Genomic DNA, 144,179 nt, shown 5'->3' on the forward strand with positions numbered 1-144,179 from the left:
CTAAAATTGTTTTCCTTCAAAATGTTCATGTGTGTGTGCCTGGCAATTTTTTTTTTTTTTATTCAGCTGTACATTTAAAACTAATTTGCTTTATATTTCGTGCCCCACAGGTTCAAGTTTATTCAGGCTCATTAACGTGGATTTTTTCCTTTTGTTGCAGCTCATTTATATTTCTACACATAATGTCGAAGAACTTTAGTATTCTACATCGAATATGAGGAACTTTTTTTTTTTTCACCTTTTCCAATTTTTTTCAAAGCATGAATACATATATCCCAAATAAGCAGTTTAGCTAAAATTTTGTTGGATGAGTGAAGGAAAACTCAATTAGGGTGGCAAAAATTTTTTAATATAAAAGTTTTTGAGTATGACACCGTTGCTGGAAAGTGACGCATAATAACAATAGGCCAGTAAATGTCACTACAAAAAAATTATGAACCCTTTTTTAACAAATTAATTACAAGCTGGTAGTCCAAGAATCGTCATTAGTTCTGGAAGCCAATAATACTTTTGCAGTATAGTCATTTAGTCCTTTGCATGTATCTTTGGAAGTAAATACTTGAGGTTGAATTGGCCCTCATTTGTACATTGTAAAATATCATTTAATTAACTTCATGTAGCAGTGTTAGCCTTCCTCAAAGATAAATACATACTTGAAAACTAATTCCATACTTTTACGAACGTTGTAAATTACAGTGCATCAATTTTATTATTCCTGAAAAATATTTATTCTAACTACAGCAACAAATTTATTTTTTAATAAATATATCCTAATCGTTGTAACAGAAAGCAACACTTTTTTATTGTAATAAATCTGATCATCTTATGGTAATCCGAAAGTAACAAGTCTGTTTTTGAATGAATCTGTCCGTCAGTGTTTGGTCCCTTGGCAATGTGGAGGGAACAGCGATTCAACTCTTCTAAAAGGAGTAGACACAAAAGGAATAGAAACACACACACCAAAGGCAGTGCATGAATTAGGTATTTTGATATAAGTGAAGCTTCAAATTGTCGTTTACATTAAGGAAATATTTTCCATACGATTTGTTCAGGCAATTCCAAAGTATTGTGTGGCAAAATGCAGTAAGATACATATCCATAGGTATAAGTGGGGGCTTTTACCTGCTCTCATCAACAAGAGTGTACTCAGGATTGAATTTTTATTTAGATCGAAAACCTAAAACTGTTGAATATTTTACAATACTACATTTGAAATTGTGTCAAAGATTGACCCTTGTCAGCTAGCGTGTGTTTTGTAAGGTTTGATTATACTATATGCATATTATATATATATATATATATATATATATATATATATATATATATATATATATAAATATATATACTGTATATATATAAATTATAAATATATATATATATATATATATAAGCTACTTAGGTGGTACAACTCTTAGTGACAATTTTATTTCCACATTTCCTGGCATACAACAGAGCTTTAAGACTTATAATTAATATTCCAATTAGGAAATCACTTAAAAAAAATTTATTCAGGAATTAGTGTCATAGATTACAAGTTATCAAATAATTTCCCGGATTAATATTTTTTATATTGTAGTAAAGAATACTCTCAAATCGACAATTTTAGGTAGGCTGATTTATTTCCCTTGCATGTTTAAAATTATCTTTTTAATAATTTTTCCAACTTAAATTATAGTTTCATATCCTATAGAAAACTTACACCCACTGAGACGGGTCCATAGTTAATTTCAATTTTCTCAATATGGGTCGAATTTTTATGCACGTTTGTTCTATACATATATTTCAAACATTTTGCATGTCTTATTAATTACCCTTTTTTTCAGGATTATATTATAGTATCCAAAAAGTATGATTGATATTATTTTCGTAGTTAAATCTTCGAAAGGTTACACTTATTATCTGTACTGATAAATATTCTCATGGATTTCAAGTTGATATTTGAATTCTGCATAAGTTAAAAGAATAACTAAATCTTACGGTATCTTCTTTATATATATATATATATATATATATATATATATATATATATATATATATATATATATATATATGTATGTATGTATGTATATGTATATGTATATTTGCCTTTTACAATTTCTCCATTTTCGGAGCGTTGGTGCCAGAATATTATGGTTCTGTTTTTAGCAAAGTTGGCTAGTGTGTATATATATATATATATATATATATATATATATATATATATATATATATATATATATATATATATATATATATATATATGTGTGTGTATATGTATATATATATATATATATATATATATATATATATATATATATATATATATATATATATATATATATATATATATTTATATGTATATATATATTTATATATATATATATATATATATATATATATATAAATATATATATATATATATATATATATATATATATATATATATATATATATATATATATAAATATATATATATATATATATATATATATATATATATATATATATATATATATATATATATATAATATTACGGGAGCGTTTAGTGCATGTATAAATCAACATTTTATTAATACTCCTTTCTATTCGTAGGGTTGCTACGGTCGACTGATGGAGTGGGTGGAAGATCACACCAACTTGCTCATGGGGATTGGCATTGGCGTGGGCGTCACGCAGGTTCTTTTGCTTATTTTCGCCTTTTGTCTGTGCAGTTCTCTGGGTCATAAGATCAAGTGACGTCAACGATTCCACAACAGCCACCTCCAAGCCATTCCTTCTTCGCCATTATCATCGCAACGCCTACCGTACGCAGCTGTGGAATAATAGCGACATCAGCAGGAATGTAAACAAAGTCTCTACTCTTTTCACCCGGGCGTTGGGACCACAAGTCCACTTCTTCCTCCACTTTCGCCCGTGAAACGTTGGCTCTGAGAAGCACCAAATATTATTACAATTACTACTACTAATACTAGTTATTGTTATTTGTATGTTTATATATATTATTGCTTATTGGTTATCTCAAGTTAATTTTATGAATATTATTGTTTTATAATTCAAGTGGATGATGGTTCAGTCTGTGTAAATGCTGATTTTTTATCTGCGGTTCATTTCCTATAAACTTTAAAATGTAGGCATTCAAGTAAATAAAAAGACAATATTTTAAGTATAACGAGACACACAAGGTCTTTTAGCATTTGAAGGTAGACAAGGTTAAAACATTTACTTCTCCTCATATACCTGAAGCAGTCTTCCAGTGGTTCGTATCTCTCAAGATTATGAACATGCTATTATAGCATTGGACTGTTCTATTATTTTTTTTAAGTCTCAGATAAAAGATTTGTGCCATTCTTGTTATCTACCAGAAAATAATCTGTCTTTTCTCCCACTCAAATTTAAAGTTTGAATTTAATTATGAATCTATAATTCTAAGCAGATTGTTGTCTCGGATGGACCAAGGTTTGAATATTATGTAGTGAAATATTTCACCCTTTTTGGAAGGCAATGATTATGACATGAAAAGGGAGGCCATTTTCTTCCAGATTTGTAGGAGATACCATTCAAAGATGCATCTGCATGTTTGTATTAAACACAAAAACAAACTCACCCACTTTCTCTAGTATATATTTGAAGTATAATAGGATGCACATCTATGTACTGTACAGTATACAAATATCCATATAGGTTTCTAGGGAGTCAATCTTTTGTCCCTTGATGTGATTTAGGTTTCACTACAAGGAGACTAAGCAGTGTTTTATCAAAATAGGACTTATAAGATATCGATAAATTACAGCAAAGAGTTTCCACTAGCTTAGAGATGGTAAATACATAAATAGATGGTAAATACATAAATATATTAATGGCAATTGCTCTATGAAGTCATATTGATTTTATCTATATTTTTTGTATGAAAATAAGTATTTACAGAATATCATATTTTTACTGATGTTAGATACTGCACTTGAGAGTTTTAATGCCAAAGTGTTAGTGCTGTAGCACAATGCAACTAAAGCATTCTATTTTCATAACCTCAAAGAATGTAGAATGTTGAACTGTAACAAACTGCCATAGACTGTAAAAAAATCAGATGGTAACTATGCCGATAAATATTGGTGACTAATTAGGCCTACGGTAACCCCAATAATAAAGGACATAAGATACTGATCGGAGAACCTAGACTTGCTCTAGTCAATCTGCTATGAAGGCAAGCATTTGTAAGTTATAGGTCTCCCTGTCAGAGTTCATCAATGTAATCAAGCTCCTTTGCGAGAAAATAAGTTTTTCTCAAACTCAAAAATTCTTTGTCCTTTGCAATAAAATAATTTTTTTTTCAAACTCAAAAATTATTTGTCCACTAGTAAGAAATTGAAATGTGCACATTTACTTTTAATGTTAGAACTGCTTTTTTGTCAAGACATTTTCTGCAATACTTACTGTTATTTCATGAGTTTTACAAAAACAGTTTGTGTATGGTCCCCTATTATTACAAGGTATATTTTTGGTATACTGTTAAAAAGAATTCTGAAAGAATCCAATAATTATTATAAATATGCAATATTTTTTTCCGCCAAGTCAACCCGATAGAGAAATAAAAGATAAGGGATGATAAAAATAACACCCATTCTTAATCTGTTTATTTTGAGGTTAGGCACTTTTTAATGGGAAATCTTTCCCCAAAAAATGTACTGTAAAGTCCGCATTTAAGAATACCAACATTGATGATTATCTATTGACTCTATTACTAGCTAATTCATGGCACCCACGCCGATTGAATCAAATGGACTTAACCACCTTAACGTTCCAATCTTCCAAAAAATATTCACTATGAGTGGCAAGAAATTTTCGACCTGTCTCGTTTGCTAAAAGATCTTGCATGTTTTATGTAAATGACATTCTTGTTTTAGACTTTTTTCACATATGTACTGCATCGTTTCCCTAAGTTTATGGATTTTATCAGAATTTGGGATCCAAAATTCTTTGCTTTTGGCTTTTCAGTGTTATTTGATTTTGTTGAATGATGTCTGCGAGTGAAGCATGTCAAAGTTCTTTAGTTTCTCTTTTACTGTAATGTATATAAGTAACCTATTTACTGTACGATATTTCATATGAAGATGCTGTAATATCAGTGTTGTATATGTTACTTAGAGCCTCGTAGGTGTTGAAGACATTTGATATTCTTGTTGTAGGAAACAGAAGAAAGCTAATCTACTTCCATAAGATCTGACTAGAATAACATGTTCCAAGATTTCCTGTCAAAAGTAAGGATTTTTTTTATACACAAGATAGAAAGAATAGAAGGGATGTTGGTTATCATTCCATGTTTATTTTTCAAACAGTATGGAGATTGAAAGTACAAAAGGCCATCCAGTTATTATAAGAGAGTTTCCCACCTTTGGTAGCTCATATAACAATATAGAAAACGATCTTGAGAGGCTGTTCTTCCTTGGACCTCAAGTTTACTGGTAGAAGATGGTGATAATAGAAAATGGTGATAATGAAAATAAAAAAAACTTTGGCCACTGTCAATGTCCCTTGATTTAATTTTTTGTGTATATAATATATATAATATATATCTTGTACCATAATCTAGTCTAATATTATTGCATTTATTGATGGCATTTAGTATTATGGCAATTTTACATTTAAAGTTGTATTTTACGAAATTAGACAAACCAAAGTTGAAAAGAAATTCATGCTCACGTGTTTTTGCGACTGCCAAATTATTTGAATCGAGTTATGTTATTATGGTACAAAACCCACAGTTACAATACCATATACTTTCCCTGTGATGTCTAGAAGGTAAATAACTTTAGTCATATTTTTGACATTTAGAAAACTGATTATGGGTACAACAAGATATCAACGCGAGATTGCCACTTTGGAAATATCAAAACAAGAAATTCACTAATTAAGAGTTTTTTATTCCCCAGGTGTTGAATTTAATAGTCGAATTCACCTGTAACTGTGTGAAGTGTGAAAGTAAATTCCAGAGTGGTGATATTTAATCTCACAAGCTGGGACAGTCAATTAAGGGTTGAATTTGTTATTTCCAAAATTGAAGTTTTAATTGGTCAGTGTTGAATTTAAGAATTGATCTTACCAGCACCAAAGCAATGGTTTTTCTGTGATTACTGTTGCTGATATAAAGTGAAGTTTTAAGAATTAAATTTGATTATTGTATTTAATCATTTTTAAAACGAATACGATGATTGGTCTTTCATCTTCGTCTTCCTTTTGATTATATAATTATTGCTGTAATGATGGAATTCATATCCTACCTATGGACAGAAAATCTAAGATAATTTTTTTAGATAATTATTAAAAAAAATCACCTCCAAAGACAATATTTATTTTTTTCTCAAGCTTTTCTTGTGAAATTTATTGGAAGTAAATATTTTTCCAGAGTCTAAAGCGTGTTTTGATTTTTGTCACCAATTGTTTTAAAAGGAATTTGTGAAGTCAAAGATGTTATTCTGTATGAATCCATTTTCTTTATTTCTGTTAGAATAAACTATTTGATGCAATTTATCCTGGATAGTAAAAGATTCACATTAGTACTGAAAAAAGGATTGTATGTTTTTAATAATATTTAACCTGCTAAATTGTTTAATGAAACTTTCATTATGGATGATGTGGTGGAAGCGAAAATTTATGAGATGTTTATCGATGTAGTGTACTGTTATATGACATTTTAAGTTTAACTTAGATTCTAAAAAGCAAACCTGGCGTAGAGATTTTTGTTTAAATCAGTCATATATATATATATATATATATATATATATATATATATATATATATATATATATATATATATATATATATATATATATATATATATATATATACATATATTATATATATACATATATATATATATATATATATATATATATATATATATATATATATATATATATATATATATATATATATATATATATATATATACTGTACTATGTCCTGCTTTGGTCGACTTGCATCTGTCGTCTCCTGTTTGTAATATGTTTAAATTGAGATATCTGGCATCTTCTTCCTCTTGGGATGTGTTGCCACTTTGCCAGTTTTCTATCAGGTCCATGTCAGCATATGTACTTTGTAAATATTAATATTTGTCACAATTTAAGCATTTAAGGAGAAATAAGTGTGCGTTATACGATGTATTGATGTGATAAGTCATTTTTTTATATGTTGATTATTGGAACAAAATGCTGCTAATTGTCCGTACAAAGATCTTGTATGAATGAAAAAAAAAAACGGTATATCACTGTTGTTTTTTTATAATTATGATTATCTTTATTATCATTATATTCATCCCAACAATCTTAACACTGATGCCTTCTTAAACTGTGAGATATTTAGATGAAATAAAATCATATCCCTGAAGAATGGTTTCATTCTACCAAACATTTGCTGTATGGTGTCCAAAGAGGCGTTGGGTGGAATGCTTTTTCAAGTGGCTTGAGGATATCGATAATTTTAACAGATGAATGTGAATGTTTATTCTTTGCATATAAATTAGCAAAGCAAACATTATAACATCTCAATTTTTCATTGTTCTTTTTTTCAGATTTGAAAGGCTGAAAATACTCACTTAAGTCCTTATGTTATTGAAATTTTATATTAGAATTCGAATACAAGGTGAAATTTGTCGTTTTATTTCTACAATGAGATTATTGGACTCCAAAACTTATGACCCACATATAATGGCATCTATCACTAAATTCCCTATTACAGAATTAAAAGATCCTTATGCAGTATTTGTATTGTATTGTATATTTGTTAAAGCTGGACTTGGAGTAAACCTGTTTATTGATCAAGAGCTTTGAAAGTGTTATGAGAATGTATAGGCTAACTGTCGCATTGTCTCAAATTTCAATCTAAGAAAAGCATGAAAATGAGCTTAATACGACTACAGGCAACTTTGGAATTATAATTATTACTCCCACCTCCAGTCACTTGTTACTATAATTATAAAAAACTCGCCTGGCAATTCATTTGCTATTATTGAACCCTAAGGCATTAACAATTAAGGCCATATCTCTTGTCATGGTGTTGGCAAGGGCGCCCATTCTTTAGGTAAAGTTTTGTTTATTTTAGACCTAAATATATTTTTTCTCTATGTAAGGTAGTAAGTAAATCAGATAATCTCTATATTTCATTTCTGGAAGATAAATAAGTGAATTACATCTGAAAGTATGAAGTGATACAATTTTATCAAACAATCATGATTGGTAGTAGGTCCAGTTATTTCAGATGGTCCTTGCGTATCAATGAAATTTGAAGCATCTTCGGTATGTTTTCCGACGTTCAAAGGATTATAATGTATATTCATTCTCTGGATTCGAAAGAACATTATCATCGTATGAATTAAATTAATGTAAATGCTGATAATGATACAGAACATTTTGACACCCAGTTGCTTAAACAGTAAGCCTATTGCTTACTTAAACAATAATATAAGAAACAATACTTGTCAGTAAGAAACAATATGGAGTTAGAATTCCGCCAGAAAATGCAAATACACCACCCCTCACCGTGACCGGTCAACACGCCGATTCGCCAGTTCACTACCATTACCGTATTAACACCTGCAGACTTCAGTTACAGTGGCACGTTACTATGAATGAGTAACTGTGTAGATTTGTACTACTATAATGTGGTAAGTATCCAAGTTACAAGGTTTCATCTCATACGACAATATGGTGAAAATTTATCGACGTTTGATGCGGTGATTGTAAATCTATGACTATTGCCATTTGGTATACTGTGCGTTTCAACCTAACCTAACGTAGGTTTAACTCCAAGACTTGGGTCTACTTCATCCTTCGTACAAGCAGCCTAGTTATTATCTACTGAAATCAAACACTTAGATAACTATCTTTAATGTCCATTATCCGTCGCTGACATTCAGCTGCCCAGCAGCAAATAAAACTAAGTTAAATTAACTAAAGTTAAACCCTGTTTGACTTTTATTGTCTACCATCTAACGTCAGTACGTTGATGCACGAATCGACTCCATCTTAGGATTATTAACCATGGGATTAATTAATTAAGCATAGAGGTTTTGGTTTTGGCCCACTATTCCTCCAAGAGACAGGTATGTGTAATTTGATTTGCTACACTGGTTAGTATCCTACAGCTAAATTGACTATTTGTGGTTACGGCTGTAAATAGGCCTACTGTTTAAACGCCATCTCTCTTTAATGTTATGGATTTAACAGAATTATGATTCCCAAAATCCAGAGTATCGTGAATAGGCCTATTGTTTAAACGCTATCTCTCTTTAATGTTATGGTTTTAACAGAATTAAGACTCTAACATTGCTAGAGTATCGTGAATAAGCCTATTGTTTAACCCCCCCCCCCCCCCCACCTTTTTTTTTTTTAGTGTTATGGATTTAACAGAATTATGATTTCCACAATCCAGGGTATTCCCACACACCATTTTACCCACATTGTTATGTGGTCTGCCGTGCCATCGCTACACCACACCTTACCTATCAAGGCTGTTAATAATTTACAGTATGCTCAAAGGCATATTTTCCTATTAAAGGTTACATAGGAACGAGTAAAATATATTTGAGACCCGAGGGAGGTTCTATATCACTAACCAGAGATCTCTCTCTCTCTCTCTCTCTCTCTCTCTCTCTCTCTCTCTCCTTGTGTAGCCATTATCACACCAATTTATGATCACTTTTAGCTGAATCCGAATACTTCCTAAAAACATTGTTTTGTCGTAACAGCAGCATTGATAGAATAAATTAAATGAGCAAATCGACTTCTTCCGCCAGATAACCGAAAGAAACTACTGTAGGCTACAGTACGTAAAATGGCCATATAGATCTATGGTAAATGGCAAGGGTCCTGTAGGAAACACGTTGTAACTACTACTACTACTACTATTATTATTATTATTATTATTATTATTATTATTATTATTATTAGCTAAGTTACAACCCTAGTCAGAATAGCAGGTTGCTACAAGCACTAGGGCTCCAACAGGGAAAATAGCCCAGTGAGGAAAGCAAATAATAAAACTATTTATGAGAAATAATGGATAAAAATATAGAATATATTAAGATCAGTAACAACGTTAAATAGATCTCGTCTATAAACTATGAAGATAGACTTATTTCAACCTGGTCAACATAAAAACATACGCTTCTAATTTGAACTTTTGAAGTTCCATTGATTCAACTGCTTGATTATTATTATTATTATTATTATCATTATTATTATTATTATTATTATTATTATTATTATTATTATTATTATTATTATTATTATTATTATTAGCTAAGCTACAACCCTAGTGGAAAAGCAGTTTGTTATAAGACAAACAAGGAAAAATAACACAGTGAAGAAAGGAAACAATGAAATAAATAAACTACAAGCGAAGTAAAGAACAATCAAAATATTGTGTATTAAGAACAGTAACCTCATTAAAGTAGACCGTTCTTATATAAACTATAAAAAACTTAAAAATAGCAAGAGTAATAGAAATAAGATTGAATAATGTGCCCAAGTGTTTCCCCAAACAAGAGAACTCTACCCCCAAGGCAGTGGAAGACCATGGTACAGAGGCTATGGTATTACCCAAGACTAAAGAACAATGGTTTAATTTTGGAAGAGCTGCTTACCATAGCTAAAAGAGTTTCGTCTGTCCTTACCAAGAGGAGAGTAGCCACTGAACAGTTACAGTGCAATAGTTAATCCCTTGAGCGAAGAATTTTTTAGTAATCTCAGTGTTGTCAGGCGTATGAGGGCAGAGGAGAGTGTCCAAAGAATAGACCAGACTATTCGGTATATGTGTAGGCAAAGGAAAAAAGACCCGTAACGAGAGAGAAGGATCCACTGTAGTACTGTCTGGTCAGTTAATAGAGCCAATAACTCTCTAGCGGTAGTATCGCAACGAGTGGCTGGTGCCCTGGGCAACCTACTACCTTATTATTCTACATTCTGGTCACAACTGGAATAAAACCTTGAATACTTTGTAGTGTTGATCCTTTTGATGGAGAAGGCAAGACTGTTAGAATTAATCATATATCTAGTTCTATGCACAGGATGGTACACCCAGCAACAAAACCGGTGTCGCCTGGCCAGACCTGACTTGGAGAGATCATGCCCCTCTTGCCCTGAAAGGTGGCTAACGTTAAACAACCGAGACATCGTTAGGATGGTTCGAATGTGAGGAGGAGGGAAATTACCGATATCACTCAAAGAAATACGATGAAGAGAGAGAACTTTTTTATTCTTTTAAGAAATGTAATCTAATATTATTTCGAAACTAATTCATCAAAAGATTTTATCATAACTTTTTATTTGAATTTTCTTATCCTATTTCTATATAGAATTTTCTTGAATAATATTGGAACTGACAGTTCATATTAATATTCATAACACAGAAATACCCTTCGATTGCATTTTCTTAAGCAATTGCTCTCTCTCTCTCTCTCTCTCTCTCTCTCTCTCTCTCTCTCTCTCTCTCTCTCTCTCTCTCTCTCTCTCTCTCTCTCCACATACATACACACTGTAGCCTACGTATTATATGCAGGGGCTAATAATGTATCGTTTCAAATTGGGTCACCAATCATTAATAAGTGGCCTTTGTTTAAAATCTCGAAGGTAATGAGGTTTAAAGGTTTAGTTGTTGATTTCAGTGTTTTCCTTTGATTTTTATCATGATCCTCGTAGCTTGGTGTGGTTGGGGTCAGCTTTTGTCACGGGCAACTTGGCTACGGCTCTCTTAGAGGAACTAAATTTAGAATTATTTACTATATCAATTATATTAGTTTAAGGTTGGAGATTTAAAATGCATCATCAGTTAACATAATCTATATAGTTTCAGAAGTGATTGGATAAAATAAAATATGTGAAATGACATGCAATGAATATTCATTGGTGCATTATTATAATGAAGATATTGTATATAGGATGTAGGGTATAAAAGATTAAACTATCAACACATTGTTTACTCAAATTATCTGGTTCGGTGTCAATAACTTTAGATGTCAGGATGACAAAAAACTCCGAATCAATCAATCAAATTATCTGGGCAAATCGTTCACTTCCAAGCGAACCCCCTTCCCTGGTGACGATTGCTCAATGCTCAAAGGTCCGAAATATTTCCTTAGCATTGAGTATTCGTATTATTACGATTTTATTTGTCGTTTCATGTCCTGATGTCCAACACCTTAAGTGTTCCCCCGGTAAGCTCTTCAAGAAATCCATTACTCTCGATATTTGTTCAATCAGTCTTTCGCATATTTACTTCGTTATTTATAGTTTTGATATAATTTTAAACACCCGGAAAGCAAACTGTATGAAATATTGTCGTCTTAGTATTTTGTTTTTCGTTAACTAAAAAACTTCCACCAGAAAGATCTCATCATAACTGTGAGACCTTTAAACCTCAAACGTGTGGGGATGGGGGGTAGAAGGATATAAGCAGGTGGGGGTTAAAGATGATGGTGGAGAGGTGGCAATTGGGTGATCTTAATGTATGGCTTGGAGAGGTTTGCTTATTAACATTTATGAAGTGATGATGATGATGGTATTACCCCTATTGATAACCTTTGATATCAATGATTCAAACTCACAATGAAAACGGGCATATATCGTTCTAACATTGTTTTTAGGTGGTCATTGAACATCTTTGGAACATGGGATCTTCACCCGAAAGAAATACAATTCCAACACCAACTTGCAAAGTAGTTAGCGGTCTTGTGTGATCCTTGGGAACATCCAAATAATATAGAATATTGGATACAGGTAATAATATATATATATATATATATATATATATATATATATATATATATATATATATATATAGAGAGAGAGAGAGAGAGAGAGAGAGAGAGAGAGAGAGAGAGAGAGAGAGAGAGAGAGAGAGAGAGAGAGAGAGAAAGTGTTACAAGGATTTTGGATGTCTCAAAGACTTTTAAGTCCATTCCCAGAGACTCCATTTGCTCTTTGGTAGAGCGACTTAGTTTAAGCATTTGGAGAGTTCTTATGATCTTATCTAACTTACTCTAGAACTCGAGAGAGAGAGAGAGAGAGAGAGAGAGAGAGAGAGAGAGAGAGAGAGAGAGAGAGAGAGAGATCAGCTGCTAGAATAATGCAAACAAGGGATATATCATTCCCACGTATATTAATTGGAATAGTCAGTTCCCACAATATTTAAGGATTTTCCATATAAAAATGTGAAAAGGAATTAAAATATATCGGTGTGATTATATTTTTCGATAACTATTCTCGAAAACGATTGCCTTTCTTAAAGGAATAAGAGATAGGACCTCTCTATCTCTTTCATATATATATATATATATATATATATATATATATATATATATATATATATATATATATATATATATATATTATATATATTATATATTATATATTATATGTTATATATATATATATATATATATATATATATATATATATATATATATATATATATATATATATATATATATATATATATATGGTATATATATACAAGTTTATTACAAGTCTACCATACATATTCCTGTCAAATTCAGGAATCTGTTCTTAGACTTGAAAGCAACCCTTATCCACTATGATAGCTGATAAGTTAGTTTTTAACACGTGGTTATTCATCGTGAATCTATATCAATAACAACGTGTTGCAAACACTAATCATCTATCTTAGTGGAGATGAGTTTATTTCAAATCTAAGAACAGATTCCTGAATTCAACAGGAATATGTACGGTAGACTTGTAATAAACTTGTATTTGTCTTGATAGCATGGTTGGTTACAGTCTCTGCAAGCATGGTTTCGGCTAAGAGGCATAGGTTCGAATTTCTGCCAAGCCAGAAGCTGTTATCATTATTGAATTTCTAGTGGATATTCATTCCCAAAGATAGAATTAGATATTAAATGCCATTGTGGTTGATATTTAGGGGCTTTATGACCTTCGATCAAAGGGATTAACCGGTGAGGAAGTGTGGGACAGAGGTAGATGGAGAACGCTGGCCAGAAACATTTGACCCCACATAAAAGTGGGAAAAGATGCAGGCAAAGAAGAAGATGACCTCTATTTTTAGGTGCCTTATCTCTACCCTCTAGCATTAGGGTCTTTTAGACATTATTTTGAGGTGCCTTATCTCTAGCATTAGGGGCATTTTGACCTATATTTTGAAGTGCCTTGTCTTTAACATTAGGAGCTTTTTTTATCTCTATTTTTAGGTGCCTTATCTCTAGCATTAGGGGGTTTTTGACCTCTGTTTTGAGGTGTCTTATTTCTAGCACTAAGGACTTTTTAACCTCTATTTTGAGGTGTCTTATATCTAGCATTAGAGTTTTTTTTTACCTGTATTTCAAGGTGCCTTATATCTAGCATTAGAATTTTTTTACCTCTATTTTGAGGTGCCTTATCTCTAGCATTAGGGTTTTTTTACCTCTATTTTGAGGTGCCATATCTCTAGCATTAGCTGACTTTTTACCTCTATTTTGAGGTGTCTTATCTCTAGCATTAGGGGCTTTTTGACCTCGATTTTGATGTGCATTATTTCTAGCATTAGAGGCTCTTTGACCTCTCTTTTTTGGTGCCTTACTCATAGAATTAGGGGCTTTATTACCTCTATTTTGAGGTGCATTACTTCTAGCATTAGAGGCTCTTTGGCCTCCCTTTTTAGATGCCTTATTTATAGCCCTAGGGGCTTTATGAATTCGATTTTGAAGTGCACTACCTCTAGCATTAGAGGCTCTTTGACCTCTATTTTTAGGTGCCTTATCTATAGCATTAGGGGCTTTGTTACCTCGATTTTGAGGTGCAATACTTGTGGCATTAGAGGCTCTTTGACCTCTATTATTAGGTGCCTTATTTATAGCATTAGGAGCTTTTTTACCTCTATTTTAGGTGCCTTATTTATAGCATTAGAGGCTCTTTGACCTCTATTTTTAGGTACCTTTTTTATAGCTTTAGGGGCTTTTTTACCTCGATTTGGAGGTGCATTACTTCTAGCATTATAGGCTCTTTGACATCTCTTTTTAGGTGCCTTATTCATAGCATTAAGCGCTTTTTAACCTCGATTTTGAGGTGCATTACTTCTAGCATTAGAGGCTCTGTGACCTCTATTTTTAGGTGCCTTATTTATAGTATTAGGTGCTTTTTGAACTCGATTTGGAGGTGCTTTACTTCTAGCATTATAGGCTCTTTGACTTCTCTTTTTAGGTGCCTTATTTATAGCATTAAGGACTTTTTGACCTCGATTTTGAGGTGCATTACTTCTAGCATTAAAGGCTCTTTGACCTCTATTTCTAGGTACCTTTTTTATAGCATTAGCGGCTTTTTTACCTCGATTTTTAGGTGCATTAGTTTTAGCATTAGAGGCTCTTTGACCTCTCTTTTTAGGTGCCTTATTTATAGCATTAAGGGCTTTTTTTTACCTCGATTTTGAGGTGCATTACTTGTAGCATTAGAGGCTCTTTTACCTCTATTTTTAGGTGCCTTATTTATAGCATTAAGGGCTTTTTTACCTCGATTTTTAGGTGCATTAGTTTTAGCATTAGAGTCTCTTTTACCTCTATTTTTAGGTGCCTTATTTATAGCATTAAGGGCTTTTTTACCTCGATTTTGAGGTGCATTACTTGTAGCATTAGAGGCTCTTTTACCTCTATTTTTAGGCCTTATTTATAGCATTAAGGGCTTTTTTACCTCGATTTTTAGGTGTATTACTTCTAGCATTAGATGCTCTTTGACCTCTATTTTTAGGTGCCTTATTTATAGCATTAGAGGCTCTTTGACCTTTATTTTTAGGTGTCTTATTTATAGCATTAGGGGCTTTTTTTACCTCGATTTTAAGGCGCATTACTTGTAGCTTTAGAGGCTTTTTTACCTCTATTATTAGGTGCCTTATTTATAGCCTTAGGGGCTTTTTTACCTCAATTTTGAAGTGCATTACCTCTAGCATTAGAGGCTCTTTGACCTCTATTATTAGATGCCTTATTTATAGCCTTAGGGGCTTTTTTACCTCTATTTTTAGGTGCCTTATTTATAGCATTAGAGGCTCTTTGACCTCTATTTTTAGGAGCCTTATATATAGCATTAGGGGCTTTTTGACCTCGATTTGGAGGTGCATTACTTCTAGCTTTATAGGCTCTTTGACCTCTCTTTTTAGGTGCCTTATTTATAGCATTATAGGCTCTTTGACCTCTCTTTTTAGATGCCTTATTTATAGCCTTAGGGGCTTTATGAATTCGATTTTGAAGTGCACTACCTCTAGCATTAGAGGCTCTTTGACCTCTATTTTTAGGTGCCTTATCTATAGCATTAGGGGCTTTGTTACCTCGATTTTGAGGTGCAATACTTGTGGCATTAGAGGCTCTTTGACCTCTATTATTAGGTGCCTTATTTATAGCATTAGGAGCTTTTTTACCTCTATTTTAGGTGCCTTATTTATAGCATTAGAGGCTCTTTGACCTCTATTTTTAGGTACCTTTTTTATAGCTTTAGGGGCTTTTTTACCTCGATTTGGAGGTGCATTACTTCTAGCATTATAGGCTCTTTGACCTCTCTTTTTAGGTGTCCTATTTATAGCATTAAGCGCTTTTTAACCTCGATTTTGAGGTGCATTACTTCTAGCATTAGAGGCTCTGTGACCTCTATTTTTAGGTGCCTTATTTATAGTATTAGGTGCTTTTTGAACTCGATTTGGAGGTGCTTTACTTCTAGCATTATAGGCTCTTTGACTTCTCTTTTTAGGTGCCTTATTTATAGCATTAAGGACTTTTTGACCTCGATTTTGAGGTGCATTACTTCTAGCATTAAAGGCTCTTTGACCTCTATTTCTAGGTACCTTTTTTATAGCATTAGCGGCTTTTTGACCTCGATTTTTAGGTGCATTAGTTTTAGCATTAGAGGCTCTTTGACCTCTCTTTTTAGGTGCCTTATTTATAGCATTAAGGGCTTTTTTTTACCTCGATTTTGAGGTGCATTACTTGTAGCATTAGAGGCTCTTTTACCTCTATTTTTAGGTGCCTTATTTATAGCATTAAGGGCTTTTTGACCTCGATTTTTAGGTGCATTAGTTTTAGCATTAGAGTCTCTTTTACCTCTATTTTTAGGTGCCTTATTTATAGCATTAAGGGCTTTTTTACCTCGATTTTGAGGTGCATTACTTGTAGCATTAGAGGCTCTTTTACCTCTATTTTTAGGCCTTATTTATAGCATTAAGGGCTTTTTTACCTCGATTTTTAGGTGTATTACTTCTAGCATTAGATGCTCTTTGACCTCTATTTTTAGGTGCCTTATTTATAGCATTAGAGGCTCTTTGACCTCTATTTTTAGGTGTCTTATTTATAGCATTAGGGGCTTTTTTTTACCTCGATTTTAAGGCGCATTACTTGTAGCTTTAGAGGCTTTTTGACCTCTATTATTAGGTGCCTTATTTATAGCCTTAGGGGCTTTTTTACCTCAATTTTGAAGTGCATTACCTCTAGCATTAGAGGCTCTTTGACCTCTATTATTAGATACCTTATTTATAGCCTTAGGGGCTTTTTTACCTCTATGTTTAGGTGCCTTATTTATTGCATTATAGGCTCTTTGACCTCTATTTTTAGGAGCCTTATATATAGCATTAGGGGCTTTTTGACCTCGATTTGGAGGTGCATTACTTCTAGTATTATAGGCTCTTTGACCTCTCTTTTTAGGTGCCTTATTTATAGCATTAAGGGCTTTTTGACCTCGATTTTGAGATGCATTACTTCTAGCATTAAAGGCTCTTTGACCTCTACTATTAGGTGCGTTATTTATAGCCTTAGGGGCTTTTTTACCTCTATTTTTAGGTGCCTTATTTATAGCATTAGAGGCTCTTTAGCCTTATATATAGCATTAAGGGCTTTTTGACCTCGATTTTGAGGTGCATTACTTGTAGCATTAGAGGCTCTTTTACCTCTATTTTTAGGTGCCTTATTTATAGCCTTAGGGGTTTTTTTTACCTCAATTTTGAAGTGCATTACCTCTAGCATTAGAGGCTCTTTGACCTCTATTATTAGGTGCCTTATTTATAGCCTTAGGGGCTTTTTTACCTCTATTTTTAGGTGCCTTATTTATAGCATTAGAGGCTCTTTGACCTCTATTTTTAGGAGCCTTATATATAGCATTAGGGGCTTTTTGACCTCGATTTGGAGGTGCATTACTTCTAGCATTATAGGCTCTTTGACTTCTCTTTTTAGGTGCCTTATTTATAGCATTAAGGACTTTTTGACCTCGATTTTGAGATGCATTACTTCTAGCATTAAAGGCTCTTTGACCTCTATTTCTAGGTACCTTTTTTATAGCATTAGCGGCTTTTTGACCTCGATTTTTAGGTGTATTAGTTTTAGCATTAGAGGCTCTTTGACCTCTCTTTTTAGGTGCCTTATTTATAGCATTAAGGGCTTTTTGACCTCGATTTTGAGGTGCATTACTTGTAGCATTAGAGGCTCTTTTACCTCTATTTTTAGGTGCCTTATTTATAGCATTAAGGGCTTTTTTACTTCGATTTTTAGGTGCATTACTTCTATCATTAGATGCTCTTTGACCTCTATTTTTAGGTGCCTTATTTATAGCATTAGAGGGTCTTTGACCTCTATTTTTAGGAGCCTTATATAGAGCACTAGGGGTTTTTGACCTCGATTTTAAGGTGCATTACTTGTAGGGCTCTTTGACCTCTATTTTTCGGTGCCTTATTTATAGCATTAGAGGCTTTTTTACCTCTATTTTTATGTGCCTTATTTCTAGCATTAAGGTTTTTCAACCTCTATTTTGAAGTGTCTTATATCTAGCATTAAGGGGTATTTTACCTCTATTTTGAGATGCCTTATTTCTCGTAATAGGGACTTTTTTTACCTCTATTTCAAGGTGATTTACCTCTAGCACTAAAGGTTATTTTACGTCTTTGTTTAAAGGCTCGTCGTTACGGTTCTCTTCTGTCTGTTCTGGTTTTTCAAGTTCTTTAGTTTTTCGGTTTTCTTTGATATTTCATATTCCACTTTCCTTAGTTCGTCAATTTCCTTCGAGATTTCATCGTATTCTTTCCTAGTTCGTCAGTTTCCTTTTAGATTTCAAGAGAGATTTCAGTGCCGTGTGTCCTCAGTTCGTCAGATTCCTCAGAGAAATCGATGGCATCCATGTCTTTGTCCATCAGGGCGATGGGTAGAGACAGGAATGCAATAAATTTTCTCCGCATACGTCATCACGCTAAAGTAAACGACGAGTAACACTATATATTTACCAATAATATCTGGATATGTCCTTTCATCAATGTCGAATTTTGGGACTATCCTGTTGAAGAACCACGCGTCGCTCACCATTCTGTCTCTCTCCTTATTTCCTTAGTTCCAATAGTCTCCAATGATAAGACATCGTTGCAAAAGCCCAAGCAAAGAATCATTCAAGGCTCGTACATTCTTCTTCTTCTTTGTCTACATCTTTTCCCGGAACGTTTGAAGAACATTCCTTATTCAAGGCGCGTACATTATGTTCTTCAAAGTTCGACAACTTCTGTAGCAACCACCAAAACTAGCTGTATATGAAGATGTTCTGAAGAGCCTCCTGTTGATTCTGTAGTTTTAATATACAATTCTCACAGGCAGCTCCCTGTTCCAAAAATAGCCATTAACAATGTTCACTGCGTTGCATGCTTAGTTTGAAAAAAAAAAAAAAAAGATCAGGTCTTCAGAAGTCACTTGAAGCTCGGGCGGAGCAGTTCAGAATTGCTCCGGGAAGATTCTGTTCTGGAGTCATTTAGATCTCCATGCTAAGTCTACGGCTATGTCTTCTGAAGCCTTTTGAAGATCCCGGAAAATTTTCTTCAGGTGCCGTTCAGGGAGCTCCAGGAAGAATCTGTTCTGGAGTCATTCAGAACTCCATGCTAAGTCTACGGCTATTTCTTCTGAAGGCATTTGGAAATCCGGGAAAGTTTTCTTCCGAAACCGTTCAGAGATTCTGTTCTTGAGTCATTCAGAACTCCATGCTAAGTCTATTGCCATTTCTTCTGAACCCATTCAGATATCCGTGAAGATTTTCTTCCGAAGCCGTTTAGGACTCTCAAAAAAACTCTTCTTTCGTTTCAATAAACCCTAGTAACTCATCATCATCATCATCATCATCATCATCATCATCATAATAATAATAATAATAATAATAATAATAATAATAATAATAATAATAGTAATAACTATAATAATAATGATAATAATAATAATAATAGTGATAATAATAGTAATAATAATAAACTACATGATTTGATTTATGGATTTGAGTCTGAAAGTTCTGCAGTCGTTCAACACTTGGATTTGCAATTTGAAGGAAAAGTTAAGAGACTGAATAGGAAGGTGAAAAGATAATTGATACTATAATTTATTACTTTCATTATTAAGTAACGCCTGAAGCGCACTCGGCGATCGAACTCGGGCGAAGGGTAATTGACGTGTTCAGCAAACTGCATTGAAATAACCGAAGGCTTCAAATTATTTTTTCAGGTTTGAGATTTAAAACAATCCATTTTCGGTACGAATTGATATCAGAGCCGTTCGAAACACAGAAAATACGTCTCAGAAAAACGCATTTCACGAGTACTTTTCTGAATAATTAATTTTAGATAATCAATAATAATGTAATATTCACATAATTTTTTCGATGGAATTATTACTTTCTAGAGTTTTTTCGAAGGCGATGGATGTTACTATGTGTAAATGTTATGTTTCTACCAGTGGTTTATATATTCACACACACACACATGTATTATATATATATATATATATATATATATATATATATATATATATATATATATATATATATATATATATATATATATATATATATATATATATATATATGTATATATATATATATGTATATAAATATATATGTACATTTGTGTGTGTCATCGGCCGTGACTGGTCCACTATAGAACAAAGACCGCACACATGCCATTTTATAAGAGTGTCTTCTCTTCCTTCCCCTGCTTCTTTTATAATTTCTAGGGACACATTTTACAATTCTTAATGTCCATCTATTGTCTGACATTCTCATTATATGTCCTGCCTATGTCCATTCCTTCTTCTTACATGTTAAAATATCTTCTACTTTAGTTTGCTCTCGTATCCATGTTGCTCTTTTTATGTCTCTTATTGTTATTATTATCATCATTCTTTCCATAACTCTTTAAAGTTATAATCAGCTTATGTTGTAAGGCCTTTAGTAAGGCTCCAAGTTTCTGATACTTAAGTTAATACTGTTAGGACCATCTGATTAAATACTTCCCCTTTTAGAAAAATGACATTATATATATATACTGTATATATATATATATATATATATATATATATATATATATATATATATATATATATATATATATATATATATATATATATATATATATATATATATATGAATATTATGTTTATATATATAAATACACATACACACACACTCACACACACACACACACACACACACACACACACATATATATATATATATATATATATATATATATATATATATATATATATATATATATATATATATATATATATATATATATATACACACACATATATACATGTATAATGAATACGCAACGTCTCATCGGCGTCCAAAATCGAAGACAGCTTCTACTCGGACAGATCATCCTGCAGATAGTTTCCAGGATAACAGCAGAAATACGTTTACTTTTCTCCATTTATTGTTTGGTATCGACATGTGTTTCGGATTACTTTGCGACCCTTCTTCAGGCAAAGAGGGGGGGGGGGTGCTTAGGAAAATGCAAACGAAGTATATTTCTGTGTTATGAATATTAATGTGAATAGTCGGTTCCAATATTATTCAAGAAAATTTTATTTAGAAATAAGATAGGAACATTCAAACAAAAAAATATGATAAAATCTCTTGATGAATTAGTTTCGAAATTATATTAGATTACATTTCTTGAAAGAATAAAAAAAGTTCTCTCTCTTTTCATATATATTTCATTCAACATCGCATTTCTTTGAGTAATATATTGGTAACTTCCCTCCTCCTCACATTCGAACCATCCTAACGATGTCTCGGTTGTTTAACGTTGGCCACCTTTCAGGGCAAGATGAGCATAATCTCTCCAAGTTAGGTCTGGCCAGGCGACACCGGTTTTGTTGCTGGGTGTACATTCTGGGAAGATCTGAATGCAAATGATGATCAGATTTATAAAAAAATCATATGTAACGTGCATAAAGTAGTATGTGAACGACGACGTCAGATATTATCATGATCAGGAATAAGAAATTTAATAGACCACAAGTTTTAATCCAACAAATTAAGATGAGAGTCAGCCACTGAAGACAAGAATGAAAGGAAAGAATTAAAACCTCCTTCAGGATAGATTGATCACTAAAAATCCTTAAAAGTACTTTCTTTTTTGTGCAATCGAAGAGAAAAAAAGAGTTGTACTTAGTTAAAGAAACATAATCAATGCAGAGATCTGGATGATGAGAAGCCTCTGCCCTCGGCCTGCATACAATCATACTTTGAGTTTTTAAGATACAACTCCATGCCTTTTATTTTCGCCATAGGCCTACGCTAATTTCATCATTGAGAGTCTGTGTAGGCTAACAATTGCATTGTCTCAAATCTCAAAGTTCAGTGTACGAAAAGCATCTTTAACAGAAAATGAGCTTAACAATTTAACTACACACAATTTTGGAATTATAATGACTATCCCTACGCAGTTCCTTGTTACTATGATTATAAAATCTGGCAAATTGACCTTTATGAAGGTTTAATTTTTGACTTGTCAGTATCGATAAACGTAAACCATAAGTAAAAATCGCCTGGCAATGTCTGTGCTATTTTTGAACCCTAAGCACTATATCAAGTAAAGCCATGTATCTCGTTCCATGTATGATTGAAGCCATGGTTTGGCAAGGGCACCTATTCTTTAGGATATGTTAGATAAAGTTTATGTGCAAGACCATACCGGCAAGAAGATTGCGTAGAAAGCTAAGCTTTTTTAAATACCCTTACTAACATACTCCCACGGAAATTTATGTAAAAATGAGACAGTAAAATGCACACTAGACGAGAATCAATGCTAAGATATTACACAGAAACTTATATCCAATTAATTTAACAAAATAAAGTGAAACGATAGATGATACTAATAACGCTAGACAAAGGAGGCTGACCAGATCTACAATCAGGGGATAGAACTGAGGCAAAGAGGGTAGCATCATCTGCATATGTAACGAACTTCTTTTCTACGCCAAAACACTTATCATGTGCGTAATATATATATATATATATATATATATATATATATATATATATATATATATATATATATATATATATATATATATATATATATATATATATACATACATATATATATATATATATATATATATATATATATATATATATATATATATATAGTGTGTGTGTGTGTATGTGTGTGCGCGCGCGCGCGCGATTTTTTAACATGTTCTTATACATATGTAATTGTTATATGATATATAATTTTGTGGCATCGAAGACATCTCTCTGGACAAACAAAACTCCAGCTGGTATTCAGGAAAAGACGAAAGCTGCATTTCTTCTTTGTCTTTCTCTTTCTCCTATTCAGGATGTCGCAACAATATCCATCTGTCACCATCTACTTCTATCTACTGAATCCTCCTCTGTCAAACCTTAATCTTACGGGTTGCCAACGCAAGAGCCCGTGTCTTGCTGTAGACAAGGCAATCTATACCGAACCAACCTGTCAAACCTACTACCTTCATAATCATCTCTTAGCGAACTTCAAAAGTTCAAACTTGCGGCAAATGTTTTTATGTTGAACAGGCTGATATAAGTCTATTTCTATTGCTTATATATGAAATCTTTGTTTTAATGTTGTTACTGTTCTAAAAATATTTCATTGTTATAATGTTGTTACTGTTCTTAAAATGTTTAATTTTAACTTTTACTTTTCATATAGTTTATTTATTTCCTTTCCCCACTGGGCTATTTTCCCCTGTTGGAGCCCTCGGGCTTATAATATCCTGCTTTCCCAATTAGGATTGTAGCTTAGCTAATGATAATAATAATAATAATAATAATAATAATAATAATAATAATAATAATAATAATAATAATGATAATAATGAATCCATAAATTTCAAGTTTGAACTTCTGAAGTTCCGCCGATTCAAGTTCGTTAACCATCTGTTTTCCTAATGTTCACTTCTTCAGGTATATCATATGATAGGGAAGGAATCCAACTAATAACATAGTAATCTGATATATGGTATAATGATTTTTAGGTAAAGTTTATTTGGTAACGGGTCACTCATGTGTGACGGCGGTGAATGGCCTCCAATGCTACAACACCGGTTCATATGTCTCAAATTTCATTAATTATTTATTCATGTCACAATCGTAGTGGACCAAATCTGGGTTTAGGCTTTAGCAAACAAAACCGATAGATTAAAAATGCTTTATTTGTTTTCATGTCTTTCCAGATTTATATATTAAAATTGAAGATAGGCCGCAGAGTTGTTCAAACAGCATAATTTCCACAATTAACTATGTATAAAGGAGTCTTGCTTGGAAATCTTAATGCAATTATTGCCTTCCTATTAAAAGTGGACTCACGCTAAAGTACGCCCAGATTCTTGCTCATGTAAAGACCCTTTTCTGAACCCTAGGAAACACGCACTAGATATAGATCTCAGCTCATCCATCCAAATAAATCACAAAAGGAGAATATCTAATGAAGTTTTCTTATATAGATACCACAATTCTAACGTTCCATTGATTCGCATTCGTCCCCCGGTCAAATTTCATTCCAAGTGTTTTGACGAAACGACCAGACAAAATACCACGAGGAGGCGTTTTTTACTTAGGGTTTCCAAGGGCGTCTTTCGATTTTCTGGCAGCTGGGATGCCTCTGTGAATGAAGTTGCTAAACGTCTTCATGCTCGCGAATCTTCGGAAGTCCTCTTCCAGTTCGTCAAGGTCCACGCAGCTGGGGTTGATATCTTTGTTGATTTGGGCGCAGGAGAACTCTGCCAGACAGGGACAGTCATTGAAGTATACCTGTGAGGGTAAAGGAGAAGATTGTACTGCATCTTGTTTAAGTAGTTTTCCAGGTTGAAGGTGATGAAAAGTATTGTTGTGGTTAATAAAACTGAGGGAGCTAAAAGCTAAGTTGGAAGACAGCTGAAAGGCCTGAAATCTGAGTTGCAAGAAAGAAGGCCTGAAATTTAATCTATAAAATAATCTGAAAGGTCTGAAATCTGAGCTGCGAAAATGAAGGCCTGAAATCTAATAAAAAAAATCTGAAAGGCCTGATATCAGAGTTACAAGAAGAAAGGCCAGAGATCTAACTTGTAAAATAATGATATCTGAAAGGCCTGAAAAGTGAGCTTTTTGTAAGATAGTCTGGTTATATTAAAAAGGGCAATGTTCAAATAATTATATTATAACCCCGTTTGCAAGTCACGATAAGATTTTCCATGCATGGCGAGAATGATACTGACTCCTTCTTTTTCGTTGAGCAAGAATGGCGCGGAATTGCAAACTTGTCCTCTAGTCCTCCTTGGCATACAATACGAGTTTAATGACAGCATAGGTCGGGTGCAACACTCGTCAACTTTGCAGTCGTCGGAATTGTAGCAAATGTTCCTCGCTAGAAAGTTGAAGAAGAGATGGACCAAATTGAATGTACAATTTGAACTAAGAGATGGACATTATATCTGGTCTCAGAAACTGAGATTAGCAAGTAATGTAGCAATGGTAACTAACAAAAGGTTCATTCACTATTTTATACTAAATTTAGCTGTGATTCTACAGAGATAATTTTTAAGAATGTTTTGCCTTTGTGATTAAACTAAATTAATTTTTATCAAAACCTCATGTTCATGGCTGAAACCATTTTTATTATTTATACCCCTAATACCATAAACTAAGGCAGCTAGCTATTGATGAATTGAAAAGCTTGTTAAATGTATCTATATTTGGAGACAACAGTAGTCTATTTCCAAATAGCCTTCTTTACGTTAACTATCAAGTAAGTCAGATTATCTGAAAAATTCTCAGTGATATGAAGTGTAAACAAAAGCAGCATTACCTATAAACCACCAGCTTGGTACCATGCGATTTGCAACTCTTTTAGGAACTGCTGAAACTGTAGAAGCAGCGAACAGAGAAAGAACGAGAATTATGAAGCTGTACCGTCGCAGTCTGCTTCTGCTTACCATCAAGGATGACTCGGAAATCTGGCTGATCGAACTCTGGAAAAAGAAATGAACTTTTTTTCTCTCTCTCTCTCTCTCTCTCTCTCTCTCTCTCTCTCTCTCTCTCTCTCTCTCTCTCTCTCTCTCTCTCTCTCTCTCTCTCTCTCTCTCTCTCTATATACAAAGATCGAAGAAGGAATGCTACCAAAACTAATAGTTTCATTTGACCATTAAATCATGATATCAATGTGCTGATATTTGCGTTTGTTTATGTGCAAAGTCACACCGGCAAGAAAATTGTGTAGAAAGCTATGATTTTTAAATACCCTTACAAACATACTCCTACAAAAATTTATGTAAAAACGAGACAGTAAAATACATACTAGGAGACAATCAATTCTAAGTTATTACACGGAAACATGTATCCAAATCATTTAACAAAATGAAGATAAACGATAGATGATAACACTAGAAAAATGTGGCTGACCATGTCTGAATCACACAAAATATCACGTTTAGATGCCAGGAGATTGGAAGTCAGCGGCAGCTATGCTGAGACTGATGATTACAATTCAGGGATATAGCGATATATACACTTTTTGGCCAGTGACGTCAGATATGCCATGCCATCCGATTGGTCGTCTGCTGAAAAGAAAGAAGAAACGAAGACTAGAAACCAGATGGACCAATTACCGCTTCTTTTCGACGGCGATGGGCTGCAATTGCTTCAGCCGATTTGTCAACAAGGATTGCAGGCCACTGGTTCTCAGCCCAGACAATGCAAAGAAAAGCCGATCTGTATGCAAATTTAACTATGTAATTTGCATTATCCTGTGAAAATTAAAACTAAAGAAAGGGATTCGGTGAGGGAAAAAATTAACCTGGACTTCGGAAATATAAATGATTTACTTGAATTTGGCCACCTGTACATTAATGGCTGCTAGTACAGAAAAGTCGAGCATGTTTAACGGGAAAATATTGAAAGATCTCCAATGTGCCAAAGGGATAAAAGGGGTCTTAAATGGGAAAAGCACTTTAGAGGACTTTGGTCAAAACTGAAATGGAATTAGGAGCTGTTTTCCTTTCCTTCCTCCTATTCTCATTGGTAATCTTCTTATTCTTATTTTTCGAAACTGTCATTCTTTGTCTTTTTACACCAGAATCATCTGAAATTTATGATAAGGCGTTCGTGCCTAAATATAGTAATTTTAGGCTGAAATCAAAAGCACTTTAAACTTGCAAATAATCGCGTGGGGGAAAATAAGGTTATCCATTTATATATTGACAATTGTAAGTGTTTCTGATCAATATAATTTGTTAAAAAACTCGAAATACCCGTGGCCTTCAAAAATTTCTTGTGATGACATATCCATCCCCGCACCAAAGCAAGACCAGTCGACTTTAGGTCTAACTTCACTCCACAAGAAAAATAAGTTAGGGAAACATCTCTTCAATTCAGGTTAGGAAACTTCAAATTTTGTTATTTCTTACTAGATTGTAAACACAAATTCTCTATGTCGATAAATCTGGCATGACTTTTTAGCCTTAACTTTAATTACATTCCCACTTCCTCTTTTTATCGTTCTGGTGTTCAATCTCTTAACTTTATCTTCACAGTGCAGCTTTGGTGCTTTCACCCAGTTGAACCTTTGCACCGAAGGGCCTCTCCGGCCAAAATTACATAGATTCAGTTAATCCTGACATGGCAACATTCACATCAGTCCACCTATGAAACTTGTATACAGTGACTCTTTCAGGTCTACTGACCTGATATGGATTTTGAACCTAACGCCACTGACATAACGGAAAACATTTTCAATTACCTTAGATGTCAGTATACCAGAAAACCTGAAATCAATCAATCAATTTTGCCGCTGTTTCTCCGTTGATGTTATGGTTATCATTACACCTCGTACGGTGCATTGTAGACATTAGTAAGTGTCTTTGCAGTATTTCATCGGCCCTTAGCTACATCTACTTTTTATGTTTCTACTTTACGTCCGTCCCTGCTTCCTCTCTTCCTTCTTGCTGTCCAACGTCTAACTGTTACTTCATAGTATCAAAGATTCCCCTTAGTTGTACCACAGGGTTGAATAGCATTCCTGGTCCTAGCGTTGGGCCATATGGTCTAAATTCAAAATAACAGAAGTTACAGAATCTTCCTGATGTTTCAGCGCAATAACTTTAAAGCAAGTTCATTTATTAGCTCCGTATTTAGTGAGAGAAATGTAATTTTAGCTGCTGTGTTTGTTTGTAATCTTTAGCCTCACTGTGGGATTTAAGTAAATTGATAGGATGGAATTGGATGGTGTTTCAGTAGAAAAAAGATCAGCTGACGAGAGCAATAAAAATTTTTGAATGTTTTAGAAATTTTGCATCCCTACCTGAAGCGATTACCGTAAAATTATTCAGAAACTAAAAAATGGTGAAGAGATTAGTATTTCAAAGCATTTTGCAATGGAATGCTTTAAATCAGCATTAATAACGGTTAGATTAAAAATGGTACTCAGGTAAAAGTATGCTCAGTTTTACGGTAATTTGATTACTGGCTTACTTTCCTCCCACTCTTTTCGTATTTTTTCTATTTTTTTTTCATTGTATGATAGATAGAGGGAGATGCATACATGTACTACATAGCACACACACACACACACACACATATATATATATATATATATATATATATATATATATATATATATATATATACATACATACATACATACATATATATATATATATATATATATATATATATATATATATATATACATATATATATACATATATGTATACATATATGTATATATATATATATATATATATATATATATATATATACATATATATATGCATATATATGTATATATATATATATATATATATATATATATATATATATATATATATGTATATATATATATATATATATATATATATATATATACATATATATATGTATAAATATATATATATGTATATATATATATATATATATATATATATATATATAATATATATATATATATATATATATATGTATGTATGTGTGTGTGTGTTAAATGGCTTGAATGTTTCAAATTTCCATGTTAAACCAAACAAACGCAGATAGTCCGTCATATCAAATTATGTTCATTTTTTATCGAAATTTACGTATCCGTCAACAATTCCATGCGGATTAGTGGAATTCTCTCTCTCTCTCTCTCTCTCTCTCTCTCTCTCTCTCTCTCTCTCTCTCTCTCTCTCTCTGTGCTCATGTTCATCATTCCTTGCTCTAGATTTAAGCGCAATTCTGTGTTCGAATATATTTACACGCGTTATGTCATTGCTTTCAAGTGGCCAATTGTTTAACATCTTTGGTTTCTATCACAATTATATTTATTTTCCAACCAACCATCCCACTTACACACTCACTCAAAAAGAAATATATCTCTCTCAAAACGTACCTAAAAATTTATAAATATTCGCCCTTCTGCATCTTAATGGAGTCGTGATAAACGCTAGAAATATAATTTGCCAATCAATAAACAGATAAACATGTATCCATCAATATCATATAAATGTATTTTCTCTTATCGACCCGAGGTTCTTTGGGCATCTGGGCACTTTTGGGTATCAAAGTCCTTTTTTTTTTGGTTGTGAGGTATTATTATTATTATTATTATTATTAGCTAAGTTACAACCCTAGTTTGAAAAGCAGGATGCTATAAGCCCAAGGGATCCAACAAGGAAAAGTAGCCCAGTGAGGAAAGGATATAAACTATATGAGAAGTAACGCACAATTAAAATAAAATATCTATAGAACAGTAACAACATTAAAACCAATCTTTCATATATAAACTATAAAAAGACTTGTGTCAGCCAGTTCAACATAAACACATTTGCTGGAAGTTTGAACTTTTAAAGTTCTACTGATTCAACTACCCGATTAGGAAGATCATTCCACAACTTAGTCACAGATGGAATAAAACTTCTAGAATACTGTGTGGTATTGAGCATCAGATGATATATCTCTGGTACCTTGGTTTTTGTGGGTATCTGATGTGTTTCGGATATCTGAGGGACTTTGAGGTTCTAGGGTATTTTGGGTGATATTGAACGTATATTATCATTTATCCTTTTACGTTAACATATATATGGAAAACAGACTTCACAAAGTCAAGAAAAATTACGTAATTTTTTTCATGTATGTATGTATGTATGTATGTGTTTACGAAATTGTGAATAGTCTTTTTGTGATTTTTTAAAAATGAAGGTTGAATGCCATATCAGATCATGACAAATTATTCCTTTTGTATTTATAGCTCTCCGTGTGAAGAAAATCCCTTGTTTTTAAAAAGCTGGAAGAAGATTATCTTATATTTCCCGATCGTTTCTGACATCAGTGTACTTCCACGAGTACGTTATCATGTTTACCAACTGTTTACCCGGGGAGTCTGCAGGATTTATCGATAACAAATGGGAGCGAAAATAAACCCATTCGTTTTGCAACAATTCTGCGGATCCCTCTCCGCAGTCAATAGCACCATGTATTGTTGGAACATCAGCAAAACTTTCAGTAAAGGATTTCCTGGGATATTTCTCAACAATAGGGGATTTGAGGGGGATTGAAGGGGAATTCTGTGATCGCTTTTCCCAATAACAAATTTCTTTCCTATTGCATTTTATGACTTGCCTCCCAGATATTGGTCAGAATCCTCACTTTTTTCATTAACTCCGCCAACAAAGTTGGGAGGAAGTTATGTTTTCGCAGTTTTTTTTTTTTTTTTTTGTGTGTGAACAGTTTGTCTGTTTGTTTGTGTGAACAACTTCCTGGCATAGAGTACTGAAACTTTAAGGGATTACACGTTATGTTGAGACGTGGAAGTGATTCGACTTTGAAAATCCTAGGTCATAGGTCAAGGTCAAGTTCGAGAAATAAGCTGCCGTGGCAGAGGTCTACACTCTAACGAGTACCACTTTAGTTTATTCAGTTGTAGTGATTTTTAATCTCTTGTTTTTCTGGAAGCGAATAGTGATATTGTTCCATTTGAAACTATGAATGTTTATACCAACGTTATTTATTCGTCGTTGTTATCGACGGGTCACAAGAACACAATAACAACAAAAGAACTGTGATTTACAGACAAACACCTTACTCCTTTTTTATTGTTATATGCCGAATATACGAATAATAGTCAGAATATTTGTGTCCTAGATTTTATCAATAATTGAAATATTTCAGCTTTGATCTACAGTAGTTTATTGATCATGCTAGTGTCGTGTCACCATATTAGTAAGAGTAAATGCTTTACCTTTTTAATATAAACACTGTCTTTGTTATATTATGTATTCAATACAGTATTGTATGTTTGTGTGTACACATACTTATGTACATATATATATATATATATATATATATATATATATATATATGTGTGTGTGTGTGTGTGTGTGTGTGTGTGTGTGTGTGTGTGTGTGTGTGTCCTAATCCTTATATGCAAAATATTTGTTTTATACAGTGAGATTAATGACATTTTCAAGAGTACCATGACTGTCATAAATTGTTGGGCGCGATCACTGAACTCTGTTATAGGTGACGTGCACCAAGTCTCAGAAGGTGATGTGTTGAGACCCTATTGGTGACAGTATATTCCATCACAGTGAGGAATTCCCCACAACCTAACAATTCAGCATATATATATATATATATATATATATATATATATATATATATATATATATATATATATATATATATATATATATATATATATATATATATATATATGTCACGTGAATTTTAAAATCAAAGCCTGTTATGGCTTAATTCACTAGGGTGAAGTAGACCGTTCCCTTAAAAAGGATCATATACAAGACAAATGGTAAAGAGCAGAAAGGAAACTATTTTCTTTATAACATAGTATTTATTACAAATAACCTTAAACCTAAACAATACCAAACCAACACGAAAAATACATAATGTATCGAACACACAGCAACGTATAACGTAATTAAATTTGACCAAGGTAAAATAGTCGGCACAAGACTTTCGGTCAACACCTAAAAGAAAACAGAAAATAAAAATGTTTTACAATAGCGACACCAGTTACACCAAAACTAACGTATCAACACAAAACCACAATACTTTCAAGTCACGTTTCATTAACATATTAAACATTTCATTAACATACAGAACAAAATTATAAAGTTACCTAAAAGAAACCCACGGAGAGATAAAGCACACGTAACAAAAGGTATCACCACCCAAGATGTATTACGATAAATGCTGTCCGCTCCTAAAACAAAATTACTCACATAAACAAACAATAATTATACACACTTTCTATATACAATATAGAATAACCATAGAACCTAACAACATGTCACGAAGATTACCTTGGGATTCTTTCAGTGTATGTAAGGGCTACTGGACCACGTCCTTATACAGCCCCAATACTCCTCAAAGCAGAGCACCTCTTTGCTTGCCGACGAGCTTCCGACTCCCGTAGTCAAAATCTCAGCTACGTTATCGCTTCGTTAACAAGCCGCAGCGAGAGTCAAATGAGTGAGCAGCACTTTAAATACCTAACAGGCAAACGTCCTAATACATGTCATTATATTACATGACAATATCTCCCTGATGATTTAAGAAATTGCAAAATTTCTTACAACCAAACAAAAAAAATACTACTGGTACAAATAAAAAATCTGTACAGGAACATATATACATTACTTGAACATAACATATATACAAGGTCAATAACATACACAAGGTCAACACTTTACAAACATGTAACACGTGCCCCAATCTATAAAAATCATACTACACAATTTTCGAAAGAAATCAAATTTTTACAACCTACTCAAGCAGTCTGGACCAACATTTTCTTTACCAGGAATATTATGTATGGTATATTCAAACTGTTGTAAATACATGGCCCAGCGCATTAGTCTACTGTTAATGTGACCAGCAGAGTTTAAGTACTTCAAAGGTTGGTGATCAGATTCTATGACGAATGCTTTCCCGTATAGATATTGGTAAAACTTCTTCACAGCCCACACTACTGCGAGGCATTCCTTCTCGATTACAGAGTAATTCTGCTCTGCACCTTTGAGTTTCCTGCTAGCATATTGCACTGGCCAACGTTCGCCATCAACATATTGCATAAGGATTGCCCCTAAACCCTCATTTGATGCATCTACCTGCAACACAAAATCTTTGGTTAAATCAGGCAACCTAACTATTGGATGGCTATTTAAAATGTTCTTTAACTTTTCAAAAGATTCTTGGTGACACAGGCTCCAGTTTACTACATTGGGTTGAGATTTCTTTATAAGATCTGTTAGAGGTGCAGCAATAGTAGCATGGTCAGGGATATAATGGCGATAGTATCCAGTCAAACCAAGAAAAGACTTTACCTCCCTTTTTGTCTTTGGTGTGTCTACATTCAATACCTTACTTACTTTGTCCTCAGCTGTCCGAGATATACCGTTACCGATCTTACTGCCCAAATACTTAACTGAAAAATAACCAATTTCCGTTTTGGACGGCTTAGCTGTGAGAAATGCTTTTCTTAAAATATCCAGTACCAGCCGCAGAGTTCCCTTGTGCTCTTCCTACCCCTGTGAATGAATCAAAATATCATCAACAAACAGCTCTACATTTTTCACACCATTAAATAATTTCCTCATCATACGGTTAAAAGTAGCACCAGCATTTACCAAACCAAATGGCATAGTTATAAACTGTAGGAGTCCTCTATTAGTTTGAAAAGCGGTTACTTCTCTACTTTGTTTTTCTAAAGGTATTTGCCAGTATCCTTTAGAGAGGTCAATTTTCGTAAAATACCTGCTCTTACTTACGCGAGTCATAATTAAGTTCTGATCTGGCATGGGTTCCGAATCAAATACCGTAAGCTTGTTTATCTTCCTAAAATCTAAGCACATCCGGTTACTGCCATCTTTTTTCTTAACCACTATCAAAGGTGTAGCATAAGGAGAATTTGAGCACTCAATAACTCCTAATTTGAGCATTCTTTCAATCTCCCTATCTATATCTTGCTGCAGAGCATAAGGTACAGGATATGGTCTACACCTTACAGGACCCTTACTAGACAGGTTTATCACATGTTCAATCACATTAGTTCTACCTGGTACATCAGTAAACACATTCTTGTATTCTTGTAATATTCTAGCTACCTCCTCCTTTTTATCTTCAGATAATTCCTGATTAATTTTAACATTAGACACATCTTCACTCTGAATATCACTCGGCACAACTGTTACCTCATATTCATCACTATCCTCACTAATCACTGCCACACATGCAAGATCATCACTCTCCTGATCATCTGTGAAAAGTACAGCTCCAGATTTGAGATCCCCACTGCCCTCTGCCTCAATAGATTTACGCTTCACGTTATTGCCTTCACTTATCCTATCATAATATAACTTAAGCATGTTAATGTGGTATTTGCGCTCAACCCCATTAATATTAAGAACAAAATTATACCTATTAACTTTCTTTACCACTTCAAATGGACCTTGCCACTGCACTAGAAGCTTATTGTTACTAGTGGGCAACAGCAACAGGACCTTGTCCCCTTCATTTATTTCCCTTTTACAAGCATTTTTATCATAGTAACATTGATACTTATCTCTAGCCCTCTCTAACTCTTCTTGAGCCAGCCTACATGTATCCTGTAACCTTTCTCTCATGTCTACTACATACTCGTACGTGGTCCTCGTGCTATCCTCAATTGCATTATCTTCATTTTCCCACAGCTCCCTCAGTAAACTAAGTGGTCCCCTCACAGTATGACCATATACTAACTCAAACGGAGAGAATTTGGTACTAGACTGCGGAACTTCACGATATGCAAATAATAAAGGATCAATGTACCTAGGCCACATCTTTGGTTGTTCTGTACACATACGTCTGAGCATTTTCTTCAACACTCCATTAAACTTTTCTACTAAACCATTGCACATAGCATGATATGGGGTAGTAGTAATACTCTTAATAGATAACAAGCGATTAAATTCGCGCATTACTTCAGAGGTGAACTGTGTTCCCCTGTCAGATAACACCTCCTTTGGAATTCCCACTCGACTGAATACCGACAGCAAAGCCTCAGCTACAGTAACTGAATCTATATTCCTCAGAGCTACTGCCTCAGGATAACGTGTAGCATAGTCAACAATGGTGAGAATATATCTCGATCCGTCGCTGGCACGGGGTTCAATCGGACCCACTATGTCCACCGCAACACGCTGAAAGGGTTCTTGAATCAGGGGCATTCTTCCCAACTTCACCTTTTTAACTCTTCCCTTGTCAACCGTGCGTTGACAAGCGTCACACGACCTGCAAAATCTTGTTATCTGCACCGACATACCTGGCCAATAAAAATTACTTTGTATACGTGCTGTGGTTTTCTGTATTCCTAAATGTCCACTCATTAAGGAATCGTGAGCCAATTCTATTACTGCATGACGAAATTTATCAGGAACAACTAACTGATCATTAATAATGCCTTCATTTTGCACTCTACAATATAATATACCTTTCTTAACTACGAAGCAATGAGATTTATTTTTAGTCTTCACAAAGACCCTATTTGACTTTGCATGCTCAAAAACCTTTTTTAGCGTCCCATCTTCAGCCTGTAATTTCCCTATATTCTCTTTCTGCATTAAATTTATAACTTCTTTGACCTTAAGCTTTGACGGTCCCTTTAACTTTTTCTCTTGCATTTGATTCTGCAGTCGGGTAGTAACAGCACTAACCTCCGTACTCAACCCGTCAGTCGAACCATCAATAGCCCCAATCACTAAATCATAAATAGGATCAGGCATGCAGGCAGCTAAGGTTTCGCCCGTGAAATATGGCGAGACAACATCAACAATAGCCTCAGGATATCTAAAAACTTGGTTATTAGCCATTTTAAGGTCAACATACTTACCAGTAAACTTGTGTTTCGGCACTAAAGCCCTCTTAACTAACACCGTGGTACAACCGGGATCACGAAATACATTAACCTCTACTCCTTCCACTGTACCTTTATCCACCATTAACTTGCCCCCATGACTAACCATAGCTGCTTTCTCTGTCGCACCCTTACTCGCACCTTTACGTTTTGGACCCCCAAACCTTTCAAAACAATCTTTAGCAAGGTGATTACCACGACCACATACGTAACAATTTCTTGCCGTAACCTTCCTATCACTATCGGCATCCGTTTGCCATTTACTATCCCCAGTGGTAACTTTACTTGCAGAGGCACCGTGCTTTTCATGACCACTATTTAAACCCTTTTTGCCATAATTTAAATGGGCCTCAATATACATCTCGGCATATTTTACAACTTGATCAAATGTTTTCATTTCATGTTCCTTCAAAAATACAACCATATCTTTGTCACAAGCATTTAAAAATTGTTCTATTAACATTAAATCAAACAAGTCATCAAATGTTTCTTCACAATCTGCTAATTCCACCCACCTCTTAAGGTTATTTTTCAATCTATTCCCAAATTGCTGAGCGGTCTCGTTCTTAAAGAATTTACAGTTACGAAATCTCAATCTATATCCTTCCGAAGTACACTGAAAACAACGTAATAATGCTTCTTTAACACTATCGAAATCTTTAGCTTCAACAGGTGAAAGGTGCTGGTAAGTTTCCAAAGCTTTCCCTTGTAATAATGATGCTAAACTAACAGCCCAAATGTCTTTGCTCCAGCCAGCACTAACGGCTAAACGTTCAAATCTTAAAATATAGGCGTCAATACTATCAGTTGTATCATTAAAAACAGGCAGTTTAGGTAGCGAGGGTTTACACAAACTAGAATCTTTTTCATTTCCCTGCATCTGTAACTTTAATCGTTCGACTTCTAATTGCTGCTTCCGTATTTCCCTTTCTACTGCCCTTTCTTCTCTCTCTCTCTTTCCCTTTCTTCTCTCTCTCTTTCCCTTTCCCTTTCTAGTGCCCGCTCTCGAATAAGTCTTTCCTTTTCAACAAAATCCCTTAAATTATCACCTTCGTAACCCATTTCCTTCCCCAAACTAACAATTTCTTTTAAAGTACTCATATCTAAAAGCTTCACAGACCTTATCTGCAATACACCATACAGTCTTGTAAAATGAATGAACGGTCCCTGTTCGGGCGCCAAATTGTCACGTGAATTTTAAAATCAAAGCCTGTTATGGCTTAATTCACTAGGGTGAAGTAGACCGTTCCCTTAAAAAGGATCATATACAAGACAAATGGTAAAGAGCAGAAAGGAAACTATTTTCTTTATAACATAGTATTTATTACAAATAACCTTAAACCTAAACAATACCAAACCAACACGAAAAATACATAATGTATCGAACACACAGCAACGTATAACGTAATTAAATTTGACCAAGGTAAAATAGTCGGCACAAGACTTTCGGTCAACACCTAAAAGAAAACAGAAAATAAAAATGTTTTACAATAGCGACACCAGTTACACCAAAACTAACGTATCAACACAAAACCACAATACTTTCAAGTCACGTTTCATTAACATATTAAACATTTCATTAACATACAGAACAAAATTATAAAGTTACCTAAAAGAAACCCACGGAGAGATAAAGCACACGTAACAAAAGGTATCACCACCCAAGATGTATTACGATAAATGCTGTCCGCTCCTAAAACAAAATTACTCACATAAACAAACAATAATTATACACACTTTCTATATACAATATAGAATAACCATAGAACCTAACAACATGTCACGAAGATTACCTTGGGATTCTTTCAGTTGAGATACTACCGCTAGAGAGTTAGGGGGTCCTTTGACTGGCCAGACAGTACCATATTGGATCCTTCTCTCTGGTTACGGTTCTTTCCCTTTGCCTACACAGACATCGAATAGTCTGGCCTATTCATTACAGATTCTCCTCTGTCCTCATACACCTGACAACACTGAGATTACTAAACAATTCTTCTTCACCCCAGGGGTTAACTACGGCAATGTAATTGTTCAGTGGCTACTTTCCTCTTGGTAAGGGTAGAAGAGACTCTTTAGCTATGGTAAGCAGCTCTTCTAGGAGAAGGACACTCCAAAATCAAACCATTGTTCTCTAGTCTTGGGTAGTGCTATAGCCTCTGTACCATGGCCTTCCACTGTCTTGGGTTAGAGTTCTCTTGCTTGAGGGTACACTCAGGCACACTGTTGTATCTAGTTTCTCTTTCTCTTGTTTTGTTGAAGTTTTTATTGTTTATATAGGAAATATTTATTTAAATGTAGTTACTATTCTTAAAATATTTTATTTTTCCATGTTTCCTTTCCTCACTGAGCTATTTTCCCTGTTGGGGCCCCTGGGCTTATAGCATCCTGCTTTTCCAACTAGGGTTGTAGCTTAGCATTTAATAATAATAATAATAATGTAAGGGCTACTGGACCACGTCCTTATACAGCCCCAATACTCCTCAAAGCAGAGCACCTCTTTGCTTGCCGACGAGCTTCCGACTCCCGTAGTCAAAATCTCAGCTACGTTATCGCTTCGTTAACAAGCCGCAGCGAGAGTCAAATGAGTGAGCAGCACTTTAAATACCTAACAGGCAAACGTCCTAATACATGTCATTATATTACATGACAATATATATATATATATATATATATATATATATATATATATATATATATATATATATGTATGTATATATATATATATATATATATATATATATATATATATATATATATCCCTTCCTGTGTGGAGATACCTTAACGCGGTAAAAGGGTTTGTGTATTGCCATGACTAGCAAAGCTGTACTAGTCAAAGCCACCCATACTAGGTTTGGTTCGAGCGATCAGACAAGAAGTATCCCATCGCCACCAATCCTACTGCCCATCATGTTGATGAAAATGGCCAAACCCCAGACATAAGTATGGACATGCTTGAGGCTTTTGTCCTGCAGTGGACTAGAAATGGCTGCATGTGTTGCTGTGATATATATATATATATATATATATATATATATATATATATATATATATATATATATATATATATATATATATATATATCCCTTTCTGGGTGGAGATGCCTTATGAATTGTCATGATCAGCAAAGCTGTACTAGTCAGGACCACCCATACTAGGTGGGTTTGGTGTGAGTGATCTGACTAAAGTCTTTCACCATCACCAAATCGTAGTGACCAGTATGGTGATGAAAATAGCCAAACTCTAGAAAATACTATTGTTATTATTATCATTATTATTAATTGCTAAGCTACAACCCTAGTTGGAAAAGCTGGATGCGGATAAGCCCAGGGGCTCCAACAGGGAAAATAGCCCAGTGAGGAAAGGAAACAAGGAGAAAATAAAATATTTGAAGAAGAATAACAACATTAGAATAAATATTTCCTATATAAACTATAAAAAATTAACAGAACACGAAGAAGAGAAATAAGATAGAATAGTGGGCATGAGTGTACCCTCAAGGAAGAGAACTCTAACCCAAGACAGTGGAAGACCCTACAGAGGTTATGGCACTATCCAAGACTAGAGAGCATGTCTGTGGCTTTTGTCCTGCAGTGGCCTAAAAATGGATGCATTTGTTGCTGTTAGGTATATATATATATATATATATATATATATATATATATATATATATATATATATATATATATATATATATATGTGTATATATATATATATATATATATATATATATATATATATATATATATATATATATATATATATATATATATATATATATATGTGTGTGTGTGTGTGTGTGTGTGTGTGTGTATATATAGATGGATAGATATATATATATATATATATATATATATATATATATATATATATATATATATATATATATATATATATATATATATATATATATATATATGCAGTATGCACATTATATACGACTCTAGCGTAAAACAAGATATCCCCTGTTTATTCTTCATATGAATTATGAATGAAACATCCCAGCTGAAAGTTCTTACATCTTCAAAACCACATAATGCACATCTTCAGACCTCTGACACCCATGTAAGTACTGTATGACTCGGTACTCTTCTGTACAAAATTGTGATGATCCTATGCATTACAAGTCTCTGTTTCTAGCACTTGTGTTTGAATGACAGGAATTCCTTATTATTTTGAAAATTTTACATCAAAATTATCCAATACTTATTCACATTATATCATCATATTCTTTCATTTTAACTTGATGATCAACCTCATTAACACACCCGTCTCCATTTTGACATAATTTTGAAAAATTTTCTTCAAGTTCTTATCAACGATCAGATTTTCTTTATTATATAATTCTTGATCAACATATTTCACCACTTTTGACTTTTTCCGAGCAGGCACACGGACTTCTAGATTTCAGACAGGATTATTTCATTAATCCTTTCATAAAGTCCAACATTTTATTCTTGTTTCAAATGATTGAAGTGATTTCTGAGCCAAATCCTTTAGAATGATAAAGATTGGATGTTGAATGCACTGAAAAATAGGTCAGTTATTAAAATGCCTATTCAACCGAAGTACATATGAAATTTGACGCTGGAATAGAGAAGATATGCGTTTTTTCTTCCATCTTGTCATTGTTAAATGGACACACCACCCGCATGGTTTTGAACAATATAGTACGGGGAAACAAAACCCCTATTTTTCTCATGGTTTTGCTTTTAATTAGTCAAAAGATGCATTTAATAGGTATAACTAAAGTTTCTCACAATCATTAATTTATCTGGAGGTAGTTTTTTTCCGAATCTATCTTTCGTTGGCAATTTTAGAGCTTTCTGAACATTATTCAATTTCTTTATGTCCTTTTAAGACAATGCTTTAGATAATTCTAATTTTCTTTAAAGATATCTAATCTGACGCAGGACTACCAGAAATTAGTCAATGGGGCAACCGAATCTTCGCCAGTGTATGTTTTATTATTCGGCTATTGGGTTGTTATGTAATTGTCTTTGCAGCCCTCACTGTTTACTGTACAATTCCCCGCCTGATCGGCATTATGTTATTAGACTGCCGTGTACAGTACTAGGTCGTGGTTTATGTGTGTGATTAGTTATAAATAAAGGCTCATTATTTCACATAAGTCTTTTGCATTGTCCACTGAATCCAGCCTATATACCTCCTTACTGGCGCTTAGTATTTATTGATTTTTCTTAAACTACATTCTAAGAGATGAGTCAAACTTTAATACGGTGGTATACACAAATCAGAGAAGTACATTGTCAAAAACAAATATGTTGTATTGTTCTGAAGGAGAAGCGCAAACAATTTTTAAATAACAGCCGTATATCTCAGTTTTTGGATGATTTGCTTTCAGTTAAAAAATTAAACTGTTGACCGACTGAAAACTGTCCTCGTTTTCACTCAAAGCAAATAGGCTACCATACAATTAGATTTCCCTTTGAGATACTGTACTTTTCATTTTTTTTTCAAGTTATACATTTGTTGGCTGTGTAGACAAATGAAAATTGCGTAGAAATTAAGAACTTGATGAACATTTCAATGTTCAATTATGAAAAATAGATAATTGATTTTTGCTACATCCTTGATTTAAGTGAGAATATTAGAAATATCGATGGAAAGTTGTTTTTGTTCAACTATTCGTTGCAAAGGGGGGATACTATTGAGATAACGTATTTGTTAAATAAGAATAATTTTGCATGGACTTTTAATTCGACTAAAATGCTGCAACCATAGTCTTAAGAAACTACTTCTTGTTTCATGTATTTCGATTTCACAAAGTAGAAAGGGAAAAATGAAATATTTATGAAAGTTCTCCGATTTTTTTTTTTTTTTAATTCGAATAGCATCATCTTGAAAATTTTGATGTATAATTTCATGGGGGCTCCAGTACGGCCAGTACGATGAGGACAGGGAAGTGGGGAATATGGGGAAAGGATAAGTACCCCTGGATACAATCCAGTTTATAGCCCGAGGGCAGGTACCTGGGATGGGAAAGAAGGGAAAAGGGGGGGGGGGGGAATGAAGTACAGGGAAAGAATAAAAGAGAGGGGCAGACCCTCATGCGACATTAGATAGTAGTAGAGTTATTTCAAGACAGGAAGGAATAGGAAAGGTTTTTTGGTTCATGCCAAGCAAAAGGACACCAATCGACTGTCACCATTACGTTGATTGAGTGACTGTCACCATTATGTTGTTTGAGTAGGGTATGATGGTTCATGGGGGCTCATTGTACTGTACATTAGCACATGTTTTTTTCTGTCTTCCTAAAACTTGGCCCGTAATAAAAACAGTAAGTGTACTTAAAGTGTTTTATACAAATTGTCATGCAATATAATCAAATTATATGAAGCGTGATTTAATGAATAAGTGTGGTAAGGCGCTACATGAAAAGGATGTCTGATATGGATGTCAGGTTTCGGACCTACTTACAATGAAATTTAGACATGCCATTTATGCAATTATGCTTTGCTGGAATCATTCAATTTCTAACAAGGTAACATGTCTTTATCTTTTCTCACCTATTGTACAATTCAGAAAAAAAACAATACCCCCCGAGTGCCTTATCATAGTCTGAGCGTTGGAATACATTTTCATACATAGTAACAGTTATCAGTGACCTCTATAAGCATCACTGTCACAACGTTATCAATAATCTTATCTTTTTTTCCTAAGTGTTTATGAATGGCCATGGAGAGATGAAACTAGAAATTTTCTAATACATTAACTTAAACAAATGAAACCAACGTATTTCTGAAACTGGCGTGCTTGTTTTTTAGTTTACACAATTAGTATCTGTAATATATCTTGTCTTACTACAGTAATGGTGACGTAAGTTTTTAAGTACTGTACTATATTTTTGCACAGCTGTCAGACTTGAAAAAATCTAAATCTGGCAACATTGTCCCAATGTTTTGATTTGGAAAATTATGCAGATGTGATTGTGGTAGCACTGCGGTGTTGCGACCAATTCAAGAAGAACGAAAATAGAGTGGCGATGTCTGGCACGGCAATGTTTGTTCTAAGAAGTATAGGACGTTTAAATGGCGTGTTATACAAGGTGCAGAGTCGTGGTGTTGCAAAACTAACCATCAGTTCGCAAGGTAACTTTGTGAAAGTTAAACATTAGCTGTCACTAGATTCAAGGGAGTTAAGTAATAGTTTTTCTCTGAATGCATGTGAAGTTCCCGTAGATTTGTAAAGATTCAATGGTGCCAGTTTCGTTCTAAACAAGAATTCTACTCTAGGGTAGGATTAAGTGGAAAGGGAAATTTAATATCACATTATTTTATCATATATGTGTGAGATATGTATGTATAACCCTATATTATTATAGGTGACAAGGTTGTTGAATTTGTGGAAATGGCGACTTACATAATTACATTCTTTTATGGGATAGTAGTAAGCCTATGATAGCCTATATCAACATGAACCCAAATGCTAAAAAGCTGGCCTTATGCCCATACGAGTACCGGTCACATATCTACTGGGCACTGTTCCCTGTTCTTAAATAATGTACAGTTTAGATGTATAAGCTTGTCTGATTAGATAATCAGTTGGAGCATATGTTGGTACTGTGTTCTTACCCTTGCCATTCAGAGATACTTTGATTACGAAAGGTAAGAGCATGATTGGTAATGGTTTGATAATTTTTAAACATAAGACTTACCCGGTAGTTATATATATATAACTTTAATTATATATAACTACCAGGTAAGTATGTTCAAAAATTTATTTCATAATGAAAATACCATTTTTAAACATAAGACTTACCCGGTAGTTATATATAATTAAAGTTATATATATAACTACCGGGTAAGTATGTTCAAAAATTTATTTGATAATGAAAATACCATTTTAATTTATTGCCAAATACAGGAACTGCAATCTATATTTTTCCAACTAGTTATCTTGTTTGTCCTAGACCTATATTGCTTATGCAAACCACACATTTTTGTATTCCCATCTGTAACTACAATAAAATCTAATAATGGGGGATCACAATTGAAAACCAGTTTATTGGGGGGTTGTGAAACTCCTGAAAGGTGTGGAGTAATGGCAGATATGCTTAATTCACACCAAAACATGTCGAGAACAGAAATAAACGTGGATTGTGTGTCATGAGAAACTAGGGTTTTTTTTAGTGTGGGTAAACAGCAAGACAAAACTAGGGATATATCATAACCTTAACCACAGCAACCTAACCTAACCAAGTTGGCTATTTCTCTTTACCTAGGATTTGGGCCATCTCCCTATACAGCAACCCCTTTCCCCAGAGTAATTCCCATATACTTGAAATATCTTAGTAAATGGGTTTTATTTTGATGATGACATTGCAAATTACCTAGATAGATTGAACTCCCCTCTACCAGCTTTTACCACTTCCTTTCAACTGAAAAGGTAAAGTAATTTGTAAAATTTTGGTCAAGAATGAAAACGATCTAAGCACTGCAGCACAAAAATTTCGCAGGTGTTAATTAGCTTAAATATTGGGTAATGACCATGTCTCACAAAAAATAAAAGTCCAACAAAAATGCATGTGCAATAAGTTTATATTACATCTTATGTCAACAAACAGCTTCAAACACTGCTGTACAGTTCAAATTTTACTTGTTTTATGCATAATTTGTTATTGGTATGGCCCTTTTATTTGCAAAGAGAACATGCCAAAAAAAGGCTAGTTTTAGATGGTTTCTTATAGCAAATTCTGTATGCGCACGTAAAGATATACCCATATCCAAACCTAGACTGAACCCAGTGAAGTACAATATTTTATTTTGACTGGCTCAGCATTTAGGAAGTAATGATATATTTATTTTCTCATAGAAAATAGGGACCATCTAGTTTTCCAACTGGTTTCTTGTGTTTTATGTATTTTCTAGCATTATTGGTAATATATATTGTACTAAATTTTTTTATTGCCTAGTTCCTTATTCCCAGTTCTTGGCCTGAGGCTTAAATTCTATAATCCATCCATCCAAGTTCCCAATATTTAAAATTTATATGGGAATCCAAGTTGGCGACTTGTGTTTTTGGGCGAGAGAAATAAAAGAACAAGTGTATGACGCTTATTAGAAAGGGCGGATGTTCATGAGTCACATCATAATCAGTTTAAAAAGTGTAGTTCATGAGCACCAGCATTAACAATCCTACAAGTACATATTAAAAAAAGGAAAATGTAGTAAGGATGATTACAGAGATGGGATCAAACAAAACATCCTTAACCTAACCTAGTACACCAGGTCCTTACTTGTGTTAATTTTCAAACAAAATATGATCTTAGCAACATGAAATTGTAGGAGAATTAGAGTGAAATATATAACAAAGAATGAATTTTTAAACCAGGTATAATATACTGTACTACCATAAATCATGTTAGGTTTAGGAACTTTAGTTAACCCTTTTACCCCCAAAGGACGTACTGGTACGTTTCACAAAAGACATCCCTTTACCCACATGGACGTACCGGTACGTCCTTGCAAAAAAAGTGCTATAAAAATTTTTTTTTTCATATTTTTGATAATTTTTTGAGAAAATTCAGGCATTTTCCAAGAGAATGAGACAACCTGACCTCTCTATGACAAAAATTAAGGCTGTTAGAGCAATTTAAAAAATATATACAGTACTGCAAAATGTGCTGGGAAAAAAATAACCCCCTGGGGGTTAAGGGTTGGAAATTTCCAAATAGCCTGGGGGTAAAAGGGTTAAGGTTTTATCTGTATGATTACCTTTGTTAATTGTGCGCAGAGGTAATGAACTATTAAATGTCATTCCTTCCCACTTCAAAATTGACTATAGTGAATTTTCATGTTTTGAGGAATTTTGTTATTGATTATTTTTCATATACTGTACAGTAAATTGGTAATTTAACTAATTGAAGGGTTTATATAAACTTAGGAAACGTAAGAATTTTTTCCAAATTCAATTTAACGTTATTTCAGTATAATAAAACTATTATGGGCAAACCTTTATTTGGCAGTGTTAGCTCTCTCAAGGCTAAATTGAATAAATTTATTTACTTTAATGACAAATTAAGTTAGGCTAATTTCATAAAGTTAATTTCTTGTCAAGAACATGTTACACCATCTTGGCATATTTTTTCTACTGATGGGTTGTTTTGCAGTTGCATTTTTCTAATAGGCCATCATTATGGGGGGAGAAACTGCTTATGTGAGATGAATTTAAAACCCAATGATATATAACACTTGCCCTTAATGGGCACTGATTACTTTACTGCAGGTCTAAATGCTTTTTATGCATTAAGCTCTTCTCTGATAATGAGAAGGAATATTGGTAGACTACCATTATTTAATATGCAGCACTATAAAAGGCAAAGTGCTTTTACTTGGGAGAGACCTCCAGTAATATACTCGACTTCATGTTGTTTTCAGAAAATTCCTATTTGACCAGATTGCTGCTTGTTCTTGTTTGTTCCTTAACTCTTAAGAGTGCCATTGGACATATTCTATGTCCAGATATTTTTACCCTCTTTGACGCCTTTAGATGTATTTTACATCCATTTATTACCTGTTTTTTTTCTCATTATTTAGACATGAAAATTATACAAAATGTGTAATATGTCAATGGAAAGGAAATTTATTTGCAATACAATGATGAAAGCTTAGTCCTTTCTCTTAATAGTTTTTTAAGTTGAGTAAAATGTCACCAGTAAGGACCGATGGATTAGTGCTGAAATTTTTGGTAAATGGGTCTGATTGTAGGGGTTGATGGGAACCACACTGAAAAATTTGGTTTTTTGGTTATTGATAAGCACTTTATGTAAACAAGATTTGTAGCAGGAAAGATTTTAGTTGTATGCCTATCCTTAATATGGAAAAGTATTATCAAAACAGATTATTTAGGATAATGTCATATATTGTACAAGGAATATGAACTAATGTAGGGAAAGGGTTAAATGCTGAATAAAAAGTATTATAACCTAAGGTCTGGTGACCTAAAGTGCTTCTCCCCCTGAAGCTTTCCTCATTTTAGTCTGCATGAACTTATCTAGGATACTGTGTTTACCCGACTGTAGGTAGGGCGCTGTTAATCCTGGTAAAACCTCTTCTTAATGTTTCCTTAATGGAAGGAACATGTTGGGAACAAAACACTTTATTCATCAGAAACTTAATGTTGTAAACTCAGGGTTTGTAGGTAAGGTTTTGCCATTTGGCTTAGGCAATATTTTGCAAGGCTGTTATTTTTGTAGAACTTCTTGAATATTAAATGCTAGTTAGATAAACATATCCATGGTTGGTGAGGTCCTTGGAAAGGAGCAGAGGTTGGAGGCACTAGTAGTCTGGGGGGTCTGTTTTCCTTCATAGTGCTGTATTGAGTGGAGAAGTTTGTTCTCCATCCTTTTCTCTCAGTTTTGGTTTGGTAATGTAATGGCAATTAAGGGCAAGTCTCAAGTTTTTTTTTCTTGGCAATGGTAGGAGTATATTGGGTTAAGCTAATATGTTCCTCTTTCCATTGTAGAATCCTCAACTTACCGCATTTGGTTTTGTAAGCGAAGCAAGTAATGTGTGTTCGATTGGTCAAAATCCGTAAAAAGCCTTATATATCTAGCAATCATTATTTCTTTCCTAATCAAGAATTCAATCTGTTATTAACATTGCAACTCTATATTTTTATTTCTTCTAATTTCTTCTAATTTAAAGAAAAAATATGGAAATGTTATCAAATGATAAAAGATTTTCATACGTCCAATAGCTATAATTTTATTGTTTTTTTATTTTTACAGTAAGACTTATGTCTACCAATAAGAATTTCAAGAATATGTCAGCTGAAGATTGGCAGAAGGAATTAACTCCAGAACAGTACTATGTAGCAAGGGAGGGAGGAACTGAGCCTGTGAGTATATATCATCATTGTTATTTGGCTTTGAAAAGTTTTATAAAACAAGATTAAAAAAAAACATCAGTACATAAATAAGAAATTTTTTTAAAGTGATTTTTTCAATATTAAACTTAGCCGGTGATCATATAGCTGTCAGCTCTGCTGCCCGACAGAAAAACCTAAGGACAAAATACGCCAGCGATCGCTATACAGGTGGGGGTGTACATCAACAGCGCCATCTGTCGAGCAGGTACTCAAGTACTCCATGTCAACACAGAACCAATTTTCTCTCTGTCGTGCCACTGGCAAGACCTACTAAAATACGCTGTTACTAACTGGATTTGTTGTCACAACTTTTTGGTGAAGTACACTATTCTAGTTTTGAGCTTTCGCTATGCAGGGGTTTTATCTTCATCTCAAAACTTGAACTCGTTTTGGATAGATTTAATTATGGTGACTAAGAGAGTATGGACTCTCTTTCACTTTTAAATGGCCGACCCTTCCCTTAGACGGAAGTGTGTTTAGGTTTTTAGTAATTTTGCTTAACCCTGGATAGGTACGCTCCTCGGACACCCCTTTAAGGGTATACTCGGACGCGAACGACCCCGACGCCAAAAAAAATTCTTGAAAAATCAGTTTTTGCAGTAACCTCCTTTTTTCTTTTGCCAAAAAAAACTTCAATGAATGCTTAAAACAACTGTAAAGATAAATACTACTCATCTGCAGAAAAACTATTTATTATAAATATTTTAAAAAATTAAGTAGAAAAAAAAAAGACCTGACATAAAAATTCATAAAAAAAAAGTTTATACATATATACACAAATCCTTTTAGGAATTGATTCTTGAATGTTTACGACACATCTTGATGTATTTTGGATGAAGTCAGACCCATGGAGGTGAAGATTTGAAATGAGAAAAAAAGGGTAACTTTTTTTGGCCAAAAAAATTTGTCCAAATTTCATGAAATTTTTTGGGTACCCAAATGAAATAGGAAGTGGCTAATTTTTTTAGGGAATAAACATATGTTATCCTAAAATAGAAATATGTAAAAAAATCTTCATTATTTTGTAAATTACATTTATATCAGGGGCCATATCTAAAGGTAATTTTTTGAGTACTTAGAAATTTCGTAAAAAAATACATATATTTAATATATAATATGATATTTATGCAGGTAAAAATATACCAAAATATCACAAATTCTATAGGGAACAAGAATATATATAGATAGGGCAGCTTACGCTTCGGATATGTCCACAAAATGGCCGCCAACCACACTGACTCAGACTCCCTAATCTGCCACTTGAAATGTAGGAAGGGTATGTCAATTTCAAGGTGTTATTTACTAATCTAATTATTATTGGATATGCATAAAAATTGTATGGTGGGTTGCTGGATAATTGTCGATTATTTTACGACTATGAAATTAAAATTCTGACCCAAAAAAAATTTTTTGAAGGGAAATAAAATCGAAAAAAAAAAATGTAAAACAATATAATATTTTAGCTAAAAAAATTTGATAATATTCAATCAAAAAAGAAGTAAACAAAATTTTCCGACAAATAAACATCTAGAGGAATCATTACTCTGTGATAGTTCCTTAGTACGTAGTAATTTTGAAAGAATTGGGGAAAAACGAAAAAATGGCAATCACCGGAAAATCGAACACATACCTATATATACGCCATATCTGGCTAAAAAAAAGATAGGCATGGGTAGCCAGATCATCTAGAAACACTTTCCAACACTATAAAAATATAAGTTTTGCGACACTACTTGCCAATTCCTTACGGTAACATTACTAAGCAAAAAAATGCAAAACAAATAAAAAGGGGCACTCGCGGAAAAATGGCTAACATTCTAATATACGGCATTTCAGAAAAAAAAAAATTCAGCCACGTGCTAGGCAAACCATCAAGGCACATTTTCCGACAAATAAACATCTAAATGAATCATTACTCTGTGATAGTTCCTTAGTACGTAGTAATTTTGAAAGAAATGGGAAAAAACGAAAAAATGGCAATCACGGGAAAATCGAACACATACCTATATATACGCCATATCTGGCTAAAAAAAAAGATAGGCATGGGTAGCCAGATCATCTAGAAACACTTTCCAACACTATAAAATTATAAGTTTTGCGACACTACCTGCCAATTCCTTACGGTAACATGACTAAGCAAAAAAATGCAAAACAAATAAAAAGGGGCACTCGTGGAAAAATGGCCATTCTAATATACGGCATTTCAGAAAAAAAAAAATTCAGCCACGTGCTAGGCAAACCATCAAGGCACATTTTCCGACAAATAAACATATAAATGAATCATTACTCTGTGATAGTTCCTTAGTACGTAGTAATTTTGAAAGAAATGGGAAAAAACGAAAAAATGGCAATCACAGGAAAATCGAACACATACTTATATATACGCCATATCTGGCTAAAAAAAAAATAGGCATGGGTAGCCAGATCATCTAGAAACACTTTCCAACACTATAAAAATATAAGTTTTGCGACACTACTTGCCAATTCCTTACGGTAACATGACTAAGCAAAAAAATGCAAAACAAATAAAAAGGGGCACTCGCGGAAAAATGCCCAACATTCTAATATACGGCATCTCAGATAAAAAAAAAGACATGCACGTGTTAGCCCAACCATCAAGGCACACTTTCTAACACATAAACATGAAAAAAAAATCAATAATATACGGCAATTCCTTACTACGTAGTAAATTTTTACAAATATTGAAAAAAAACAGAAATTGGCAACCGCAGTTAAATACCCAATATACCAATAACTACGTCGTATCTGACAAAAACAAAATCACGCATGGGTAGCCAGATCATCTAGACACACTTTCCAACACTGAAAAAGCAAAAGTTTTACGACACTATTTGGCAATATCTTACGGAAAAATGACTTGGCAAAAAAATGAAAAAAAATGAAAAAGGGGCACTCGCGGTAAAATGCCCTACATTCTAATATACGGCATCTCAGATAAAAAAAAAGACATGCACGTGTTAGCCCAACCATCAAGGCACACTTTCTAACACATAAACATGAAAAAAAAATGAATAATATACGGCAATTCCTTACTACGTAGTAATTTTTACAAATATTGAAAAAAAACAGAAATTGGTAACCGCAGTTAAATACCCAATACAGTGATACCTCGGTACTCGACCATAATCCGTTCGAGATCCGTGTTCGACCTCCGATTTGTTCGAGTACCGAATTTTTTTTCCCCATAAGAAATAATGGTATATATTCTATTCCGTTCCCAAGCACTCGAACAGGCCCAAAATATTAATAAAACGTGTACCTAAACAACAATAATTATCTAAATGTGTATGAAATTGGTCAGAAAATCCTATAAAACAATTTTAAACCATTTACTGTACTAAAATAAAACAATTTTAAACCATTTTCTGTACTGTAGTGAACATACCTTTGAGCAGCGGTTCGATGGCATACAGGGATGGATGTGGAGAGGATGGAAGGGGGAGGTTACTGCTTGGAAGGAGAGTCCCCTTCCATGATGTGGCGGGGTAGTTCTCCTTCAGGAGTTGTTTCTCTCTCCAATGAAAGGGTGGGCAGATCTATTTCAGGGGTTTCTTCTCTTCTTTGTCTCTTCTTTGGAGGAGAAACAGGCTTTGATGTAGCAGCTTTCTTTTCTTTTGTGAAAAACTGGTCTATTGTTAATTGTTTCTTCCTCCTCTGCAGTATTCTTCGAAAATGATACATGACACTATCATTAAACATATGCACTGCCCGGTTTGCTACTGCAATTTCTGGGTGGTATTTTTCAGCAAAAGCCTGCACATCTGCCCACTTGGAACAAATTTCATTGATGAGAGAACTTGGAACATCCTCCCTTACCTCATCCTCTTCTGAAGATTCCTGCTCCACAATCAGATCCTGCTGCTGTTGTTGTTGCAGGTGCAACAATTCCTCCACAGTCAACTCGGTAGAATGGCTTTCTACAAGCTCATCAATATCATCCTTGTCGACCTCAAGCCCCAAACTCCTGCCCATGACAACAATTTCCTCAACGACATCAGTGTCATCAGAAATTACAGGGGTAGCAGTGCTTGGACCCGCCTCTGGTTGGAAACCTTCAAACTCCCTCTCTGTGACACATGATGGCCACAGCTTACGCCAGGCAGAGTTCAATGTCCTATAGGTCACACCTCGCCAAGCTTGGTCAATCATGTTAACAGAGTTGAGGATGCTGAAGTGTTCCTTCCAGAATTCCTTTAGGGTCAACTTCGTGTCACTGGTCACTTCAAAACACTTTCTGAAAAGGGCCTTGGTATAGAGTTTTTTGAAGTTTGAAATGACCTGTTGGTCCATGGGCTGGAGTATGGGAGTAGTATTGGGGGGCAAGAATTTGATTTTGATAAAGCTGTATTCTTCTTTCAAGTCATCCTCGAGACCTGGAGGATGTGCAGGAGCATTGTCCATAACCAGAAGACATTTCATTGGCAAGCTCTTTTCAATGAGGTAAGCCTTAACCTGGGGGGCAAACACTTCGTTTATCCACTCAGTAAAGAATTGTCTTGTGACCCAAGATTTAGTGTTCGAGCGCCACATAACTGGTAGTGCACTTTTACAAATATTATTTCGTTTGAACACCCGGGGGTTGTCCGAGTGGTACACTAACAAGGGTTTGATCTTGCAATCGCCACTTGCATTTGCACACAGCAACAATGTTAGCCTATCTTTCATTGGCTTGTGACCTGGCATCTTCGTCTCGTCCTTGGTAATGTACGTATTGGCTGGCATTTTCTTCCAAAATAACCCAGTCTCATCACAATTAAAGACTTGTTGTGCGATCAAATTTTGTTCATTTATGTACCGATCGAATTCCCCCACGTATTTATCGGCTGCAATTTGATCCGAACTAGCTGCCTCCCCATGCCTAGTAACACGATGAATACCTGTTCTATTACGAAACTTTTCAAACCAACCCCTGCTCGCTTTAAATGTAAATGAATCACTTTCACTGGTACTCGGACTTTTCTTCACTAATTCTTCATAGATATGCAACGCTTTTTCACAAATGAACGCTTCACTAACACTTTCCCCGGCCAACTGTTTTTCTTTAATAAATATTAAAAGCAACTTTTCCATCTCCTCAATCACTTGTGGCCTTTGCTTAGTTACCGCTGTAACTCCCGTTGCAACATTCGCCTTCTTAATCATTTCTTTATGCTTTAAAAACGTAGAAATGGTCGACTTCGCCATTCCGTATTCTACCGCTAAATCGGACACTCGTACACCATTCTCATATTTCGCTATAATTTCCTTCTTCAACTCGATCGTTGTTCGCACTGTTTTCCTCTTCTCCTTCCCCTTAACACTCATTACTTTCTTGGGACTCATTATGAAAGCTAAAAAAGCAATTAAAAGCACTGAAAATCACTAAATCACAACGAATGCTGATCGCGCGTTGTCTGAGTGACGCTCTCGAGAGAACTGATGCTTCCCGAACAAGCGAGAGTGGCCGAGATGGCGCGATCATCACAAAGCCCATGCGGTCGTCACGTGTTCGGCTGGTCGAGTACCGAATTTTTGGTCGAGCACCGCAGCAAAAATTTCTCGAAAATTTTGGTCGAACTCCGAATTGTTCGAGTATAGAGTCGTTCGACTACCGAGGTATCACTGTATACCAATAACTACGTCGTATCTGACAAAAACAAAGTCACGCATGGGTAGCCAGATCATCTAGACACACTTTCCAACACTAAACAAGCAAAAGTTTTACGACACTATTTGGCAATATCTTACGGAAAAATTACTTGGCAAAAAAATGAAAAAAAATGAAAAAGGGGCACTCGCGGTAAAATGGTCCTCGTGGTGATGAATGACATTTTAACTAAAAAAAAATCATGCACATGGTAGCCAAACAATCCACCAAGACTTTCCACAACTGATAACCTATACAAGTTGCACCATTCTACGACAATTTCATAATACGTAATAACTTTGATAGTTATGCAAACTACCTTAGAAGGGTAAACTCGGTCGCGCTCGACCCCGACGCGTCTCAGAAATCGGGGAAGGAGTACAGCTACAGCAATGCACATCTGGACACTACTAGAGCGTGTAGGGGAGACACCTACTGCAGGTCGATCACCCACAAATTCAGTCACGGGGGTGAGTCACGTGAGAAAAACCTGTTTTTTTTTGACGCTCGGGGTCGCGAACGACCCACCGTACCTATCCAGGGTTAACACGTTATAGATCTATATATTTTATATCTCTCCGCCTTTATTAGGCCTCTTCGATTAACTTTCCATTTATTATAAACATATAAAAAGAAATTTTTATGTTTTGTTTATTTGCGACCTTTCCTGATAGTAGGCGGTCTTAACTTGGAACCGAAGTTAATCAACGTTGAGCCCGTTATATCGTATTTAGCCTTTAAAGAATTTATAACTTTTTAAATTTAATGTTTTATGAAAGAATTTCTTTGATAGTCTTCGTACTGTTTTCAAAGATGAACTAACGTTTAGTTTTTTTTTTTTAGACTACGCAGTTGTTGACGTTCAGGACGTTCAACATGCGCTCTATCGTTACGATAGAGAGAGATTGTATCACGGTTTCACTTTGCAGTAAGAGTAAATCGATTCTGACGTTTCGTTCATTCTTTCTTAACTTAAATAGTTTAAATTCTAAATTAAAGGAACTTTTTATTTGGAAAACCTTTCAGTTTTTTCCTTTAGCCATATAACATGTTTTTTTGGCGATATATAATTGGGCTCTTCTCTCAGGTGCGAAATCAGAGAGAAAGAGAGAGATAGATAGAGACGGAGGGAGAGAGAGGAAAAAATTAAACGTTCCGTTCAAGCGGGTAACGTTGTTCTCGTGTCACTCTCCTCCCTAGTCGCTGTACGGGGAAGAAGGTAAAACGTTTCTAGGGTTTTATTCTTGTCCCCAGGCTATGTGCGGTGAGAGATTGTAAACCTAGTTTAATTGAACTAGTGTTTAGTCTCTTTCCCAGCCACTGAATTCTTTATCCTTATATGTTTTCTGTTTTTGCTAGTATTAATGAGCTGCATTATACGACTGTTTTCGCAATTACTACCTTTTAATGAAGGGTAGAATTGCGTGTTTCAGGTAGAAATCAGTAAAAGTTTCGATTTCAGTGAAATAAGTGCAAAACAGAAAATCGAAGTGATAAAGTGATATGCGCAAAGTGTTACAGTGTTGCGTCCGAGGGTTCGTCTGTTCGTGCCTGTCGTTCACCTAGCCCGGGACCTCTTGCCTGGAGAAGTAATGTCGAACGACTTATGGGTTCGTCAGGCCTTGATCAACGAACAGACGTTTCCCTCCGTGGTTTCGGGCGTATCTACCCAAGATCGCCCCACCCACACAAAGACGAGAGAGCCCATTTACTTCTCGTCTGCGGAAGAGGTTTCTCGTAAGAAACCATGGACCAAGGTCTCACGACCTCTTAAGCGCAAGTCGGTCCCTTCCGCGCAAGTCCAACGGCCCAGTTGTAGCCACTGGGTCAGTTCGGACTCGCTGCAGTCTTCCGACGACTGCTCACCTCCTTAGAGAGGCAAAGCGGTACCGCAACAGGCAGTAACTCCGTCTGTTGCCGCACCAGCTGTTGTAGACCCTGAGTGGTCTTTGCTGCAGTCTATGCAGACTCAGTTAGCTGCTGTTATGCAGGAGTATCGTGCGGAGAAGGTTGACGCTGCACCCGTTAGCCTACAACCTACCACGGTTGTGCGCCCAGCAGACGCTGAGGCTGCCTGCTCCCACACTCCAGCTATGAGAGCTCCTCCACCAATGCGCAGTCGACCCTGCCAGACGCATGCTGACGTTCACAGACGCACGGAACCCTCCGTTGATGTTCGTGTGCTACCACAACAACAGGAGGGTGGAGTTAAGCTGCCGTGTTTTGATGCGGTGCGTCAACCTCCGCATTCTAGAGTTGTTTTGACTGCTCAGTATAGACAGTCAAAGTAGTCTCGAGTGAACACTGTATGTCCTCACGCTCCCGTTGTGGTTGACAGTTCAGTTGTTGACAGTTCACAGTCTATCAAGCAGTTACATGACGTTGCCTTCTGGTCTGCTACTAATGCACCAGTGCTGTATGTCCTCACGCACCTGTTGTGGTTGACAGTTCAGTTTTTGACAGTTCACAGACTGTCAAGCAGTTACATGACGTTGCCTTCTGGTCTGCTACTAATGCACCAGTGCTGTATGTCCTCACGCACCTGTTGTGGTTGACAGTTCAGTTTTTGACAGTTCACAGACTGTCAAGCAGTTACATAACGTTGCCTTCTGGTCTGCTGCTAATGCACCAGTGAGACTCTCACTGAGATAACCTAGCTTTTCTCGGACAAGGTTCCTGTAGATGAGAAAGTGCTGTTCTCCCTCCTACTGATATTCCTTTGAGGACTCTGTCATTTGGAGAGGAGCCTTAAGCTGCTTAGCCTCCTATGGACTTTAATTAAATCATGATGATTTTTTAAGGATCTTCGTCCGGATCTTGTAACTGCTGCTCCTCGTTCGCCTAACGTCAGAACTTACACTAGGCCTAGCTACTTCGAAGCCGTTGTTGTTAAGCTAGTGCTCTCTCGCTCTCCTAGAGAGCGTTACGTTGGCTAGGCGACTGGTTTTTGCACCAGGAGGAGTTTTAGGGATACAGCCTTTGATTTCCCTTCTTTTAAACTGGCTTATAGAGCGAGAGTCTGATAGGACACGAGAGAAGTTCTCGGCTTGGGAGTTCATGCCTCTGCCCAGATAGACTTCTCAATTCTGGTAGACTCGCCCTGGCGCCTAGCCAGGAGACGCTCCAAGTTGTTTACAGGTCAACTTCTCAACTTTTGCGAGCCTTTGAAGTTTTGCTGTACTATTATGTCACACATAACAAGGCTTCCAGGGATGGTAAATGGTTCCGCCTCAGTCGCTAACCCCGTCTGTTGCCACACCTGCTCCCGTAGACCCTAAATAGGCTTTGCTGCAAGACATGCAGTCCAAGCTTGTGTCCTTGATAGAGGACTTTAATACGGAGAAGAACCTTCTGGCCAACAACCTTCCAACCGCTAGGTTGTGCGCCCTGTTGACGCTGAGGTATCCTACTCGCGTCTGCCAGTTGAGGTGGTTCCTCCACCGATGCGACCCAGTGTGGGTTGCCAGTCGCACGTTGACGTTAAGCGACGCTCGGAGGTGGTTGTTGACGTTCAGTGTCACTAGGAAGACGTTCAACAACCAGCAGAGGTGACTTGTTGTGACGCAGTGCGTCAGCCTCAGCAACCCGGTAGGGTGTTGACTGCACAACCCAGACAGTCTAGACAGTTTCGGGTTGACGCTGTACTTCCTCGCGCACCCATGGTTGTTGACAGTTCACAGACTGTGCAGCAGTGCCATGATATTGCGTCCGGCTCCGTCACGCATCCACCAGTGCGACCGGATTCAGCGAGTCAGACGTTGCCCACTCCGTTGCCGTTTCCTCATCAGTTTCGGATGAGGAACCCTCTGATGAGGACGTTGCTGAACAAGACGATCAACCCCCAGCCCTGCTATCCATCCAGAAGATGCTGAAGAAGGAACGCTGCCCAGTCAGGCTGTGGATGAGTCTGGTAGGGACCCTGTCATCCGTGGATCAATTTGTGTCACTAGGAAGACTACACCTCCGTCCTCTTCTATACCATCTAGCTTTTCACTGGAAAAAGGACAAGACGCTAGAAGCGGTCTCGATCCCGGTTTCCGGAAAGATAAAGTCTGGTCTGACTTGGTGAAAGGACTATATCAACCTTAGAGAGGGTCTTCCCCTGACTGTTCAGACTCCCAACCACGTTCTCTTCTCGGACGCATCGGACGTAGGCTGGGGTGCGACATTAGACGGTAGGGAATGCTCGGGATTATGGAACTCGAGTCAAAGGACAATGCATTTCACTGCAAGAAGCTACTGGCAGTACGTCTGACCTGGAAAAGCTTCAGGTCTCTCCTTCAAGGCAAAGTGGTGGAGGTGAACTCGGACAACACCACGGCTTTGGCGTACATCTCCAAGCAAGGAGGGACCTACTCTCTGACATGGTACGAGATCGCAAGGGACCTCCTCACCTGGTCAAAAGGTCTAGACATTTCACTAGTAACGAGGTTCATCCAAGGCAACTTGAATGTCATGGCAGATTGTCTCAGTCGGAAGGGACAAATAATTCCAACAGAATGGACCCTCCACAAGGATGTTTGCAAGAGACTTTGGGCCACCTGGGGCCAGCCAACCATAGATCTCTTCGCAACCTCGATGACCAAGAGGCTCCCAATATTTTGCTCACCAATCCCGGACCCAGCAGCAGTTCATATAGATGCCTTTCTCCTAGATTGGTCACATCTAGATCTATATGCATTCCCTCCGTTCAAGATTGTCAACAAGGTACTGCAGAAGTTCGCCTCTCACGAAGGGACAAGGTTGACGCTAGTTGCTTCCCTCTGGCCCGCGAGAGAATGGCTCACCGAGGTACTTCGATGGCTAGTAGACGTTCCCAGAACACTTCCCCTAAGGGTGGACCTTCTACGTCAGCCACGCGTAAAGAAGGTACACCAAGGCCTCCACGCTCTTCGTCTGACTGCCTTCAGACTATCGAAAGACTCTCGAGAGCTAGAGGCTTTTCGAAGGAGGCAACCAGAGCGATTGCTAGAGCAAGGAGAACATCCACCCTTAGAGTCTACCAATCGAAGTGGGAAATCTTCCGAAACTGGTGCAAGTCAGTATCCGTATCCTCGACCAGTACCTCTGTAACTCAAATAGCTGACTTTCTCTTATATCTGAGGAAAGAAAGATCTCTTTCAGCTCCCAATATCAAGGGTTACAGAAGCATGTTGGCATCAGTCTTCCGTCACAGAGGCTTAGATCTTTCCAACAATAAAGATCTACAGGACCTTCTTAAGTCTTTTGAGACCACGAAGGAGCGTCGTTTGGTTACACCTGGTTGGAATTTAGACGTGGTACTAAGATTCCTTATGTCAGACAGGTTCGAACCGCTACAATCAGCCTCTCTGAAAGATCTCACCTTTAAGACTCTTTTCCTGATATGCTTAGCCACAGCTAAAAGAGTCAGTGAGATTCATACCTTCAGCAAGAACATCGGATTCTCATCCGAAACGGCTACATGTTCTACAACTTGGTTTTCTAGCCAAACACGAGCTGCCTTCTCGGCCTTGACCAATATCGTTCGATATTCCAAACTTATCGTATGGTTGGAAATGAACTAGAAAGAGTCTTATGTCCTGTAAGAGCTCTTAAGTTCTGTTTAAAACCTTTACGAGGCCCGTCTGAAGCTTTATGGTGTTCAGTTAAGAATCCATCTTTGCCTATGTCAAAGAATGCTTTATCCTATTTTATCAGACTGTTAATACGAGAAGCTCATTCCCATCTGAATGAGGAAGACCAAGCTTTGCTGAAGGTAAGGACACACGAAGTTAGAGCTGTCGCAACTTCCGTGGCCTTTAAACAAATTAGATCTCTGCAAAGTATATTCGACGCAACCTATTGGAAAAGCAAATCAGTGTTCGCGTCTTTTTATCTTAAGAATGTCCAGTCTCTTTACGAGAACTGCTACACTCTGGGACCATTCGTAGCAACGAGTGCAGTAGTGGGTGAGGGCTCAACCACTACAATTCCCTAATTCCATAACCTTTTTTAATCTTTCTCTTGAAATGTTTTATTATTGTTTTTGGGTTGTCCGGAAGGCTAAGAAGCCTTTCGCATCCTACTTGATTTGGCGGGTGGTCAAAGTCATTTCTTGAGAAGCGCCTAGATTAGAGGTTTTGATGAGGTCCTTTAGTATGGGTTGCAACCCTTCATACTTCAGCTCCTAGGAGTCGCTCAGCATCCTATGAGGATCGCGAGGCTCAGTAAGGAAGACGTACTTAAAAAGGCAGAGTAATTGTTCAAGTCGACTTCCTTACCAGGTACTTATTTATTTTATGTTTGTTATTTTGAATAACTGCTAAAATGAAATACAAAATACTTAGCTCATAATAATGTCAACATGTAATGCTGGTCTCTACCCACCCCCCTGGGTGTGAATCAGCTATATGATCACCGGCTAAGTTTAATATTGAAAAATGTTATTTTCATTAGTAAAATAAATTTTTGAATATACTTACCCGGTGATCATAAATTAAAGGACCCTCCCTTCCTCCCCAATAGAGACCCAGTGGGCAGAGGAGAAAATTGGTTCTGTGTTGACATGGAGTACTTGAGTACCTGCTCGACAGATGGCGCTGTTGATGTACACCCCCACCTGTATAGCGATCACTGGCGTATTTTGTCCTTAGGTTTTTCTGTCGGGCAGCAGAGCTGACAGCTATATGATCACCGGGTAAGTATATTCAAAAATTTATTTTACTAATGAAAATAACATTTTATTATTCTAAGACCTACAAACCCGAGTTCTCTGAAATAGCAATATGTCTTCACTGGTGCTGGAATGTCTTTTTAATTGTTAACTAGGTATTGTACAGTAGTTGGTTAATAATAGGTGGTGCAAGAGGGAAGCCTTGTTCTCCTACCTGTTATAGCTAGGAAAAATACAAATTACTTTTAAAATTTGCTACTTGTTCCTACTTACAGTATTTACAAACATTTTGTCCATTGAAATAGTGAGACTCATTGGTGGGAATAAGTCCCTTAGAACTAAACTGGAAGGTTCTTTTTTTTTCCTGGACATGTTGTCCTTCCTGGTCCTGTATGGGATAATGGAAGGTGACTCCAACGATCTCCTAACTGCTAGTAATATGTATGTAGAAACTGTTAGGGCCTTGGCCAGTAGTGGCTTAAAAGGAAGCTAAGATTAGGACATGGGAAACTTATTTCCCTAACAAGATGGCATCTGCAATGTCAAACCAGGCACATTAATGTTTGGGAAGACACTGGCCTACCCTCCTCATTGCCAGGAGAATGGACAAGTTTCTTCTTGGGTGATGTAAAATATTATGCTGGCATCATACGTCTGGTGAGCTTATAACAGTTGTGGTTGCTGCATCCCTTGGAGAGAGGAAAATAAGAAAGAAGCATAAGACTTTTGCTAAAGGGGATATCTGAGATGGTATGTATACTAATTCATGTAAATGTGGTGGAAGTGTTACAAAATGGCTGAACACCCACCTCAGGGTCCAAGGGTCTTTAGGGAATATCATAAGGTAAAGATAGGGAAAGGGTATCAGACACTTTCAGACACATCTTCAACTTGAGACACCAACAGGTAAATCTTAAAGCTACTGATAAGGACAGTATCTGGACATTTCCTTCTTGTTACTGCTGAGGCTAATTTTAAGGCTACAATACTTGCAAAAAATATGTCTAGTCCTTCTCAAATAGAACTGCAGGTCCCTGACCTGACACCATGCAATTTTGTGTCAACTTCCATGGTAAGATAGGGGAGAAGGTCCAAAAGTGGCATCTTTGTCGCACAGTCTGTGAGACAGGTCCATCATCCCTCAAAAGTTTGACATGATGAAGAGCGTAAAACTTTTAAACTCTCTTGCCGATGCATAGAAGAGACAGTCTTGAGAGAAAGTTCCTTATGATTCTCTCGTCAGGTTAGCAGTAGGCTTGTGCATCAGTCCCCTAAGTTCCAGAATAGTCAACACTATTTAAGGCTCTCTTCGAGCATGAACTAATCCCCCTAGGGAGAGGGAGCCACACAATAACGAGGAGTCTCTTCTCCAGTTCTCTTGCCAAAGCAGAGAAGAGAGACAGTCTTGAGGCTATTAAGAGAGTCAAGATACCAGATTGAGCTATATCTAGCTCATAAATTCTGGGGTATTGGTCCTGCTTTAGACTTCAGAAGAATCTTGCAGTTTTGATAGGTGATGAATGAGTTTGAGAATGGTAAACAACATTCTCAGCCTTTTATTCAAGGGAGTATGTCCACAAGTCCATCACTTTTGTACTTGGACCTGTGCTGGCTATTCAAGTAGTTGTGTAGTCAGCCCAGCTACCTCATACCTCACGGGGACAGAAGAGTCTTGTCTGTGGTAATGTGTTTAATGTAATTTTGGATAATTGGTTGAATGACTGGCTCTGTTGCTTCTTCTTTCCTTCCCCTCCCTTGAGGATGAAGCAATCATATTGTTATACACTATTTTTATCATTGGTGCTGGTAAGCTACATTTCTGAGCACCATTCTTATGAGACTAGATCTGTAAAAAGTATATAGTTCTCCCCCATCATCCTTTTTATGAGGAGGTTGGTGGAATTAACACTAACCATTGGCCATCATGCACCAGTTACTTCATTCCAGACTGTCTCTTCCCATCACAGGAGAAAGATTACTTCAATGACCAGTAACAGGTACATAACCAAGTAATGTCCAGGCTCTATCAGCCTACTCATTCCTATGATAGGCATATTGGAAGTTGCTGGAGTCATATCCCTCATTCCAATATAGGAGCAGAGAGACTGACATATTCCAGGGAAGAAAAGAAGCAAGCAGTTCAGTTCCTACTTGTCAATATGCTAGTCTCCCTTTTTTAAAGATGAAAGTTTTGTATATACATAGGAAAAAATAAAAGAAAATTGTAATTCGTATTTATTCCTGTGGCCACGGGGGCATAAAAACAATTAGAATAGCTCCAATGTATCCCTGCGTGTCGTAAGAGGCGACTAAAAGGGACGGGACGAGGGGGCTGGGAACCCCCTCTCCTGTATTATAATCCTGTGAGACATCAAAGAGGTGGAGCTGGGGGGAGAGTGACTGCTCCCCGCACTCTAGTTTTGGGGTGTTTGAATGTGCGTGGATGTAGTATGATAGAGAGTAAAAATGTGAGATTGGAAGTATATTTAGGAATACTGTAGAAGGATGGATATCTTGGCTTTGTGTGAGACAAAGATAAAAGGGAAAGGTGAAGTGCTGGTCAAGTGTCTGGGATTGAAAGGGGAAGAGCAAAAGGTGTGGCTTTATTGCTGAGTGAATGGATGACAGGTAAAGTAGTGGAATGGAAGGAGATATCATCTAGGTTAATGTGGGTAAGGGTTAGGTTGGGTAGGGAATGTTGGGCTTTTGTCAGTGCGTATGGGCCAGGTTGTGAGAAAAGTGAAGAGCAGCAGAATGAGTTCTGGAATGAATTAACTAGGTGTGTAGAAGGACTGGGTAGAAGGAATTATGTAGTTGTCATGGGTGACTTAAATGCTAGAGTGGGCGCTAGAGAGGTAGCTGTCGTCATTGGGAAGTATGGCGTACCAGGTGAAAATGAAAGTGGTGAGAGACTGGTAGATATGTGTGTTGAGTAAGAGATGGTGATAAGTTCTAGCTTTTTGAAAATGAAAGATAAAAAAAAGTATACATGGGTAAAAATGGAAAATGGAAGAATGGTAGAAAGGGCATTAATGGATTATGTGTTAACTAAAAGAATGTTTGGAAGATTAAAAGACATGCATGTGTTTAGGGGTATGGCTAACGATATGTCTGATCATTTTTTGGTGGAAGGAAAATTAGTTGTAGCAAAAGAGTGGGGGAATAGAGTAGGTGGATGTAAAAGGGAGCTAGTGAGTGCTGAAGAGCTAATAAAACTGGGGGTAAAAAGTAAATATCAAGAAAGGTTGAAAATGGCATATGATGAAGTGAAAGTAAGAGAAACTGGTAATTTAGAGGAGGAGTGGAAGTTAGTAAAAGAAAATTTTGTTGGGATTGCAAGTGATGTGTGTGGCAAGAAATTTGTTGGAGGCAGCATGAGGAAGGGCAGTGAATGGTGGAATGAAGGAGTGAAGGTAAAAGTGGAAGAGATAAAGAGGGCTTTTGAAGAATGGCTGCAGAGTAATAGTGTAGAGAAGTATGAAAGATATAGAGAGAAAAATGTGGAAGTAAAGCGCAAGGTACATGAGGCTAAGAGGGCAGCTGACCTGAGGTGGGGTCGGGGATTGGGTCATTCATATGAAGAGAATAAGAAGTTTTGGAAAGAAGTGAAGAGAGTAAGGAAGGCTGGTTCAAGAATTGAAGAGACAGTGAAAGATGGAAATGGAAGGTTGTTAAAAGGAGAGGATGCAAGGAAAAGGTGGGCGGAATATTTTGAAAGTTTACTGAATGTTGAGGATAATAGGAGGCAGATATAATTGCTGTTGCAGGTGTTGAGGTGCCAGTGATGGGAGATGAGAATGAGAGAGAGATTACAAGAGAGGAAGTGAGGAGAGCACTAGATGAAACGAGAGTAGGAAAAGCATCTGGTATGGATGGTGTGAGAGCTGAGATGTTGAAGGAAGGGGGTGTGACTGTACTTGAATGGTTGGTGAGATTGTTTAATATGTGTTTGTTCCAACACAAATACTTACCTCGAACTACTTTCTTAGGAGTTACCTGTAATCTCCTCTCTACCGACCAGAGTTTTGTGTAGTATACCCTACACCCGTTTTCTATGGAGGGCTAACCCGGGAGTGAGAGAACGTGCCCCGAGGGTAGCCTTGAGCTAGGTTGGCGTCAGCTTGGGTCCCGTTACCCAGTAAGTTCTCTGGTCGCGACGTGATACCATACCATCACGCCGCTCTCGTCTCTCTCGACCCTTTGTGTCCGACTCGTGTGTCCCGCGTGGTTACCGCGTGGTATCTTTGTGCTTATCCCTTGTGTTCTTGCGTGTTCACTGCCCTTCCTTGTGCTTTCCAAGTGTATTCCTTGTTGATTCCCTTCGTTCCTGTGCCTTGTGGTTGTGTGCGATGGAGCAGATCCGCCGTTGTCCTGGGCCTAGAGACGGAAAGTCGTGTGGAGCGTTCCTTTCCAAGCCCGAAGTAGACCCTCACTCCCTTTGCTCTTCCTGTAGGGGCAGGATGTGCTCGCCATCGGATACGTGCATTGAGTTTGTTAGTTGGAGTGAGATTCAGTGGGTGCGTTACGGCACTAAGAAGAAGTCGTCGAAACGTTCGCCCAGGAAATCTAGCATCTCTTCGCCGTTACCGTCACCCAGTGGACGGTCCGACGGTGCTTCTGGCCTGACTTCCCCTACCCAGAGTAGGGGACGAGGTAAGTCCGTTGCGGGGAAAGAGCCGAGGGCCCTTCCCCACGAGTCTAATGTGTGTGAAGTGGGGGTTGCTGGGTCTTCTCAGGCTAGTGGGGGGCCTAGTAGTGCTGTGTCTGGGGGTTCTGGAGACTCTGCCCTTGTGCTTGGGGGGCACGTTTCCTCCGACGACCCCTTGTGGTGTAGTAATGTTGTGCCTGTTTCTTCGCCCGCTTCGTGGGCCTGTGTTTCAGGTTCTTCAGCGGCTGGTGACGCCCAGGGTAAGTTGGACTCCACGGTAAGTGAGCCCTTCGGGTGGAGGCTCCCTAAAACGCCAGGTAGGTCCCCAATGTGGATGGAAGAGGGCCTGGATATCTGGTTTCCTAGTGTAGTGCGCCAAACCTCTTTTCCAGCTCCTCTGACGGCGGTTCCAGAGACCTTCCTACAACCCTCGACCTCTGGTACGCAGCAGGTCGCGAAGCCCTCCGTATCCCCCGCTTCTGCCCGTCGTTCGGGTGGTACAGTTTCGTCGGGCTCTTCAGATGGTGGGGCTTCGTTCTCTTCAGAAGAGGAAACGAGGAGGAGACATCGGCGACGGAGGGAGCGGTCCAGGAGCAGGCGTTCCCGCTCAAGATCCCGTTCGAGGTTCAGTAGGAAACGGTCCCGCTCTCCACGGAGGAAGTACAGGAGTAGGTCCCCCGATGGTAATTGGGTCTTCGTTCCCCATAAGTCTGAGTTGCAGCGTTCCCCGGACCGGCAGTTCAGGGATTTCTCGCCACGAAGGCCATCCTCCAGACGCGGATATGACCCTCGCAGGGAGAAATGCGAGAAGGCCGCTTCAGGCAGGCGTAAGTCCGCGAAGCTTCCGGTTCCCCCCTCCCAGCGGGGGGAACCGTGCTTCCGTACAGGCAGCCTGGCCGAATCAGCACAGCTGGTTCGGCCCTCGGACTTAAAGGAACGGTTCCCTCCGTCGGGTCAGCCCACGGGATCCGCGTCCTCGTCCCCCAGAGAGAATTCACGAACGGTAGTCCTCGCCGGCATGGCGATGCCAGTTCTGACCCTCGAACCTGGTGCGGAGGTTCCCGCCGGGGAAGACCGGTACCACCGCAGGGGAGTGCCTGTTGTTCCAGAACCGAAGCGCCCGGTGGGAGTGCCCGGTGACCCGGCTCCTCGGGATCAGGCGGAAGGTACTGATGACGGTAGAGAAGGTTCCCCGACCGAGGACTCGGCCTATCGGAAGGTTATAGGCCTGATTCGAAGGCATCATCGGATTGAGGAACCGGTCCCAACCGATGAGGACTACTGGAGGTCCAGCCTGACCCGCTTGATGCAGGCACCCGTCCAATAGAAAACCTCCCTGGCCCTGCCTGTGGCCCGAGATCTCGTCCTGGGACGGGCTCATGTTGATAGAGTTGTGGCAGGCAATGCCGAAGCTCCCAAAACGCAGAGCTCCTCGAAGTTGCTCCAAGGGCTCAAGACACAGAGTAGGTTCTATGTGCCAGAGGGACAACGACCGGGAGCCTGCAAGGTGGAGCCTGCCCTCGACGTTCTGGGACAAGGTGCCCCGGAGGACAGAGCCTCTTCAGCCCCGTTTTGCTTTTCGCAGTCGGAAGCTGCGATGATGGAGGAGATGTCGAAAGACTTGGTGCACGTCTCCTCTTGGTTGGACTGGTGGGCTTCCACACTGGTAGGTGTTTAAGCCACATATGACTTAACAGACCCGGAGCAGCAAAACCTCCTGAGGGAACTTATCATCTCCGGGGGCAAGACCCTGAAGTTCCTTACGTATCAGTCCCTTGCCCTGTCAGCGAATTGGGTTCTTCGCAAAAGGGACACTATTCTGGCGAAGCTTTCCTGGAAGGTCCCAGACAGGGAGGCGAGGGCCATGAGGAGCCTTCCTGTGTGGGGTGACTCCTTGTTCCCCTTGAAAGAGCTAGAAGAGATTATGGAGAAGGTGGCTAAACGAAAGGAAGTGAACGCTCCCAGGCCTCAACCGGTAAGGAGGCCCCCCTACGAGAGATCAGCATCAGACGGGCCCTCTACTTCTCAGGCCCTGCCTAACCTGACGAGGAGAGAAGCCCCTTCTTCCTCGTGGGCTTCAGCGCCACAGCCCCCCCGTAGAGGAGCTCCAGCAGCGTCTGCCTCGTTTAGAACAGGGTATTCTGCCTCCAGGAGAGGCCGTTCAGGCCGCTCCTCCAGGAGGAGGTAGAGTGGGAGGCCCCCTACTCCTGCCCAAGCCTCAGGTTGGGGGATGCTTCAGACTACATTGGCAAGCATGGAAGGCTCACGGAGCAGAGCCCTGGACAGTATCCGTACTGAAGGAGGGGTACAGGCTACCGTTCTTAACGGAAACCCCGCCTTTAATTCCGGCCAGCCTGTCGGAGTGGCTGGCACCAAAGGACCCGTTGAAGAGGGCGGCCCTTCAAGAAGAGGTGTCCACGATGTTGGGGAAGGGCGCCATGGAGGAGGTCCTGCACCCAGGACCAGGTTTCTACAGCCGACTGTTCCTGGTAGAATAGGCGCCGGGGGGTGGAGACCGGTGATAGACCTGTCAGCTCTCAACAAGTTTGTGCGAAAGACAGATTTCAAAATGGACACTCCGAAGTCGGTCTTGCTGTCCTTGAGGGAGAAAGACTACATGATGACCATAGACCTCAAGGACGCATACTGTACAGTGAACCCTCGTTTATCGCGGTAGATAGGTTCCAGTCGCGGCCGCGATAGGTGAAAATCCGCGAAGTAGTGACACCATATTTACCTCTTTATTCAACATGTATATTCAGACTTTTAAAACCTTCCCTTGTACATAGTACTGTTAACAAACTACCCTTTATAGTACAGAACACTTAATGCATGTACTATAGTACCCTAAACTAAAACAGGCACAAATATTAAAGGCAATTTTATATCATGCGTTTCCTAAACACGCTAAAAAGCACGATAAAAAATGGCAACCAATGTTTTGTTTACATTTATCTCTGATCATAATGAAGAAACAAACTGGAGGTAGAGCTTTGCTTATTACCCAGACATATTTCCCATACTTTTCCCTTAGAACTACATCACATCTTCCTACTTTAGATATATATATATATATATATATATATATATATATATATATATATATATATATATATATATATATATATATATATATATATATATATATATATATATATATATATATATATATATATATATATATATATATATATATATATATATATATATATATATATATATATATATATATATATATATATATATATATATATATATATATATATATATATATATATATATGTGTGTGTGTGTATATATATATATATTTATATGTATACACATATACATACCTACATATATACATACATACATATATACATACATACATATATACATAAATACATGCATACATATATATATATATATATATATATATATATATATATATATATATATTACTGTATATATATGGGTTATGGAAAAAATCCGCGAAGTGGTGAATCCGCGATGGTCGAACCGCGAAGTAGCGAGGGTTCACTGTACTTCCAAATCCCGGTCCACCCCTCAAGCCTAAAGTTTCTCCGGGTGAAATGGGGTACCCAGATCCTGCAATTCAAGACCCTCTGCTTCGGGTTGTCGACAGCTCCCCAGGTATTCACGAGAGTCTTCACGACAGTCTCGGTATGGGCTCACGAGCGAGGCATTCGCCTCATCCGGTACCTGGACGACTGGTTGCTTCTTTCCTCCTCAGAGGACGTTTTGAAGGAGCAGGGTATAAAACTTCTCCAGTTTTGCAAGGGTCTGGGTATCATGATCAACCCAGAAAAATCGAACCTATCTCCCTCCACCAGAATGACCTATTTGGGGATGACACTGGATTCCCTACTAGTGAAAGCTTTTCCGTCAGAGGAGCGGGTAAGCAATCTAATGAAGATCCTTCTCCCTTTTCTGTCGGGGCAACCCAGGAGGGCGAAGGACTGGCAAAGGCTAATAGGTCATCTGGTGTCATTGGAGAAACTGGTTCCCCAGGGGAGACTCAGACTCAGGGCCGTCCAATGGAACCTGAAGAACTTCTGGAACCAACTGGACTCGCCCCAGAAATTAATTCCAGTCCTGCCAAACACAATACCCTCCCTGGAATGGTGGCATTGCTGGTCGAACACGCTCAAGGGGATGCCCTTCGCGACCAAGCCTCCCGAGATGCTCCTATTCACAGACGCCTCCAACCAGGGATGGGGGGCCCATCTCCTCAACAGGACGGCGAGAGGAACCTGGATGGACGGGGAGAAAGGCCTACACATCAATGTCCTAGAGTTGAAGGCAGTCCAGAAAGCTTGCCTGCACTTCATCGATCTACTAAGGGGAAACACTGTGGCGTTGATGTGCGACAACGCCACAGTGGTAGCGTACATAAAGAAGCACGGAATCAAGGGAGTTGTGCAATCTCACCCTAGAGATCCTGGATTGGGCGGAGGCAAACCAGATAGTGTTATTGGCAAGGTTCATCCCCGGGAAAAAGAACGTCCTGCCGACGGTCTCAGCAGGATGGGTCAGATAGTAGGATAGAGTGGTCCCTCCTCCCAGAAGTTGCTAGGCTCATTATTCAACGGTGGGGTTCCCTGGTGATGGACCTCTTTGCAACCAAGCTGAACGCACAACTCCCCGTGTATTGTTCTCCTGTCCCAGACCCAAAGGCAGCCTTGGAGGATGCCTTTCAGCACAAGTGGGACAACCTAGACGTGTACGCTTTTCCCCCCTTCACGTTGATCAGGCAAGTGCTCAACAGAGTAAGGGCTGCCCAGAATTTAAGGATGACTTTGGTAGCGCCCTGGTGGCCGGAGAGGGAGTGGTTCGCAGACCTAAAAGACCTGACAAGCCATCCTCCGTGGCTACTCCCCGACAGGCCAGATCTTCTACAACAGCCACACTTTCTCAGGTTCCACGACAACCCACAGTCTCTACGCCTTCACGCCTGGAGACTATCGAGCGCCTCCTGAGGAAGGAAGGATATTCGTCAGGAACGGCTAAGAGGATGTCGCGATACCTGAGAAGGTCGTCGGCAGCGGTCTACCAAGCGAAATGGGCCTCTTTCACGAAGTGGTGCGCTTCGAAGAGCATCAAACCCCTCAAAGCCTCAGTCCCAGATATCGCAGACTTTCTAGTATATCTCAGAGACGAGATAGGGATGTCAATCCCAGCTATAAAAGGAGTACGAGCAGCCTTGGGTCAAGTCTTCCTTCTGAAGGGCATCGACCTGGGCTCCTCTAGACACATCTCTATGCTTGTCAGGAGTTTTGAACAGTCCTGCCCTCCTCAAACTGTTAGGGTGCCTCAGTGGGACTTAGCTAGGGTCCTGAAGATGTTAAGTAGCCCCCCGTTCGAACCAATGAAGGATATTGTAAACAGGGATCTCACTCTCAAGACGGTCTTTTTGTTGGACTTGGCCTCTGCGAAAAGGGTAGGTGAGATCCATGGGCTGTCTTATGACGTCTCTCATTCGAAGGGGTGGAGAGAGATCTCTTTCAAGTTCGTCCCTTCGTTCGTGGCGAAAACCCAGAACCCAGCAGTCTGGGATCCTAAATTCGAGGGGTTCTCTCTGCCAGCTATTCCTAGGACTGGGAATCCTGAGGATTTGAGGTTATGCCCTGTCCGTGCCATTAGGAAATACCTTGAGAGGACTGCACATCTCCGGCCAGGCATCAAGAGCCTTTTCGTCTCCACAGGTGTTACAAAGAAGCAGGTATCGAAGAATACCATATCCTTTTGGTTGAGACAAGTTATTGCCAGGGCCTACAAGGAGGAGGGACTAGCCTTGCCAGGTACTCCCAAGCCCCATGACATCAGAGGTCTGAGCACTTCCTTAGCCTTTGAGAAGAACATGGCAGTGGGCCAGATCCTTCGGGCGGGCACCTGGTTGAACCAGTCGACCTTTACTGCCCATTACCTCAAGGATTACTCAAGAAGGTCCTTAGACGGGTTCTCCATTGGGACAGTCATCTCCGCGCTCCAAGTGATTTAACGGTGAAGCCCCAGGCACAATCGTGGATAGCAAAACCAGGAGACACAGGTTCGTTCCTTTTCACCCTAATCCCCGTTTCCTATCCCTATCGGAGATAACCACACTTATGTAACCAATGAAGAACACGTCTCTGCAAACTTTGTTACTGGACTCAACATCAGAAGATTTTTCAAAGGGTGAGTACTTAGACACTAACGTGAGCTCTCTGTGTAGTTTACCCTACCGTTCGTTTCTCAGTTTTAAGAACCTAGTTCATATCTAGGATTCTCGGGGTCCACTTTGCTGGGTCTGAAGGCCAGGAAGCCACTCCCACCTCCTAAAGTGTAAGTCTCCTAAGAAAGTAGTTCGAGGTAAGTATTTGTGTTGAAACAAATCAAAAATTTTAAGTAATTTTTATTTTTCCTAACATACTTACCGAGAACTACTTTCGGGTAATGGCCCTCCTTACCTTCCCCGAGTGCCTTTCTGCCCTTGCAGGGACTTTTTGCAACATCCGAGGAACTTACTGGCTAACGGGACCCAAGCTGACGCCGACCTAGCTCAAGGCTACCCTCGGGGCACGTTCTCTCACTCCCGGGTTAGCCCTCCATAGAAAACGGGTGTAGGGTATACTACACAAAACTCTGGTCGGTAGAGAGGAGATTACAGGTAACTCCTAAGAAAGTAGTTCTCGGTAAGTATGTTAGGAAAAATAAAAATTACTTAAAATTTTTGATTTTGTGTTTTCAATGGTACCAGTAGATTGGGTTTGTGCATATATTGTACCACTATATAAGGGTAAGGGAGATGTGCATGAGTGTTGTAATTCAAGATGTATTAGTTTGTTAAGCGTAGTTGGAAAAGTGTATGGTAGAGTAATGATTAATAGGATCAAGGATAAAACAGAGAATGCAATCTTAGAAATACAGGGTGGTTTTAGAAGAGGTAGGGGTTGTATGAATCAGATTTTTACAGTAAGGCAGATATGCGAGAAATATTTAGCAAAAGGTAAGGAGGTGTATGTTGCGTTTATGGATCTGGAGAAAGCGTATGATAGAGTTGATAGGGAAGCAATGTGGAATGTGATGAGGTTATATGGAGTTGGTGGAAAGTTGTTGCAAGCAGTGAAAAGTTTCTACAAAGGTAGTAAAGCATGTGTTAGAATAGGAAATGAAGTGAGTGATTGGTGTCTGGTGAGAGTGGGGCTGAGACAGGGATGTGTGATGTCACCGTGGTTGTTTAACTTGTATGTTGATGGAGTGGTGAGAGAGGTGAATGCTCGAGTGCTTGGACGAGGATTAAAACTGGTAGACGAGAATGACCATGAATGGGAGGTTAATCAGTTGTTGTTTGCGGATGATACTGTACTGGTTGCAGATGCGGAAGAGAAGCTTGGCCAATTAGTGACAGAATTTGGAAGGGTGTGAGAGAAGGAAGTTGAGAGTTAATGTGGGTAAGAGTAAGGTTATGAGATGTACGAGAAGGGAAGGTGGTGCAAGGTTGAATGTCATGTTGAATGGTGAGTTACTTGAGGAGGTGGATCAGTTTAAGTACTTGGGGTCTGTTGTTGTAGCAAATGGTGGAGTGGAAGCAGATGTACGTCAGAGAGGGAATGAAGAATGCAAAGTGTTGGGGCAGTTAAGGGAGTAGTAAAAAACAGAGAGTTGGGCATGAATGTAAAGAGAGTTCTGTATGAGAAAGTGATTGTACAAACTGTGATGTATGGATCGGAGTTGAGGGGAATGAAAGTGACTGAAAGATAGAAATTGAATGTGTTTGAGATGAAGTGTCTAAGGAGTATGGCTGGTGTATCTCGAGTAGATAGGGTTAGGAACGAAGTAGTGAGAGTGAGAACGGGTGTGAGAAATGAGTTAGCAGCTAGAGTGGATATGAATGTGTTGAGGTGGTTTGGCCATGTTGAGAGAATGGAAAATGGCTCTCTGCTAAAGAAGGTGATGAATGCAAGAGTTGAAGGGAGAAGTATAAGAGGAAGGCCAAGGTTTGGGTGGATGGATGGAGTGAAGGAAGCTCTGGGTGATAGGAGGATAGATGTGAGAGAGGCAAAAGAGCGTGCTAGAAATAGGAATGAATGGCTAGCGATTTTGACGCAGTTCCGGTAGGCCCTGCTGCTTCCTTTGGTGCCTTGGATGACCGCGGAGGTAGCAGCAGCAGGGGATTCAGCATTATGAAGCTTCATCTGTGGTGGATAACGGGGGAGGGTGGGCTGTGGTACCCTAGCGGTACCAGCCAAACTCCGTTGAGTCCCTTGTCAGGCTGGGAGGAATGTAGAGGAGAGGTCCCCTTTTCTGTTTCATTTGTTTGATGTCGGCTACCCCCCAAAATTGGGGGAAGTGCCTTGGTATATGTGTGTGTATATAATCACCCATCTCAATCCTGAGTCTAAGGTAAAAAGTCAAGAGTGTATAACAGGAGATTGGACAGGGTTACGTATCCACCCTTACCACCATCCGTTAATCACCTCATTAACAAAGTCAACGGCATTTTCAGCTGTGCTGAATACATTTCCTATTTTAAAGGTTTCTTGTTTGTGTAGCTAGAAAAATTTAAATTACTTTTGTTCCGTAACTGAAATACAAACCACGCTATTTAATATGGGTTATTACTTTCGGTGTAGCTGAAATGACGAGCCATTAGAATTTTAACAAGGGTTTACTACCCCACCGCTAGTTAGCGGGGGGTAGGGAGGGTAGCCTGCTACCCCCCCCCCCCCCCCACACACACACACACATCTGTGCTGAGCTCACTTTGCTCTCGGCTCGGGTGGTAGTCGGACGTGTCCGCTCTCACCCTCGCCTCTTTGACAGCCATATTAATGCTTTTTGTCTTTTTTACTTACTTTTTCTTATACTTGAAATATATATATAAACATTCTTTATTTTTATGTATATATTTGTGTATAGAAATGTAGTAAGTTTTCTTTTCAGTGTTTGTGCTGTGTGTGTGATGTACGACAACGACACTTGCGTAGTGCAAGGCCACCACAGTTCCACTTCGTGGGGAACGACCTCTCCCTCTGGTCCATCGGTCTTCCCGTCGGCTTATTTCCGTTAACTCGGCCGCCGCAGGGGAACCGTCATCGCCTGGACTCTCTTCATTCATCTATTATCTTCACTTTGCCTCTTTTCCTACGTGAAACTTGGATTCTCAGCGAAGGGAATGTGGCCTTTTTTTAGATTGACTACGGTCTCTCTCTACTCGAGGTCGTTCACCCTTACTACAACTACGTACTATTACGATAGCTCCTTTCCCGTTGCGAGTTAGGCTGCTATTCCGATGTTTGTCTCAATTATTTTTAGTGAAATCTAATTGTGTTTTAACTTTTCAGCTTCTCCATGGGGGAACACTTCCCTTCGGGGGTCAGTAGTTCTCACTTTTAGGGTATATTCTTAGATGATTTAGATAATTATAATTCTGTTATAATTCTGTTTTTATTACAGTTACTCAGCCCCCCTTCTCCCCTTTATGTCATCTGGGGAAGGAGGGCGCATACTTAATTTTTAATTTATGTTATTCCCTCGGGGTTCCTCTTCGGAGTTCCTCCCTGGGGAATTTCTGTTAAAATAATTATTTAATTTTATTTTCCCAGTTAACTATGCAGTTCTTCTTCGTTCGACTAAAGAGTGCCAACGAAGCAGAGTCTGCTGTCTCTGCCGAGCTGTCCTGTTCATGACTGGGGAATCTGCTGTTGCTGCCGTCCCTCAGAGGACGTCATCATGGGCGTTATCCCTTCTCTTAGAAGTACTCCCGTGACAACGTGCCAACACTTCAGATCATCTTAGAACGCTAAAGGAGGTTCGCCTCCAGGGGTTGGACAACTTCCCTTCCGAGGGAGGTTTCCTCCCCTGGTGTGAGGTTTTCTCCCTTCAGAGGGAGAACTTCTCATACCTTAATAAATTCCTCGCCTTCGACTACTGTTGCTACCCTTCGGCCAGACTTTTCTCCCCCCTTGCTGAGTTTCTCTTCCTTCAGGGGTGGAGTACAGTCTTGGCAAGTCTCTTCTACGAAGTGTTCACCTCTCTCGTTCGTGAGAGAGGCCACTCATAGAGACTCCTCTTCGGAGGATCGTTCCTGATAAGGTCAGCTTGCTGATCCAACGGTCCTATGGGGCGTCACCACGAGTGTCTTCAGATCTCTTCTACGAAGGGCACCTCTCTCGTTCGCGGGAGAGGTCTCTCATAGAGACTCCGCCTCGAAGGATCAAGCAGAACTTCCAGTGACCTCTACCTTGTGCTGCAACGTGGTCCTTTGGACTTCGGTCCTGGACTCTAGCACTGACCTTTACAGTCCTATTGGTGGATACTGGCCCTTCCAAAGGGCACATCCTGGTTCCTGATCGTCCTGCCAGCTGACCTCCCGATCTACCAGCGCAACCTTGCTCTGCAACGAAGGACTTCGGTCCTGGACTCTAAAGCAAACCTGCTTACGGTCCTCATCGGGGGATGCCTGCCCTTTTTTTAAGGACACATCCCAGTTCCTGATCGTACTGCCAGCTGACCTTTCAACCTACTAGCGCGTAAAGCGCGCGCGCGCTCGATGATCTTCTTACGGGTGCAAGCGCCGACGATCTTCTTACGCGCGCAAGCGCCGATGATCTTTTCCGCACGCGGGTACCGATGGTCTCCCCCGCGCGCGCGCCAATAGTCTTGCGCACGCCGATGGTCTTCCGCGCGCCGCGCGCGCGCCAACAAACTCGTACACGCGCGCCGATAGCCCCGCGAGCGCGTGTCAACATTCTGGCCCGCACGGGCTCTTCATTCTGCACGTCAATCTGATTCCTGCGCACTCTATGAAGTCTCGCCTGCGCGCCCACTCCAGCAGTCTTCCGCGCGCGAGCCCTCCAGCAGTCTCCCGCGTGCGGGCCCCGGGTATTCCCCATCGCGTGAGCGCCAGCGCGCTCCCCAGTCCAATCGCCATTACCCTCCCACGCGCAAGGCTGCCGGACAACGCGCGGTAAGGGCGCCATCACCACATCCTTCCCCCCCCGCAAGCACAGAACAGCGTGCTTGCTGGTAGGGGGGGAAGGTTCCAGAAAGGTCCAGGGACATTTCTTCCTTATCATCTTTCTTCTTACAGGCGACTCCCCCTCCAGAGGGAGTATCTGACAGCGCAGCCGTCAGCCGGCAGCCCTGGTTTGGGGTTCTAATCAGAGCAGTAGCACAGGCTTTCAAGCCTGTTCTCTCTGAGTTGGGCCACAAATCCTTGGTTGCATCTACTCCCCTGAAGAGGAAAAGAGGAGGTTCGGACGCAGTAACTTCTCCGAGGACGAAGTTGTCTCTTTGTAAGTCTTCGAGGCAAGCACCCTCCCCCCTCAGACTTTTCTCCCTCCCCTTCGGACGAAGATTTCCCGTCCTCAGGAGAGTCACGTGAGGTGAGAAGTTCCCCCATCACACCATTGAGGGAAACCCCACCTCGCGCGGTAAAGTCTTCTCGAATATGGGTTGAGAAGAGCCTGCCTCCGTCGTTGTTGGAGTCCTGCATCCCTCCCAGGAGGGAGTCAAAGGACTCCAAGACAATACCGGAAGGCCCCTAGCACCGGAATTACAGGCTCAGACATTCTTCCGTTATGGGAATGAACCGGTTTGAGCCTAAGGACGTGGAGCAGGCTGCTGAGAGGTGGAGGAAGTCACCAAGACTCCCTCCTACATAGGGCTTTGACATTCAAGCTCTATAAACCTCCAGCAGCCATGTCCCACCAAGACAACGGCAGCGAAGACAGTGATGTCTAAGCCCTTTCCGGTCAAGGACAAGAAAGGCAAGAAGTCCTCCAGGGAAGGGAAGAATCCTAGAGGGAGCAGCCGAGGCCGCAAACGCTAGAATTGGCAGTCCTCCTGCATGTCCGCAGTGGGAGGATGCCTACAAGATTGCGCAGACAGGTGGCAGCAACTCGGGGCCGATTCCTGGACAATTTCCGTAATCAGTCAGGGATATTGCGTCCCGTTCACAACATCTCTACCTCCTCTGAGGACGAATCCGGTGTCATTTAGCTCCCTTGCCATGGGATCAGCAAGGGGGCGGGCCTTTAGGGCAGAGGTCCAGATTAAAGCAAACTCCTTTCAGCATGGAGACCGCAAGCACGGTCAGTCTTGCAGTGAAGCCGCAAGACTTCATGTGTATACTGGACCTGAAGGACAGGTACTTCCAGATCTCAGTCCATCCGTCTTCAAGGAAGTACTTAGGATTCAGCCTAGACCACAAGGGGTACCAGCTCAAGGTGCTGTGTTTTGGTCTCTCCACAGCACCATAGGGTTTCACCAAAAGTGTTCACCCTAATATCATCGTGGGCACACAGGATCGGCATCCGTCTCCTCTGTTAACTGGATGACTGGCTGATCCTAGCAGACTCGGAGTCATCCCTTCTTCGACTCCGAGACAAACTTTTTGGACTTTGCCAGGATCTGGGGATCATGGTAAATCTCGAGAAGTCTTCTCTGCTTCCCACTCAAAGACTGGTTTTCCTAGGCATGATTATAGACACCAATCTCCACAAAGCCTTCCCATCAGACGACAGGATAGCAAGGCTGAGAAGGGTCGCAAGCCCTTTCCTCAGTCGAGAAGAGCTTCCAACCCAATCGTGGTTACGTCTCCTTGGTCACCTTTCATCCTTGGCTCGTCCAGTTCCCAACGATCGCCTCAGGATGAGATCTCTCCAGTAGTGGCTCAAGTCCCGGTGGAATCAAGGTTGCGATTCCCCGGACGTCATGATCCCTATGGGTCCTGCGGAACGGACGGACCTCCAGTGGTGGGTGACAGACGAGAACCTACGAAGAGGAGTGGATCTTCTCATCCTTCCCCCGGGTTTAATGCTGTTTTCGGACGCCTCAAAGAAAGGGGGGGGGGGGGCACATTCTGTACCACAGGACCTCAGGCCTGTGGTCAGAATCAGAATAGTGCCTCCATATAAATCGTCTAGAGATGAAGGCCGGTTTGTTGGCCCTTCAGCAGTTCCAACAATACCTGGCAGGTCACTCTGTGGTGGTAATAAGCGACAACACCACAGTAGTGGCTTACATCAACAAGCAAGGAGGTACCTTTTCGAAGCACTATCCCATCTTGCAGTAGAGATACTGAGATGGACCGATGTCCGCTCAATTCTACTATCGGCGCGTTTCATTCCAGACAAAAGGAATGTGCTCGCCAACAATCTGAGCAGAGCATCTCAGATAGTGAGTATCGAGTGGTCTTTGTGTCATCTAGTAGCCAACAAAGTCCTGACTTTGTTTGGTTCCCCGACTGTGGATCTGTTCGCGACAGCGCTGATCTTCAAGATTCCACCGTACTGTACTTCCCCCCAGTCACGGATCCCAAGGCACTCTGGCAAGATGCCTCCCAACAACGGGGGGACAACATCAACGTGTACGCCTTTCCCCCGTTCTGTCTGATGAGGAAGGTACTCAACAAGATCAGAATATCGGTCAATTTTTCACTGACCCTCAAAGCTCCGCTATGGCATCACGTGGAATGGTTTCCGGACCTTCTGCAATTCCTAACGGAACTTCCGAGAGAATTCCTTCCATGACACGATCTACTCAGACAACCACATGCCAGCATCTTCCACAAAGCCGTAGCTTCGCTACGACTTTGCGCCTTGTGACTATCCAGCATCTCCTCGCTGAGAGAGGAATTTTCGCAACAAGTTGTGATTAGGATGTCTAGACATCTGCGAAAATCATCCGCATCTGTCTGCCAGGCAAAGTGGAAAGTCTTCTGTGGTTGGTATCTTGGAAGGGGTATCTCTCCACTCGATGCCACTATTCCAGCAATAGCGGAGTTCCTCGTGTATTTGCGGGAAGAAAAGGCGCCTTTCAGTCTCGGCGGTGAAAGGCTATCGCTCGGCCTTAAGTCTAGCCTTAGGCTCAAAGGAATGATCTTTTCTTCCTCGCTGGAACTTTCCCTACTCATACGAGCTTATGAACTTACCTGCCCTCAGTCGGAAGTGAGACCTCCTCCATAGAACGTGGTTCGTGTTCTCAGGTCTCCTAAGAGACCTCACTATGAACCATTACTTGGGAGACGGTGTTCTTATTAGCTTTGGCTTCGGCCAAGCGAGTCAGTGAACTCCATGGTCTCATATGACATCGCCCATGCAAGGGTATGGAGGGAAGGTAACGTTTAAACTCGTCCCTGGGTTTGGTGCTAAGACTCAAAATCAGGGGGAGCCAGTCGCTTGGTTCGACTCCTTCCGGATTCCAGTCTCCGTTCTGTAATAGATGTCCCAGACCTTCTCCTACTGTGCCCAGTAAGGAGTCTGAGGTTATATCTCAGAAGAACGGCTACAGTCCATCCCCAGGTGCAAGCATTGTTAGCACTGGGAAGATTAAGAGGAGGGTCACCAAGAACACCATCTCGGCATGGATTCGTAGGGTGATCCATCTGTCTCTGAATCCAGACCCTCCTCCGTCATGTCACCCTAGAGCACATGATGTCAGGAGCGTAGCTACGTCCCTGGCCTTCAAGTGAAATTTCTCAGTGACGCAGGTCCTTCAAGCTGGGGTGTGGAAGCATCAGACGACCTTCACAGCCCACTACCTGCACAACGTGACCCACAGGAGGCTCGATACGTTTTCTATCGGCCCTGTGGTGGCTGCACAACAGCTGGTTTAAAACTTCAGGCTCCTTAGTGGACAAGTAGCAGAACTTTGAGGGCATTGTTACCTGGTCTTAGTCTGCATGAATCAAAAGATTTGTCTGGCCCTTACTCTTTTCTTCATCCTCCCCTCTCTTGGGGAAAGCAGCATCCTGGGTTCTCTGCACAGCTGACCTCAAACCACTGCAGGTAAACCATGTTTCCTTGTGTTCCAAGTATTAAGATAATACTGTCACGTCCCCATACCCTGACGAGGTGGTATTGGGAGAGTCCTTGCCTAAAGTTTCCTTCTAAGGGACTACAGGTCAACTTCCAAGGACGAGTCACACTTCAGACCTTCACACACATCTTACGTAGGCAGCAGCCCTTGCGCAGCAAGGTTCTAGCGAGGTGTAGGGACTCCTTATTGTTGAGTGCTGACACACTCAGATACTGAGTCCCCGGGCAAAGCCAAAAGCCAGTACTGGCTGGGACTTGCCACCCTTCCTAACGGGAAAGCGTGGTTTGTATTTCAGTTACGGAACAAATGACAAATTCGTAGGTAATTTGTATTTTTCCCAACTATACAAACCTTAGCTATTTAATCAAACTTGCCCGCCAGCCCTATCCCCCGTGAAGTCCTACCTCTAAGCAAAGTGAGCTCAGCACAGGTGTGTGTGAGGAGGGGAGGGGGGTAGCAGGCTACCCTCCCTACCCCCCGCTAACTAGCGGTGGGGTAGTAAACCCTCGTTAAAATTCTAATGGCTCGTCATTTCAGCTACGCCGAAAGTAATAACCCATATTAAATAGCTAAGGTTTGTATAGTTAGGAAAAATACAAATTACCTACGAATTTGTCATTTTAAAAGTTTTATAGTTTAAAGGACGAAAGAAGTGTACTGTGTATAGTACGTGTAGGAACAACTAGTCTTGAAAGCAAAATTTGGTACAAATATAAATGGCAATGATAAGTTGCTAAAATAGATAAATTAAATGGCAATGATAAGTTTCTAAAATAAATAAATTATGGAATAAAATCATAACACTACTGTAGAATTGCAACTCCTATATTTGAGCATCGACAGTTACACTTCCAGGAAGACTGCCCCATAGTTTTGCAATAAAGTTGATTGTTTAAACAATGAACAAACATCTTCAATATTCTGCCTATACTTATATTCTGCCTGTACTTACTGCTTTTTATTTATTACATGATTGGTAGGTGTTTATGTAGAGTATGCTATTACAGTACTACACAATACTCCTCTGTTTTTTTTCTTTTATTTGCATTTTCATATAAGAAAAGTTAACTTCTCTCCTTTATATAATTACAAGTCCAGCTACAAAGGGTTGAAACTTGTAAAATGATAATGGGTAGGGTTAAGTTCCCATCCTGGTGGTCAATATTTAATGCATGGTCACTTAATATACCGGAAGATATGGCAACACAGCTCTGAATCAAATGCTATGGTTACCAGATAATCTCTCTTTCTGATGAATTGCAGTGAACTAGAGAAAGATAATATAACAGTATCTGTAATCTTCTTCAAAGATCAAATTTTAGTAGCTGAAATGTGGTAGAACTACAGCTGTACACAGATTTAAGTAAATACTGTCAAGTTTATGATTTACCACCATCTTGTGGAGTTTTGGAAGTGCATTTTCAGCAAGAAGACTAAAGTTGAATGGCTGTATCCTTTAGAGGGGGTTAGTCTCATCGGGGCACTTTATTTATTACTTCCGGATTTTTACAGTGCCCCTGCAGCCCTTGGCTACAACCACATTTTTACTTCTATTTTTTTTCCATTCCTGCTTCCTTTCTTCATCTTACTGCTTCTATCTTGCTGTTCAACCTTTTTACTATTCTTAAATCATTATTACTATATATGATTAGCCTACATTCTAATGGAATAAGCTGCAAGGCCATGAACTTTGTAGAGAAAATGAACGAGTAAAATGAAAGGCATAGAAATAAATTTATACGGTATAATAAATAACAAGAAATACAGTAATTGTTTTCACCTATTAAGTAATAATTAGTCGTTAAAACACAGTAAGTAGGTAATCATAAATATCAAAGATGAATAAGGATAGGAAGGTATCCTTGAGTGACCCAAAACTTGAACTTCATTAGATGCTAGGACATAATCTTTGATTTAGGACATTAGTTCTAAGGTCCTCATCCAACTTAGGGCAACCAAAAATGGGATTCTAGATAGGCCAGTAACCACAGATAGGAGCATAGACACCACAATTAAGTTGAAACATTGGTGAAAGGAGACAAATGCAGAATTCTACCAACTACTCAATGTAATCTTCATACATTCACTTATGCTTGCGACAAAAACTGAAAATAATGAATAAAAACTTTCCTTCTTTGGCTTTGGAAAGGATTGGTGCATTGAACAATAAATATTCTGATTAGAATCATTCGCGTGAAAAAGAGATTTGTGTGACAGTGTAATATATAGATCTGAAGTTGCTCAATCTATGGGATCTTTGCAATTTTCAGGTTGATAATACTGACTACTTAAGACATTAACTTCCTTGTTTTTTCTTTTTGGTAAGTGTAGTTGATGAGGTAAATGTATGTTAGTTATCTTCATCATTGCCAAACCCCATTTCTATTAGCAACATCACTAATTATAATAACAAGTTTCAGCCAGTTAAAGATCAGATTATCTTCTCTCTTACAAGTACAGTATCATAATTACTGTAAACTTATAAACCTATAAGGAGGCAAGGACATATATAGAAGAATCACTTCTAACCTTTACTTCATAGTGCAATGGTGGGTTTTTCCTATTCAGTACATTTAATTGCTGATGGCCTTACAGGCCCCAATGGTAGGCTATATAGCTCAAATTCATAATTGTAATCCAATTAATCCCTTTGAAGTAGCAGAATATCTCTGGTTTAATGAGATGATCTCATCTGAAAAGGTTTTAGCATTGCATCTGATGTAATTAGTTATTTCAGAGGGAAAATAGTTCTGAAAATCATGTGAATTAACACCTAATTTTCTTTTTATAAAACCTTTCAAAACTAGAATTTGCATACTGTATTGAGAATAATTGCTTTAATATACTGCACATAAACTCTACTGCAAATGCATCAGGCAATTTAGAAATGGTGTGGTTGATGATTCATCTGAGTGAGTGATTTATTGTAGAGGCTCAGCATTCAGCTAACCAAGCCTTTGGGTTGTTTTAGCATTTTCAAGATACGAGGATTGCATTTATGAAACTGAAGTGTTGCTTAAAATTATTTCTCTCTTTAATGCAAACTAAGTATTTTATAACTTTTCCACTGGATTTTTTTTTAAAGAGATGTATAATTTTGTTTATGAGAAAAAGATTACAGAATAACAGAAATGAAAAAGAAAAGTTTTTTCTTTTTCATCTTTTACAAGACTAGTTTTAAATGTTTTTACCTTGAACATTTTTAACTTGATCAACTCTAAAACCTGAGTTTTTCAGGTTATCTTTTTATTGCATATGAAGTAGTAGCACCAAAGTTTTTTATATATTTCTTTCACAAATTATTTTTTTTTACTTATATCTATTAGACATATTTTTTTTACAAATCTTTCATAGAGTATTTTAGAGGTAGTCAGATTAAGGAAATAGTCTAATATACAGTACAGTAATGCCAACAACTAAGTTCTTCTAAAATATGAATCCAATTATTATAGGTTGTAAAACTAGAATATGGAAAACACTGTTGAATTCTGTCATTCTAGTTCAATTATGTTTTGCATTACAGCTCTAATGTGTGTGTTATACTTCCACAGCCATTTAGTGGAGCATATTACAACCACTTTGCTGAGGGTGTTTACAAGTGTGTGTGCTGTGGTACTGAATTATTTAGGTAAGATTAACGAAAAAGTAAAAATGGTTAAATTTATCATAAACACAGTGTCTCTAGAAATTGTGCATCTTAAATTTTCCTTGCTGCTTATTATCTGATTTTATTTAATACATCTAGTAGTGGCAATATTTCTTTTATCTTTGAATTTGTAGAGTTGACTACTGCACTGGTGCTGAATTTGTATAGTTTGACTACTGTACTAGTGCTTTGTTCCCACACATATGCAAACGTTTTGTCTTTTAAGATAGAAATAGGTCATTCAATCATTAACAAGGTACTGTATTTAGTTAATGACTAGTGGCTTGAGGAGGAAGCTCCACCCACTCATCTGTCACAAAATATGCACTTTTGTCTTTGGCCGCAACAAGTACACATGTACTGTACCTTTGCATTGCTCTCTCAACTGTTGAAAGTGTAAGATACTTAATGGTTGTTTTTTGTACATTATGTAAAAGAGAAATAGATGCTGATACGATTAGCAGTGCCTCATCCTATTCCTAAGAATGATTATTATTATTGTTGTTGTTGTTGTTGTTACTTGCCAAGCTACAACCCTAGTTGGAAAAGCAAGATGCTATAAGCCCAGGGGCTCCAACAGGGAAAAATAGCCCAGTTAGGAAAGGAAACATGGAAATAAATAAACAATATAAGTAATGAAAAATTAAAATAAAATATTTAAAAAAGTATTAATAACATTAAAACAGATAATTCATATATAACTATAAAAAGACTTATGTCAGCCTGTTCAACATAAAACCTTTGCTTTAGCTTTGAACTTTTGAAGTTCTACTGATTCAACTACCCGATTAGGAAGATCATTCCACAACTTGGTCACAGTTGGAATATAACTTATAGAATACTATGTAGTATTAAGCTTCATGATGAAGGCCTGACTATTAGAATTAACTGCATGCCTAGTAATACAAAGAGGATGGAAATGTCTGGGAAGATCTGAGTGTAAAAGATGAAAGGATGGTCAGAATTATGAAAAATCTTATGCAATATGCCTAATGATCTAATTGAACGACTGTGCCAAAGATTAATATCTAGATCAGGAATAAGAAATTTAATAGACCGTAAGTTCCTGTCTTACAGATTAAGATGAGAATCAGCAGCTGAAGACTAGACAGAAGAACAATACTTGAAACAATGTAGAATGAAAGAATTAAAACACTTCTTCAGAATAGATTGATCCCCGAAAATCTTGAAAGACTTTCTCAATAAGCCAATCTTTTGTGCAATTGGAAAAGACACAGACCTAATGTATTTTTCAAAAGTAAATTTGCAGTCGAGAATCGCACCTAAAATTTTAAAGAGCCATACAAAGTTAAAGAAACATTATCAATGCTGAGATTCGAATGTAGAGGAGCCACTGTCCTTGACCTACTTACAGTCATACTTTGAGTTTTGTTAGGATTCAACTTCATACCACATAATTTGTACCATGCACTAATTTTAGCTAAATCTCTATTAAGGGATTCAGCAACCCCATATCTACATTCAGGAGATGGAATTGATGCAAAGAGAGTAGGACGATGCAAAGAACTTGTTTTGCTGCTATTTTTTTTTCTTCAGAACAAAACTTGTGAATTCCCTACACAGGACTTGTATCCATTTTGGTTTAATCTGTTAATGTAAGCTACCTTTAGATAAGGAAAGATTCTCTTTCCTCCTCAAATGAAGAGTTCAGAACTTCTCTTTCAATGTAACTCTCAAAGAACAACATTTATTGTTGGTTCAGTCTTGGAACTGTTGCTCCAGACTGTATACTAACAGAGGTCCCTTCTAATGTTAAGCTCTTGAATTTAAATAAAGTTCCCAAAGAAGAATTAAACTTCTTAGCTGCCTTCTTCTTCTTCGTCCCGAAGAGCACCCACTGGATCTCAGTCCAATTAGCTTACTCCGGGCACGTAGAGGTAGGGGAACACGCTTTCCCCCTACACGTGGAGCACAAGGAGTGGGGGTCAACCTCAGGCTTGGAAAGGAAAGCCCCGCAAGACTTCCCAGCCACAGGCCCAGGGCAACGACGAGGATGCTCCATAACGCAAAGCTAACACACCAAGAGACACAAGGATGTAAAGGGAAAGTTAAATGGAAACTTGAGGGTAACTCGCGGTAAGCACAAATGATCGGGGGACACAAAGGGTCGCACAAGGTAAGAGAGAGCGCGGCGAGATGTTTATCGCGTCGCGACCAGAAACTTACAGGCGATTCGACCTGAGCTAGCACGGGTCGCCTCAGGGCACGTACCACACTGCCAGAGGTTGACCCCGTAGAAAACGGGAAGAGGGGGTAAACTATACAAAAAGCTGGTCGGTTAGGTAGAGTTAACCAGTAACTCCTAAGTAGGTAGTTCTAGGTAAGTATGTTAGGAAAAATACAAATTACTTAAAAATTTGTGATTTAAATTTTAGCACATTTGTTCCAGAAGGTAAGTTATTTACAACAAAAAAGCCTATTAGTATACTTTTAATTATTTTTGGCAGGATGTTGATTCTCCTAGTTTGTTCACATCAACTTCTAGCATAACGACTGTATCTGATTTACAGCCAACTTTTTTAGCCTTGGACCTACTTTTGTTGGATCATGTGCTGGTAAGGGTATGACCCCTACCAGTTGTGTGTTGCATACATATAGTGTTTCACCTTCCCTAGGAAGTTCTAAGTAAAGAGAAATTTGGGTTAAATATGTTATTTTGGGGTTTAATTAATTAATAAAAATGTGATAAATCAAATTTACAGTCTAATCAGGCATTCTCTAATTTGAGGAATAAATTCTGTAAACTTTTTGTCATTAACCTAACCTATGAGGAGGATTTTGGAATTGTATACTGATACAGTGATTTATTTTTTTAAAATGACATCTACTCAATTCAAAGTTTCTGCTCTGCTGTATTCTCCTTTTATAATTTTCACTCTAAATTACCTCCAAAACTGAAAGATTGAGTTGGAACATCCTTGATAAAGGCTTTATATAAGTCTTCAATCTTGAGTTTCCCTTTGGTCAATACTCTCCTATAAAACCCAAAAGATCAGTTGTTAATGAGGCAAAGAATTTTACGTCTATGAAAGTGGAGTGGATTCAGATATTGAATCGTTCCAAAATTAGTTTGTAGAGCTTGTAGAATAGTCTCTGGAAAATAATACGTTTTCACTCCTTAAAGAATTCTCGGGAATTTTAGAAGCTTTTGATGGATTCTTAGAAATTAATTCTGCAATAGATTCTAATGTAGTAGTTATATATAATTCTTGGGTAGTCTTAAAATCAGAGATCAATCCTTCTTAAGCTCAAAGTGATTTAACTTGTGTAAATGATTGATATCCAAAAACACTTAATAATGATGGCTATTATTATGGGCCCTCTTTTTGATAAAAGCGGTTTGTCTAAAGTGAATGATAAGTTAATGCTAGAGTACAAAGTGCTTAATTTTACACACTCCACATGTTGCATAGTCAAACTCCTTCGCACCAATCCCCTGGTTATTCTACTTTAAGGTTAGCATAAGGCCTGACATAGGCTAGTCTTCCAGCTTTGCCAAAAGTATATTCCCTAATAAAGAGCTCAAGGTTTGTATTGTTAGGAAAAATAGAAATTAATTTAAATTTGTCATTTTGGTGCTTGAGGAAGAGGGAAGTCCCAGAGAGGTTGGTTAGAATTATTGAGATGATGTACAAAAGTCATAACAGCAGTTAGGAAGCATAAACCTGTAAACTTAAGTGTTGGATTAAACAAGGGGCCAGCATTAAGCCCATTTTTATTGTGCTGGTCATGGATGTCTTAAATGAAGAGACCAGAAATGAAGATTTGTGGGAGTTTATGCTGATTATTTGGTGATAACTACTGAAAATTAAAAAGACTTCCAGAGAAGGGATGCAGAGTGGCAGGAGTCATTGGAGAGGGGTGGCTAAAGTGTAAATGTAAATAAGACTGATGCTTTGGTATGAGTAGTAAGTAAGGCAGGGACAGGATAGCCATACTTGAAAGTAGAGGCTTGGTTATAAAACAGGTTTTAGTTTAGATACTCTTGATCTACTCTAAGTCAGGAGGGAGGATGTGAAGCTGCAGTTGAGAATAGGATAAAAGCAGCATGGGGAAAATGGAGGGAGTAAGCAGGTATGTGATAAGAAAAGGCGAATCAAGTTAAAAAGTCAAGATCTATAGCACGGTGATAAGACTAGTGTTAATGTATGGGTCGGAAACATGGGCTCTAAGATGAAAAAAGGAAGCAAAGCCTGATAGAACAAAGATGAGAATGCTGAGGAGGATTATGGGAAAATATCAGTGCTTGAAAGATTTGAAAATTATGAAATGAAAAGAAATGGCAGGCGTAGTAAAGATTACAGAGGTGATAAGAGTGTCACGATCGAGTAGGTGTGGTTTGAGGATGGATGGTAGAGAAGGAGTGAAGAGGGCTTGCGAGGATAATGTTAAGGGGGGAAGATCGAGAGAGAAGCAGAGAATTAGATGGGGAGATAAGGTGAAGGATGATCTGAAGAGAAGAGGTTTGGTGGAAGAGGATGCCTTTAATAGAAGGCATTGGAGGCCAGGGTGTATCAGGCAACTGACCCCATAATGTAGGGATGACAGTGGGAAAGAAGGCTGTTCTATATTAATTCTATATTACATTATTATAATTATTGTTACTGTTTGTATTATTGTGCTGCTGTTGGATATTTTTATATTGGAAATGATGATTCATCTAATAGAAATGCTGTAGTGGTTTGCGGACTGTGGCCAAAGGTAGCACCCAAACTGCCTAATGTCCGAATGCCGACCACAACCCGACGTTCACTACACAAAAAATATACAACGGTGGAATACCCAAAAAATCTAGGTAACAGGTCAAAAGAACGGAGCACTGGGCACCACCCCTTGATTAATACTGGCCAAGGGGACCCAGCTAGAATCTTTCTTACTTCTTAAATTCCCTTTCCTTGGGCTAGCTGGATTAACATGTAAGATGAACGTTTATTCATTTCTGGGAAAAAATGAGTATCCCATGTGAATAGCTTGAATTTAAGGTTAGATAGCTTCAAGTTCAAGTAAGGGTGAAATGCACATTATAATTTTTTAAATCGGACAAAAGAATACAGTGTGGGAGGAAAAAAACTATGATAAATAACTTATTTGAAAGATAAAAAAAAAAGTGGCTGAGAAAGGGATATCATAGTGTAAGGAACTGGAATGAAATGTTGTCTTCATAAAAATAAAAAATATTTATTTGAAAAAAAAACTGTTAGGATTACATTAACATTGTTTTTTCAAATAAAATAAGAAAATTAAAGGCAAAATTAGCATCCCTTTACTCTTCAGCATCAGGGTAACAAGATAAACAAATTTTGAATAAAAATAAAAAAATTATTCACATGCTGGACACTCAAGTTTTCTAAGTCATCTCAAACCAACCACCCATAAGAAAGTATAAATCTGTGAAAATACTCTACTACAATAATTTTCCCTGAATCAATACTGTCCCTTCAATATCCAGTTTATCTCTAAGCTGCAAAGTCACTTAAAATTATCAAATTCTGAACAGTACAGCCGCATACGATGCTGTGCAGGTCTCTGCAGGGCCAGAATAACAATGTCTCAAAAATTTTTGTCAACAACTGTAGAGCCTAAATCCCTCATTCTTGGAAGGGTTTTTGAATAAGTCTGAAACAATTCAGACTAAACTCGAACACAGTCACTCTCCTCCTAATATCTGAATTAATTTCTTGGGCCTCCGACCAGATATGCCATTTCAATAGCTCCTGTGAACTATTAATGTTTATGACACCCCTCAAAATGTTTTTCTAAAACTCTAGGTAGGTCACTGGTCACTTTCAGAAAACACTAACGTCAATTACAAGTTTGGGAAGTGACTCCTGTAGCAGGACAGAAATATTTACATACCAGTTTTTTTTTTATCAAGCTGACTAGCCATATAAACAGTTGCAGGAGTAATGCAGCACCCTTTCAATCATTTTACTTGTGCCACGTCTTGACTCAACTTCTAGTTGCCTCTCCAAACCCTACTGGGAGTAGGGCGTGCTGCAAAAAAAAAAATGTCGTTAGACAATGGGTAGGACGAAAAATATAACAATACAATAAAAAAATATGCAAGCATAAAAATGAAAAATAAGTTGTATTTTTCCTAACGATAGTATTAATTTTTTCACAATGCTTTTATTTTAATACAGTATGTTAGGGAAACTTGAGTTGTATCATACAGTCATGTCATGTTTTGTAGTGACAGTTTGTTGAATATCTTTGAAGTCAATGTCGGAAACTATTCTTATTAGATTTATTGATATGCATGGCATATTTCAGCTGTAATGCTGTATTCAGCACAGTTTATATGAGTTTTACCTCTACAAATACAGTACTTTTTCTTTACTAATAAGATAAAAATCATGATTTATTTACTTTCCAGTTCTAAACACAAATTTGAGTCTGGTTGTGGATGGCCCTCATTCCACACTGCTGAAGGAGAGCCAGGACAGGCAGAAGCTAGTACTAGTCTTGTAGAAACACGCACTGACATGTCCCATATGATGGTGCGAACTGAGGTTCTTTGCAAAAAGGTAAGTAGATTCCAAATCCAAGTTGGTCCTTTCAACATTTTATACTAAACGTTGAAAGCATTCACAGTCTTAAATTGAAATTGTGCGGGAAAGAGTTAGAAAAAAATATGTATTTCTAATATTCTTTTAATCAAGTCTAGCATTTTTATTTGCCATGAATATTAAGAGTAAATAAGAACAAACTTATTCATTGTAGTATTCAGACTGAATTTTTTTCTTTATCAGAGTTTACCCTAAGATCATTCATGCCCCTGTTTGGCATGCTGAAGTTTGTGCTATTTAGTGTCGTTTTAGTCCTAGGTATCTTGATTTTTGTCTTTTACTCTTCATCAATTCCTTTTGGTCTCTTCCCAATTAGCTGACCAACAGTTTATACTTACTTTGCTCCAATTTTTACCAAATTCAAATCAAGTCCCTCTGGCAAGCCCTCTGAAAGTATAGATAATTAACTATTATCTCTATGAATCTCCCCTGATGTTCATATTGTGTCTTGTACAGATCCCGGTTTAATCGACACGAACAGTAAAATTTTTAATTGTTCCGACACATACAAACCTTCGCTATTTATAATAGGGTATTACTTTCGGCGCAGCGGAAAGACGAGCCATGATAATTTTAGTGAGGGATAACTACCCCATCCGCTAGTTAGCGGCTGGGGGGTGGGGTAGACTGGCTACCCCGCTCACTCACACCTCTCGGCTGAGTAACCACTTTACTTTTTGGCTTGGTAGAGGACGGACATGCTGTCCTTCTCTCCCGCAAAGACTGGTCATGATGTTTTTCATTTATTTTTATTTTTTGGTTTTCTTGTGTGTTTTTATTTATCTTACATATATTTGAGTGCATATATGTATACAGTAAATGGAAATATACGTTGTTAGGTACGGGTAACTTTAGTGCTGTTGACATCGTATCCAACTGCCTCTGCCGTAGGTTGTTGTCCTTCGGCAGGTTCTCAACACTGCCGTGTGTTTGTTCGTTTCAGAATTAAAGTTTATAACAGTTCAGCTCCCTTTTGAGGAATTATCTTAAAAGGAAGGTGACTTATTCCCCGAATAGTGTATTTTTGCAATGGAGCATGAATTGTAATTGATAACTTTTTTTTTTTTTTCACAGGTAACAGCGACGTAGTACACATGTGGTAGCTTGTGAGCTGCCCTCATTACGAGGTAGCATTCGCTGTCAACCTTCAACTTGATGTTCCTCCTTTGAGGGGAACTTCTCTCTCTCTTGCGAGAATGATTTTTGTTTACGCCTATGCTTTTTTCCCATAGAGCTGGGATAAAGCTTTACTTGGGCTATGTCCTCTTGAGGGAGGACTTCTCTCTCGTTCCCGAGAGAGATTTTTTACGCCTACGCTTTTTTCCCATAGAGCTGGGAGGAAGCTTGCCGTAGGCGATGTCCTCCTTCGGGAGGACTTCTCTCTCGTTCACGGGAGAGAGTTTTTTACGCCTACGCTTTTTTCCCATAGAGCTGGGAGAAAGCTTGTTTTAGGCGATGTCCCTCTTCGGGAGGACTACACTCTCGTTCGCGAGAGAGAGATTATTAAGTCTTCGCTTTTTTCCCATAGAGTTAGGAGAAAGCTTGTCTTTGGCGATATCCTCCTTCGGGAGGACTTCTCCCTCGTTCGCGAGAGAGAGATTTTACGCCTACGCTTTATTCCCATAGAGCTGGGAGAAAGCTTGTCTTAGGCGATCTCCTTCGGGAGACCTTCCTTCTCGTTCGCGAGAAATAACTTGCAGGAGCTTGCTGATCCACCAAGGGCGGTGGCAGAGCTTTCTCTGAAGCAGGTTATCCCTACGCTTATGGTCCTCCTTCAGGGGCGGACCGAGAGCCTTCTCTTAAGCGACTCTCTCCTTCGGGAGAACAAACCTCTTATGCGGAGGTGTTATCTTGAACCTGCTGGTTCTCCTTGATCCTTCAGGGTCTCGTTCAATCACCCTTTGGGCTGGCATGATCGTTTGAGCCTTCGGGCTCTCGTCATGTTGATCCTGCTGGTTCTCATGACAGTAGGAGTCCTTCGGGACTCTGCTTGAAACCTTCGGGTTTCAGTTACGCTGAACCTTCGGGCTCTCGTAACGATAGTAACATTGAGCCTTCGGGAACGTGTGCCATCAATCACACCGACCTTTCGGGGTCTTGTGACAGAGGAACCTCGATTCCTCGTTACGCTGATCCTTCGGGGTCTCGTAACATTAGTTATGCAGAACCGTTGGGCTCTCGTAACTTTAGTCACTCTGACACTTCGGTGTTTTGTGACAGGGAAACTTCGGTTTCTCGTTGCGCTGACCCTTCGGGGTCTCGTAACATTAGTTACGCTGAGCCCTTGGGCTCTCGTAACTTTAGTCACTGACACTTCGGTGTTTTGTGACAAGGAAACTTTAGTTTCTCGTTACGGTGACCCTTCGGGGTCTTGTAACATTAGTTACGCAGAATCCATGGGCTCGCGTAATTTTAGTCACTCCGACACTTCGGTGTTTAGTGACAGGGAAACTTCGGTTTCTCGTTGCGCTGACCCTCCGGGTTCCCTTAACACAGTTCACGCTGAGCTTTCAGGTTCTCGTGACGTGAGTCATTCTTTTTATGACAGAGAGTTTCCAAACTCATTGTGTTGACCGTTCGCGCTCACACAACACAAGCTATCGTGAACCTTCGGGTGAGCGTAGCAGTGAGTTCTCTCACCAACCTGAGAGCTCTCGCGCGCACGGGCAAATTGGCGCGCACGACTGACTTGGCGCGCACGACCAACTTGGCACACACGACCGTCTTTGGTGCGTGCAAGCAAAATGGCGATCATGGCACGCGGGTTCATCCTTTGGCGCGCCATATGCACGAACATCCTGTTGCTCGCCATGCGCTCGAACATCCTGTGGCGCGCTATGCGCGCAAACAACACACTGCGTGCAAGCAACCTTATGCGCGCCAGGTGCACGAACAACCTCATGCGCTCCATGAGCGCGAAAAAGGTGCGCACACGAGCTCCCTTCTGCCTACCAACAGTTCGGCGCAAGACCGCACGACCAAATTGGCATGCATGCACGACCATTTTGGCACACACGATCGGATAGGAGCGCACGACCATATTGGCATGCATGCACGACCATTTTGGCACACACGATCGGATAGGAGCGCACGACCAAATTGGCATGCATGCACGACCATTTTGGCACACACGATCGGATAGGAGCGCACGACCAAATTGGCATGCATGCACGACCATTTGGCACACACGATCGGATAGGAGCGCACGACCATATTGGCACGCACGACCGTATTGGAACGCGTGCACCACCATATTGGCGCTCACGCACGACCAATTTGGCGCGCATGCAATCAGTTGAAGTGCACGAACAACTCTTATGACTCTTCGGGGACTCACAACGCAGTTCACGCTGAACCTCTGGGTCCTCGTGACCATAGCCATACTTATATGACAGAGTTTTCGGACTCTCGTTGCGCGAAGTGTTCACGAGTGCACAAGAGGTTTACTCTCAGGACAGAGTTTTCAAACTCTCGTCCCGTGAATTGTTCGCGCGCGCCCCCATCGTCATCAAGAGTTTTACTCTGATGACAGAGGGATGCCTGCTGCCTAAGGGTTTACGAATCTCTAGAGGTAACTATGACACAGTTCTTTTGGGTCCTGGTCACGTAACATGATTCCTGGAATTCCATCAGGAATCAGCGACAGAGTTCCTGCGGGTTCTCGGCACAACATCCCTTAAGGTCGTGAGAAAGGAATTCACAAATAGATTCTGAACCCCTAGGTTCTCATCCGAATCTCTCCGTTACCACGATTCAGAGTTTTCTGAAAACTCTATGGTCGATCCCTCCCCTCCCTTGACGGGAGGGGTTTTCCAAAGGTGTGACTTGATACGTCACTCTACACTCCCAGCTGATTACTATATCAGCTAGCCTGGTTTCGCCAGCACCGATTCTTTCGTTTTCGAACGAACCACCGTCATCTTTCCTCCACCTTCCCACTTCGAGTGGTTGGGTTAGCTGATGGAAATGAGTGGGGAATGAAAATGTTTTACATTGCAGTTCATTTCCCCTGGCAGGCCTTGCCTGAATTAGATGGTAGTTTTCTCGCTATCGAGAAAGCGTTCGATGGCAACCTCGTAAGCGGTCGATGGTAATTATGTCTGGCCTTCTTGAAGCAAAGCCCCACATACAAGACTTCACCCTTTTTCGGGAGACTCGTTCCTAAGAAGTTTTTACAAAACTTCAATGGGTGTTGAAACTTCATGAAGGCCGTAAGCCTTCCCGAAGCATGCACTCTAGCCAAGACAAAACCGCGAGGTTATGGTCTTAAACTCGGTTCTACCGTTTGATGGAGGCAGCCTCCCCCGTCATTTTACCCTGGGTTTAACGACTTGCCTTTTTACACGATAGTCTTCCGAGACTTTCTATTCTTCCTTACGGGGTTATTGTTTCGAACAATTAGTCCCGAAGGAACATTGTTAACCGACGTTAAAAGAACGATAGCAACAGTGTGGGCATCTTTTCATTATGTTACGAACATTTCAAACCCCGCCCACAGGTAAACAGACATCCGTTTCTGTGTAATGAACACTGTCTAGCCCCTCATATAAAGAGGAGGGGTAAACCAAAGGGGATATGATCGCCTCTATAACTGTATATTTTTGTTTGAGAACATGCTCGCTCTCATTCAAGAAAATATTACAGTTAGTCAATGTTCAAAATTCTTTCGGCAATAATGTTGCGATTCATCGCACATACATTATTCCCACAACCGGATTCATTGCAAACATTTCCTGGTGGCAGAGAATACGCATGCGCTAGCGAAAATGGACAAGTACAGGCGCTCCCCAAGATACGAACATCCGTGTTACGAACATCCGGAGATACGAACACAAATTGACGAAAGTCCAAACATGTTCGTAAACATCCGTAGATTTCATCGCAAGTTTAAATTCTCTCTCTCTCTCTCTCTCTCTCTCTCTCTCTCTCTCTCTCTCTCTCTTTATTTTTAATGCAGTTAGATCTTCATATTTCTTTGAAAATTAATAAAAAATTCTTTATATCCTTATTCGATGTTTCAATTATGGGAATAGTAACGGATCGGAAGAAAACCACTTGATTTGCCTCTCACCTTCCGCCATAAGAAATATAACGTCATCAGACTTTTGGCATTTTTTTCTATTTCTTAACATATTAGAAATATCTTCAAGATGAATATTACTTCAGCGCCAATATGTTACAGAAAATCAGTTTCCCTACAGATCTTATTATTAGGTATCATGCGAAATCGTTGTAGCTCTTTCTGTGTGTGTGTGTGCTCGGTCTGTCAATCGCATACGGGTAGTTAATTCTAAAGCTTCATACAGTATTCAATTTTTCGTTCAATATTAAGCCTTCATATTTCATTAGACATTATTGTGTTTAATTGTGGTTTATTAAAGCACGTTCATATTTTTTTTTCAATTTCTTGAGCATTTCAATAATCAACAATTACTTTTGATTTACTTTTGGTTGGGAGATCAGCTGATCTCGAGGTGACGCTGCAGTATTACGATTATGCGCACATATGCTGTAGTTCGTATAACACTGATTTATATAATTTTCTTGATATTCGAAATCTCTTCATAGTGAATATTACAAACAGCGCCAATATATTATAGGGTATCACATTTTCCCATACAGTTCGTTGATAGACCTTATTATTAGTTATAAACGGAATACGCAACCCCCCCTCTCTCTCTCTCTCTCTCTCTCTCTCTCTCCGTATCTTGATTTTTAATGCAGTTAAATCTTCATATTTCTTTGAAAATTATTAAAAAATTCTTTATATCCTTATTCGATGTTTCGATTATGGGAATACAGTGAACCCTCGCTACTTCGCGGTTCGACCATCGCGGATTCACCACTTCGCGGATTTTTTTCATAACCATGTATATACATATATCGCGGATTTTCCAGAAATATCGAAAATACCGCGATGTGACCGATGGTGCGAGATTGGAGAAAGTAAGGAAAATTGAATCGTGATTGATTTTCAATATAAATGAAACTTTGAGGAGCAACAAAGATATCATTTGTTAGAGAGATAGAGAGAGGTAAGGAATAGGAAGGTAGTGAAAAGTAGCCCACAGAGAGAGAGAGAGAGGAGAGAGAGAGAAGAGAGAGAGAGAGAGAGAGAGAGGGGGGGGTTTAAATGTAATAAAACAAAAAATTTGATAGGTTATAACACATTAGTGCTTATGTAATATCAACTGTATACTGTAGACGGTTTGAATAAGTTAAGAAATGGTATAAATGATACTTTGTTAGTGTATTCGTACACACTCAAGAGCGGCAGCTAGATGACAGCTGATCTAATCACAGCCAAAAGAAAAAAAAAAGAAGTCAACAATACTCGATTTTTAAAACAAACCCGAAATTTAAAAACAAAAGTACACGCTTTCTTAATTTGCAATTATCTATTTAAAGAGTGGCAATTTTCTAGAATAAAATGATATTTCCCAAAAAATAGTGGTTTGCTGATGAAATCGGATGCCGTATTTTTAGCTATGATTGAAATGGATGTAGATTCGGCCTAATTATTTAGTTTCGTATTTAATTGACACTAACAAAACTAATTTTAGTTTCTTCATCTAAATGTAAGTATTGTATAACACGAAGAGAGAGAGAGAGAGAGAGAGAGAGAGAGAGAGAGAGAGAATCAGCTGTTGTACTCAAATGGCGTGTTTTTGTTTCGTGAGAATTTCATCGCCACGACTTTAACAACAACATACTGTACTGAACTTTACAGTATTATACAGACTACTGTAATATGATAAAGTAAAATATTTGTAATCTATTTTATATGAAATGGGGCTATTTTTTTTTTGTTTAAAATTTACATTTACGTATGTAAAACAACTCTCTCTCTCTCTCTCTCTCTCTCTCTCTCTCTCTCTCTCTCTCGTAGATTGTTTTCCTGCTTTGCTACGTATGTATGATTTTATATAGATACAGTAAATAATATTTGTAATAACATATTTTATTAAAGCTTTTACTGTAATATCATTATTTATCACTTTCATCATGCGCGTTAAATTCCTTAGTTTGTTTACTGAGCGTACTTTATGACGCCGTCGTTTCAGGCGGCGTCATAAAGAAAAAATTTCATTTGGAAGTCCTAAGAAAAATTAAGTAAAACATTAGTAATAACCAAATCAACATACTGTACTGAATAATCAATATAATCGATGCAGAAACTAACCTATACACAGATGTGTAAATGCGTTTGTTTCTTCATTATAATCAGAGATAAACGTAAACAAAACATTGGTTGCCATTTTTTATCGTGCTTTTTTGGCCTGTTTAGGAAACGCATGGTATAAAGTCGCCCTTAATATTTGTGCCTGTTTTAGTTTAGGGTATGTTAGTACATGCATTAAGTGTTCTATACATTAAAGGGTAGTTTGTTAACAGTACTACGTACAAGGGAAGGTTTTAAAAGTCTGAATATACATGTTAAATAAGTAAGTAAATATGTTGTCACTACTTCGCGGATTTTCACCTATCGCGGCCGGGTCTGGAACCTATCTACCGCGATAAACGAGGGTTCACTGTATAGTAGTAACGGATCGCAAGAAAATCACTTGATTTGCCTCTCGCCTTCCCCCAGAAGAAATATAACGTCATCAGACTCTTTTTCTTAACTTTACGGTAAGTTTTACTAATCTCATAACTAATGATACAGACCACTAAAACACTTGATATCGTTACTCGGTGTTTCGATTATGGAATGCTGTAATAAGATTACTCGGCAACATAATGAAAGGAAATTATTCAGTTTGTCAGCGCGCTTCCGCCAAATACATGACGTCACAAGATATGTGACATATACTCTACAAAGAATGATTCCGTCGGTCAAATTAAAATAAAACAATTCAGTAAACTAACCTTCTGCATTTTATTTAACATTACCAAAACAACCATGAAGCAGTTAAATGCACAGTACTGTTACATACAGTAAATACAGTACGGTACAAGTCAGCTGATTTGATCAGCGTGAAAAGGTAAACATTACAGTACAGTACATAATGCAAATGGCCGCGCTTGTTTACGTAAGTTTCTAGCAAAAAAAAAATGGGGTAATGGAACAATAAAATAGCTTTCAGTACATTTATTTAAAAAGGAATTAATGTACAGTACTGTACTAAATGTACAGTACACTATATTTACTACGATTTTACTTTAAGTCGGCTGATTCAGAAATGCAGTGCATATGTATGGCCGATTGTTTGTGCAAGTTTCTATTATGTAGTGTGCAGTACAGGATAATAAAACAACTTACTGTACTGAACTTTACAGTATTATACAGACTACTGTAATATGATAAAGTAAAATATTTGTAATAACCTATTTTATATGAAATGGGGCTATTTGTTGACCTCTACGGCTGAAAATCGTAGACAGCTGAGTCAGGTTATGCCTACCCTAGACCAAAATTTAACACTAACGACTTACGAACAATCCAGCTTACGAACAGACTCTCGGTCCCTATTGTGTTCGTTAGTTGGGGACTGTCTGTACATATATGCGTGCAAGCGATCTTTTTGCCAATAAGAGCTATATACATCTTCCAATTAGAACTCCGTTCTGTTAAGTTGTATATTTATTTCCCTTACTGAAACCAGGTTATTTAGTACATTACTTGGCTACTTTTCTGTAGCCAGACATACGGCATTTACTTTCTGTCTCCTTACTGTATAGGCATTTTTTCCTTTCTCCCGATCGGAAGTCTTAGTCTCCTACAAAGGCTTTGGCTGGAAACTTCTCAGAAGCATTTCCGTTTCCTTATAGGGAACGTTTAATATAAATGCTAGTTTACCGATCGGAGACGGAGAAGTACGAACGTTTCTGTCCTAAGAAGGAGAAACCTCTGTTACTAACATTTTCAACGTTCTCCAACTGAGTTCCGGACACAACTTTTAAGTCGAACTACGCATGTATACTTGTCATGCGCACAGTTCGGTGTTACTACTCAGTAGTACACTTATGCTCTTTACCCACCCAACAATAGATTGAAGATACGTCTCAATCCCCTCTTGGGTTTGGGTGGATGCGTTCGGTGACCGTACAGTCTCTTGTCCGGAAAGCGATCTCTATGGAGATTCGCTATTATATCATAAGCTGTACTGATTAACTGGTTTACCATTTGGTATCGGTCTTATTTGGCCAACCATACTGGATTAGTGGCAGTTGGAGGGAGAACAGGCTGTTCCCCTTCGTTGCAAGAACGTGCAATTGGTTTCACGTCTCGACATCATCTCAAGTGTGTTTATTGCTATGCACTCCCCCCCCCTCACCGCTGGACAATCCGTGGATGATGGGTGGCAGACGAGAGCTTCCGCAAAGAGGCCTGTCTTCTCGTCTTCCCTCTGGACCTGATGCTCTCTATCATGCATCAAAAGAGAGGGGGGGGGGGCATATGCCATACCATTCCATCCTCATCAGCTGGTCCGATTCAGAAAGGTATTAGCATTCACCTCTTTTAGAGAACCATCTAGCAGTACGAAGCCTTAGATGGACAGAGGACAACTAGTTTCCCCCATCTGCTCGCGTCATTCCGGGTATAGGAGTGTGCTTGCAAAGCCACCCAGATAGTGGGCTTCTAGTGTCTTGGAATCATCTTGTATCCAACAAAGTCTTAACTTTGTGGGGTCCCTGACTGTGGTTATGCTCGCAGTGGCCCTGATCTTCAGGCTCCCACTCGACCGTTCCCCAGGACCTCAAACAAGATGTATTCCAAGATCAGTGGGGCGGCCTAGAGATGTGCCTTGTTTTTTCCCCCCATTTGGACTGGTGAAAAAGTCATCAGCCAAGTCAGGATAAGCAGGATCTTATCAATGACTCCAATAGCTTCGCTATGGCATCCCGCAGAATGGTTCCCAGACCTTCTGCAGCCCCTGACGGATCTCCAATAGTTTTGCTATGGCAACCCGCAGAATGGTTCCCGGACCATCTACAGCTCCTGACGGAGTTCCGAGGGATCTTCCTCCACGACACGATCTTCCAAGCAGCCACATGCGAACACTTTCCTAAGCCGTAGCTTTGCTTCGACTTCTCGCCTGGGATGATCCTAAACCACCCCTCTCAGAGAGGCCTTTCCCAACAGGTTACGGAAAAGATGTCTAGGCACCTCAGACACTTTTCAGCGTCGGTCTTCCAGGCGAAGTGTTCGGTCCTTTGTGACTGATGTCGTGGAAAGGGATTCTCTCCCATCGATGCCTTTACTTATGCAAGTGTGAGATATCTTGTCCCCCGTTGGATCTCAACCTTCTCCTGGGAATGCGATTTGGGTCCTTCAGTCTCTGAAGGCGCCTCTCTATGAACCGTAGGTCCAGCAGCAGATCGCTTCCTTACACGGAAGACACCCTTTCTACTCACTTGGGCTTTTGACCAAGAGAGTTGGTGTGTTGTACGATCCAACCTCTGATGTCTCCTACCCTAGGAGACGGGGAGAAGTAATCCTCAGCGGCGTAACCGGGTGGATTGCCAAGACTCAAATCCGAGTGTGCTGTATCCTAGGTGCAGCCCATTTCGAATAAAGTCTTTGTTCAGTAACCGGAAACCCATCAACTGGGGTTTTACCCAGTGAGGCGTCTGTGGGGTTACCTTAAAAGAACGATACCTGCTTGCCCCCGTATGTCGGCACTGTTGACCAGCACGGGGAAGGTCAAGAGGAGGACCTCAAGGATTTCCTTCCCTTCTGGGATCGGAAGGCAATTGAGGTTACTCTTAATCTAGACTCTCCTCCATCCTAAGACCCAGAGCTCGTAACGTCACTGGCGTTGCTACGTCCTGGCGTTCAAGAAACTACTCTGTGGTGCAGATACTTTAAGTGGGCATGTGGAAGCGTCAATCGACCTTCACGGCCTACTACCTGCAAAGACGTAACCAACAAGAACATGGAGACCTTTTCCATTGGTCTTGTGGTGGCTGCACAACAAATGGTCTAAACACCTCAGGCTCCTTGATGGACAAGTAGCAGAGGGCTGAGGGCTGAGGCTACCCGGATTAGTCTGGGGTGAATGAGTAAGAATGTCTGGCTCCTTTCTTCCTTTCACATTCTCCCCTCTGGGGAAAACAGCTCCGCAAGCCTCAGCATAGCTGACCTCACTTCGCTGCAGGTAAGACCCATTTCCCTTGTGCCTCCTAAGTATAGAAGAATACTTTGTTACGTCCCCAATACCTTTTAGAGGGAGGGTATTGGGTAAGTCTTTAAGAACATTAGGTTCTGTACTCGAGTTCCTATGTTAAAGACAAGCCACACTGTTAGGTCCACTCACACACAAGCTTCTGCAGGCCGCTATCAGTGCATTACCTCATATCGGCTCTTGATTTTAGCGAGGGTAGGGTCCTTTCTACTTTCGATCACAGATTGAAATAGAGAGGACCCCGGGTCATGACCAAGGCCAGTTGGTGAGGACTTCCTCCCTCCTAAGAGTAAGTCACCCTATTATGAATAGCGAAGGTTTGTATATGTGTCGGAACAAATAACAAATTTGGAAATAATTTTTATTTTTCCTAACATACAAACCTGGAGCTATTTATACAAATTGGCCCGCCACCCTGTCCCCCGAGAAGTCCTGCCATAAAGCAAAGTGGTTACTCAGCCGAGAGGTGTGAGTGAGCTGGGTAGCCAGTCTACCCCACCCCCCACCCGCTAACTAACGGATGGGGTATTTATCCCTCACTAAAATTATCATGGCTCGTCTTTCAGCTGCGCCGAAAGTAATACCCCATTATAAATAGCTCCAGGTTTGTATGTTAGGAAAAATACAAATTATTCCCAAATTTGTTATTTTTTTAGAAATTATAGCATTTTCTTTTGCTTCAACAATACATGCCCTTAACAAAGGAATAGAGCCCTCTAGCAGTAAGTGGTAGGAAGCTTGGGTTGTCATGCTTTTAACTATAGTTCTTGGTTATCCCCGTTGACCAGGACTAATTGCACTTGTACAAAAGGCAGTGTCATTGTTTACACACTGCGTTTTAAGATGTCTTTCCTTGGTTTAGTTAGCAATTTTTGGCTGGAATGTACACAGAATTTATTTCTGGGAGATCATGATCCACATTCCTTTTGTGTGTCGTGCTGCAGCAATTTTGTGATTTAAAATTGTCGGGAAGAGTGCATTTCACTCTCGCTACCACTCACGGAAAAATATGCTTCAATGGTTGGTGATCAATTTAATAGGTCTAGCGCAAAATAAATTTGCTGTTTATTCAGGGGAGGACTCGGAGAAGACTAGACTGGTCGATTACTGCCGGATGACGGCGATATTGACATGCCTCCACCCTTAGACAACATAAAAGTTCAGCCATCTTTTGATTGTGATGAGCTTGACAAGCTCTTGACATCACTTGCTCCGTCTCTTAAACCTTGGAAGTCCAGTGAATCCTTCCTTTGACTTGGTAATTCTGGTCCTTTTCTACCCATTGCCAAACCTAACCCAATCCCCTGATGTCGTTCTTGATCCTATATCCTGCCGTATGCTAAAGTAAATGCTTGTTCAATAATGGTGAGACGATATCGATGTGTACTCCTTTCCCCCATTTTGCCTGATAAGGTTGCTAAACAAAGTCATGTTGTCCAAGTGGTAGTGTAACCAGGGATTTAAGCCTTAAGGAATCATTGCAAATGCTATAGAGGCTGTCTGAGCAAAGATCTGGCAGTGAGGAGATGAGAAGAGTTGGAAACCAATCACCACTCTCCTATTACTTATGTGGATGTTGTGGCCTATCGTATGATTCCCTTAAAATTCAGAGGTGAAGGAAGTTTCAACCAATTTGGATTGTTTTCATCAGGTTTCAGATGACAGTGTTTGTCATTTCCTTGCAAGTTCAGCCACATGCTCATCTAATTGGAGTGTATACATTCCTTTTAAAAGGGTAAACAAACTAAGAAATCAGCTGATATTCACTCGGTTTTTCCTGTAGGACAGGAAGATAAAGAGGAAATTTAGTCAGACATTGAAAGTGAGGAAGTGTCACCTTTTCGATTTTTGTTCAACCTTATTGCTGAAGTACTGTATACCATTATAATGGGTCAAGTTAAATTCAGAAGTATCTTATTCTACCAAATCGGAAAAAATGAATACAGGTAGTCGCCGATTTGCGACTTATGACGATTCGACTTTACAACGATTTTTCTTTTCACTGTGATGACGTCACAAATATGTTGGAAATAGTACAGTAAGAGAAAAATATTCCTTGGAACTAATCTATTTTCTTGTATGAAATAGAACTGCTTTATCTTGGTGAGTTAGTAGTTTCTTTTAGTGTTAATATACAGTATCCATTTTCAGTAGAAAATACGTCGAGAAAAGTTTTAATATCTGTCGAGTTCATATAATTATTGTCTGGTGACGTCATATTACCAGCGGAAAGCGAGCAGCAAGAGAGTGATTTCATTAAAAAAGGATAATGATTAGTATTAGTATTCCCATTATTGAAATATCAAGTAATGATACAAAGGATTTTTTGTCTGTATCAATTGTTATGAGTACTACTTAACATAAATTTAACTCTACGCTAGTTTTATTTCATCTCTGATAATAGATCAATATTTATCTAAAGAAAGTACACTAACGGGACAAACATTTTCTTAGAAATAATATATTTTCTTTTACATTATAAAAATGAAATACTTTTGCTTGATAAGCTAGTATTTTCTTTCATTTCATGCAAGAAAACGGAAAGGGTTTTACATAATTTGCAAGTCATTCTCTATCAAGTTCACATCACATGTCCTGTGACATGTGTATGGCGGAATGCGTGCTGGCAAACCGAATGATTTCCTTTCAGTGTATTACTGAGTAATCTTATTATTCCCATTATCGAATCATCGAGTAAGGATACAAAGAATTTCTGATAATATAAAAAAAATATGAAGATTTAACCGTGAATTAAAAATCAAAATACGGAGAGAGAGAGAGAGAGAGAGAGAGAGAGAGAGAGAGAGAGAGAGAGAGAGAGAGAGAGAGAGAGAGAGAGAGAGAGAGAGAGAGAGAACGTATTCGCATGATAACTAATAATAATAGCTATAAACAAATTGTATGAAAACTGTGATATCCTGTAACATCCTGTAACATTTTGGTGCTGATGTAATATTCGTCATGAGGATATATCGAATGAATTAAAAAATATAAAAAATAAGCCACTTGTATGTGAGCAAACTTTTGATATGGTAGCGGGACCTTCAGATCAGCTGATCATAACCAAAGGTCAACAAAATATTAAGTAATTCCTGATGCTTAAAATTCTTCCGAAATTGAAAAATAGAATGCAAAAATACTCTAAGAGCATATGATATCCTACTGAACAAGAAAATTAAATAATGGTATACAGTAAGAAAATATTGATAAAATATGACTTAGATGATTGCCGAATCATGATGCATTATAATAAATCTACGGAAACTTCACTTTATGTATTCGACATATGTCAAAATCAACTTAGAAAGCGTTTCACGGTCTCTATCTCCGTCGTAAGTCGGCGACTACCTGTACTTCCAAGGTTTATACACACTTTACCTCTCCTGCTTCGTTATGTATGGTATTGATTCAAAGAATTGTTGTCTCGGGTTCAGAAAAACTACGGAGATTCAGATTCTAATGTAGTACATAGACCCTCCTTTTTTTTTTTTTTTACACAAAAGAGTACTAATTTGCTCAAGACTAACCAATTACCTGACCTTGGATCATTGTGCCTCTTAGAAAATCTCTTATTGTTCCCACACTAACAAACCTGGAGTTATTTATGTGGATATTCTTTCGGAAAAGCTGGAAGTTAGCCCTTCATTTCACAGACTAGACTATGTGACAAAGACCCAGTACCTGTAGTCTTGAATGCCAGTTCTGTGCCTTCTTGATCATATATCTCTATGTAAGTTAACATAAAGTTACCTGGTATCTTGTCATGGCACTGAAGAGCTACTTGAGAAAGACTTGACACCTGAGAGTGTTGTTGCCTCATTATCCCCAGCAAGACTAAGAAGAAAGTGTAGTGACACTTCTCCTTCTGCCTTGGTGAGGCTGATTGATTTCAAATGCAACTTTGGTCAATGCCTACCTCTGCTATCTCAAGTAAGAATTCACAAGCCTAGCCTTATCAGTAGCCTTCCAGTTTACCTGTTAGTGTACATGGAGTTGAAAGTGTCTGACCACATTTGCTTTTGTCTACATTACAGACATTGCCCATGTACCCTTGTACCCCTTTTCCTTGGGTTCTGAGGAAGCTGCTCAATAGTTGTGTAGCACTCCCGTTCCCTCACGGGACTTAATATTCATCACATAGGGTGTACAGTAAAGCATTCAGTATAAGTCTTGAGGAGAGGTAGAATGACTGACTCTTCTACCTCTTTCTTATTCCCTTCCTGAGTTAGGTGCAGCATCTGCAAGTGTTACATGCTTGTCAGACATATGATGCTGAGGAGTCAACACGACCAAGGACCTTTCTTGTAGGCTACATCTACCAAGAAGTAACTCCTTTATCCTCCTGGTAACGGGATGGTGTCCTACCAAACATTTCTTTCCAGGCCCTAGCACTAGCTTCCTTTTAAGCCAGTACTGGCTGAGTCCCTAGCACCTTCTACATCTTTATGATTAGCTGTTAGGATGTTGTTGGGGTCACCTTCCTTACTCTTGCATGAAACCAGGAAGGATGATACCGTATTTCCAGCGAAGAAATTTGTATTTTTCCCAGCTATACAAACCTAAGCTCTTTAAAATTTCTCACCTCAAGCTCCCCTCTCATTCTTAGGCCTAAGGACAAAAATGGGTATTCTCTGACTGGGGGATGGGCTGGTCTTCCCCTTGCTTCACCTGTTGTTGTCAATCAACCACCTTTTCAATAATGCAATTGTTGTCCCAGTGCCACTGAAGATATATTCGTGTTAAAGGACTCAGGTTTGTATAGCAAGGAAAAATACATTTTGAAAATTTGTTATACAGTATTCTTTTGGTTTACTTGAAGGTACAGTTGATTTTATTAGTTTTGCTGCACACCACTGCAAACTAGAAATCTAGACCCGCCCATAATGTAACAACAGCATGATGTAAAGGAAGTCTTTTTATTTTATATTTATGTATACATTATCCATAGAACCACTTTGACACTTAGTTAAAGTTGCTATGTCATTCGGCAAAAATGCTTTGCTAAACAGGAATTTGTTCCGTAACTGACATACAAACCATGCTATTTAATAGGGGTATTACTTTCGGCGTAGCTGAAATGACGAGCCATTAGAATTTTAACGAGGGTTTACTACCCCATCGCTAGTTAGGGGGGGTAGGGGAGGGTAGCTTGCTACCCCCCCTCACACACACCTGTGCTTGAGCTCACTTTGCTCCCGGCTCGGATGGTAGACGGAGGTGTCCTCTCTCATCCTCGCCTCGCTCTTGACAGCTATCAATGCTTTTTCGCTTTTCCTTTTACAGGTTTGAGTGTGAAGTTGGCCTCTGCGATTATGCGCACCTGTCCTGGATTACCCGACCGCCCCTGTGGAACATTCATGTCGGCGGTCGAGACGGACCCTCACACCCTTTGCCCTTACTGTAGAGGTCAACGGTGTGATAGTGGTAATAAGTGTGGTGAGTGTAGGAAGTGGTCTACCTCCCAGTGGGAGAGGTTTTCTCGGCGACATAAGAAGAAGTCCAGGTGGATATTTCTCTTTCGAAGGTTTCTTTGAAAGGAAAAAATCCCAAGGACTCTTCTTCCGTTGCCCAATCCTCCTCCAAAGCTCCCGCTCTAGCGGCCTCTTTCGAGAGACTGTCTAGTGGTAGCGTAGGCCGTGGTTCTATTTCCCAAACTCGGGGTTTGAGAGATGGCGTTGCCTCCCCTAGCGAGGCAGCTCCACCTCTCCCTCCAGGGGAGGATATATCATTAACTAATTTGTTTCAGTTTTGGTCTTCCTTGGGGCTCATGGGTTCGCCCTCCAAGGAAGCTCTACTTGACATCATCCGATTGGTTGCCGCTGTCAAGCAATCGGCGACTTTGGCAGAGGTTGATCCTCTGTCTATTGTCGACATTGTGGTGTCAGAGGTATCCAATGCGGTATCTCCTAATACCTCTGCTTCTCCACAACCCGCAGTAGCTAAAGGCTTAGTTTCTCCCGTTCCTGCTCAACCTACGAGGGAGAAACTAAGTCCAACAGTCTCTCCTGCCGGTGATTCTCCCCCTCGGGGGAGTTCACTTACAGAGACTCCTCTTCGGAGGAGTCAGCTTGCTGATCCAATGCCTCCCAGAGGGCGCATACATCGCAAGGCTCGCCTTTCGCTTCGCCGGAGAGGCCTTCCTTCACCTTATAAAGGGGTGAAGAGGCGCCTTTTTGGTTCATCATCATCGTTGCAGTCCGCCGCAGAGGAGCCTCGTCATCATTCACTGACTGTTCCTGATATGGTCCTGGACCTCTCAGTGGATCGTTTGCGATCCCCTTCGGTGGAAGGTCGTCCTTTCAAAGGGCACGCCGACCTTCCACCCGACAGACCTGCTGACCTGCCGTCGCCGTTCCTGGCAGCTGATGCGCTTTACGTGCCAACGAAACCTGTCTATCATAGTCAGGCACCGATCCCTATTACGGGGCAACAAGGGCGTACGCGCCATCGCGTGCATACATCCCTTATGCACCATTATAGTCATGCGCGCCAACGGTCTCCTGTGCGCAAGGCTTTGCCTGAGGTAGCACGTAGCGCTCACCTGTGCGCCATCAACCACCTGTGCGCCAACAACTCCCTGCGCGCCAGCGCTCGCCAACGCGCCAGCGCTCCCCTGCGCGCCAGCGCTCTCCTGCGCACCAGCGCTCTCCCGCACCCCAGCGCCCACACACATCCATCTCTCCTGCGCCCCCACGATCCTCGGATCTGGGAGCTGTAGGGAAGTCAAGGACTTCTCCTACACACCAGCGCTCGCCCATCTTCTCCAGTAGTTATGCGCCGCCATCCGGACACGCGCCCGCAAGATGCGCGCCCACGCACATAGGTTCCGACTGCGCCCTACAACATCTTCTGGGGCGCGCGAACTATCGCCTGCACGCCCACGGGTACAACATCTTGATCCTGCGCGCCCACGCACGCGCGAACATTCACCCGCGCGCGCGCGAGCGCACAATCAGCCTCCTGCGCACTCTCCTGTGTCTCCCGCGCTGGCTTCTACGCGCCATCACTCGCCCGCTTCTACGCGCCATCACTCGCCCGCTTCTACGCGCCATCACTCGCCCGCTTCTACGCGCCATCACTCGCCCGCTTCTACGCGCCATCACTCGCCCGCTTCTACGCGCCATCACTCGCCCGCTTCTACGCGCCATCACTCGCCCGCTACTACGCGCCATCACTCGCCCGCTTCTACGCGCCATCACTCGCCCGCTTCTACGCGCCATCACTCGCCCGCTTCTACGCGCCATCACTCGCCCGCTTCTACGCGCCATCACTCGCCCGCTTCTACGCGCATCAGCAGTCCCCCGCTTCTACGCGCATCAGCAGTCCCCCGCTTCTACGCGCATCAGCAGTCCCCCCGCTTCTACGCGCATCAGCAGTCCCCCCGCTTCTACGCGCATCAGCAGTCCCCCCGCTTCTACGCGCATCAGCAGTCCCCCGCTTCTACGCGCATCAGCAGTCCCCCCGCTTCTACGCGCATCAGCAGTCCCCCGCTTCACGCGCATCAGCAGTCCCCCGCTTCTACGCGCATCAGCAGTCCCCCGCTTCTACGCGCATCAGCAGTCCCCCGCTTCTACGCGCATCAGCAGTCCCCCGCTTCTACGCGCATCAGCAGTCCCCCGCTTCTACGCGCATCAGCAGTCCCCCGCTTCTACGCGCATCAGCAGTCCCCCGCTTCTACGCGCATCAGCAGTCCCCCGCTTCTACGCGCATCAGCAGTCCCCCGCTTCTACGCGCATCAGCAGTCCCCCGCTTCTACGCGCATCAGCAGTCCCCCGCTTCTACGCGCATCAGCAGTCCCCCGCTTCTACGCGCATCAGCAGTCCCCCGCTTCTACGCGCATCAGCAGTCCCCCGCTTCTACGCGCATCAGCAGTCCCCCGCTTCTACGCGCATCAGCAGTCCCCCGCGCGCGTGCCATCAGCAGTACCCCGCGCGCGTGCCATCAGCAGTCCCCCGCGCGCGTGCCATCATCAGTCCCCCGCGCGCGTGCCATCAGCAGTCCCCCGCGCGCGTGCCATCAGCAGTCCCCCGCGCGCGTGCCATCAGCAGTCCCCCGCGCGCGTGCCATCAGCAGTCCCCCGCGCGCGTGCCATCAGCAGTCCCCCGCGCGCGTGCCATCAGCAGTCCCCCGCGCGCGTGCCATCAGCAGTCCCCCGCGCGCGTGCCATCAGCAGTCCCCCGCGCGCGTGCCATCAGCAGTCCCCCGCGCGCGTGCCATCAGCAGTCCCCCGCGCGCGTGCCATCAGCAGTCCCCCGCGCGCGTGCCATCAGCAGTCCCCCGCGCGCGTGCCATCAGCAGTCCCCCGCGCGCGTGCCATCAGCAGTCCCCCGCGCGCGTGCCATCAGCAGTCCCCCGCGCGCGTGCCATCAGCAGTCCCCCGCGCGCGTGCCATCAGCAGTCCCCCGCGCGCGTGCCATCAGCAGTCCCCCGCGCGCGTGCCATCAGCAGTCCCCCGCGCGCGTGCCATCAGCAGTCCCCCGCGCGCGTGCCATCAGCAGTCCCCCGCGCGCGTGCCATCAGCAGTCCCCCGCGCGCGTGCCATCAGCAGTCCCCCGCGCGCGTGCCATCAGCAGTCCCCCGCGCGCGTGCCATCAGCAGTCCCCCGCGCGCGTGCCATCAGCAGTCCCCCGCGCGCGTGCCATCAGCAGTCCCCCGCGCGCGTGCCATCAGCAGTCCCCCGCGCGCGTGCCATCAGCAGTCCCCCGCGCGCGTGCCATCAGCAGTCCCCCGCGCGCGTGCCATCAGCAGTCCCCCGCGCGCGTGCCATCAGCAGTCCCCCGCGCGCGTGCCATCAGCAGTCCCCCGCGCGCGTGCCATCAGCAGTCCCCCGCGCGCGTGCCATCAGCAGTCCCCCGCGCGCGTGCCATCAGCAGTCCCCCGCGCGCGTGCCATCAGCAGTCCCCCGCGCGCGTGCCATCAGCAGTCCCCCGCGCGCGTGCCATCAGCAGTCCCCCGCGCGCGTGCCATCAGCAGTCCCCCGCGCGCGTGCCATCAGCAGTCCCCCGCGCGCGTGCCATCAGCAGTCCCCCGCGCGCGTGCCATCAGCAGTCCCCCGCGCGCGTGCCATCAGCAGTCCCCCGCGCGCGTGCCATCAGCAGTCCCCCGCGCGCGTGCCATCAGCAGTCCCCCGCGCGCGTGCCATCAGCAGTCCCCCGCGCGCGTGCCATCAGCAGTCCCCCGCGCGCGTGCCATCAGCAGTCCCCCGCGCGCGTGCCATCAGCAGTCCCCCGCGCGCGTGCCATCAGCAGTCCCCCGCGCGCGTGCCATCAGCAGTCCCCCGCGCGCGTGCCATCAGCAGTCCCCCGCGCGCGTGCCATCAGCAGTCCCCCGCGCGCGTGCCATCAGCAGTCCCCCGCGCGCGTGCCATCAGCAGTCCCCCGCGCGCGTGCCATCAGCAGTCCCCCGCGCGCGTGCCATCAGCAGTCCCCCGCGCGCGTGCCATCAGCAGTCCCCCGCGCGCGTGCCATCAGCAGTCCCCCGCGCGCGTGCCATCAGCAGTCCCCCGCGCGCGTGCCATCAGCAGTCCCCCGCGCGCGTGCCATCAGCAGTCCCCCGCGCGCGTGCCATCAGCAGTCCCCCGCGCGCGTGCCATCAGCAGTCCCCCGCGCGCGTGCCATCAGCAGTCCCCCGCGCGCGTGCCATCAGCAGTCCCCCGCGCGCGTGCCATCAGCAGTCCCCCGCGCGCGTGCCATCAGCAGTCCCCCGCGCGCGTGCCATCAGCAGTCCCCCGCGCGCGTGCCATCAGCAGTCCCCCGCGCGCGTGCCATCAGCAGTCCCCCGCGCGCGTGCCATCAGCAGTCCCCCGCGCGCGTGCCATCAGTCCCCCGGGCGCGAGCGCCAACCTCCCGCGCGCGAGGCTGCAGGACAACGCACGGCAAGGTCGCCCTTGCCACATTCCCCTCCCCGCATTTCCCTCCCCGCAAGCGCAGAACAGCGCGCTCGGGGGTGGAAGGGAAGCATCCAAAAAGGTCCAGGAACACTTCTTCTTCTTTTCAGGCGAACCCCCCATGGAAACTCCTCCCAGGGATCTGTCGATCCTTTTCCCTCCAGAGGGAGTGTCTGACAGCGCAGCTATCAGCCAGCAGCCATGGTTTGGGACACTAATCAGAGCGGTTACACAAGCTGTCAAGCCTGTTCTTTCTGAATTGGGCCACAAATCCTTGGCTGCATCTACCCCTCTGAAGAGAAAAAGAGGAGTTTCGGACGCGGTGACTTCTCCAAGAACTAAGCTGTCTCCTCGTAAGCCCTCGAGGCAGGTTCCCTCTCCCCCCCAGACTTTGTCTCCCTCCCTGTCGGACGAGGATTTCCCGTCCTCAGGGGAGTCACGTGAGGGGGGACGTTCCCCCATTGCACCAATGAGGGAAACCCCACCTCGCGTTGAAAAGTCTCCCCAGGTGGGGGCGGAGAACTTGCCCCCATCTTTGTTAGAGTCCTGCATCCTTCCCCAGGAAGGAGTAGAAGGACTCGAAGACAATACCAAAATCCTCGACGAGACTTAGGACGGAGCCAGCTAGTCACTTGGAGAATGTCTGCGATTCTCCCCAAGAAGAGCCTTTGGGGACAGGAGACTTCGCTGCAAGTCCGACATCCGGAGAACTACAGGAGTCAGAACATGCATTTTGGCAGGTTCTGACTCTTATGAGGACTCTCAATGGGTTTGCCAACCCAAAGATTCCCCCTCGAGAGGGCAAAGACACGGTCTTGGACCGAGTATTTGGAACTCAAAAACCTTCTAAGGCCAGTGCGGCTCTGCCCTGGTCACAGGGGGTTAAGAGTACCAGGGACAAGATCGCGGTCCAGCTCGCTGAGTTAGCCTCCTCCAACCGCTCCAGTGCCGGCAACAAGCTTCTCCCACCTCCTCGTGTACAGCAGAGGAGGTACTTTGAGATCTTGGAGGAGCCTTGTTTAGCTCTTCCTCTTCACCATTCTTTGGGAGAGCTTACCAGGGGAGTCCCTCTTGAGAGACTTTCCAACCGGCAGGTCTCATTCTCGGCAACTGAGATCCTTAACCAGGAGAAGGTTGCGAAGTGTGCTATGCTAGCCACTTCGTGGCTGGATATCTGGTTAGGGACCTTAGGTATCCTGATACGCTCTGAGGATTTCTCCAAAGAACGTACCAGGAAAGCTATGGAGACGTTCCTCCTCTCAGGCACTCGCACGATCGAGTTTGTGGCCCACCAAGTCTCGAACTTGTGGCCAAACACCATCTTGAAACGTTGAGATGTGGTGGCTGAGAGATTCCATCAGAAGGTCCCTAGCACCGAGATAAACAGGAACAGGCTCAGGCATTCTTCCTTGGAAGGAACGAATCTGTTTGAGCCTAAGGACGTGGAACATGCAGGTGAGAGGTGGAGAAAGTCCCACCAAGACTCCCTCCTGCATAGGGCTTTGACATCCAAGCCCATAAGCCTCCAGCACCACAGCAGTCCCGTCCTACCAAGACCATGAAACCGACAACGGCAGCGAAGACAGTGGTGTCTAAGCCCTTTCCTGTCAAGGACAGGAAAGGCAAAAAGTGCTCCAGGGGAGGTAAAAATCCTAGAGGGAGCAGCCGAGGCTGCAAACTCTAGGATTGGCAGTCCCCCTGCATGTCCACCAGTGGGGGGATGCCTACAAAGTTGAGCAGACAGGTGGCAGCAACTCGGGGCCGATTCCTGGATGATTTCCGTAATCAGTCAGGGATATCGCGTCCCGTTCAAAACATCTCTACCTCCCCTGACGACGAATCCAGTGTCATTGAGCTCCCTTGCCATGGGATCAGCAAGGGGGCAAGCCCTTCGGGCAGAAGTCCAGACCCTGTTGAAGAAGGGCGCTCTCCAAAAGGTCCTCGATTGGTCCCCAGGCTTCTTAAGTCGACTCTTTCTTGTAAAGAAGGCGTCTGGAGGCTGGAGACCAGTCATCGACCTCTCAGCTCTGAACAAGTTTGTCAAACAAACTCCGTTCAGCATGGAGACCGCAGACACGGTCAGGCTAGCAGTGAGATCGCAGGACTTCATGTGTACACTGGATCTGAAGGACGCGTACTTCCAGATCCCAGTCCATCCGTCTTCAAGGAAGTACTTAAGATTCAGCCTAGACAACAAGGAGTACCAGTTCAATGTGCTGTGTTTCGGTCTCTCCACAGCACCACAGGTTTTCACCAGAGTGTTCACCCTAATATCTTCGTGGGCACACAGGATCGGCCTCCGTCTCCTCCGTTATCTGGACGACTGGCTGATCCTAGCAGACTCGGTGTCATCCCTTCTTCAACACTGAGACAAACTTCTGGGACTTTGCCAGGATCTAGGGATCATGGTAAATCTCGAGAAGTCCTCTCTGCTTCCTACTCAAAGATTGGTATACCTAGGCATGATTATAGACACCAATCTCCACAAAGCCTTCCCATCAGACGACAGGATAGCAAGGCTGAGGAAGGTCGCAAGCCCTTTTCTCAGATGAGAAGAACTTCCAGCCCAATCGTGGTTACGTCTCCTCGGTCACCTTTCATCGCTGGCTCGTCTAGTTCCCAACAGTCGCCTCAGGATTAGATTTCTCCAGTGGCGACTCAAGTCCCGGTTGAATCAAGGCTACGATTCCCCGGACGTCATGATCCTTATGGGACCTGCGGAACGGATGGACCTCCTGTGGTGGGTGACAGAGGAGAACCTACGAAGAGGAGTGGATCTTCTCGTCCTCTCCCTGGATTTGATGCTGTTTTTGGACGCCTCAAAGAAGGGGGGGGGGGGGGGGGCGGGGGGCCACGTACTGCACCACACGACCTCAGGCCTGTGGTCAGAATCAGAAAAGTGCTTCCATATAAATCTTCTAGAGATGAAGGCCGTATTTTTGGCCTTTCAACAGTTCCAACAATACCTGGCGGGTCACTCTGTGGTGGTGATGATCGACAACACCACAGTAGTGGCTTACATCAACAAACAAGGAGGTACCTTTTCGAAGCAGCTATCCCGTCTTGCAGTAGAGATACTGAGATGGACCGAAGTCCACTCGATTCCAATATCGGCTCGCTTCATTCCAGGCAAGAGGAATGTGCTCGCCGACAATCTGAGCAGAGCGTCTCAGATAGTGAGTAATGAGTGGTCTTTGGATCATCTAGTAGCCAACAACAGCTCTGAACTTCAAGCTTCCGCTGTACTGCTCCCCAGTCCCGGATCCCAAGGCGCTCTGGCAAGATGTTTTCCAACAACGGTGGGACAACATCGACGTATACTGTATGCTTTTCCCCCATTCTGTCTGATAAGGAGGGTGCTCAACAAGACCAGAATATCGGTCAATCTTTCAATGACCCTCATAGCTCCGCTATCGTATCACGCGGAATGGTTTCCGGACCTTCTGCAACTCCTAACGGAACTACCGAGAGAACTTCCTCCATGACACAATCTACTCAGACAACCACATGCCAACATCTTCCACAAAGCCATAGCTTCGCTACGACTTCACGCCTGGAGACTATCCAGCATCTCCTCGCTGAGAAAGGATTTTCGCAACAAGTTACTATCAGGATGTCTAGACATCTGCGAAAGTCATCCGCAGCTGTCTACCAGGTAAAGTGGAAAGTCTTCTGTGGTTGGTGTCGTGGAAGGGGTATCTCTCCACTCGATGCCACTATTCCAACAATAGCGGAGTTCCTCGTGTATTTGCGGGAAGAAATGCGCCTTTCAGTCTCGGCGGTGAAAGGCTTTCGCTCAGCCTTAAGTCTAGCCTTCAGGCTCAAAGGAATGGACATTTCTTCTTCACTGGAACTTTCCCTACTCATACAAAGTTATGAACTTACCTGCTCTCACTCGGAAGTGAGACCTCCTCCATGGAACGTGGTTCGAGTTCTCAGGTCTCTTAAGAGACCTTCCTATGAACCATTACGCCAGGCTCCAGACCGCCACCTAACTTGGAAGACGGTGTTCCTACTAGCTTTGGCTTCGGCCTAGCATGTTAGTGAACTTCATGGTCTCTCGTATGACATCGCCCATTCAAGGGGATGGGGGAAGGTAACATTCAGATTCGTCCCCGAGTTTATTGCTAAGACTCAGAATCCAGGAGTAGCTGACCCTCGGTTCGACTCCTTCCAGATTTTGAGTCTGTTCTGTAACATATGACCCAGACCATCTCCTACTATGCCCAGTAAGGAGTTTGAGGCTATATCTCAAAAGAACGGCTGCAGTCCGTCCTCAGGTGCCAGCGTTATTTGTGAGCATAGGGAGTACTAAGAGGAGGGTCACCAAGAACACCATCTCAGCATGAATTCGTAGGGTGATTCATCTGTCCCTGAATCCAGACCCGAATTCGTAGGGTAATTCATCTGTCCCTGAATCCAGACCCTCCTCCGTCACGTCGCCATAGAGCACATGATGTCAGGGGCGTAGCTACGTCTCTGGCCTTCAAAAAGAATTTTTCAGTGACGCAGGTTCTTGAAGCTGCGTTGTGGAAGCGTCAGACGACCTTCACAGCCCACTACCTGCAAGACGTGACCCACAGGAGGCTCGATACGTTCTGGTTTAAAACCTCAGGCTCCTTATTGGACAAGTAGCAGAAGGTTGAGGGCATTGTTACCCAGTTTTAGTCTGCATGAATGAAAAGGTTTGTCTGGCCCTTATTCTTTTCTTCATCGTCCCCTCTCTTGGGGAAAGCAGCATCCTGGGTTCTCTGCATAGCTGACCTCAAACCACTGCAGGTAAACCATGTTTCCTTGTGTTCCTAGTACGTATTAAGCTAATACAGTACTGTCACGTCCCCATACCCTGACGAGGTATTGGGAGAGTCCTAGCCTAAAGTTTCCATCTAAAGAACTTCAGGTCAACTTCCTAGGACGAGTCACACTTCATTATACCTTCACACACAGCTTGCGTAGGCCACAGTCCTTGCGTAGCAAGGTTCTAGCGAGGTGCAGGGACTCCTTATTTTTTGAGTGCTAACACTCAAATAACGAGCCCCCGGGCAAAGCCAAAAAGCCAGTACTGGCTGGGACGTCCACCCTTCCTAATGGGTGAGTCACCCCTATTAAATAGCGTGGTTTGTATGTCAGTTATGGAACAAATGACAAATTCGTAGATAATTTGTATTTTTCCTAACTATACAAACCTTAGCTATTTAATTAAACTTGCCCGCCAGCCCTATCCCCCTTGAAGTCCTACCTCCAAGCAAAGTGAGCTCAAGCACAGGTGTGTGTGAGGGTGGGGGGTAACAAGCTACCCTCCCCTACCCCCGCTATCTAGCGATGGGGTAGTAAACCCTCGTTAAGATTCTAATGGCTCGTCATTTCAGCTACACCGAAAGTAATACCCCTATTAAATAGCTAAGGTTTGTATAGTTAGGAAAAATACAAATTATCTACGAATTTGTCATATTACCTGCTACCTTATGGAATTGGTTGATATGTGCATAGTAGTAGCTGGCCATGATGTGTAAAGAAATTTATATGGACAACTTTACTATCTATGGTAATAGTAAAGCTGTAATTTTCTTGGACAAGCAGTTAAACATTTTTAATGCCTGTGTAGTGAGAAACATGCCTTTAAGTGTTGTGTACCTCTACTTTTTCCTTATCCCAGTCAGTTATATTTTTTTAGTCTGAACATTCTTTTCTGTTGTCATTTGAAATTGAGGTGACATGTTCTTGGAAAGGCTTATACACTATATGATGTGAACTTTTAATTGGCAGCCCAAAAGTATCATTGGTAATACTCTATGATCATGATACAATTCAAAGCAATTATGGTCTTTTTATTGTTACTAATTCTATATTTTGAGATTCATTTGTGTGCATCCAATTGCATTACATGTTGTAAAAACGAATAAAAGACTACAGCATTTAAGATTTTCATTATTGAAATACAGCACATTACTGTACATGTTTATCTCAATATAATAGAAAAATATCATAGGTTGAGTTTATTATTCTTCTTATCTTTTTAGTGTGAAGCTCATCTTGGCCATGTGTTTAAGGATGGTCCAGATCCAACTGGTCTTCGGTACTGCATTAATTCTGCTTCTCTGAAGTTTTCCACCAAAAAGGTTAAGTAAATTTGGAATACTGTACTTTCACTTTTCACTTGGGTTGCAAATTAAGTTTACTATTTCACTTCTTTTTTTCTTTACTACAATCAGGATATTTACAGGTTTCCCCCAATTTCTTTTGAATTTGATGTATTATTAGCTTTAACTATTGTTTCTCTTCTACTTTTTATTCGCTTCTTTTATCTATACACTTCTCTATAGAATTTTGGAGAGGGCAGTTCATTTTGTACCCACAATCTTGAGACAATATTTTATCACTAAGTATAGAATATTGTTGCTTTATTTACATTTGTAGTAATGTGTTGTACAGCTACTGTAACTGTATAGAATCATAGTGAATAAAATTATTCTTGAATGGTCATAAGAAAATTAGTAGTTTATTAACCAACTTCTTAAAGCAGGTTCCTATGTTGGTAATACCAAGAACCATTCTGACCTTGTTGCAGCCTGTTCATTTAAAGCTGTCATTATGTACTATATATACTAATCTGTTAGAAGGACAGTATATTCCCATTCTTTTATCTTGTAAAAATGTGTACTAATCTAGTAAGGTTGTGTAATTTAGTATTGTAGCACATTGTTGTACTGTAGTATAATTTTTTTTTTACCTTGGAGAAATACTTTATGGTATTTTGTTGTATGGAGAGCATGGTTCTTGTTACTGTAGAAATTGGTAATTTGAGTAGAATTATTCAATTTAGATCTTTAGAGTAATATTGACATAGAGTAGATACAATAATTGATATTTCAGGTCAGTTGATGATCATGGTTTTAATCAGTCTTATTTGAATAATAATTTAGACTGGCAGTAATTGTTGTATGTTTAAGCAGATATTAAAACCAGTACTGGAAGTAGAATTGTGAAAAAGTGCGTAAGAAAAATACTGTTTTGAAAGAAGTGCTCTTAAATTTAGACAATTACGCAGGGATAACGATTAATGTATTTACAACAGAATATTTTGATTTCTTGAATCTTTAAAGATTGTCAGCTCTCTCTCTCTCTCTCTCTCTCTCTCTCTCTCTCTCTCTCTCTCTCTCTCTCTCTCTCTCTCTCTCTCTCTCTCTCTCTCTCTCTTTATGGTGTTTCTCATAGTTTTATTATATTTCCCAGTTTAAACATGCCTAATGGTGGATTTTGTGTTTTGATACTTAATTAATGAAAAGTTATTGAGCATATTTCTTTTTGAGGTTAACAGTTTGTGTTGGGATTTCCTTTCATATTGATTAGTATTGCAATTAATTTCATCAATTTGATTTTATATGGGAAATTTGTGAAATTTTAAAAGTTAAAAGTGGAAAGTGTTATTGTTGGAATATGAGAATCTAAGACAACATCCTAGTCTGGATTCTTGAGATACATGGTTGTGTATTTATGAACAGTGATTGTTCATATTTAAATTTATTTGTGAGTGAATATTATTAGTTTGACATCACAACTTATTGTGCCTTTTGATTCTATGAGTAGTTGACCTCAGTTTGCTGTATTTCTGTATACTGTAACACTGAGGTTTATTCAATGTCTATTGGGGTAGTATTGGCATACTTGAATCCATTGTAAATTTGTGATATAGTAGCTGTTTAGAAAACTAAATTTTAGATGATTTGTATTATTTTGGTCTTTTTTAGTAAAAAAAGTTTGTAGGTTTCAGAAATGTAAAAGTTGTACCTGGTGGGGTATGAAGATGTAATTCCAAATTGATTCCATATGTAGTATTAATTGCATTGAAATGTACTTATATTGTAAAGAAGTTATTCTAGTCTTATACTTTTATGAGGAATGTTTTACATTAAAGTTGGTATCCTTTGAATAGTATTTTTTATTTCTGTCTTTTCCTATAGTAATTGAAAACTATGTAAAATTATAGAGTTGTCTACTAACCTTGAAATTACAACACATACTGTACACTCATCATTACCATATACATCATAGGGATACAGCTTGTATTTTTGCTCTGTCCCTACTATTCACATTTGTAATGCTTATTTAATTTCAGCTGTTCCCTTTGGTCTTTAATCAACTTGTTGTGGGACTTCTGTTAACCCTTTGCAAATCCTTCAGGCAAGGATAATGAGTCTATAAATTTTCAATTTTTAACTTAGCCGGTGATTATATAAGTTGCAACTCTGTTGCTCGACAGAAAACTCTACGTTAAAAATCCGCCAGCGATCGCTATGCAGGTAGGGGGTGTACTTCAACAGCGCCATCTGTCGTGCAGGTACTCAGTACTCAATGTAAACAAAGAACTCAATTTTCTCTCTGTCGGGCTACCGGCAAGACCTACTAATTCGCTGTTGCTAACTGGATTTGTTTTCACAACTATTGGTGAAGTACACTATTCTAGTTTTGAGCTTTCGCTATGCAGGTGTTTTATCTTCATCTCAAAACTTGAACTCGTTTTGGATAGATTTAATTATGGTGACAAAGAGAGTATGGACTTTCTTTCACTTTTAAATGGCCGACCCTTCCCTTAGACGGAAGTGTGTTTAGGCTTTTAGTATTATCTTATCACGTTATAAATTATTTATAGATTTTCCTCTATATATTTTATATCTCTCCGCCTTTATTAGGCCTCTTCGATTAACTTTCCATTTTTTATAAACATATAAAATAAATTTTAATGCTTTGTTTATATAGACCTTCCTGAGAGTAGGCGGTCCTAACTTGGAAACCGAAGTTAATCAACATTGAGCCCTTTATATCGTCTTTAGCTTTTAAAGAATTTAAAACTTTTTAAATGTAATATTTTATGAAAGAATTTCTTTGATAGTCTTCGTACTGTTTTCAAAGATGAACTAACGTTTAGTTTTTTATGCTACGCAGTTGTTGACGTTCAGGACGTTCAACATGCGCTCTATCGTTACGATAGAGAGAGAGAGTATCACGGTTTCACTTTGCAGTAAGAGTAAATCGATTCTGACGTTTTGTTCATTCTTTCTTAGCTTTAATGTTTTAAATTCTAATTTAAAGGAACTTTTTATTTGAAAAACCTTTCGGTTTTTTACTTTAGTCAAATAACATGTTTTTTTGACGAAATATAATTGGGCTCTTCTCTTAGGTGCGAAATCAAGAGAGAAAGAGAGAGAGAGATAGAGACGGAGGGAGAGAGAGGAGAGAAAACGTTCCGTTCAAGCGGGTAACGTTGTTCTCGTGTTACTCTCGTCCCTAGTCTCTGTACGGGGAGGAAGGATAAAACGTTTTTAGGTTTTTATTCTCGTCCCCAGGCTATGTGCGGTGAGAGATTGAAAACGTAGTTATATGAACTAGTGTTTAGTCTCTTTCCCAGCCACTGATTTTTCTTTTTATCTTAAAATATGTTTTCTGTTTTTTGCTGGTATTATGAGCTTGCATTATACGACTAATTTCGCAATTACTACCTTTTAATGAAGGGTAGAATTGCGTGTTTCAGGTAGAAATAAGTGCAAAACAGAAAATCGAAGTGATTGCCTTATTGCCTTATTTTTTGTTTGGGTTCCCCCAGGTCCCTCAGTGTGAGGCACCTCGTATATCCACCAGAGAGTTGCTAATACATCTTCCGGTGTACTTTGCATCTTCCAGTCTTGGATGGTCTGGGATGCATCTTAGGTATTTATCGAGCTTATTTTTAAACGCATCTACGCTCACTCCTGATATGTTTCTTAGATGAGCTGGCAGCACATTAAATAGTCGCTGCATTATCGATGCTGGTGCGTAGTGGATTAATGTCCTGTGCGCCTTTCTCAGTTTACCTGGAATGCTTTTTGGCACTATTAATCTACCTCGGCTTGCTCTCTCTGATACTTTAAGCTCCATGATGTTTTCATCAATTCCTTCTATTTGCTTCCATGCTTGTATTATCATGTAGCGTTCTCTTCTCCTTTCTAGACTGTATAGTTTTAAAAATTGCAGTCTTTCCCAGTAATCAAGGTCCTTAACTTCTTCTATTCTAGCAGTATAGGACCTTTGTACACTCTCTATTTGCGCAATATCCTTTTGGTAGTGTGGGTACCATATCACATTGCAGTACTCGAGTGTACTACGCACATAAGTTTTGTAAAGCATAATCATGTGTTCAGCTTTTCTTGTTTTAAAGTGTCTGAATAACATTCCCATTTTTGCTTTACATTTAGCCAACAGTGTTGCTATTTGGTCGTTGCATAACATATTCCTATTTAAAATTACACCAAGGTCTTTAATTGCTTCCTTGTTTGTGATTGTCTCATTATTAGGTCCTTTGTATGCATACACCATTCCTTCTCTGTTTCCATAATTTATTGATTCGAATTTATCGGAGTTAAATACCATCCTATTTATCTCCGCCCATTCATATATTTTGTTTAGATCTCTTTGTAGAGAGTTCCTATCTTCATCACAAGTAATTTCTCTACTTATTCTTGTGTCATCGGCGAAACTTCTCACTACGGAGTTTTCAACATCACAGTCTATGTCTGAGATCATAATAACAAATAGCAGTGCAGCTAATACCGTACCTTGGGGCACACCAGATATTACCTGGGCTTCATCTGATTTCTCGTCATTTGCAACCACTATCTGTTTTCTGTTTTGCAGGAATTCTTTTACCCATTTTCCTATCTTTCCCACAATATTATGCTTTCTCATTTTTTTCTCCAATATGTTATGGTCTACCTTGTCAAAGGCTTTTGCAAAATCTAGATAGATCACATCTGTGTCTTTTTCATTTATCATATTATTGTATATGTTTTCATAGTGAGCTATCAGTTGGGTCTGTGTACTTTTTCCAGGTACGAAACCGTGTTGACCCATATTGAACAAATTATTTTTGACCAAATGGTTCATTATTTTCTTTTTTATTACCCTCTCATACACTTTCATAATATGTGATGTTAGACTAACAGGTCTATAATTGCTTGCCTCTAGTCTTGATCCACTTTTGAAGATAGGGGTTATATAAGCTAATTTATGTTTAACATATATCTCGCTCATATCTATACTCTGTCTTAGCAGTATTGCAAGTGGCTTCGCGATAGTGTTTGCAGTTTTTTTTAACAAAATCGCTGGAACTCCATCTGGTCCGGCTGCCGATCCATTTTTAATTTCGTTTATAGCCGTGACAATATCTGCTTCATTAATATCTATATCCGTTAGATATTCAACATTTTCTTCTCTCATTTCTGTTTCATTACTCTCATTCGCAATTCTTGGCGTGAACTCACTCTTATATTTTTCTGCTAATATGTTGCATATTTCCTTTTTTTCATTCGTTAGCCGTCCTTCAATTCTTAGAGGGCCTATTTCTATTCTCCTTTTATTCATCTTTTTTGCATAGGAGTAAAGTACTTTGGGGTTTCTTTTTATATTTTGAAGTGTCCTTTCTTCTAAGTCCCTTTTTTCATTTTCTTTCGACTGTATAATCTTTTGTTCTGCATTTTCTATCTTACATTTTATTTCCCTCATTTTCCACACATTTTTTTCTTTTGCAAGATTTTTCTTCCACTTTTTAATTTTCTGAAATAAGATTCTTCTGTCTCTTGGTATGCACGTCTTTTGTTTATTGTTTTTTTTCGGTACATATTTTTCAACAATTTTCTCCAGTATTTTGTACAGTATATCCGTATTTACCTGTATATTATCACTTATAAATACATTTTTCCATTCTTTATTCAGTTCTTCATTTATTTCTGACCATTTTATATTCTTACTGTAAAAGTTATATTTTCCATATCCTTCCCAAAGTTTTGTGCTTTTATTAATTCTGTGATCACTTGCTTTGGAATGAACTATCAATTCTATGACATTGTGGTCTGAAATTCCCGTGTTATACACTATTATTTCTTTAACATAGTTCACCTCATTCACAAATACTAGATCTAGGACATTTTCCTTTCTTGTTGGAATGTGGTTTATTTGTTGCATATTATGTTCTAATAGCATATCTTGAAGCTTTTCAAATTGCCTCTTATCTTCTGCGCTACTATTACTATCTTTTTTATATGTATACATACAACCACTTTCTTCTATCCGTTCTTTCCAATCCACGAAAGGAAAGTTAAAATCTCCGGATAGGAGTATATTCCAGTCTTTATGGTTTCTACATATATCATCTATTTTTTCTATTATTATGTCAAACTCCTTAGTGATATGTGATATGCGCAAAGTGTTACAGTGTTGCGTCCGAGGCGCAAAGTGTTACAGTGTTGCGTCCGAGGGTTCGTCTGTTCGTGCCTGTCGTTCACCTAGTCCGGGACCTCTTGCAAGCTCCCAAGCCCAGGGGAGAAGTAATGTCAAAAGACTTATGGGTTCGAGAGGCCTTGACTAACGAACAGACGTTTTCCCTCTATGGTATCGGGTGTTTCTTACCAAGATCTCCCCTACCATAAGACGAGAGAGACGTTTCTCCTCGCCATCCGTAGGGTTTTCGCATAAGAAACCTGTCACAAGGTTTCGAAGCCCTTAAGCGAAAGTCAGTCCTTTCAGGACAGGTCCAGCGTCCTGGTTACAGCCATTAGGACAGCTCTGACCCTTTGCAGTCATCGGATAACTGCTCGCCGCCTAACAAAAGCGTAACACAGACTCCGAAAGTCTTTTTTTGTAGGCAAAGTGTTGCGGTCACAGACGTTACCCTCGTCTATTACCACAACCATTTCCGTTGATCCTTAAGGGGTTGTATGGCAAAACATGCAGTATATGCTTGCCTCCCTTATGGAAGACTATTCTGCCGATTAGTCCGTTGAGTCTAGCCGTTTATCTCATCGATATCCTGGCTTTCAGCCAACCTAACGTTCCTTTGTGCTTACTGTTGACGTTGGCGTAGCTTAGTCACGTCAGTCAGGTTGTTTAGAACCACACTCGATGCGGTCTCGTGTGGTTTTTCAGCTGCATTTGGACGTTAGGCCACTGGCTGATGCTCCTGTTGACGTTTTAGACGTTCACTAACAATCGGAGTTGACTTGTTTTGACGCTGTGCGTCAACCTCCGCATTCTAGAGTTGTTTTGACTGCTCAGTCTAGGCAGTCAAAGCAGTCTCGAGTGGACGCTGTACGTCCTCACGCACCTGTTGTGGTTGACAGTTCAGTTGTTGACAGTTCACAGACTGTCAAGCAGTTACATGACGTTGCGTTCTGGTTCGCTACTAATGCACCAGTGAGAGACTCAGCTTTTATCGGACAAGGTTCCTGTAGATGAGGAAGTTGCTGTTCTCCCTCCTACTGATATTCCCTTGAGGACTCTGTCAGATGGAGAGGAGCCTTAAGCTGCTTAGCCTCCTATGGACTTTAATTAAATCATGATGATTTTTTTAAGGATCTTCGTCCGGATCTTGTAACTGCTGCTCCTCGTTCGCCTAAACGTCAGAGCTTACACTAGGCCTAGCTACTTCGAAGCCGTTGTTTTTAAGCTAGTGCTCTCTCGCTCTCCTAGAGAGCGTTACGTTGGCTAGGCGACTGGTTTTTCACCAGGAGGAGTTTGGGGGATACAGCCTTTGCTTTCCCTTCTTTTAAACTGGTTTATAGAGCGAGAGTCTGATATGACACGAGAGAAGTTCTTGGCTTGGGAGTTCATGCCTCTGCCCAGATAGACTTCTCAATTCTGGTAGACTCTCCCTGGCGCCTAGCCAGGAGACGCTCCAAGTTGTTTACAGGTCAACTTCTCAGCTGTTGTCGAGCCTTTGAAGTTTTGCTGTACTATTATGTCACGCATAACAAGGCTTTCAGGGATGGTAAACGGTTCCGCCTCAGTCGCTAACCCCGTCTGTTGCCACACCTGCTCCCGTAGACCCTAAATGGGCTTTGCTGCAAGACATGCAGTCCAAGCTTGCGTCCTTGATAGAGGACTTAAATGCGGAGAAGAACCTTCTGGCCAACAACCTTCCAACCGGTCGGTTGTGCGCCCTGTTGACGCTGAGGTAACCTACTCGCATCTGCCAGTTGAGGTGGTTCCTCCACCGATGCGACCCAGTGTGGGTTGCCAGCCGCACGTTGACGTTAAGCGACGCTCGGAGGTGGTTGTTGACGTTCAGGACGTTCAACAACCAGCAGAGGTGACTTGTTGTGACGCAGTGCGTCAACCTCAGCAACCCGGTAGGGTGTTGACTGCACAACCCAGACGGTCTAGACAGTTTTTGGTTGACGCTGTGCTTCCTCGCGCACCCATGGTTGTTGACAGTTCACAGACTGTGCAGCAGTTCCATGATATTGCGTCCGGCTCCGTCACGCATCCACCAGTGCGACCGGATTCAGCGAGTCAGACGTTGCCCACTCCGTTGCCGTTTCCTCATCAGTTTCGGATGAGGAACCCTCTGATGAGGACGTTGCTGAACAAGACGATCAGCCCCCATCCCTGCTATCCATCCAGAAGATGCTGAAGAAGGAACACTGCTCAGTCAGGCTGTGGATGAGTCTGGTAGGGACGCTGTCATCCGTGGATCAATTTGTGTCACTAGGAAGACTACACCTCCGTCCTCTTCTATACCATCTAGCTTTTCACTGGAAAAAGGACAAGACGCTAGAAGCGGTCTCGATCCCGGTTTCCGAAAAGATAAAGTCTTGTCTGACTTGGTGAAAGGACTATATCAACCTAAGAGAGGGTCTTCCCCTGACTGTTCAGACTCCCAACCACGTTCTCTTCTCGGACGCATCGGACGTAGGCTGGGGTGCGACATTAGACGGTAGGGAATGCTCGGGAATATGGAACTCGAGTCAAAGGACAATGCATTTCAACTGCAAGGAGCTACTGGCAGTACGTCTGGCCTGGAAAAGCTTCAGGTCTCTCCTTCAAGGCAAAGTGGTGGAGGTGAACTCGGACAACACCACGGCTTTGGCGTACATCTCCAAGCAAGGAGGGACCTACTCTCTGACGTTGTACGAGATCGCAAGGGACCTCCTCACCTGGTCAAAAGGTCTAGACATATCACTAGTAACGAGGTTCATCCAAGGCAACTTGAATGTCATGGCAGATTGTCTCAGTCGGAAGGGACAAATAATTCCAACAGAATGGACCCTCCACAAGGATGTATGCAAGAGACTTTGGGCCACCTGGGGCCAGCCAACCATAGATCTCTTCGCAACCTCGATGACCAAGAGGCTCCCAATATTTTGCTCACCAATCCCGGACCCAGCAGCAGTTCATATAGATGCCTTTCTCCTAGATTGGTCACATCTAGATCTATATGCATTCCCTCCGTTCAAGATTGTCAACAAGGTACTGCAGAAGTTCGCCTCTCACGAAGGGACAAGGTTGACGCTAGTTGCTTCCCTCTGGCCCGCGAGAGAATGGTTCACCGAGGTACTTCGATGGCTAGTAGACGTTCCCAGAACACTTCCCCTAAGGGTGGACCTTCTACGTCAGCCACACGTAAAGAAGGTACACCAAGGCCTCCACGCTCTTCGTCTGACTGCCTTCAGACTATCGAAAGACTCTCGAGAGCTAGAGGCTTTTCGAAGGAGGCAGCCAGAGCGATTGCTAGAGCAAGGAGAACATCCACCCTTAGAGTCTACCAATCGAAGTGGGAAATCTTCCGAAACTGGTGCAAGTCAGTATCTGTATCCTCGACCAGTACCTCTGTAGCTCAAATAGCTGACTTTCTCTTATACCTGAGAAAAGAACGATCACTTTCAGCTCCCACTATCAAGGGCTACAGAAGCATGTTGGCATCAGTCTTCCGTCACAGAGGCTTAGATCTTTCCAACAATAAAGATCTACAGGACCTCCTTAAGTCTTTTGAGACCACGAAGGAGCGTCGTTTGGTTACACCTGGTTGGGATTTAGACGTGGTACTAAGATTCCTTATGTCAGACAGGTTCGAACCGCTACAATCAGCCTCCCTGAAAGATCTCACCTTAAAGACTCTTTTCCTGGTATGCTTAGCCACAGCTAAAAGAGTCAGTGAGATTCATGCCTTCAGCAAGAACATCGGATTCTCATCCGAAACGGCTACATGTTCTACAACTTGGTTTTCTAGCCAAAAACGAGCTGCCTTCTCGGCCTTGGCCAATATCGTTCGATATTCCAAACTTTTCGTATGGTTGGAAATGAACTAGAAAGAGTCTTATGCCCTGTAAGAGCTCTTAAGTTCTATTTAAAACGAACTAAACCTTTACGAGGCCCGTCTGAAGCTTTATGGTGTTCAGTTAAGAAACCATCTTTGCCTATGTCAAAGAATGCTTTATCCTATTTTATCAGACTGTTAATACGAGAAGCTCATTCCCATCTGAATGAGGAAGACCAAGCTTTGCTGAAGGTAAGGACACACGAAGTTAGAGCTGTCGCAACTTCCGTGGCCTTTAAACAAAATAGATCTCTGCAAAGTATAATCGACGCAACCTATTGGAAAAGCAAGTAAGTGTTCGCGTCTTTTTATCTTAAGAATGTCCAGTCTCTTTACGAGAACTGCTACACTCTGGGACCATTCGTAGCAACGAGTGCAGTAGTGGGTGAGGGCTCAACCACTACAATTCCCTAATTCCATAACCTTTTTAATCTTTCTCTTGAAATGTTTTATTATTGTTTTTGGGTTGTCCGGAAGGCTAAGAAGCCTTTCGCATCCTACTTGATTTGGCGGGTGGTCAAAGTCATTTCTTGAGAAGCGCCTAGATTAGAGGTTTTGATGAGGTCCTGTTGTATGGGTTGCAACCCTTGATACTTCAGCTCCTAGGGGTCGCTCAGCATCCTAAGAGGATCGCGAGGCTCCGTAAGGAAGACGTACTTAAAAAGGCAGAGTAATTGTTCAAGTCGACTTCCTTACCAGGTACTTATTTATTTTAAGTTTGTTATTTTGATAACTGCTAAAATGAAATAAAAAATCCTTAGCTCATAATAATGTAAACATTTATTGCTGGTCTCTACCCACCCCCCTGGGTGTGAATCAGCTTATATAATCACCGGCTAAGTTAAATATTGAAAAATTTTATTTTTATAATAAAATAAATTTTTGAATATACTTACCCGGTGATTATATATTAAAGGACCCTCCCTTCCTCCCCAATAGAGACGCAGTGGACCGAGGAGAAAATTGAGTTCTTTGTTTACATTGAGTACTGAGTACCTGCACGACAGATGGCGCTGTTGAAGTACACCCCCTACCTGCATAGCGATCGCTGGCGGATTTTTAACGTAGAGTTTTCTGTCGAGCAACAGAGTTGCAGCTTATATAATCACCGGGTAAGTATATTCAAAAATTTATTTTATTATAAAAATAACATGTTTCTTCAGTGGTCTACTTATCCCTATCGCGATGGAAACCTTTTGTTACATCATACTCTGAATACTGAAATCATTTAAAATGCCCCAAAATACAGAAAACGCGAGAAAAATCTTAAATAAAATAGTACCGGTATGCAAATTATAGAATATTTTTTTATAAATAATACTGGAAAATATACAGTTTGAAGTTCATGAATTTTATTGTTGGAATCTCTCTCTCTCTCTCTCTCTCTCTCTCTCTCTCTCTCTCTCTCTCTCTCTCTCTCTCTCTCTCAGTGTGAGTACTCTGCTCAATTTTGTATAAAAAGGCACTTTCGTCTTTAGACTGTGTTTGGATGACTGCTAATGCAGCCAGCATGCCACATGACTGCTTAAGTCGTGACTTTACATCACCTAGATTTACTCCGTGATCATACAAGCATTTGTTCTTACATAAATACAAACCTTCACCCTTTACATAAGAAAATGATAATAGTGAAGCTGGAATATGGTAGTTAAAAATTATAATGCGATATCAACAATCGGCCGGTAGCAGGGAATCACCGCCCCTCCCACTGGCTCACTGACAAACCACTATGATAACAGTTGTCAGTGAGGACAGGTGTTCTAGCTGTCTGGATTATTTTGGAAGTTTATTAGCTTTTGTGTCTTATTTTTTTATCATATAAGTAACTTAGAGTGTTTGAGGATGCCTGCAGATATGCTGAAGTGTTCAGGGATGCCACCCAAGACCTGCAGTACCCTCATGAGTGCTAGTGACATAGATCCTCACCAGTTATGTCTGGTCTGCAAAGGACAATCCTGCAGCCAGGCCTCCCAGAATGATGAGTGTTGGGAGTGCTCGCAGGAGGAGGAGGAAGTCCAAGGATGATTCAGTTGCCTTTGGGGTTATATTCGAGGTCAAAGAAAGCCAGTATTTTCTTCTTCCACACCCAGTACTCTCCCATCCTACCTTTTTCTTTTGGTTTCCTCCAGGTCCCAATTAAGGAAGAGTGGTGGCCCTTTAAATTCAGGACAAGCCTTTGGGCAAGGGGGTTCCTTCCGTTTCCCCCTAGCGAAATGGTTGGGCCTCCTTCTCAGGGGAAGCCTTCTATATCCTTTCAGTACAATGACACCTTATGCTTATCGTGGCCCACCTTGGGACTTCAGGGTTCACCTTCCGAGGAGCAGTAAAGCAGGGCCTTTCTTCAGGACACCAACAGCAGCAGCTTGCAGTCCATGCCTCAGAGAATGTTGGGCCATCAGTATCAGCGAAGAAGTCTTCCATTGTCTTCCAGCCACCTTTTAAGAGTTCTGAGGGAAATTTTTTTCCCAGGTGCCCTGAGGACTTCTAAGCGAGTGCCTGATCCTTGCCACCGTCGGTGGAGTTCTCCTTCAGAGCACAATAGCTCCCCAGAGTGTGCGCAATAGCTCCCCAGAGTGTGCGCAATAGCTCCCCAGAGTGTGCTTGCTTGTGAGGTTGTTTCTCAACCTCTGCCAGATCCTTCCTCTTTAAAAGAGGATCTTAGGTAAACCTCTTGTAGGCGAGCCTCCTCTTCTCCACCACAGTGGTCTTCAGGATCTTCTAGAGGTGACTCACCATCACGCGTCTCAACCAGATGAGCTTCTCCATCACGAGCCTTCCCCAAATGCACCTCCACTAGACAAGTTTCTCCTTATAGTGCTTCTCCCAGATGCACCTCGCCTCAACATGTCTTGGCCTAATGCACCTCACCCAAAGTGTCTTACCCCAACGCTCCTTACCCAAAGTGTCTTACCCCAACGTACCTCATCCCGACGCGGTTCACCCCAATGCGCCTCACCCAGATGCGTCTCCTCCGGACTCACTTTGCCTGAATGCATGAGACACTCCACGCATGGATGCTCTAGGCGCACTTCTGTACACATTAGACATGCTTTTCCTGAATGCAATACAGTATATGTGCCTATCCTAAACATGCCACATGCTCCTCGCCTGAATGCCCCTCCTCTAAGCCCTCGCTACTTTCAGACAACACTTCACATAGCTACTCGTTGCCTAGACGTGCGTCAACTAACTCGCTGTTTCTAGATGTACCACCTTGGTTCTGTTTTCAGCTCCAGTACTGAAGGTTACCGTGGATACCATTCCTTTGGATTTTGACACCAGATTATGGGTGTACATATAGCTCCTATCAAACTAGATGGTAGGAGGAAGCAACAGGAAACCCTTCCTTTGGGTGAACTCAACTTTGGACACATAGGGTATCTCCGTCTCCTAGGGAAATTGCCCTAGTAGACGATTTTTGTCCATCCCCATTAGAATTTAGAACTTCCACTTGTTCCCCCTCACCTAAGAAACGTAGGAAGGGTGACATCGACTGGCAGCCTTTCTCGCTCCTAGACAAATCTAGGCCAGTCTCTACCCAGGCTGGATCATGTAAGAAGAGCTCTTCCAATCATCTCTCTCCTTTAGCATCAGTCTGGTCACAGAGAGTGTAAGGATTGGAAGACTGTTTCAAGGAATAAGTCATCCCGACCAATTGATCTTAGGAAGGTCAAAGGGATCCATGACTCTCGAGCCTTAGGGAAGTCCGAAAAGGATACAGAAGCCGCCTCCCTCCTGTCTTGGTCATCCTTCAGGGTAGATGGGCGAGATTTTGTTTTAGATGACGGCTTCTTTCCAGGCCTGCTGGGTACGGTTTCAGAGAGAGAGGAACCCTAATAATGGCTCCAAAGAATCAGAAGGTATTCTTCCTCAACCAGCAGAACCAAAACTCCCTGATACGGAGGAGGGTGAGTCTGACTCGACCTTCCTTCAAGTCCTTCGCTGTATCCGGAAGGTGAATGATGTAGGAGAGTCCCAGTCTTCTCCTAACGGGAGGAGATCAGCGCCTTTATGTGACATCTGGCATCTCTAGGCTTCATCCAGAGCTTCCTTGGTCAATCCTGGCCACGGAAGCTTTAAATAAGGTGAATTATCAGTTATCTAAAATTTATAACTAGCATGTGACACTTGTGGCAGAGAAGTGGCCTCAAGTAGAATGGTACCCGGACCTTCTATTTCTGCTGGTGGAGACTCCGATGGAATTGCTTCTTCTTCCCGACTTCTTGTGCCAACCAGACATCCAGATATTCCACAGTGTAGTGGAATCCCTTCTCCTTCACACGTGGAGGTTATACAGCTTTTCCTCTCAGAGAAAGGCTTTTTGCGTGAATCTACGCAAGAGATGTCTAGATACATCTATGAAAGATAAATTAGTCCTTGATGCAATGCTTTCTGCCTTTTAGTTTTCAACTGTTTCCTCCCAACTGGGCAACTTATATGTATTTTCAGATTTAAATGTTCTTTATAATTTTCAGATTTGGTCTGTTAATGGAATTGATCATTTTGTCTTCATTAACTATTCGATAAACCATTATTGTCACTCAAAAATTTTGTTTTGTTTAAAATTAACTCCAAAAGTAGTCCTGGATGTCTTGTTTGCTAAAGGGCCACTATAGTGCATGCACAACATAAGATTATTACTTATTGTCATGAAAATTACTTACTATATATGAAATTCTCTCTCTCTCTCTCTCTCTCTCTCTCTCTCTCTCTCTCTCTCTCTCTCTCTCTCTCTCTCTCTCTCTCTCTCTCTCTCTCTCTCTCTCTCTCTCTCTCTGTGAAAAAGGTAAAGATTTTGAATTTGGACTATCATTATTAGGGTCCATGTTTTTCTGATCCATACATTAACACTGGTTTTATTACTGTGTTATATATCTTGACTTTTAGCTTTATTGATATTTTCTTATCAGATACCACTCCTGCTACCTCCCTGTACTTCACCCAGGGTGATTTTATCCTTTCCCTAATTTCAGCCTCACATCCTCCATCCTGACTAACCGTATATACTGTATAGTAGATCCCAAGTATTTAAACTGTTCCTCCTGTCTTATAACAGAGCATTTACTTTTATATATGGCTATGGTCTTTACCTGCCTTACTGCTCACTATAGCTTCAGTCTTATCCACATATATCCTTCATTCACCCTTCTCCAAAGTCTCTTGCCACTCTAAGACTTTTCTCTTTCCCTTGTTCCTATCCTTTCATTCAATTGCTCTACTGTTCTTCCTATAGCTATACTGTACCTACTTTCCTCCTCAAATCTTTTTATTCTTCCATTCCCCATGAACCCTGTGTGTGCCTTACTTTCCAGTCTTTAAATGCCTGTGATTTTCTCTTAACTGACTCCTGCACCTCTCTGTCCCACCACCACTTTTCTACTTTTGATACACTGTATCGGCTGGTTCTTCTCACTAGTTCCTCTGTTTCCCCTACACATATTTCTTTCATAGGTGGACAGATATTGTCCACCATTTTACCTTGTCCACTCTAAATTTAACCTTTCCAGACTTTTGTCTTTTACACAATCCAACTAAATTGCTCACCCTTTTCTCCTTTAAGGTGTCAAACCTCAGTTCTGCTGTAGATGTCCTCTTTCTCTTCTTGTGTTTTTACCTCTCATTTTAAAATCTGTCACCACCAGCTTATGTTGTTTAACAAATTACTTTACAGTTCATCAGATTGTTTTTGTCAACTCCTCTAACTAGGATGCCGTGCTGAATGTCCTTGCGACTTCGGCACTTGGCTTCGGGCCAAAAATTTCATAAATCAATTAAAATCTAACCAGGATGTAATCTATTTGGCTCTCCACTCCTCCACTTTCATAGGTTATCAGATGCTTATCCAATGTCTGAAACCAGGTGTTCATTCATGCCAATTCAAAACTCTGAGACATCTCTAATATATGCTCTACATCTTCATTTCTAATTCCAAACCCATGGCCTCTATGAACTCCTCATATCCATCCCTTCTCCTCCCCACTGCCAATCATGTCTGCTCCTTTGCTTCTCCTTTTTCACTGTTCTTATAGTTGTCTCAAACTCTTGTCTTAATAGTTCTTTGTCTTGTTCTTGGCAACTAATCCAAAACTATTTGTCATCAAATGTACCAAGTGTAAAGTATCACCAGTAGTTACAGAGAACTTAGCCAAATATTTACATAACTTCTATATTAATACCACCGTATTCTTCACCAAAATGTGGATATATGTTTGGGAAGCTGTATTAGTATTGTAAACCTAGCAAGTTTGAACCAGCACCCTCGTAACTTATCTTTTCATGTAAGTGTTCATATCTTATGATGTACAGTAGGCCTACATCAGTTTTAAACCTCTCAAAAGATGATTAAAAACTAGATTACTTGAGTGTTATGGTATACAAAAATTTAATAAAATTTTGAGATGCAAAAAATATGTTATTGGATACTGAACTTACACAAGCACACACACTCTCTCTCTCTCTCTCTCTCTCTCTCTCTCTCTCTGAGTTGTATTTGTGTGCCGGTGAGTGAACACTTGTGCGTCCCTAAAAATATCCTGATTTAACGCGGATAACAAAAGGCTATCGAGTGAAATATAGCTACAAGTTTTCGTGAATAGTCGGTGATTAGTTTGAGGGCAGAAAAGTGGGAGAAAACGTCGGCATAGAATAGTTATCTTGTGAATTAATAAAAATCTGATCAAGATGGCATTGTATAACACAGGCAACTCGTGGAGAGACATCGCTGGAGTCAGCAAAAGCAAATTCCATGAGTTGGCGAAACAGGAGCTCAACCGTCTGATAACAGAGGTCACTAGTAACTCCAACCAGTGTGACGGAAAAATATTTGCAGACATATTGAAACAATATGATCCAATAAACTGGAACAAATCTGCGGAAAACATCAGCAAAATAATAGAAGAAATTCCAAAGAAGATCCAAGTGATAAAGAGACTTATAGAGAAAATCTACATCAATCAACACATACCATCAAAGAACAATAAGTCCAATATGGTGAATATGCTGATTGATGCAATGGGAAAAAGAATGCCAAAATAGTGTAATACATGTAAGATATGGTATTCCATTAATAATCCTCAACAACTGATTAGAAAATGTAATGCCTGCCATGTTCCAACACACCCTACATGTGCTGAAATACAGCAAAAAATAAAAAATAGAGACACAAAGGTATTCTGCTCAACATGCTTAGTCTGGATAGAAAATATAATTAAGTCGAGACTAAATCTGCAAATAGTTGAAGAAGAAGAAGAAGAAGAAGAAGAGAAAAATGAACAGGATATGTGTAAGGATGCAGAGGAAATCATTGATATAACTTATGATGCCATCCAACAACATACTTATGAAGAAATAAATTATCAGATGGAAACAAATAATAGACCCAAGAGACTCTACCCAGATCTACATACTTTTAGGGAAGAGCAAGAACAAGAAAAAAAGAAAAGAGAGATATAGTCTGTAATATGCTGAAAAGAGGGAATTGCAGATTTGGCAAAAGATGCTACTACAAGCATCCAAAGATATGCCATAATTATGAAATATATGGTAAATGTGCGTATTTATACGGATATGGAGACGAATGCAGAGATCTCCATCCAAAAATATGCAAAACCCTAAAAGAAGGAAAAGGATGCAGTTTCAACAAAAAATGTCGATATATGCATCCTGCAACTATGAATGAGAGTAATAAAACACAGCAAACTGAAAAGAAGAATGAAAGCAAAAATGAAACAAAAAAAAGAAACAAAAAAGCAGGCCGCGTATATACCGCACTATGCACCAAAAAAGGCCTTTCAACCCAAATCTGCACAAATAGACCCCAACTACAAAGAATGCATCTATAATGCCAGGGGTTGGTGCAGATATGGGGATAATTGCAGGTATACACACAAAAATAAATATGATGGCGAAAGAACAAATATAATAGAAAAGTTGGATTTTTTAATGGCAGAATTCCGAGAAATGAAGAAAAGAACATCATATCAGAACAGGAAGGAAGCATGGGAGAATCCATATTATTACCAATATTAAATAATGGGGATGAAACACAAACCATAATAGTGATGAATGCACAGGGTTTAGTCACGAGTAACTCTAAAAGGAAAATAGAGTTCCTAGAAGAACTAACCCAAATTGAAAAAATAGGTATATTAAATATAAGTGAAACATGGTATTCCCAAGAGACTGGCAGTGATGACCAGATAAAGGGTTTCCAAACTTATAGATCAGACAGAAAAAATAGGAATCAAGGGGGAACCGCAATATATGGAAGAGACATAAATCAAGGAAAAGTCTGTGAAAAATACAGCAACACAGAATGTGAAATGATTGCTGTAGAATTTGAATCTGAAAAACTAGTGAATATTGTAGTTTACAGACCCCCAAATACTAAGGAGTTTGACATAATAATAGAAAAAATAGATGATATGTGTAGAAACCATAAAGACTGGAATATACTCCTATCCGGGGATTTTAACTTTCCTTTCGTGGATTGGAAAGAACGAATAGAAGAAAGTGGTTGTATGTATACATATAAAAAAGAGAGTAATAGTAGCGCAGAAGATAAGAGGCAATTTGAAAAGCTTCAAGATATGATATTAGAACATAATATGCAACAAATAAACCTCATTCCAACAAGAAAGGAAAATGTCCTAGATCTAGTATTTGTGAATGAGGTGAATTATGTTAAAGAAATAATAGTGTATAACACGGGATTTTCAGACCACAATGTCATAGAATTGATAGTCCATTCCAAAGCAAGTGATCGCAGAATTAATAAAAGCACAAAACTTTGGGAAGGATATGGAAAATGTAATTTTTACAGTAAGAATATAAAATGGTCAGAAATAAATGAAGAACTGAATAAAGAATGGAAAAATGTATTTGTAAGTGATAATATACAGGTAAATACGGACATACTGTACAAAATACTGGAGAAAATTGTTGAAAAATATGTACCGAAAAAAAAAACAATAAATAAAAGACGTGCATACCAAGAGACAGAAGGATCTTATTTCAGAAAATTAGAAAGTGGAAGAAAAATCTTGCAAAAGAAAAAAATGTGTGGAAAATGATTGAAATAAAATGTAAGATAGAAAATGCAGAACAAAAGATTATACAGTCGAAAGAAAATGAAAAAAGAGACTTAGAAGAAAGGACACTTCAAAATATAAAAAGAAACCCCAAAGTACTTTACTCCTATGCAAAAAAGATGAATAAAGGGAGAATAGAAATAGGCCCTCTAAGAATTGAAGGACGGCTAACGAATGAAAAAAAGGAAATATGCAACATATTAGCAGAAAAATATAAGAGTGAGTTCATGCCAAGAATTGCGAATGAGAATAATGAAACAGAAATGAGAGAGGAAAATGTTGAATATCTAACGGATATAGATATTAATGAAGCAGATATTGTCAAGGCTATAAACGAAATTAAAAATGGATCGGCAGCCGGACCAGATGGAGTTCCAGCGATTTTGTTAAAAAAAACTGCAAACACTATCGCGAAGCCGCTTGCAATACTGCTAAGACAAAGTGTAGATATGAGCGAGATATATGTTAAACATAAATTAGCTTATATAACCCCTATCTTCAAAAGTGGATCAAGACTAGAGGCAAGCAATTATAGACCTGTTAGTCTAACATCACATATTATGAAAGTGTATGAGAAGGTAATAAAAAAGAAAATAATGGATCATTTGGTTAAAAATAATCTATTTAATATAGGTCAACACGGTTTTGTGCCTGGAAAAAGTACACAAACCCAACTGATAGCACACTATGAAAACATATACAAAAATATGATAAATGAAAAAGACACAGATGTGATCTATCTAGATTTTGCAAAAGCCTTTGACAAGGTAGACCAAAATATATTCGAGAAAAAAATGAGAAAGCATAATATTGTGGGAAAGATAGGAAAATGGGTAAAAGAATTCCTGCAAAACAGAAAACAGATAGTGGTTGCAAATGACGAGAAATCGGATGAAGCTCAGGTAATATCTGGCGTGCCACAAGGTACGGTTTTAGCTGCACTGCTGTTTGTTATTATGATCTCAGACATAGACTGTGATGTTGAAAACTCTGTAGTGAGAAGTTTCGCTGATGACACAAGAATAAGTAGAGAAATTACTTGTGATGAAGATAGGAACTCGCTACAAAGAGATCTAAACAAAATATATGAATGGGCGGAGATAAATAGGATGGTATTTAACTCCGATAAATTCGAATCAATGAATTATGGAAACAGAGAAGGAATCGTATATGCATACAAGGGACCTAATAACGAGACAATCACAAACAAGGAAACAATTAAAGACCTTGGTGTAATGTTAAATAGGAATATGTTATGCAACGACCAAATAGCAACACTGTTAGCTAAATGTAAAGCAAAAATGGGAATGTTATTCAGACACTTTAAAACAAGAAAAGCTGAACACATGATTATGCTTTACAAAACTTATGTACGTAGTACACTCGAGTACTGCAATGTGATATGGTACCCACACTACCAAAAGGATATTGCACAAATAGAGAGTGTACTAAGGTCCTATACTGCTAGAATAGAAGAAGTTAAGGACCTTGACTACTGGGAAAGACTGCAAATTTTAAAACTATACAGTCTAGAAAGGAGAAGAGAACGCTACATGATAATACAAGCATGGAAGCAAATAGAAGGAATTACTGAAAACATCATGGAGCTAAAAATATCAGATAGAGAAAGCCGAGGTAGATTAATAGTGCCAAAAAATATTCCAGGTAAACTAAGAAAGGCGCACAGGACATTAATCCACTACGCACCAGCATCGATAATGCAGCGACTATTTAATGTGCTGCCAGCTCATCTAGGAAACATATCAGGAGTGAGCATAGATGTGTTTAAGAACAAGATCGATAAATACCTAAGATGCATCCCAGACCATCCAAGACTGGAAGATGCAAAATACACCGGAAGATGCATTAGCAACTCTCTGGTGGATATACGAGGTGCCTCACACTGAGGGACCTGGGGGAACCCAAACAAAAAATAAGGCAATAAGGATAAGGCTCTCTCTCTCTCTCTCTCTCTCTCTCTCTCTCTCTCTCTCTCTCTCTCTCTCTCTCGTGATATCATGGATGTACATTTTGTTGGCATAGCTATTGCTTTATTAATGGTCAAAGCAGACAGCCCATGATAACACTTAATCTTGTAGAAGGAAATGATAAAGACACATTATGGGTTAAAAGAATAACAGAACATTTATTCCAGAAAACTGACTTCTTTTCATTACGCCCAAAGAGTTTTTCATTGTTTGAAATTGTACTTCTATATTAACTTGTTTTTCATTATATTCCTGTTTCTTGATGTAGTTTTACAAGAGATGTAAAGATAACTTACTCTGTAGTGGTCAGGACTTAGCTTGTTTTGTACTTCATACCAATCCTTCTTTTATATAGGTTTTTTGATAGTGGCCTTATTGACGACCATACAAGAGTAGGAGTAAGAGATACGAAATTCTCTTAATTTTTGAAGAGATGGACTTTAATCATGCTAAGGATATTTGAGGTAAGTGAAAACAACTTTCTAATCTTATTTCCTCGGGAGCGTTAAAGGTTTAGCAGTCATATTTCCCTTTGTTATTATAGTTCAGATGGCCAAGGGCGGCGAATTTAGTGTCCCATTCGCTGTACCTATATAAAAACCAATGGTATAAAAATATACTAAGTTGGGGTTTCAAGATAAGAAGAGATGGATGAAAGCTGATACGTTCATTGAGAAAAATAGTTTGGCACTCAGTGAAAAAAAGTGTAAAGTCAGTGTATGCAGGAATGGCGAGAACAAAGAGTGATTGTGTCTAGGGGTAGCTATAAGGTGTATTTATTAAGGGGTATATATTGCTTTTACTGTCAGGAAGAGACTGTAGACAGATGAAAGAGTACAAGTAAGTTAGTTCAAGGATTATGATTATAAGACTTGAGTGTTGCAGGAACAAAACTTGATAGCCAGTGTAAATGGTCCTTGAATGGGAAAGAACATGAGTAAAAAAGACCCTAGTTGTTTTTAGAAGACATTAAAGGGCTGTTGTGTAAGGAGACTTGGGTGCAAAGATAAGTTACAGATGAAGAGGTAGAGTTCTCAGAAGAAATGGGAATCAAGTGTGCCTTATGGAAATGTGCTTTGTAAGAGGTTCAAGTATTGAAAATACATGTAATTTTAAAAACAATATTAATAAGTTATATTTGAGGAAGGGTTGAGGAAAATAATTTTCTAGATTATGAAATACCACAGATTAGATGAAAAGTAAATTGATGGATTATGTTAAGAGAACAGTATCAGCTGGAGGTATATCATATGATTATTGGTAGAAGTAAAGTTAAATTTATAAGAGTAGAAGAAAAGGTGCTGTAGATGTAGTGTAGAAAATGTCTTGGATAAGTTGGAAGTGAGAAGAAAAGGGATGAACTGTGGGCTAGCATTAAAAAGCTGAAAGGGGTAGATGTTAAGTTTTTCAAATTCCATGGTGGAGTCATGGGGGCAGCATGGAATGTTTGTGGGTAGGCCTATAAGATGGTAAGTATTTGGGGGAATAAAATGGATAGCTTAGGATGAAGAAATAAGAATTCTTAGCAAAGGAAAAAATGAGGTAGCTTTTGGGGCAGTAACAGGATACAAGAGAAGAGCATGTGTAGGTATACAAGAAGATGGATATGATGCTCAAGAGTAAAGTGAGATGGAAAAGGGTGGTCAATAAAAGAAATGAGCTGATAAGTGAACAAGAATTTTAGTAGAGTAAAAAGTTATGTGTACATGGAAGAAAATGCAGAGATGAAGGTGAATGAACAAAAAGATGGTTGAATAAAATATGCAAGTAGAGAAATGCTGTTGGATGTGGATGCAGTCCTTGGTTGTTGGAGTGAGTATTTTGAAAAATTGTTGAGTGTGGATGTTAGAAAGGTAACCTGAAATATGTACAACTTGAAAGGGTCTGTGTAAGGCTGAACATACTAATGGAAGTGACCTTTGTGGATGTAAGAAATGCAATTAAAAGGTTAAAGAAAGTAAAGGAACCAAGAGTTCATGTAATTTCATATGAGAGGCTTTAACAGTGTAGATTGGTTGACAAGTGTTTGTAAGATATGTCTGGATAAGGGGAATGTTCCAAATAAATTTGTGAGGGGAAAATTGTTCTGTTGTATAAAGGTTATGGCGGTAAAGAGGACATGAAAATTTGAGAAGCACAAAGTTACTTAGTATACTTATGAATGTGGTGTAAGATTTTGGTTGAGAAAGTAACACAGGTGACATAAACTGACAGGTGATAAACTGCATGGGGTTACATTAGGAAGAGGGTGCTCTGATCATGAATTTGTCATATAACAGCTGTGGAAAAGGTTGGAAGTAAAGGGTAAAATCTGTGTGACATACTTGGATCAGAAAAAATTCATATAATAGAATTATTAGATTAATATTGAGGATATGTTTATAGTTTTAATTTTTTTGCTTTAGGTAACTGCTTGTTACTTAGAACTTACAGTTAGAACAGTAAGTAGTTTTAGTGTAATAATGGATCCATAAACAGTGTTTACCATGTCTGTGGCTGTTATACAATTTTATGGAGGCCAGAATACCTTAACAACTTAAGATCTGCAGAAGACATAGTTGTGTTTAGTGAACCATGGGAGGAATTACAAAAGATGATAGAAGAGTTCAATAAAGAAAGCAGAAAAGTAGGGCTGAAAATGAATATGAATAAAACCAAGACATTGTTCAATAAAACTGCAGAAATATAACAAATAATAGTTATGGACGAACCTGTGGAGATTGTTAATGAATACACGTACTTAGGACAGACAGTAAGTGTTTCCCCAATACACAAGACCAAAATTAAAAGAAGGATAAGCATGGGATGGAGAGCATTTGGTAAACAAAATGAGATTATGAAAAGTAAAATGTCACTTCTCTCTAAAGAAAAATATTTAATCAGATGGTCCTACCAGTATTAACCTATGGATGGGAAACTTGGAGCATTACTAAACCCTTAGAACATATGCTAGTTATCATCTGTCATTCTCATTATATGTCCTGACCATGTAAATTTTTTTCTTACATGTTAGAACATCATTTACTTTAGTTTGCTCTTGTATCCATGCCGTCCTTTTTTTTTTTTGTCTATCCATCATTATTCTTTCCATAGCTCTTTGAGTTGTAACTATCTTATGTTTTAATGTTTTAGGGAGGTTCCAAGGATCTGGTGCATAAGTTGATACTGGTATGACCATCTGATTTAATACTTTAATTTTTAGAAAAAGTAGCATTTTCTTTTCATAATCTCATTTTGTTTACCAAAAGCTCTCCATCACACGTTTATCTTTCTTTTAATTTCGGTCTCATGTCTTGGGGAAACACTTGCCGTCTGTCTTAAGTACGTATATTCATTATCAACCTCTAGAGGTTCGTCCGTAACCCTTATTGGTTGTCTCTCTGCATTTTCATTGAACATTATCATAGTTTTACTCATATTCATTTTAGTCCTTCATTTATGGTTTGTCAATTCAAAGCTTCTATCATCTTTTGTAATTCCTCCCATGATTCACTAAACAGAACTATGTCATCTGCAAATCTTAAGTTGTTAAGGTATATCCCATTAATGTTAATTCCTACATTTTCCATTTTAATCTTTTAAATTTATATATATAAATTTATATATATATACATATTAAAAAGAAATAAAATTATATTTTACACAGGATATATATATATATATATATATATATGTATATATATGTATGTATGTATATATATATATATATATATATTCATTCCTGTATAAAATCTAATTTTATTTAATAGCAGTCCACCATTACAAGGACAACATTCAAAGTTCCTCTCTGGGCTTCATGTTAATTGTAGGGATGTAGGTGTGAATAGTTCTCAGACATGGAGCTAATACTACCATTGTCAGTGTGCATTGATATGACTCACCAAGCACGTCGGACACATCAAAGGACTTGGGGCTGGATGCTAGGACCTTCTTTTCTAGTGTGTCGCTGCTGCTTATATAAGGTGAGATGTGCTACATGGTCCTGCTCCAGGTCTGAGATGAGGTTTTTAACGCTTGCTCTTAAGATTATAGTAATCATTATTAATATTATTATTATTATTATCATTATTATTATTATTATTATTATTATTATTATTATTATTATTATTATTATTATTATTATTATTATCACTTACTTACTAAGCCACAACCGTAGTTGAAAAAGCAGGATGCTAAAAGCCCAGGGACCCCAACAGGGAATATAGCCCAGTGAGGAAGGGATATAAAGAAGAATGAAATATTTTAAGAAAAGTAACAATATTGAAATAGATATTTCCTACATAAACTATAAAAACTTTAACAAAACAGGAGGAAGATAAATTAGATAGAATAGTGTACCCGACTGTACCCTCAAGCAAGAGATCTCTTAACCCAAGACAGTGGAAGACCATGGTACAGAGGCTATGGCACTACCCGATACTAGAGAACAATGGTTTAATTTTGGAGTGTTCTTCTCCCAGAAGAGCTTCTTACCATAGTTAAAGAGTCTCTTCTACCCTTACCAAGAGGAAAGCAGCCACTGAACAATTAAGAGTGCAGTAGTTAACCTCTTGAGCGAAGGAGAATTGTTTGGTAAGCTCAGTGTTGTTAGGTGTATAACAGAGGACAATAGGTAATGAATAAGTCAGACTATTCGCTGTATGTTTAGGCAAAGAGAAAGTGAACCGTCACCATAGAGAAGGATCCAATGTAGTACTGTCTGGCCAGTCAAAGTACCCCATAATTCTCTAGCGGTAGTATCTCAACAAGTAGGTGGTGACCTGGCTGACCTCCTTCCTAGCAAGGGTTTCCAATATATACACGTGTATATATACATGTATATATATATACATATAAATATACACACACATATATATATATATATATCTATATATATATATATATATATATATGTATATATATATATATATACAGTATATACATATATATATATGTATATATATATATATATACACATATATATACATATATATATATATACATGTATATATATACATATATATACAATTATATATATATATATATATATACATATATATACATATATATATATGTATATATATATATATATATATACACACATATACTGTATATATATACATACATATATATATATATACATATATATATATATATATATACATACATATATATATTCATATATATGCATACATATATATATGTATATATATATATATATATACATACATATATATATTCATATATATGCATACATATATATATGTATATATATATGTATATATTTATGTGTATATATATATGTATATGTATATATATATATATATATATGTGTGTGTGTGTGTGTGGGGTGGGGTCAGGGATTGGGTCAGTCATGTGAAGAGAATAAGAAGAAGTGAAGAGAGTAAGGAAGGCTGGCTCAAGAATTGAAGAGACAGTGAAAGATGGAAATGGAAGGTTGTTAAAAGGAGAGGAGGCAAGGAAAATGTGGGCGGAATATTTTGAAAGTTTACTGAATGTTGAGGATAATAGGGAGGCAGATATAATTGCTGTTGCAGGTGTTGAGGTGCCGGTGATGGGAGATGAGAATGAGAGAGAGATTACAATAGAGGAAGTGAAGAGAGCACTAGATGAAACGAGAGTAGGAAAAGCATCTGGTATGGATGGTGTGAGAGCTGAGATGTTGAAGGAAGGGGGTGTGACTGTACTTGAATGGTTGGTGAGATTGTTTAATATGTGTTTTGTGTTGTCAATGGTACCAGTAGATTGGGTTTGTGCATGCATTGTACCACTATATAAGGGTAAGGGAGATGTGCATGAGTGTTGTAATTCCAGGGGTATTAGTTTGTTGAGTGTAGTTGGAAAAGTGTATGGTAGAGTAATGATTAATAGGATTAAGGATAAAACAGAGAATGCAATCTTAGAAGTACAGGGTGGTTTTAGAAGAGGTAGGGGTTGTATAAA

The 144,179-nt window shown here is 39.9% G+C and overlaps 4 protein-coding genes across 4 annotated transcripts in view; 3 read left to right on the plus strand and 1 right to left on the minus strand.

Annotated features, from left to right (window-relative positions):
* LOC137658019 (tetraspanin-1-like) overlaps positions 1–6,802 on the plus strand; it is a 34,905-nt gene extending 28,103 nt beyond the window's left edge. Inside the window, 1 exon segment of the mRNA XM_068392733.1 lies at positions 2,572–6,802. Within this exon segment, the coding sequence (XP_068248834.1) occupies positions 2,572–2,590 (19 nt within the window). The 3' untranslated portion in view covers positions 2,591–6,802.
* Positions 6,803–24,439: 17,637 nt separating this feature from the next.
* LOC137656933 (uncharacterized) lies at positions 24,440–26,820 on the minus strand. The gene is made up of 4 exons (XM_068391291.1): positions 26,682–26,820; positions 26,089–26,251; positions 25,499–25,647; positions 24,440–25,055 (listed from the first exon to the last, which is right to left on the minus strand). Exons 1-4 carry the CDS (start codon positions 26,682–26,684, stop codon positions 24,855–24,857), a joined length of 516 nt encoding a protein of 171 aa, XP_068247392.1. The 5' UTR covers positions 26,685–26,820; the 3' UTR covers positions 24,440–24,854.
* Positions 26,821–42,984: 16,164 nt separating this feature from the next.
* On the plus strand, positions 42,985–118,966 carry LOC137657579 (peptide methionine sulfoxide reductase MsrB-like). Its single transcript, XM_068391915.1, has 6 exons — positions 42,985–42,999; positions 43,104–43,271; positions 47,912–48,021; positions 83,337–83,413; positions 89,829–89,979; positions 117,057–118,966. The coding sequence occupies exons 2-6, from the start codon at positions 43,166–43,168 to the stop codon at positions 117,162–117,164; spliced, it is 552 nt and encodes a 183-aa protein (XP_068248016.1). The 5' UTR covers positions 42,985–42,999; positions 43,104–43,165; the 3' UTR covers positions 117,165–118,966.
* Positions 118,967–138,589: 19,623 nt separating this feature from the next.
* Positions 138,590–144,179, plus strand: part of LOC137657580 (uncharacterized) — a 74,403-nt gene continuing 68,813 nt past the window's right edge. The window contains exon 1 of the mRNA XM_068391917.1: positions 138,590–138,700. The gene's annotated coding sequence lies outside the window, so the exon portion shown is untranslated. The remainder of the gene's footprint in view (positions 138,701–144,179) is intronic.

This window comes from Palaemon carinicauda, chromosome 18 (genome assembly GCF_036898095.1).
Source record: "Palaemon carinicauda isolate YSFRI2023 chromosome 18, ASM3689809v2, whole genome shotgun sequence".
Lineage (NCBI taxonomy): Eukaryota > Metazoa > Arthropoda > Malacostraca > Decapoda > Palaemonidae > Palaemon > Palaemon carinicauda.

Coding starts and splice junctions, on each gene's coding strand:
- LOC137656933 (XM_068391291.1), bottom strand. Junction 25,648..26,088: donor ACCAAGCTGGTGGTTTATAG/GTAATGCTGCTT, acceptor TCAACTTTCTAG/CGAGGAACATTTGCTACAAT. Junction 25,056..25,498: donor TGCTCAACGAAAAAGAAGGA/GTCAGTATCATT, acceptor TTACCCTCACAG/GTATACTTCAATGACTGTCC.
- LOC137657579 (XM_068391915.1), top strand. CDS start 43,166: ATGTCTGGCACGGCAATGTTTGTTCTAAGAAGTATAGGACGTTTAAAT. Junction 43,272..47,911: donor ACTAACCATCAGTTCGCAAG/GTAACTTTGTGA, acceptor TTATTTTTACAG/TAAGACTTATGTCTACCAAT. Junction 83,414..89,828: donor TGTGGTACTGAATTATTTAG/GTAAGATTAACG, acceptor TTTACTTTCCAG/TTCTAAACACAAATTTGAGT.